Below are 113,119 nucleotides of genomic sequence, written 5' to 3'. Positions count from 1 at the left end.
TCATATATATATTCTTTTTAAAGAAGGGAAAAGAATGTGTCATTTTAAATGACTAAAATGACATATCTTACATCCTTTCACTCTTCCAAAGAGGTAGGATCCACATCTTTTAAAAAAATTCATCCACACTCTCTTCACTTATTTATCTCTTTCTCTCACTTAAAATAATACAATTTTGTGTTCTTTAAAACGATACACACTTTTTTCCTTTAATGAAAGTGTTTCTTCATTTAATTTGAATGTTTTTTTTTTGGCGTATGTCTTCTTGATTTTGGCAAGACACTTCCAATAGATTTTTTTTTTGGTACAGACTTCCAATAGATTTTAAACTCTGGTGCAAGAAGTGTTCACCCTGTTTTTTAACATACATTGTAATCAATCTATTTTAAAATTATTATTATGCGAGGTTTTGTATAAATATTAAAAAAATTATTTAATACTCTTAATTTCAAAAATATATACCTATACATGATTAAATTATTCTTTTACTTCATAAGAAATGTTAACAATATGCATTTTAATACACTAGCTTTTGTTTACCCAAAAAAACACACACTAGCTTTTTATTATTGAATTTCAAATAAGTTTTAATAAATCATATGGATACACTTTCTGTTTGGCTGGACTTACATGAAATTTAACTACTAATAGTTGTATGTTGAAAAGAATATTTCAAAGAGTATGCTATTAGTATTCAGTCTGTCAATTTTCTCCAACAATTTGAAGCCTTATCATATTCACTTTAGGCTCCTTTGATTTTTAATAATAAGAAAAATATTTCTGTAGTTATTGTAGATAAGTTATCTGTATTTATTTTCAAAACGACCTCGTTTGGAGATTGAAAGATTAAAAAATTATAATTATAAATACTATAATAACCCTGAAATATATTAAAATTACAAAAATACCATGATTTCTGCCTGAAAACAACGTTATATTGGACTTACTACAGATAACTTATCTGCAATTAGTGCATAGAAAGCGAACCCTTTAATAATTTATCCAAATGCTTCAACTAACTAATAAGCATGAGTTTATTCTGTTATAAAACAACAAACAATTGTATCATCACCAAAATATTTTGGAGCATATATAAGGTCCAACAAAATGGATAGAATAATCAATATATAAACAAATAATTAATGGGCTAGTCTACTACCATGTTATAAGATAGAGCATATTTTATGCTAAGACACAAAATGATGGGATTCACGACTTAAAAAAAGAAAAAATAGTACAATTATTAAAGTATCTATGACATAAGATAATAGTCTCTTACAATACGAGATTATTATTTTTGATAATTAATATACTAAAAAGCCATATTTGAAAAATAAAAATAGAATAATCAATATATATACTTTTTGTTGTTGTTGAATATATACAAGACTATCTCAACTGTAATATTTAGAGTATATAACCAAAGGAAAATTTATTTCATTCAATTTTATAACCCTTTTGATGTCTAAATTGTAGGTTGATGCAGTATTATTTGTCTTTACAAAAATACACAACTTTTGCATATTTTAATTACAAGTTTTCATAACCAATGTGATGATGATAAAGGTTGCGTCTAGACCAGCGTTCATAACCAATTTAAATGAAAATTATTGCACAAATGAAAAATTGGGTGTCATTTTAAATAACACATCTTATATTATTTCATTCTTATAAAAAGGTGTGAGTCCCACATTTTAATTTGTCTTTATTTTTTTTAGTGGGTTCTTTTTTTGTGAGAGTGAAATAATATGAACAGTGACCATACAATCACATTTTTGGCATTTTTTAACTAATCTGTCATGCGAATAATATTTTTTATCAAACTGTCATGCGTTGAAATTTACTATGACTGATAGCGAGTTTGGTAGCCAATAATTTCCTGACACGTGGCACACTTTCGCAAGAAAAATTGACTGAACTAAGTTTGCTACCAAGGGTAGGAAATTTGGTGCGCTATGTGGCACAAAGGGGTGCTAAACGAGCCAGGGGCCTTTGGCTCGACTCGTGAAGGCCTGAGCTTACATGTCTAAAATTGATTGTTGGACCCAGGCTTGGACTTGTATAAAAGTTCGTTTAATAAAAAGGCGTCAGGCTCCAATTCAAAAGCTCGACCTTAGAGCCTCTCAGGCTTGCCTAATATATTATTTTTTTTATTTATTTTTTTATTTTTTATACTACTTGTGATAGCCCTCTCTCTCTTCTCAATTCATTTCATCCCATTTTATTAATTAAACAGACTTTTTAAATGATTTTATTTTATATTATGCTATTTGGATATACATTAAATTTATGAATATTTATGGAATTACTAGTGTTGTTCATTGTATATTTTGTTTGGATAAATTTTTGTTGTCTTATTTTTTTTAAACAGACTAACAGGCTAAACAAGGCTTTTATTTTTTTTGTAAATGAGTCAGGCCACAGGCTGATATTATATTCGTAACAAGTAACAGGCTAAGGCCAGTCTGACACATTTGAACACAGGCTCGGCCCGTTAAGACCAAAGCTCGGCTCGGCTCGTTAACACCTCTAGGCACAATCACATTGTCCGATCAGAATTAATGTACGAATCATAATAAAAAAGAAAACCAAGAAAAAGAATTATTTAATTAATGTATCAATCAATAATTATAATTAATATACCAATCACAATTAATTTTGATTCGTATATTAATTGCGATCGGTGATTGACATATTAATTATAATTGGTGATTGATACATTAATTGAATTGTCATTTTCCTTCATTTTCTTTTTTTGATTGTGATTGGTATATTAATTCTGATCGGGCAACGAAATTGTGTCACAAAGTTCGCTATCCCTGATAACGAGCTTAACACAGTCAGCTTTTCCTGTGAAAGTGTGCTACATATCACGAAATCATTAGCTGCCAAGTTCGATACCTGTCGTAGCGAACTTGGACACGTGTCATCTTTTCCTGTGAAATTGTGCCACGTGTCAAAAATCATTAACTACCAAATTTGCTACTAGTAATAGCGAATTTCATTGTGTGACACTCTAGTAAATTTTAATGTTTGCGTAAGAGTTTAACATATAAATGCAAAAAACATAACACATTGATCACTGTTACAAAATGATATAAGGAGTGTCATTTAAGATGACATATTTTTTTCCTATACATAAATTACATATAAAGATAAAGGAAAAAGATATTGTAACAACCAAGTTGTGTTACTACAATGTTACTACCAATCAAACTCACCGTTAGATTGCTTATGTTGATCCAACGGTTATATTTCTTTTTATCTTTATGTGGTTATGATTCACCGTATTTAAAGTGAAAGCATTAAATATGAGAAATCATAACCATACAAAGGTGAAAATAAATATAAAATATTAAATTTAGAAAATCATTATCATACAAAGATGGAAATAAATATAACTGTTTGATCAACATAAATGATCTAACGGTGAGATTGATTGGTAGTAACATAATAGTAACATAACTTGGTTGTTACAATATCTTTTCCCAAAATAAAAATAGTTAACATTTTTTTTAAGAGATAAATGAGTATCATGCAACAGGAAATTAATTCATTATCTTATATGACCTGTTGACCCAACCATCTATTTAAAATAAAAATAAAAGTAAATACAATCTTTTTATGCATCAGCGAAAAACTATGTTTGTCTCTGGGGTTTAGTATTTGTCATTTAAAAGAATGGTCTTTTTAGATGAATGTAGTGTATTTTTTTAATTTTTAAATTATAAATTTTTTTCTCCACTCTCTTTTTCACATAATTTATTCCTTTATCTCTTTTAAAATAATATAAGTGTGTGTCCTTTAAAAAGATACACATTTTTTCTTGTGTGTCTCTCGTGACTATAGAAAACATAATTTTTTTTAAAGGGCAAATTTTTTGTATTTACTGCAAAAAAAAATCAAATCTCTTGCTTTATACTGAAATTTTTATTTCTGTCTCATTTTATTTTTTCTTTCTCATAAAAGTATGATTTATTTCTCTCAAATTTGATGTCTGATGCATAGAGATGATTTGACAATAAATGCAGGAATTATTTTCCCGTTATTAAAACAAAAGTAAACTGAACACGTGATGTGTAATTGTGTACAGTGGTTTGAGAAGACATAATCAATGATGTCACTGGGCATGTTCAACCAAAAAGTGATATTATATTCACTGTACGTTTCCTAAAAGGAAGAGAAAACCAACTGAACTAGCTGAGTTGGCATTGTTGATTGGTAATGGCCACCTTTTTCGACGCATTCCTGTGTTAACAAGTATCATCAACATGACATGTGCAGCTACGTTTCTTGCAAACTTCAGATCCCCGCCCATTCTATCACAGTAAAAAAAAAAAAAAAAAAAAAAAAAAAAAATTTGTGTCTTACCAAATTTTATAATATCCGCTTTAATCTTAGCAAATAAAAAAGTTAGTTGTGTTTCTAAAAATTTCAAAATGAACCAATTTAGTTAAAATTGTGGTTCCTCATAAATTCAAAAAAAACTCACATTAATCTCTAAAAAGATTAAAATAAATCTATTTTAAATTTCTTAGAGATCACGAATAATTTTTTTATTTAACAACTGAATAAAAATTTACTGAGTATTTAAAAAAAAAAAAACAATATACCCTACGTACCTTCTTACTCCTCTCTCTCTATATATATGCTAACATCTTTTATTCTTTCACATTCAACCAAAGTTGACAAGTGATATTCAATACATTTTTTTTTTAATTTTTCTCTAGAGATTTGTTGTTGTTTATGGGGGAATAGTTACTGGGTTCAATCGAGTTTTAGGTGGGGTTGCATAAAGATTAAAACTTTATTTTTAGTAGCATGGAGGGTGGGGGTAGTTTTAGGATTGATAGTTCATCATTTTGGAGGAATAGTGATGCTGAGGAGATCTTCTCTAACTCTTTCCACCGAGAGGATGATGAAGAAGCTCTCAAATGGGCTGCCATTCAGAAACTTCCTACTGTTGCGCGCATGAGGAAAGGTTTGTTTACTTCACCTGAAGGGGAAACCACAGAGATCAATATACAGGAACTTGGGTTGCAAGAAAGGAGAGCTTTGCTTGAAAGACTTGTGAGAATTGCTGAAGAGGACAATGAGAAGTTTTTGCTGAAGCTGAGGGATCGAATTAATAGGTGAGAATCACACTCTCATTTCTTCTTCTTCTTGGCTTTAATTGAGTTTCCTTTGGAATGCACTGATGGCTTCTCCTCTTCTTATTCCTTGGGTGATATCAGAGTTGGAATTGATCTTCCTACAATAGAGGTTCGATTTGAGCACTTGAACATCGAAGCAGAAGCTCATGTTGGAAGCAGAGCTTTGCCTACCTTCACCAACTTCATGGTTAATATAGTGGATGTAAGTGGTACCAACTATCATAAATAGTAGAACTTGCTATATGATCTTATTGAAGGAGATTCTATCTTACCAATTTTGTTTCGTTTTTTATTTTTTTAATGCTAAAGGGCCTGTTGCACTCCCTTCATATACTTCAAAGTAGAAAACAACATATAAATATTCTCGAGGATGTTAGTGGAATAATAAAGCCTGCCAGGTACTAATTCAATTACTGTTCTATTTATTGATAATTAGTTAGGACCTTAAGAACCACTATAACATGTTTCCATTCGCTCCTCTCCAGAATGACATTGCTTTTGGGTCCTCCAAGTTCTGGAAAAACCACACTCCTATTGGCCTTGGCTGGAAAACTTGATTCAAAATTGAAGGTTAGGACATTAAAGAGAGAAGATATTTCTTTATTTTTTATCCATGCTTTTATGTTTTAGCTCTACTTTTGAATCTTGAATATCTAGCTAATATAGACTGGCATCTTGATCAGTTCTCTGGAAAGGTGACTTATAACGGTCATGAGATGAATGAGTTTGTACCCCAAAGAACTGCTGCTTATGTCAATCAAAATGATCTTCATATTGGAGAAATGACGGTCAGAGAAACCTTGGCCTTTTCAGCAAGAGTCCAAGGAGTTGGGCCTCGTTATGGTTAGTCAACAGGAATGCATTTTGCTTATGTTTATTAAATTCAATTTTGAAAAACAGGCTGAAATTTTAGATGAAAATCAAGTTTTGACTATGTGTAATATACTTTTGGCATTCTGCAGACTTGCTAGCAGAATTGTCAAGAAGAGAAAAAGAGGCAAATATCAAGCCTGATCCAGATGTTGATGTCTACATGAAGGTAACATAGAAGCCATTATTTTTCGGCGACATGTTTCTACCTGCATCCCTTAGCCTTCCTTTTATATTGTTGAATAGCTGGTAGCTTTTCAAACCAATGAGAGAAGAATGTGACAGCTTAATAATTGTATTATCATAATTGTAAAAGCAAATAAGAACTGACTTTTAATCTCGGTTACATCAATTAGTTATCTAGAAATTGAGAACATCATCTATTTCTTTTACATACAAACAGAAATGACTGATAATTAATTTGCTGTCCTTTTAACTCATAATGCTCAGGCGGTAGCAACTGAAGGCCAGAAGGCAAATTTGATAACAGATTATGTCCTAAGGGTAAAATTTATACTTTCAAAACCATCTTTGATCATCATGAAATAACTATAATATTTTGCTCTAAAGTCTCTTGTTTTTGTGCTATATATTTGCAGGTTTTGGGACTAGAGGTCTGCGCTGATACTGTTGTAGGAAATGCAATGTTAAGAGGTATCTCTGGTGGACAAAGGAAACGCGTTACAACAGGTAAAACAAACCTAATTTCAATGTATAAGTGTATCATGTTTAATCACCTTAGTAAATTGATTGTATGAGAATCTTTAATAATTATAAATTTATAAATACAGGTGAAATGCTAGTTGGACCAGCTAAAGCTCTTTTCATGGATGAGATATCTACTGGTTTGGATAGCTCAACAACTTTTCAAATTGTGAATTCACTAAAGCAATATGTCCACATTCTCAAAGGAACCGCAGTTATCTCACTCCTGCAGCCACCACCAGAGACTTACAATCTTTTTGATGACATTATTCTACTCTCTGATAGTCACGTTGTGTACCAAGGTCCCCGTGAGCATGTGCTTGAATTTTTTGCTTCAATGGGTTTTAAATGTCCTAATAGGAAAGGTGTGGCAGACTTTTTGCAAGAAGTAAGTGTCATTATGTCTTCTCTCAATGATATAATCAAGTCACATTGTTTTAAAAGAGGGTTTAATATGCAATACACCAACTTCATTTTGACTGTGAAAATTATTATGTTATAGGTGACATCAAGGAAAGATCAAGAGCAGTACTGGATACACAAAGATCAACCTTATAGATTTGTCACAGCCAGAGAGTTTTCTGAAGCCCTTCAGACATTCCATGTTGGAAGAAACCTTGAGGAGGAACTTGCCACTGAATTTGACAAGTCTAAAAGCCACCCAGCTGCTTTGACCACCAAAAAGTATGGAGTGGGAAAATGGGAATTGTTAAAAGCTTGCTTATCAAGAGAATATTTACTTATGAAGCGCAATTCATTTGTCTACATCTTCAAGTTTTGCCAAGTATGTCTGCGAAATGGAATTTATTTATTTGATTGTCTTATCATCTATTGTTGTGCGTTCATTATTCAAGTCCATTACTGACCGCTTCCCCCTCCCTCTAGCTTGCGGTATTGGCAATTATTGCCATGACTATTTTCCTCCGAACTGAGATGCACAGAGATTCTGTGACTCACGGAGGTATATATGCGGGTGCATTGTTCTATGCCGTTGTTGTGATTATGTTCAATGGGATGGCTGAGCTCTCCATGGTGGTTTCAAGGCTTCCTGTGTTCTACAAGCAAAGGGAAAATCTCTTCTTTCCTCCATGGGCATTTGGTCTTCCTGCATGGATCCTAAAAATCCCCATGACCATTGTGGAAGTGGGGGTTTGGGTATTCCTTACCTACTATGTCATTGGTTTTGATCCATATGTTGGAAGGTAAAAGAGCTATATTTTTACACATACTCAGCTTACTTGTGAATTAATCTATTCTCCCTTGTCTCATTTTCTTTTTGAACATTACTAATTAAATACTGACATGTATTTACGTGTCTACCTAATGCAGATTTTTTCGGCAATACCTTCTTCTAGTACTAGTAAACCAGATGGCTTCTTCATTATTCCGATTCATTGCAGCAGTTGGGAGGGAAATGACAGTGGCTTTAACATTTGGGTCTTTTGCATTGGCCATCCTTTTTGCTATGAGTGGTTTTGTCCTATCAAAAGGTATCATGGATACAAAAAAAACAATCGTAGTCTTTCTGCCACTGTGTTCCTTGACTAACAGTGTTCTTTTGTTTTCTTTTCTTCTCTTTATGCCCACAGACAATATAAAAAAATGGTGGCTATGGGGCTTCTGGATATCACCTATGATGTATGCACAGAATGCCATGGTAAATAATGAGTTCCTTGGGAAGAAATGGACACAAGTAAGTTTTTAATTAGTCTATATGATCCTTATTATGGCCTCCTAATCATATAAATAATCTGATTTCTGGATATATTTTCTTATGAAAGGTTCTTCCTAACTCAACGGAACCACTAGGAGTTGAAGTTTTGAAATCCCGTGGGTTCTTCACTCAGTCATACTGGTACTGGATAGGTGTTGGAGCTATGATTGGATATACATTACTTTTCAACTTTGGCTACATCCTTGCTCTCACTCACTTGAATCGTGAGTGTCTTTACCTTAAATGTTTAATAAACCAGCTAAGGTAAGCCTATGTACTAATATCACAAAATCGATTATGCAGCACTCGGGAAGCATCAAGCTGTTATATCAGAGGAACCTCAAAACAATGAGCAGAATGGTAGTAGTAAAAAAGGAACTAACATTTTGAAGCACAAAAATAGAGGTACTTCATCTCATAACAACTGAAAATGTAGTAATGTCTAGATGAGTAATAGTTGATTTTCATTTCACATAACACATTATGAGTAACATTGGCTCCACTTCACAGTGACAAATGGCGAAAGTATAAGTGGAAGCACCTCTTCTCGCACTTCATCCACCAGGCAAGAACCAGTTGCTGCAGAGGAAAATCATAACAGAAAAAGAGGAATGGTTCTTCCTTTTGAACCACAATCCATCAGCTTCGATGAAGTAACATATTCCGTCGACATGCCACAGGTAATGTAGAAACAACAAATTGAAAAGGCTTGTATTCAACTTTGAGAGCATTAGTGAAATAGAAATAATTGAATACTTGCACCAAACTTGCAGGAAATGAGGAACCGAGGTGTTCTTGAGGATAAATTGGTTCTTTTGAAGGGTGTCAGTGGATCTTTTAGGCCAGGTGTTCTTACTGCTCTAATGGGTGTCACTGGTGCTGGCAAAACAACTCTGATGGATGTGCTTGCTGGTAGAAAAACTGGGGGGTATATTGGGGGGAACATCACAATCTCTGGGTATCCAAAGAAGCAAGAAACATTTGCAAGGATTTCTGGGTACTGTGAGCAAAACGATATCCACTCTCCTCATGTTACTGTGTATGAATCCTTGCTCTATTCAGCATGGCTCCGATTATCCCCAGACATCAAGGCAGAAACCAGGAAGGTTGGTATCTGAATCACATGCCTTTTCTTGGTTTTCATGTTTACTGTTTTAAGTTTAACATAGGCTTGGGCCAACTGTAAGGTTGCTCTTTGTGATGAGAAGGTCACGGAATATTGAAAACAATATCTTTGCTAAAAAATAAGAGTAAGGCTCTGTATAATTTCCTTACACTTACCCTTGTAAGTCAGGAACTTTGTGCCTTGAGGTTTACCCTTTGCACTTTAGTTTAACATAGGTTGTTAACATGTTTGAACACTTGAGATTGCCGTGATATAGCCACTTTAGTTATACTGCATCCTTGTACTGTTAGAAAATTTCTTACTTGTACAAGTGTGGCTAATTGGAATATTCTAGCGCTTCCCTTCCCCGGGTGGAGCTGCTGCAACAAATCCATACAAATAAGTTTGCATGTAAATTAAATCATTAGCTGATCAGAGAATAAGTGCCAAACCAGTGTTATTTACCATTCATGGATGGAATTATTATGTCATAAAATAACACAGGAAACTAAACGATGAGTGTGACAAAAAAAAAAAATACCTTGCATGTTTTATCAATGTTACTAACTTTGGATCTGACTAATGGTTGCAGATGTTCATTGAGGAAGTCATGGAACTAGTGGAACTGAAACCACTAAGGCGTGCATTAGTTGGATTGCCTGGTGTTAATGGTCTGTCAACAGAGCAACGCAAAAGGTTGACTATTGCAGTTGAACTTGTGGCAAATCCTTCTATAATATTCATGGATGAGCCAACTTCAGGGCTAGATGCAAGAGCTGCTGCTATTGTTATGAGAACAATTAGGAACACAGTAGACACTGGAAGAACAGTTGTCTGCACCATCCATCAACCTAGCATTGACATATTTGAATCTTTTGATGAGGTGAAATGAGCAGAATCAAGAAATCTAGCAATTTTAGTTAGTTCTCTTCCATTACTGAGTTTCTAATCTTTTTTTTTCACAATGAAATGCAGTTATTGCTATTGAAGCAAGGAGGGCAAGAGATATATGTGGGGCCACTTGGATATCATTCTTCCCATTTAATTAGTTACTTTGAGGTAGGAAATAAAAATGCTATTAAAAATAGGGAATATCGAATTCATGTTTAGCATCAAATCGTTATCTAAGTGTAACAATTTCACTCATGGGCACACTTCTACCTTGAAGGGAATCGAAGGTGTCAGTAAGATTAAAGATGGCTATAATCCGGCAACATGGATGTTGGAAGTCACAACTTCAGCAAAAGAAATGGAATTGGGGCTTGATTTTGCGGAGGTGTACAAAAATTCAGAGTTATACAGGTAAATTTCAATAATATGAAGTCTAATCAAACTATAGAAATGGAAAATAATCTGCTAGAAAGCACTTACTGGCGAAAAGTACAAGAATTTTGTTGTATGTTATTCGTCGCGGTATAGAATGTTTGCTGATATAAACTGGTCTTTGGCATTTTGTTTCAGGAGGAACAAAGCACTTATTACTGAAGCGAGTACTCCAGCTCCTGGTTCAAAAGACCTTTATTTTCCTTCACAGTACTCAAGATCATTTTTGACCCAATGCATAGCTTGCTTATGGAAACAACATTGGTCTTACTGGCGCAATCCTCTATACACTGCCGTAAGATTTCTTTACTCAACCGCTGTAGCAGTTTTGCTTGGGAGCATGTTTTGGAACCTTGGCTCCAAATTGTAAGATCAAACTGGAAACTTGGAAATTTTGTGACTTCAAACTCTTGTGTTCTGTAACTTCTGTTTGATCTAACAGTGATTTTTCACATCAATTATTGCAGTGAAAAGCAACAAGATCTTTTTAATGCCATGGGCTCAATGTATGCTGCTGTTCTCCTTATTGGTATTAAGAATGCTAATGCAGTGCAGCCAACGGTTGCTGTTGAACGAACAGTCTTTTATAGGGAAAAAGCAGCAGGAATGTATTCAGCCTTGCCATATGCTTTTGCTCAGGTAACTAAGCAATTCCTTATTTGTAAAACTTATCTTTTATCTGAGTGATGTTATATCCTCCTCATCTTCTTTAACACTTAATAAAGAAAATATTTAATGAAAAAGTAGATGCATATAATGTCTTGGGAGCATAAAAAATATGTAATAGTAATACTCTCTTCATTTAGTAATTAGAAAGATTGATTATTTAATTTCCTTTGCATTCTTTCTTTCTTATCTTAATATATTGTCTTGCAGGTTCTAATTGAGATACCATATGTTCTTGTACAAGCTGTGGTATATGGCATTATAGTTTATGCAATGATTGGTTTTGAGTGGACTGTGGCTAAAGTTTTCTGGTACCTATTCTTCATGTATTTCACATTCCTATACTTCACCTACTATGGCATGATGGCAGTGGCAGTGACCCCAAACCAACACATTTCCACTATAGTTTCCTCTGCATTCTTTGCAGTATGGAATCTCTTCTCAGGATTCATAGTTCCACGACCGGTAAGTTTTGGCTTCCTTTCATGTTTAATGCACCGTAGATTCGTACTTTATAAGCATAGAAGTAGATATCTAATTATGTTTATTTATTTTCCCATTTTGGAATTGGCTAACAGAGAATCCCAGTATGGTGGAGGTGGTACAGTTGGGCAAATCCAGTGGCTTGGAGTTTATATGGATTGGTTGCTTCACAGTATGGAGACATAAAGCAAAGCATTGATACCAATGACGGAAGGGCAACAGTGCAAGACTTTGTGAGACGTTACTTAGGTTTTAAGCATGATTTTCTGGGAGTGGTTGCAGCAGTGATTGTTGCATTCCCAGTAGTTTTTGCAGTGGTCTTTGCCATATCAGTGAAGATGCTTAATTTCCAACGACGTTAAAGAACATCAACATCCACGACTCATTTGTCTCAAACTAGTTGAAGTGAGACTTTTCAATGAAGTTAAGAACAGCATTCAAATTTTTTGTATAGGATGTTTCCTTGAAGATTTTAAAAGAAAAGATCCATATAGCTTTCTGTAATCTTAATTGTTTGAAAGTCCCTGTTCATATGTTTTCTTAAGGAAATTTCAGGCTCTATACATTACTTTCTTCTTCCTACTTCATTTCCAGTCTAAGATTCCTATAATCCAACTAAGAAAACAAAACTCACAGAAGCATTAACGACTAAAACTAAATTAGTGGTTAATGAGCTTTTTCATCCCTTTTGTAGACAAATTATCAAGCAAGTTATGTGCCCAAGTCTTAGTTCCCTGTTTTGCTTGTGGTATTTAGAGATATATAATTAATTATTTTTTTCATGAAAATTTGGTGTCTACAATTTGATTTTTAAAGGACTAAAACCTTAGTAATATGAAAATATAGGGACTCATACCACAAAAATATTTAAGGAAGGAAAGCCCAAATGGAGGATAATTATAGGAACCAAAATCTATGTTAAACCTTAATTTAAATTTCATTGTAATCTTAAGCAATTTCAATAGATAAGGGAGGAAAGCCCAAACGGAGGATAATTAAGGCCCACTTTCGTCGATGATTCCATTGACAATTAAAACGCAGCGTTTAGATTTTGGCTGAAATCCATTTCAATAGTTCCCATTCTTATCAGTCAGTCACCGTGTTCGTTTTTTTTATTTTGAAGATAATTTTATTTTTTACTTTCATTAAAAATTCATTTTCCTCCCTCCGCCGTCTCACGCACGCCACTGCACATAGAAATAAGAGTAAATATCTTTTTTAGTTCTTAGCAAATTTCACGATACCCGTTTTAGTCCCTAACAAATAAAAAGTCAAAAAAGGATCCATTTTAGTACTTTTAGGGACTAATATGGATCTTTTTTGAATTTGTGATGGACAACGATTTCAACTAAATGGGTCCATTTTGAATTTTTTAGGGACCACGATGGACCTTTTTATTTTCTAGGGACTAAAACGGGCATCGTGAAATTTAATGAGGAGCAAAAAAGATATTTACTCTAAAAATAAAATAAAATAAAAATCTATTTTTCTTTTAATAAAGAAAAGTCAACTAAATTGGTGATGTTAATTAGTGCTTTCAGAAAACATAATCAACGAGAATAGATTACAAAAAGATGTCTAAATTTTTAGAAGACAGGAAAAAAGCCAATTTTATTTTTTACTAAAATATAAAGTCAACCAATCTGGTGAAGTGTGTGCTTTCAGAAGATGTAATTATTGATATAACCCATCTCATTTGTTTATCCCAAAACTGATATTATATTCACCACACTCTTTTCTCATTGGAAGAGATAAAAGTCAACTCAATTCTGTTGAGTGGCAACTGGTTTTGGACGTTGTAAGGATCACCAACATGACATGTGCAGCTACGTTGAAAATGACAGCCCCCAATGTATATTCCCCTATGTTGTCATATATATATACATATATGACAACATCTTTTGTTGTTTCCCATTCAGTCAAAGGTTTACGAACTGTGGGTCCTTCCAACCACAGAAAAAAAGAGCGAAAGAAATAAAGTAAGATCAAGTTGACAAGTGATTTACATTACTTTTTTCTCTCTCGAGATTTGTTGTTGTTTCTGGATTATAGTTACTAAAGATTAGAACTTTTTTATGGTGGCATGGAGGGTGGGGGTAGTTTCAGGATTGATAGTTCATCAATTTGGAGGAATAGTGACGCTGAGATCTTCTCTAACTCTTTCCATCAAGAGGATGATGAAGAAGCTCTCAAATGGGCTGCCACTCAGAAACTTCCTACGGTTAAACGTTTGAGGAAAGGTTTGCTGACTTCACCTGAAGGGAAAACCACAGAGATCGATATACAGAAACTTGGGTTGCAAGAAAGGAGAGATTTGCTTGAAAGACTTGTGAGAACTGCCGAAGAGGACAATGAGAAGTTTTTGCTTAAGCTCAGGGATCGAATTGATAGGTGAGAATCCCACTCTCGTTTTTTCCTCTTCATTTTAGTTGAACTGCCTTTGGATTGCATTGATGGCTTCTCCTTTTCTTCTTCTTATTCCTTGGATGATATCAGAGTTGGAATTGACATTCCTACAATAGAGGTTAGATTTGAGCACTTGAACATCGAAGCAGAAGCTCATGTTGGAAGCAGAGCTTTGCCTACCTTTGCTAACTTTATGGTTAATATAGTGGATGTAAGTGGGTACCAACTTTGATAAATTGTAGAACTTGCTATATGATCTAATTGAAGGAGATTCTAACTTACCAATTTGGTTTCTTTTCTTTTTCTTTTTAATTTTTTCAATGTTAAAGGGGCTGTTGAACTCTTTTCATGTACTTCCAAGTAGAAGAGAACGTATAAATATTCTCCAGGATGCTAGTGGAATGATAAAGCCTGCCAGGTACCAATGCAAAGACTGTTCTATTTTTTTGTTGTGTTCGGAAGACAAGACCTTAATTAGCTAGGACCTTGAAACCAATTTACCATGTTTCCATTTGTCTCTCTAGAATGACATTGCTTTTGGGCCCTCCAAGTTCTGGAAAAACCACACTTCTGTTGGCTTTGGCCGGTAAACTTGATTCAAAAGTAAAGGTTAGGACATTAAAGAGAAGGTTTTTTTTTTCATTTCATGTCTTAGCTCTATTATCAATCTTGAATCTATATCTAATATAGAATGGCTTCTTGATCAGTTCTCTGGAAAGGTGACTTATAATGGTTGTGGAATGAATGAGTTTGTACCCCAAAGAACTGCTGCTTATGTCAATCAAAATGATCTTCATATTGGAGAAATGACAGTCCGAGAAACCTTGGCATTTTCAGCAAGAGTCCAAGGAGTTGGCCCTCGTTATGGTTAGTCTATAGGAATGCTTTTTGCTTATATTCATTAAATTCAATATTGAAACACAGGCTGAAATTTTAGATGAAAATTAAGTTTTAATTATGTGTAATACTTTTGGCATTATGCAGACTTGCTAGCAGAATTGTCCAGAAGAGAAATAGAAGCAAATATCAAGCCTGATCCTGATATTGATGTCTACATGAAGGTAATATGGACTCAATGAATAGGTTAAGTAGGAAACTCAATTCACAATAAATAATTTTGACATCACATTTTACTCCAAAACTTTATGAGTCTATGTATCTTTTTCACTTACATGGTCCTTACTTTGTCTTTTTCTAACTAATGTGGGACTTTACCATTCATCACTATAATTTCCAACAATCTTCCCTTCAAGTGTGAGACCCAATATTAGTATCTTCCCCCTTAAATGAAAGAATCTTCTTATAATCGTAGGGTTACCAACCAAGAGTAGTTAAGTCTTGACTCGATAGTATAGGTGTCACAAGAACAAATACGAGCACCAACCATCATCTCCAAATACACCGCTCAACCTAACCAATTGGCTTCAATATCACTTATTAGGTCACAAAGGGGAATCCAAAATTCGAAAGACCTATAAACCGTTCACCTCTGACAAAAGTTGATGCATTTGTTAGGCCATAAGGGGAACCTAAAACAAGGAAGACCTCTGACTCGAATGCTCCTCTTCAAGCGAAAGGGGTCAAACCACTGGCTTTGATACCGTTTGATAGGTCATAAAATGGAGCCCAAAACAACAACCTCCCCCTCAATATGAGACCCATTATTAGTATGCTTTCTATGAGTTAATTCTTGTAGTATGATTTATGGTAATTGTATGACAATAGGAATGTTGTTGCATGAACCTTGTTTGATAAATTTATCCTAATCCTTGTGATTCTAGGAATAGACATAGGGCAATTATGCAATCTTTTAATTCTTGTGTTTAATGCTTGTTTTCTTGAGGAATAACTGGGGAACTAGGGTTAATTCAAGATTATAAAGAATTAGGGAGTCAAGGGATTGAATCCTAATTAATTTAGTGGAATTGATTGACAACCTCTTCAAGTACTTAGGAGAATATTTATCAAGAGCGATCAAGCTCTAATAACACTTGTTAAGTGATTCAAGAGAGCCCAAAATAGGGGAGACCTCCACCGTGACCTTTTAGTCACAAAGGAGCAGTTTTACCACTACTCTAAACTTGTCCAACTAGTATAGCCTTTCAACATAATAAAGCTTAACAATTGGCCTGTTATATTTCGGAGATTCTGTTCTTCTACTTATTGTTACTAATTTCAAATTTTCTCACCCAGAAGAATTTTGTTATCAAGAAAATGTGGGTGATAGATTAGTTGTAATAGCAAGCATGCAGTGACTTTAAACCACGATTAATATCAGTAATTAAGTTATCTTGAAATTGAGTGCATCATCAATTTATTTTCCACACAAGCAGAAATGACTGATAATTAAGTGGTTGTCTATTTTACTCATGATGCTCAGGCTGTAGCAACTGAAGGCAAAAAGGCAAATTTGATAACAGATTATGTCCTAAGGGTAAAATTTATAATTTCAAAACCATTTGTGATCATCATGAACTCATTAAAATATTTTGTTCTAAATGATCTTGTTTCTTTGGTACACATTTACAGATTTTGGGACTAGAAGTTTGTGCTGATACCATTATAGGAAATGCAATGATAAGAGGTATCTCTGGTGGACAAAGGAAACGCGTTACAACTGGTAAAAAAAAACTGATTTCAATCTTGCAGTGTATCATGTTTAATAACCTCAATAAATTAACTGTATGAGAATCTTTGTTAATTATATAAGCCTACAAATACAGGGGAGATGCTGGTTGGACCGGCTAAAGTTCTATTTATGGATGAAATATCCACTGGTTTGGATAGCTCAACAACTTTTCAAATTGTAAATTCACTCAAGCAATATGTCCACATTATGAAAGGAACCGCAGTTATCTCACTCCTGCAGCCGGCACCAGAGACATACAATCTTTTTGATGATATTATTCTACTCTCTGATAGTCACATTGTGTACCAGGGTCCCCGTGAACATGTGCTTGAATTTTTTGAATCAATGGGTTTTAAATGTCCCGAGAGGAAAGGTGTGGCAGACTTTTTGCAAGAAGTAAGTGTCTTGGCATCTTCTCTCAATGATTTAAAAGAGGGTTTAATGTGTAGTAACAACTTAGTTTTGACTGTCAAAATTATCATATTATAGGTGACATCAAGGAAAGATCAAGAGCAGTACTGGATACACAGAGAAGAGCCTTATAGATTTGTCACAGCCAAAGAGTTTTCTGAGGCACTTCTGACATTCCATGTTGGAAGAAACCTTGAGGAGGAACTTTCCACTGAATTTGACAAGTCTAAGAGCCACCCAGCTGCTTTGACAACCCAAAAGTATGGAGTGGGAAAATGGGAACTGTTAAAAGCTTGCTTATCAAGAGAATATTTACTTATGAAGCGCAATTCATTTGTCTACATCTTCAAGCTTTGCCAAGTAGGTTTGGGAATTAAAAAGCTTCTTTTTATTTTCTTATCATCTAATGCTATGTGTACATTAGTCCATTACTGATGGCTTCTCCTTTTAGCTTGCGGTAATGGCAATTATTGCCTTGACCATTTTCCTCCGGACCGAGATGCATAGAGATTCGGTGATACATGGAGGTATATATGTGGGTGCAATTTTCTTTGGTGTTAGTATGATTCTGTTCAATGGGATGGCTGAGCTTTCCATGGTGGTTTCAAGGCTTCCTGTTTTTTACAAGCAAAGGGAATTCCTCTTCTTTCCTCCATGGACATTTGCTCTTCCTGCATGGATCCTAAAAATCCCCTTGACTTTTGTGGAAGTGGGTGTTTGGGTATTCCTCACCTACTATGTCATTGGTTTTGATCCAGATGTTGAAAGGTAAAAGAACTATGTTTTTACCCATGCTCAACAAACTTGTAAATTGATCTTTTCTCCCTTGTCTCGTTTTCTATTTGATTCTATTAGATTAAATAATGATATGCATTTTTGTGTTTAGCTAATGCAGATTGTTTAGGCAATACCTTATTCTTGTACTACTAAGCCAGACGGCTTCTTCATTATTCAGACTTATTGCAGCAGTTGGGAGGGAATTAAAAGTGGCTTTAACACTAGGGTCGTTTGTATTGGCCATCCTTTTTGCTATGAGTGGTTTTGTGCTATCAAAAGGTGTCATGTTTACAAAAGAAAACAATCGCAGTCTTTATCCCATTTTGTTCTAGACTAATGATGCTCTTTTGTTTTCTTTATGCCCATAGACAATATGAAAAAATGGTGGCTCTGGGGCTTCTACATATCACCTATGATGCATTGCCTGAATGCCATCGTAAATAATGAGTTCCTGGGGAAGACATGGAGACATGTAAGTTTTTAACTAACTTATATATTTTTCATGTGTTGGGAATTTAAATGTGAGTAAAAAAGTCTCACGTTGGTTAGGAATGAATTAAGTGAGGACCCTATATAAGTGGAAGATCCAATTGTCACGAATTCAAGCATGAGTGATAAAATTTCACATTGGTTATTAATGGACTAAGTTAGTTCCATATAAGTAGAATAATCTATAAACTTAATGTCTTAATTTTTTCTTTTAGTTTTTTGTTGAAAAATGGTGTCACGCTCATTTTATAAGATGGATTTTTGCATAGTACATTGATTGAGGTCTTCCTGCTATAGACCCTTTAACCACTTATTAGTGGTATCAAAGCTTGGTTTGGCTGGACCAGCCATGTGTATTTTGATTGTGAGTGGCAAAGTCCATATTGGTCAGGAATCAACTGAGTACCATATGAGTAAAAGGAATCATTAACTCAATTCGGTTTTGAGTTGAGATGTGGTAATGGTAATCTAAGATCAAGCCTTCCCCACCATATAAATTATCTGATTTATGGGTATGTTTTCTTATGAAAGGTTCTACCTAACTCAACCGAACCGCTAGGAGTTGAAGTTTTGAAATCGCGCGGGTTCTTCATTGAGTCATACTGGTACTGGATAGGTGTTGGAGCTTTGATTGGATACACATTACTTTTCAACTTTGGCTACATCCTTGCTCTCACTCACTTGAAACGTGAGTATCTTCACCTTAAATGTTTAATAAACAAAGGTAAGCTTGTATACTAATATCACAAAATTGATTATGCAGCACTCGAGAGGCATCAGGCTGTTATATTAGAGGAACCTCAAAACAATGAGCAGAATGATAGTAGTAAAAAAGGAACTACCGTCTTGAAGCACATGAAATCTAGCTTTTCTCAGCTCTCAAGTAGAGGTACTTTATCTCATAACAACTGAAAATGTAGTAATTTCTAGATAAGTAGGAGTTTATTTTCAATTAACATAACACATTATGGGTGACATTGGAGCTACTTCACAGTAAGAAATGACAAAAGTACAAGTGGAAGCACCTCTTCTTGCACTTCATCCATTAGGCAAGAAGCAATTGCTGCAGAGGAAAATCATAATAGGAAAAGAGGAATGGTTCTTCCTTTTGAACCACATTCCATCACCTTTGATGAAGTAACATATTCCGTTGACATGCCACAGGTAATGTAGAAACAACAAATTGAAAAGGCTTGTATTTAACTTTCGGAGCATTGGTGAAATAAAAATTATTGAATACTTGCACTAAACTTGCAGGAAATGAGGAACCGAGGTATTCTTGAGGATAAGTTGGTTCTTTTGAAGAGTGTCAGTGGAGCTTTCAGGCCAGGTGTTCTTACTGCTCTAATGGGTATCACTGGTGCTGGCAAAACAACTCTGATGGATGTACTTGCTGGTAGAAAAACTGGTGGATATATTGGTGGGAACATCACAATCTCTGGGTATCCAAAGAAGCAAGAAACATTTGCAAGGATTTCTGGGTATTGTGAACAAAATGATATCCACTCTCCTAATGTTACTATGTATGAATCCTTGCTCTATTCAGCATGGCTCCGATTGTCTTCGGACATCAATGCTGAAACCAGGAAGGTTGGTATCTGAATCCAAGCCTTTTATTGGCTTTCATGTTTACTTTTTTTAGTTTAACATAGGCTGTTAGTTTAACATTTATGACTTGTTCGAATGTCCTAGCCCTTCCCTTTTTCTGGTTGAGCTGCTGCAACTAATCCATACATATATGTTTGCAAGTATATTTTCTCATTACCTGAGTGCATAAGTGCCAAACTAGTGTTATTTACCATAAATGGTTGGAATTATTATGTCATAAAATAACACTGGAAACAAAAAGATGAGTGTGACAGAAAAAACTAAAAAACAAAAAAACAAAAAAACCCTTGCATGTTTTATCAGTGTTACAAAGTTTAGAACTGACTAATGGTTACAGATGTTCATTGAGGAAGTCATGGAACTTGTGGAATTGAAACCACTAAGGAATGCTTTAGTTGGATTGCCTGGTGTTAATGGTCTCTCAACGGAGCAACGCAAAAGGTTGACCATAGCTGTTGAACTTGTGGCAAACCCTTCTATAATATTCATGGATGAGCCAACTTCTGGGCTAGATGCAAGAGCTGCTGCTATTGTTATGAGAACAGTTAGGAACACAGTAGACACTGGTAGAACAGTTGTCTGCACCATCCATCAACCTAGCATTGATATATTTGAATCTTTTGATGAGGTGAAAACTGGCAGAATCAAGAAATGTAGCAATTTTAGTTTGTTCTCTTCCATTACCAAATTTCTAATCTTTCTTGTCACAATGAAATGCAGCTATTGCTATTGAAGCAAGGAGGGCAAGAGATATATGTTGGGCCACTTGGACATCATTCTTCCAATTTAATTAGTTACTTTGAGGTAGAAAATAGAAATGCTATGAAAAATAGAGAATATTGAATTCATGTTTTGCTTCAAATCATTATCTTCGTGTAAAAATTTCACTCATGTGCATACTTCTATCCGGAAGGGAATCGAAGGTGTCAGTAAGATTAGAGATGGCTATAATCCGGCAACATGGATGTTGGAAGTCACAACTTCAGCTAAAGAAATGGAATTGGGGATTGATTTTGCTGAGGTGTACAAAAGTTCAGAGTTATACAGGTAAATTTCAATAATATGAAGTCTAATCAAATTATAGAACTTGAAAACAATATGCTAGAAAGCACTTAATGGCAAAAAGTACATCATTTATGTTGCAAGTTGTTAATCACAATATAGAATGTTTGCTGATATAAACTGGTCTTTGGCATTTTGTTTCAGGAGAAACAAAACACTTATTAAAGAGATGAGTACTCCAGCTCCCGGTTCAGAAGACATTCATTTTCTTTCACAGTACTCAAGATCCTTTTTGACCCAATGCATGGCTTGCTTGTGGAAACAACACTGGTCTTACTGGCGCAATCCTCTATACACTGCCATAAAACTTCTTTTCTCAACCGCTGTAGCATTTTTACTTGGGAGCATGTTTTGGAACCTTGGCTCCAAAATGTGAGATCAAACTTGAAGCTTGGAAATGTTATGGCTTCAAACTCTTGTGTTCTGTAACTTCTGTTTGATCTAACAGTGATTTTTCATATCAATTATTGCAGTGAAAAGCAACAAGATCTTTTTAATGCAATGGGCTCAATGTATGCTGCTGTTCTCTTTATTGGGATTAAGAATGCTGGTGCAGTGCAGCCAATAGTTGCTATTGAACGAACAGTCTTTTATAGGGAAAGAGCAGCTGGAATGTATTCAGCTCTGCCATATGCTTTTGCTCAGGCAAGCAATGCCTTATTTTTACCTAATTGTTGCTATATCATCCTAAATCATCCTCTTAATAAAGTGATTCCTTTTATGTACTTCATTATTATGTGTCAATGATTCTATTGTCTTGTAATCTTCATATATTGTCCTGCAGGTTCTAATTGAGATACCATATGTTCTTGTACAAGCTGTGGTATATGGCATTATAGTTTATGCAATGATTGGTTTTGAGTGGACTGTTGCTAAAGTATTCTGGTACCTATTCTTCATGTATTTCACATTCCTATACTTCACCTACTATGGGATGATGGCAGTGGCAGTGACCCCAAACCAACACATTTCCACTATAGTTTCATCTGCATTCTATGCAGTATGGAATCTCTTCTCAGGATTCCTAATCCCAAGACCAGTAAGTTTTAGCTTCCATATTTTTTTTTTTTTTATTTTATCAGTGTAGAGTTTCATATTTCATTGCAAAATAAAAATTATATTATCATTTACTGATGTTTTTGTATTTCAAAAAAAATAATAATTTACACAAAGCCTGATATACAAAAGATGCCTAATATACAAAAGATGTTATTTGCACAATAATCATAAAACAAATTTTAAGATTTTTAAAAAACTGAAAACCGATCCAATCCAAACCGAAAAATTTGGATTGGATAGGTTCGGATTTGGAAAAAAATTCAACCGAATGAATGATTACATGATCAAACCGAAGGGATTGGATCGAATAATTTTTGCTTCCAAAACCGATCCAATTCAGACCACGACAGGAACGCTCCTACTTTGTAAATATAGAAGTAGTTAGCTAAATAGATATAATTATTTTTTAATTTATTTTATTTTTGGCTCTTTGGAATGGACTAACAGAGGATGCCAATATGGTGGAGGTGGTATAGTTGGGGAGATCCTGTGGCTTGGAGTTTGTATGGATTGGTGGCTTCACAGTATGGAGACAAAAAACATGGCATTGAAACCAATGACGGAAGTGCAACAGTGCAAGACTTTTTGAGACGTTACTTTGGATTTAAGCATGATTTTCTGGGAGTGGTTGCAGCTGTGATTGTTGCATTCCCAGTAGTTTTTGCATTGGTCTTTGCCGTATCAATAAAGATGTTTAATTTCCAACGGCGTTAAGAACTGCACTCGACTTTTTTGTACGGAATATTCAGCTTAATAATTTTATAAGAAAAGATCCACTTAGCTTTCTGTACTCCTTTATTATATAACCGTTGTTGGTGGAAAATTTGTTGGATGCGAACCGGCAGGTTTTTGTAAAAATTGGTAACCCCAATTTTATTTGAATTCGACGGAGTCATGGATATTAAAAATAAATAAATATTGGATCTGAACACGATGATTGTGAGAGAGAGATAATCGAAGGTAAAGATTGAAGAGCAACATCACTCGCAACCCCAAACCACGGGACCCGTTCGTTGGTTTTAGCTCGCACCCGAACGGCAGCAATCGGAAAACTATGGTACCTACCCACACTTTGAGAACCGATGTTTGTAATTGACGGGATGAAGTGGTAACCGCAGCTTGAAAAGAAAGCACGTTTTAATAAGAGGTGGCAAAGTCGGCGGCTCATCCCGCCCCACCCCACTTCACTATCAATCAGCGAAAAAATGAATCAGCTCGTCCTATTTTATACTGACTCGTCTATGTTAGCCATTAACCCGCCAAAAAATAAGCCCGGCCCGACTCACTTTTGAGTTGAGTTGAAAAACTCAGTCCGCTCTGCCTAGCGAATTGGCCCGCCGAGCTAAGTCCATTTTGCCAGCTTTAGTTCTAATAAGGGAGAAAAATAAGGAAAGTAAACTTTTGCTTTAGACTTTTGTGGACCAAAGGAATGAGAGAATTCGGTACTAGAATAAATTTTTTGGTTCTCATGTTGATTAGAATTGAATTTTCATATTGTGAGTTGTGATCCTTCGATTTGTGTGCAAAATTTTTTTTCTTTTTTTTTTTAATAAATGTGAGGTCCACCACTAATTGAGTCACAACATGAGAATTCAATTTTCATGCAACATGAAAAAATCAAACCTTATATATATATATATATATATGGGTCAGGATCATTTTACACCAGTGTAAGTTACACTCTCAATCTTATCCATTGATCCCACTTATATCTAAGGGTTCTAATTTTTTAGTAATGTGAGCCATTGGATACAAGTAGATCAATGGTCAAGATTGAGTGTAAGACTTCTAACTCTTACACCGGTGTAAGAATATCCTGCCCCTATATATATATATATATATATATATATATATATATATATATATATATATATGGGAAAATATTTTCTCCTTTAAAAGGAGAAAATTTTTCTCATGTTAGTGACTCAAAGCATAAATGGCTCACACCTTAAATTTTTTTTTCTTTCCACTATTTTGTGGGACTCACTTATACAATGTGTCACTAACATGAGAAAAGTTTTCTCCATTAAAAGGAGAAAATGTTTTTCCTATATATATATATATATATATATATGCCAAACATCTTTTATTGTTTCCCATTCAGCCATAGGTAAATGAAAATTGGATCCTTTCGACCACAGAAAGTTAATTGGCTAATGGGAAATAGTTACTGGGTTCTTTTCAGTTTAAGAATGGTAAGGCATTAAAATAAGGGTTGAATTCATTGTTTACATCGTATCAGAGCCTTCGTATACCGGATTTGATCTTCAACACCTTCCACTTTTTCTCTAGTGAAATTTCTTTCTTTGTACAGGTTGGTGGGCTTCTGCATTATCCACCCTTCAAGCCCAGTGGGCTCTCGTGTGAGGGGACGTGTTGAGATATATAAAATCATTAATGTAGCCTCACCCAACAGTTTAAGTTTTTGGGTTAAATTAGTTCTTTACATGATATCACAGTTACAGTGACCACAAGGTCACGAATTCGATCCTCACCGCCCTCCACTTGCGGAATTAAATAAGCATAAGGTAAACTAAAAATTGGGCTATGCAATAATCCACGCTTCAAGTCCAAAGAGCTCTTGCGTGAGAGGACGTGTTAGAGAATAATATAAATCATTAAAAAAAGGCCCTCACACTTTAAGATTTTGGGTTGAAATGATTCTTTACATGGTATCAGAGCTTCGTGTTCCGGCTTCGATCCTTACCGCTCCCCATTTTCTCTTGTAGAATTTTCTTAGCACAAGTAGGTGACATGTGCATTATCCACCCTTCAAGTCCATTGAGCTCTTGTGTGAGGAGACGTGTTAGATTATAATATAAACCATTAACTAGGCCCTTACCTAACAACTTAAGTTTGGGTTGAATTGGTTCTTTACAACAAGACTTAACGAAATACGATATATATTGACGAATGATGTGTCTTAGAACGGAGCGAAAAAAAACTATAAATATGATGGAGTGTAGTTCTTTTCCTCTTTATCTCGATCCTTCTCTTTCTTTTTTTCCATTTCTTTTTTCTTTCATTTTTTCTTTCTCTTTTTTTTAACCTATTTATTTATGTATTTTCTTTTTCTTTTTTTCCCTATTTTATTTATTATTATGATTATTACTATTATTATTATAATTTTTTTTCTTTGTCCTTCTATCTATCTTTATTCTAATTTATTTTCCCTTTTAATTATGTACTTTTTTTTTAGGATAATATATATATATATATATATATATCATTTATTTTTCTAATCTTTTGGTGTCTTTCGTTTTGATTCATTTAGCACCGAGGTTAATGTTGATATTGATCTTCTTTGGAATGCACTTATGGCTTCTCCTCTTCTTCTTCTTCTTATTCTTCTTCTTCTTACTTGGATGATATCATAGTTGGAATTGGTCTTCCTACAATAGAGGTTAAATGTGAGCACTTGAACATCGAAGCAACAGAAGCTCATGTTGGAAGCAGAGCTTTGCCTACCTTTGTTAACTTCATGGTTAATATAGTGGATGTAAGTGGTATCAACTTTCCTAAATAGTAGAACTTGCTATGTGATCTTATTGAAGGAGATTCTAACTTACCAATTTGGTTTCATTATTTGTTTAAGTGTTTTAGCCCTGTTTTCAATCTTGATTCTCTAGCTAAGATAGCGTGGCTCTGTGATTAGTCCTCTGGAAAGGTGACTTACAATGGTCATGAGAAGAATGAGTTTGTACCCCAAAGAACTGCTGCTTATGTCAATCAAAATGATCTTCATATTGGAGAGAACTGACTGTCCGTGAAACCTTGGCCTTTTCAGCGAGAGTCCAAGGAGTTGGGCCTCTTTATCGTTGGTCCACAGGAATGCTTTTTGCTTATATTCATTAAATTTAATATTGAAAACTCAGTCTGAAATTTTAGTTGCAAAATAAGTTTTCACTGGGTCTACTACTCTTCGCATTATGCAAACTTGCCAGCAGAATTGTCCAGAAGAGAAAAAGAGGCAAATATCAAATCTAATCTGGACATTGATATCTACATGAAGGTAACAGACTCGACCATTGTGTTAGGTAGAAAACTCTAACAATAAATTGTCTTAATTCAAAACCTTAAATCAATAAAGCTATGGATCTTTTTAGCCTACATATTCCTTACTTAGTCCTATCCTAACCAATATGAGACTTTATCACTCATTATTTTGATTTCTAACCATATTCCCTTCAAGTGTGAGATCTAACATTAGTATGCTCCACCTTAAAATGGAACCATCTTTGAATAATCTTGGGGTTCTTAACCAAGAGTGGCCAAGTCTTGTCTTGACAATATGGGTTCGGCAAGAACAAACCTGAACACCAACCATTATCTCCAAATACACAACTCAACCTAACCACTTGTTAGGTTACAAAGGGGAGCCCAAAATTGTGAAGACCTCTAAACCGTTCACTTCAACAATCTCCCCATGTGAGACTCGACATTAGTATGTGTTGAGATATATAAATTGGTTCTTTACAGTATGCTCCCTTTCAAGCAAAAGGAGACAAACCACTAGCTCTTCCTTATTTTAGAAGTCTTTTTTACAAAAGTTAAAGCTATTTATATTTTTATTAAAATATTTAGATTTTGAAAAAAATATTTGACTTTTGACTTCTGTTTTTTTTAGAAGTTAAAATTTTTAGCTTCAGAAAAAAGTAGGTTTTTGACTTTTTTTGTGACTTCTGCTTTTTTTAAAAGCAGACATCCAAACGAACTAAAAATGAAAAGTGTTTTTTTTTTTTAAAAAAAAAACTTCTAGAGAAAAAAAGCTCATCCAAACGGGCTCTTAATACCACTTGTTAGATTAGAAGGGAACCCAAAACAGGGGAGACCTCTAACTCGAATTCTCCTCCTCAAATGGATGGGGTCAAACCATTAGCTTTGATACCTCCAGATAGATTATAAGGCGGAGCCCAAAACAACTACCTCCCCCTCAAGTATGAGACCCTGCATTAGTATACTTAGCCTCTTTGAGTACTCATGCGATTATCTATCAAGAGTGGTCAAGCACTAATAAAACTAGTCAGGTGATTCGAGATAGCCCAAAAATAAAGGAGGCCTCCATCAAAAGACTAAATAGGAAACCCAAACCACAATAAGTAGACTTGAAATCAAATCTAATGAGACTATGGTTGTTTTCCACATATATGGTCTTTATTTAGTCTATTACTAACAAATATGAGATTTCATCACTCATCACTTACATTTGAATTTCAAACACTTCCTTTTATATATTGTTGAATAACTAGTAGCCTTTCAAGCCAAAGATAACAATTGTAATACCAGGCTTGTTTGATTTTGGAGATTCTGTTCTTCTTGTAACAGGAAGCAAGCCGTGAATTTTAACTGCAGGTATATCAGCAGTTAGTTATCTTGAAATTGAGTGCATGATCCATTGTGTTTCCATACAAACAGAAATGATTGATAATAAAGTGGTTGTCTATTCTACTCATGATGCTCAGGCTGTAGCAACTAAAGGCCAAAAGGCAAATTTGATATCAGATTATGTCCTAATGGTAAAATCTATACTTTCAAAACCATCTGTTATCATCATGAACTCATTATAATATTTTGTTCTAAAGTTTATATCTTGTTTCTTTGCTACACTTTTTCAAATTTTGGTACTAAAGGTCTCAGCTGATACTATCATAGGAAATGTAATGTTAAGAGGTATCTCTGGTGGACAAAGGAAACACGTTACAATAGGTAAAACAAACATGATTTCAATCTTAAGTTGTATAATGTTTAATCATCTAAGTAAATTGATCGTACGAGAATCTTTAAAAATTACAAATCTATATATATGGGGGAGATGTTGGTTGGACCGGCTAAAATTCTATTTATAGATGAAATATCTACTGGTTTGGATAGCTCAACAACTTTTCAAGTTGTGAATTCACTCAAGCAATATGTCCACATTCTCGAAGGAACCATATTTATCTCACTCCTGCAGGCAGCACCAAGAGACTTGCAATTTTTTTTATGACATTATTTGATAGTCACATTGTGTACCAAGGTCCCTGAGAACATGTGCTTGAATTTTTTGAATCAATGGGTTTTAAATGTCTTGAGAGGAAAGGTGTTGCAGCCTTTTGCAAGAAGTAAATGATTTTGCATCTTCTCTCAATGATTTAATCGAGTCACATTGTTTTAAAAAAGGGTTTTATATGTAATAAAAACATAACTTTGACTATGAAAATTATTATGTTATAGGTGACATCAAGGAAAGATCAAAAGCAGTACTAGATACACAGATGTGCCTTATAGATTTGTCACAGCCAAAAAGTTTTCTGAGACACTTTAGTTATTTCATGTTGGGAGAAGCCTTCATGACAAACTTGCTATTGAATTTGACAAGTCTAAGAGCCACCCAGCTGCACAGAGATTCAGTGACACCTGGAGGTATATATGTGGGTGCATTGTTCTTTAGCGTTGCTGTGATTATTGTTGACGAACTCGACAAGTGCACCGGTCGTACAAGTAATAAAGTGATAAGAAAGTTGTCGATCCCACGAGGACTGATGACCAAGCAATAATTTATTTATTAAACTAAAGTTGGATCGATCATTAAAGGTTTTCTTGAGAATATTGTGATTGAATTAAAAACAGAACTTGTAAACTATTTTTGATTTTTTTAATATTTTAGAAATTAAATTCAGAATTTATAAATCTTAGAAATTGAGTTTAGATCCTTAATAAAAAGACGTAATTAGGATTCAACTTCCCCAATGGTTTCTTAACGAGTTTGCCTATTCTTATGATTACATTCAAGATTAAATTATTAACAACTCTTTCTATAATTGACTAAATCCCAATCCCTTGGTAATCTAATCCTTTATTCGAATCCAAAGCCTAATCCCTTAGTACTTTTTCATAAAATAAGCATTAACGCAAGAATTCACAGTTATAAAATTCACAAGTCTATCCTTAGATCATGCAAATTCCAGCAATCAACCAATCAGAATCATACGCCAACATCCCTATTGTCATATATGACTCACATGTTTATCTACAAGTGATCAAGTCATAAATAAAACTAAGCATAAATATCAAATTGATTGCATAATTTAGAAACAAGAATGTAATTCATAAGAATAAACCTAAGAACCCATTGGTTCTGTATCTTCCTAACTACTAAAATAATTTAGCTACTTATAATTATAAAGGCAGAATTAAAATAAACAGTAAAAGAAACTGAGTTCATGATAAAACTTGTTTAAAAGTGATGATCAATGATGCAGAAGTGCTTCCTTCCTTCTTCTCTGCAATGATCCAGTGTTCTCTTCCGCTCCTTCTTTCGCTTCGTCTCGGTCTCTGACTTCTCCTTCGCGTTCCAGAATCCTCTTCACGGCTTCTTTCGCTTCGTATTTAAAGAGAAAATGTGGGCTTGGACCCGCTCGCTAAAGCGAGCTGCTTAGCGAGCAACTTTTGCCTGTCACCCGATTACTCGCTATAGCGAGGAACATTTCTTGTTGGTCACCCAATCACTCGCTTTAGCGAGTAGCATTGCGAGCTTTAGTGGTTTGCTCACCCACTTGCTCGCTGCAGCGAGCAATGGGGTGAGCGTTACATTTATTTAATTTTTTTATTTATTATTTAATTTCTGATTTTTCCATTGCTCTGCGGATTTCACCGTTGCCTCGTCCTTATCATATTGACACTTTGTTATTCTAGTCTCAACAACCTGAAACAACAACAAATATTTAGAATTTTGTCTATTTCTTGGCAATTCATTCTGTTTTATTGTTTTAACACTATATTTTTAACTATTTTAATAATTATTTAAACTCTTTTTAGTCATAAAAACATAGTGTCTTTGACACTTATCAATTATGTTCAATGGGGTGGCTGAGCTTTCCATGGTCGTTTCAAGGATTCCTGTTTTTTACAAGCAAAGGGAATATCTTTTTTTTTCCCTCAATGGGCATATGCTCTTCCTACATGGATCCTAAAAATCCCCATGACCTTTGTGGAAGTGGGTGTTTGGGTATTCCTCACCTACTATGTCATTGGTTTTGATCTAGTTGTTGGAAGGTAATAGAACTTTGTTTTTCCACATGCTCAGCAAACTTGTAAAGTTTTCAGGTACCCATTCTTCATGTATTTCACCTTCCTTTACTTCAAACCATCACATTACCTCTGTAGTTTCAACTGCATTCTATTCTGTATGGAATCTCTTCTCAGGATTCCTAGTCCCAAGACCGATACATTTTGGCTTCCTTCCATATTTAGGGCACTATATATTCGTCCTTCTAAGCATAGTAGTGAGCTAATAGATTTTATTAATTTTAATTTATTTTGTAAATAATCATTCCAATCCAAAAACTTTAAGGTATTAGGTAAAGGCTGTGTATATTTTTGTAACACCTCCTTACACATTTTTTAAGGGCAACAGTGGAAGATTTTTTGAAACATTACTTTGGTTTCAAGCAGGGGCGGACCGAGGGGGTGCTAGGGTGGGCGGTCGCCCTCCTCAAAATTTGAAGAAATTTTTTTAACATAAGTATAATGCAAGAAATTTTTATTTTTCTCTCCATTAATGTGAAGTAGTTTTCTCCCACCACAGAGTTTATAGAGCTTCTTTGTATTCTCAGGTTTTATATCTGTTGAAACCCCTCTAACTTTGACTGCATTTTTTCTCTCTCCAGTAAAGTTAACGAAATAAACAAAACAAAAAAAAAGAATGAGAAAGAGTGCACTACCATGATTAGATCTTGTCGAAGTGAAAAGTAAGCTTAGGATTTAGTTTGGGGGTTTTAGAGAGAGTTCAGAGATAGAGAAAAGAAAGTCATGATTATTAAATCCAGGATTTAATGCTTTCTTGTCCTTTTTTGCTTTAACAAAAATAGGTTTATTTAAGATCATATCATATGTTGGGAGTATCAGTGACCACCAATAGAACTGCATGGTTTCTCTTAGTTCAAATTCTTTTAGCTACGTGGCGCTTGTTTGTTGGCGCAAACCTAGAAGTAACAATTAGCATATGGAATTAGTATTAAATTATGGAGAAAGATATGTTTACAAATTGTTTTTACAAATTACACTAAGAGCCTGTTTAGATCCTCTTATTTTTAAACTAGAAATTACTTATAAGCTAAAGCTAAAATAAAGTTAAAAGCTGCTTGGTTATTATATAAAATTTTTAGCTTATAAAAGCACATATTTCAATAAAATTATCTCTCTATCTATCTTTATAACTCTTCATTTTAAAAAAAGCACACAATTCAAGAAAAAAGCTTAAAAAAAAGCTTTTCATTATAAGAATTTTTCTCAAAACCTGTTTAGCCTAACTTATGCTTATAAGTAGCTTCTAGCTTAAAAAAGAAAGGATCCAAACCGGTACAAATGTTTAATTTTTCGTATTTTGGCCTCCCATATATTATGTTTGAAGAGAAAAATAAATGTTTAATTTTTAGCCCCGAGATAAAAAAATTCCTGGTCCACCACTGGTTTCAAGCATGATTTTCTGGGAATGGTTGCAGCTGTGATTGTTGCATTGGTCTTTGCCATATCAGTGAAGAAGTTTACTTTCCAACGGCGTTAAGAACAGCATTCAAATTTTTGTTACAGAATATTCCGCTTAATATTTTTTAAGAAAGGATCCACATAGCTTTCTGTTCTCTTTTATCTACCAATTAAGTGTATCATAGTACACTTCTGAAACATATATCCGACGTATTTATTGTTTGGAATTCACTAACTTTTTAAAATAAGTATTCTGTTGTTTACCAAAAAATAAAATAAAAAAATAAGTATTTTGTTTGTTAAATTAGTTCCTGACTCAATATTTAATTATCAGGGACTAATTGCATCTTAAAATATATTTCAGGAATTTATATGACCATTAAGAATTAATATTAATATAATTTTGACACACACATATATATATATATATTTAATTTAACTTGACCATTTATTCGTAAAGTTTTTGAAGTTGTGTTCACATTATTCATAATTAATTTTGCCATTTTTTTTTATAAACTGAGTGGGGAGAAAAACAACCCCACAACAAACCAAGACTAAATAATCTGGTGATGTTTACCTACAAGAGCTAAGTCAGCAAAAAAAAACAACAACAACATAGTAACACCAGAAATCATCTTGATTTGGATTATCCAAAAAATTCCTTTCATATATACATGTGAATGTTCTTTCGGACGTTACTATGCTCCCTTTCGAGGAAAGCCTTTTCGACTAGTTATAGACAAAATACTTAACTCGCCACTAGCTAAATATTTAACTAACTCATCAAGGTCAACTTGTTTTTCATACTATCTCTCGACCTAAGAGCTTAGTATTGGATTCATGCGTTTAGCTACTTATATATATAGTTTTCATTTAGCCAATTAACAACTAACGTGGAATTTCATCATATTTCAATATTTCAACATTTGAAATCCCCACAACTCAGCCATTATGGCACTATAATATCCAACATGATAGGAAAAACCAATCAACTATTACTGAGTATAATTTTTAAGGGTTTAATGTCTCTTATATCATAGAAAATAAAATTATTTCCTACACATATATAAAATGGTTCACTTTTTCTGCAGTCAATGCAGATAAGTTATTTGCAGTAAGCCCAATACGACATTGTTTTGTGGCGGAAATCATAATATTTTTGTAATTTTAATTTATTTTAGGGTTATTATAGTCTTTATAATTAATTTTTTAATTTTTCAATCCCAAAATAACATCGTTTTGAGAGTAAATGCAGATAACTTGCACCACTAGGGATAGCCTAGTGGTGTTGGGTGTGTTTAGGGTGTATTAGGTGTGTGGTTCGATTCCCTGTAATGTCCAAAAAAAAATGCAGATAACTTATCTGCAGTAACTAGGGGTGAAACTGGGCCGAGCTGGCCTACAGGGGCCTACGGCTCGGCCTACATCAGGTCAGACCTAACCTAGTATATTTCGTAAAATAAGCCGAGTTTGGACCTTGAAAAAGCTTGTTTAATAAATAGGTCGTAGGCCCACTTTCATACGGCCTTGCCTATAAGCCTACAGGTCGACCTATATTGTATTTTTATTTTAAATAAAATAAAATAGAATAAGTATGTCTTGACGAAAAAATAAAAGATATAAATTTAATCAATTGCAATTATTTATAACTCAATTATATTCAATTATATTTTAATAGAAATCTGACTTTATTTCTTATGTAAGAGGAATCAACATCTCAACATGTTAGATTGTGTATATAAATATATTAAAAGGTTTATGGGAGAGGTTATACTTACTAGAAGCATCATGATATGTTTGTTGGATTCATGTAGTTATCTGAATTTACATAGTATGAATTTATTTGTTGGATCTGATGAAATATATGTTATTTAGTTTGAACATTTTGTTTTTGAAAGTAACTTAAATGCAGATTGTGATGAGTTTTGTTGTGATTCATAATTCTGTTTGGACGCTGAAATTGTGATTTTTGGTTTAGCAATAGAATTTGAGTATTTTGTGAAGTTGACTTGGAAGTTAAATTAACAGGCTAACGGGTTAGGGCAGGCCATTTGTTTTTTATAAACGGGTCAAGTTAGTCTAACAATTAGACTCGTATTAGGCTTGGGCCAGACTAAATTAATTTTTTTTGACATAAGCTTGAACTTTTGGAGGCAAAACTTAACCCAACTCAGCCCACATTCTCCCGTAGAAATATTTTTTGTATATAAAAATATATAAAACTCATTCTTTCTTCTTTATTCCCTGAGACATCAAATCTAATTTGTAATAACTCTTGCATAGGAGGCCAACCTTGAATATTCCCTGGGTGCTTCATCTGTATTGACTTTTTTTTTAAGGACCAATCATAAGCATCCACATATATCCCCTAGTGGCTATTGTCTGCTGCATAAATTTCCTCCCCTTGAATAAACAGAATAAGGTTGAATAAGGTTATGTTCAAAAGAAAAAGGACACAATTTCATGCCGTTATAATCTTGTCTTTTTTAAAAATATATAAAAATCGTTTTTCTCTCCAACCGAATTGTATCTTATTATTTAAAAATTTGAGAAGATATATACCACTTTAAATGTAACATAAATATATGGCACAAGAATTTATCTAATGATTTAATTAAAATAATAATATATTAATTGTTAATTGATTTTTTTAATTTATACATACTTGTTAATTGATTTAAAATTATCACTTAATAATTTCTTTGAGGGTGAGTGTGAAGAAGATATTTACGGATATAAATAATCATTAAACGAATGATATTTTTTTTCAGTTTTTAATTATTTTTTTAGGCTCATTTAGTAAAAATATATTGCTAAACAATAATAAAAATACAAGTTTCATTAAATAAGTGCAAAACATTAAACAAGAAAAAGTATTTGCGCGGGACGAATTATAATTTTGTCCCGTTTGTTAAATACTTATCTAGCAAATAATTCTCTTGGATATACACAAAGTCATCATTTTTATCATTTATGTTGTATTCCTTTTATGGAAAAAGCAATTTTAAAAATGATATTGTTATTAAACTAAACGAGTAAGGTTTATCTAATTTTAATTTAATCTATGAGCTTAAAGTAGATTTTAGTCCTTATAATTTTCACTAAATTGAGTTTTGGTCCCCATAATTTTTTGTGGTGTTTTAGTCCCCATATTTCTACATATTTTGTTTTTGTCCCGCCATTGAGCATCAATCTTTATATTTTTTAGTTATTTAAGTTCTAGTTTTTATAGTTTCTACAACGTTTCAAGGTCCAAAACCCTAATAACACGAAATTACAGGGACTTATACCAAAAATAAAATAAAATAACTCTACTAAAACCGCAAATGGAGAAACACTATAAGACCAAAATTTATCTTAAATTTTAATTGTAATTATATTATAATTGATTTGAACTCATCCCGCACAGAATTACATACTCAAATAGTGAAAGACTCATATTGCTTCCAAAAAAGAAAATCACATATCTTAACAATCACGCAACCTCATAACACACAAGTCAATTGTTCAATTAATTGTAGCCACATGATATTAACTGCTCCAAGCATCACTACCTCTCATATGATCAATACTATAGTCATAAGACAAACACATATTTATAACTACATCTACTAGGTCTAGCCTAATCTTAGACATCAGGCACGCGAGCAAACTTTCAGTATATTGGGTGTATCAAATTTGATACACCTGTTTATTAAAATGAATAATTTTTTTTATTTCAACCTTTGCTTTTTTTTTTTTATATTTCTCTATATGTTCCTTTAAATTTTATCTATTTAATAAACGAGTATACATAATTTGATATATCTATAGTATTAAAAAAATATCCCATGCACGAAAGCTCACCTGACATGATCATTACTGCCCACCAAGAATGAATGCCACCTAAGCAAGGTGTATAGGTCATTAAATTTTTTTTTTTTTTGTTGGACTGTATAGGTCATTAATTTATTACTTTGACAGCGTGATTCTCATGAAAAGTAGCATGCATATGAAAGACTTCAAAAAGTATTAGTTTATGATTATGTATTAAAAGTTTGCAAGATTGATATATGGGTTTTATTAGTGTTATGTAACATAATGTAAGTGTTGTTTCTAATTCTCACATTAAAAGGGAGAGAGAAAATGGAATGATGAAAGAGAAAGAAAAATATGTGGACCCCACCTCTTTAATGTGTGTGTAGAAAAGTGAAGTTATATTATATCAAATGATAAACATAAAACCCTTGATATATATATGACTGGACTTAGTCTTACTTGTGAGTTGTGACCGGACCAGTGCAATTCAATATTGTTTTTTTTTTTTTTGGAAACAGCTATTACCATAGTTAGTTATGTGCAATTGTGCAGTACAGATCACAGTTTTCAATTCAAGTAATGACAGAAGAAGAATAAAATCTTTTCTAAGATTTTTCTGGAAAATAATTTATTCAATATTTATTTGCCCTTACAGTTGCCAAGGTTCGCCGTCAAAATAAAATGTTTTCCCAACACGCGCCCAAGTCAAAGTTCACATTGTGAATGACACTGCATATCGACGGCAGGAATGTTGTGGAAAAGGATGGATAGTTTGAATAAGCAATAAAAGTATAAAACTGTAATTAATAGGTATGCTCGCATGATAATTTAGCAATTTATGACTCAATCCAAATAAAAAGGTTATAATTTAAATAAAAGTAATATTTTAATCCTTGAGATATATAATATTTCTTGTGCCTTTACTATATTTTTTTCCAACTCAAATTTTACAAGTTTTAATTTTAATATCTATATAGGTGTATGTACATCTTTTACACGTTTCAATTTTGGACGGTACAAAGAAATTAAATCTATGCAAACTGTAAAACATTAGAAGTTTTAGTTGAAAATTGCAAATGTAAATGGGCCAGAAAATATTTTTCAAAATCAAATTATATATATAATAATTTTTTTTTTGTTTTTTAATTACACTTAAGTTCTTACAAATAATTCCTTAAAAAAACGGAATTAATATTTCTTATATTATAAAAAATAAATTTATCTCCTATAAACACATAAAAGTATGTGGGGCCTAAGTATAAATAGGGTTGGGTTTGGTTATGTTTTGACTTGAATATGTCAAGTCTGTGTAAAATAATTTAGGCTTGACCTGGTTTGTTAGCCTTGTATAGACCCACATTATAAGTCTAGTGTGGCTTATATTTAAAAAATAAAAGTCTTGGCCTATGTTTGTTTAAATCTATTAGACATTCAGTAATTAAAAAATAATTAAAATAATATTACTTTATTATTTAAAATTATTAAGACAATAATTTTATTTTTTATTTAAAATAAATAATATGATATACACCAGCCTGTAGCTTATAGGCCCGATATCTAAAAGAAAGTCTATGACCAGTTTTTTAAATAGGCTTTTTTAAAAGTATGGATATGTAAATATCCAAAAAAAAAATAAGCATGGATATGTTTTATTTGATTATATGCGATAGGCCAAGTCTGACTTAAGGTAGGCTAGGCTGTAGGCTGCCTGACCCATTTACACCCCTAGTAGGGGCCATGTTTTATTTTTTTTCTCTTCTTTTCATATATATATTTTTTTATGTGTGTCGGAGATAAAATTATTTTCTGTAACTTAAGAAATATTAATCCCTAAAAAAAATTGTCTATTATAAAAAGTTTACGTACGGAATGTGATTTTAGTTTATAAAAATAAAAATGATATCAAATAATAATTCTTAAATCTTATGTTAAGACATGCAGTGAACTAGTAATAGTAAAACTTTCATTCGGTAGATACACTATTGGGGTTATCAAATATCAATCTAAATTATGGGATTGAAATTAAAAAAAAAAAAAACTTTGGGCAAATGGTCATTGGACTTTCCAAAAATCAAATCTAATATCGTTAACTATATCAAATCAAATGTAATCAAATCAATAGTCGGAACATTAATGTGTATTTGATTTTTTATTTTTAAAATTATTTCGTAGAATAGTTAATGAAATATTTTTTTTGAATATTTTTTTATTTCAAAAATTAAAATTCATAACACAAAACAAAAATAATTCAGATATATTCTCTAAATTTGATTCTAAAAACAAAAAACAGTTACAATCTTAATTTTTTTTAACAAAACAAACCTTATCAAACGATTTTTTTTATTTTCGAAATTTAAAAACTATTTTTGAAACACATATCAAATAACTCTTATTTTCTTCCAGTTTCTTTTGATATCATCCTATGAGTTTCTAATTATACATTATATAATAAAAAATTTCCACATGAAAAGTTGCAAACTAAGATCCATCTCCTTTTTCTCCATATATACCCCTAGTTGAATTATAAAAAAGGAAGACAATTTGGTTTGAAATGTGATTCACTGTTGGATGGTTTAGATCCACCAATTTCTATTAGATATCCATTTAATATATAGTGAACTATTAGGTAATTTTACTATTAGGTAACTAGCACGCTCATTGACTATATATACAAAGGAACTAATCCAAGTATGATTATATTCCTATTAATATTTAATCTGCTTGAATACTTACTGACTTAAGAATTAGAGTGCCTTATAGGACTTTTCTCCGGTGTTAAGCAAGAATGATTAAAAATATCACAAAAAGGGAGATGAATTGTGGTTAACTTTTTTTTCGAAAAACCTTATTTTTCAAGCCCGTTTTCTCTCTCTAGAAAACGTGGTAGACAAGAAATCAAACCCTTACTAACTTAAAAACATATTCAAATTAGAGTAGATAACATCACAAATATGAAATCAATAGCAAAATTAAAATGATAAGGGTAAGGAAGATCAAGCACCAAGATTCATCATGGTTTACTCTCAAGTCATCACAGGGCTACATTCAGACTGAGGTCATTGATCCACTAAGTTCAAAACTTCCAACCAGTGTATGAGAAATCCATGTACAATTGAAATTTTGCAAGATGTTTGATCAACCTTGATCAAATTCAACTTATACACATATAGGATCACTCCAATTGATCAAAACGAATTTACAACAGGTAAACAACTCAAAACACATGTAGAGCAACTTCTCTGCGTTCACAATTACAAAAGAAATCAAAGAAAAAGATGAATAGAAGAAGAATATTGAGCTTTTCTCTTAAGATATGCAAAATAAACTTAAATGAGAGTTAATTCTTGAATTTTCAGTGCTTTTGCATTTTTCTCTCTTAATTCCTGTTTAGAAACCCGAATCATATAGAAGTCTTATATATATGAAGATTATAATCGTTGGACTCTTAATTTCAAATTTTTATTTCATAACAGACTCATATCTGGATATACAACAAGACACATCCCAATAATTGTATTCGGATATGTGAGAATTCGTCTCCAGATATATCAACTACAACAACCCTGAATCATGCAATTTCCAATCCAATTCAGTATTAAATGAATTATAATCATTTCTAACATATGAATGAATGTTTTTAATATCAATCTAACAAATTTCTATGTGTGTATGACTTTGTATGCATGAATCAAGTATGTATGCTCCTAATATGTGAGTATATGACTTATGATGCATTCATTTGTAAATATAGCTCAATATACTCAATTTCTAAGTTTCTATAACCTCAAAACAATACATTTAACAGTGTAAGTCTCCGTCTTTAGTATTTTTCATTGATCTTCAAGTCTTGAACCTTGTAGTGCCTTGTTTGACATGAAAACTTTGACTTTAAGATTAACTTTGGCTTTTTGATTAATCCCTTCACTTTTGCATGTTGTCTTAGTTTTCTAGCACTATTTTATTGCACTGTCTTCCATATTGTGCAATCATATTGATATAGTAATTAAGTGCTTTATTATCATCAAAACTCAAAGTGCTTAGCCTTATTAATCTTAGGGTTCAACACCCAATCTCCTCAAACTGTCCCAAAACATCTCGCGAAGATTCTCACTGGAACCATATGTGATCCAACCACGGATCAATAGCCAACTTTAACATAGGTCGTGTAGTGCTTAAACTACATTAAATCGATTTTGAAGAATAACTGTCTTAGGTACAAAAGTTCACGTTGACTTCACAAGAGTTCATTCAACACTCTTCCCAAAACCTATCCCCAAGTGAATACATGCACTAACGAGGTGCTGCCGCATGTCGTTCTATTATTTTTTATTTATTTCACTACTACATCATTCTTGTCCCAAACAATTCAATGAAAAGTCATCTTACCGAACTATGGCACGCGGCAATATTAAAACTGCATCAGCACATACAAATGTCTATCCATTTTTACCAAAAAAAAAAGAAAAAAAATAAGGTCAACTAAACCGTTGGTGTTATTGTTTTCAGAAGACATACTCAATTATATCACCCTGCCCTTATATTTGTCGAAAAAGCTATATTAAATACTCACTAATACTATTACTCTAAGTAAGAGAAAAACTATACTATGTTTGAGTGGCATGTTCATGGCCATCTTTTGCACATATACCACATTTGTGAGGAACATCAGCAGCATGCGCAGTACGTGACGTACTTCAAATCCTCGCCAATTCTGAAACCATTAAATTAAAATGAAAGTCCCTCGTGCATGTATCTTCCTAACTCTCTCTCTCTCTATATATATATGACAACATCTTTTATTGTTTCTCATTCAGCCAAAGCTAATGAATTGTATCCTTCCGACCACAGAAATCATGAACAAAAGAAATAAACTAAGAGAAAGTTAATTGGCAATTGATTTTCCGTACTTTTTTTTTTCTTTCTCTCGAGAGATTTGTTGTTGTTTGTGGGAAATAGTTACTGGGTTCAATTCAGTTTTAGCTGGGGCTGCATAAAAATTAAAACTTTATTTTTGGGTAGCATGGAGAGTAGGGTTACTTTCAGCATTGAAAGTCCATCAATTTGGAGGAATAGTGACGCGGAAGAGTTCTTCTCAAACTCTTTCCAACAAGAGGATGATGAAGAAGCTCTCCAATGGGCTTCCATTCAGAGACTTCCTTCGATTACACGTTTGAGAAAAGGATTGTTTACTTCATCTAGATCAGGGGAAACCACTGAGATCGATATTCAGAAACTTGGGTTGGAAGAAAGGAGAGATTTGCTTGAAAGATTGGTCAGAATTGCCCAAGAGGACAATGAGAGGTTTTTGCTCAAACTCAAGGATCGAATTGACAGGTGAGAATCACACTCTCATTTCTTCTTATTCATTTTAGTTGAGCTTCTTTTGGAATGCACTGATGGCTTCTCCTCATCTTTTTCTTCTTACTTGGATGATATCAGAGTTGGAATTGATCTTCCAACAATAGAGGTTAGATTTGAGCACTTGAAGATCGAAGCAGAAGCTCAAGTTGGAAGCAGAGCTTTGCCTACCTTTGCTAACTTCATGGTTAATATAGTGGATGTAAGTGGTACCAACTTTTCATAAATATATAGTAGAACTTGCTATATGATCTTATTGAACGAGATTCTAACTTACCAATTTTATTTCATTTTTTAAATGTTAAAGGGCCTGTTGCACTCTCTTCATATACTTCCAAGTAGAAGACAACATATGAATATTCTCCAGGATGTTAGTGGAATAATAAAACCTGCCAGGTAGCAATTCAATTACTCTTCTATTTATTGATATTTTCTTGGAAGACAAGACTATAATTAGTTAGGACCTTAGGAACCAATATAACATGTTTCCATTAGCTCCTCTCCAGAATGACATTGCTTTTGGGTCCTCCAAGTTCTGGAAAAACCACACTCCTATTGGCCTTGGCTGGAAAACTTGATCCAAAATTGAAGGTTAGGACATTAAAGAGAGAAGATATTTATTTATTTTTTAACCATATTTTTATGTTTTGGCTCTATTTTTCAGTCTTGAATATCTAGCTAATATATATAATATGGCATCTTGATCAGTTCTCTGGAAAGGTGACTTATAATGGTCATGGGATGAATGAGTTTGTACCCCAAAGAACTGCTGCTTATATCAATCAAAATGATTTTCATGTTGGAGAAATGACTGTGAGAGAAACCTTGGCCTTTTCAGCAAGAGTCCAAGGTGTTGGGGATCGTTATGGTTAGTCTATAAAAAAGATTTTTGTTTATATAATTCATTCAATTCAATATTGAAAACACAGGCGGATTAAAATTAATTAAGTTTTGCCTATGTGTAATACTTTTGTCGTTGTGCAGACTTGGTAGAAGAATTGAGCAGAAGAGAAAAAGAAGCAAATATCAAGCCTGATTCAGATATTGATGTTTACATGAAGGTAACATAGAGGCGATTGTTTGTAGAGACATGTGTTCCCAAAACATGGGTGTTAGGTGGTAAGTAGGGTTGGCAAAATGGGTCAACCCACCCCAACCCGTTTGCAATCTGGAAAAAAAAATTGGGTTAGGATTGACTCGAAAAAAAAAACATATCACAGAACGACTCGAGTTAGAGTTGACTAGAAAAAATGAGAAAAAAAATTCTCTTTGCTCAAGGAGCTCACACTTCCACAACTTTGCCATTTTTGTGCAAATCCCCCATCCTTGTAGCAAAATCCGTATATTTCCCAAGCCCACACCATCAACATCAAAGGCTCTACATGTGCCTCACCAATACTCCCGGTCATTTTATTTCTTTTGCTCAACTTGTAACCTCAATTTAGGTGGCTATAAAATATTGGAGCCAATGAGATTTCAGATGGAAAGGTACTGCATATTAGTGGAAAAAAATCCAAGAAGCAAAGTGCTGGAACACGCAATGGTAGTCTCGCAGATCATTTTATGGCTGCTTAGTTGGTATTCATTTTCGAGCTGTTGAAGTTTTAAGCGGGTGCTTAGTTGGTATTCACCTTCGAGCTGCTATCATCGTTTAGCATGGATAACCCGTGAGCTAACTCATTTGACCCGTGGGTTAGATCATTTTTTTTTTCGAGCTAACTCGGGTCAGGCTGACTCGGGTTGTCAGCTCATTTTGCCAATACAACCCGGTTCATTTTTTGCGAGTTACGAGCCAACTTGACGGGTTGGCTCATTTTTGTCATCCCTGGTGACATATGGGAGGAGAGAACACTGTTAATATATTAAGCTACATCAATCACAATAAAATGGTCCATGCTACGTTTTGATCCAAAACTTAAAAATATTTGGTTTATGAATTCTCTTATGAGTAAATACCTTTTTTGGTCCTTAGCAAATTTCACGATGCCCGTTTTAGTCCCTAGCAAATAAAAAGGCTCATCGTGGTCCCTAAGAAATTCAAAATGGACCCATTTAGTTGAAATCGTGGTGCCTCACAAATTCAAAAAAGACTCATATTAGTCTCTAAAATGACTAAAATGAGTCTATTTTGAATTTCTTAGGGACTACGATGAACCTTTTTAATTACTAGGGACTAAAGAAGGCATCATAAAATTTGCTGAGGACAAAAAAATAATATTTACTCTTCTGTTATTGATATATGCTCCCCACTTAATTCATTACCAACTAGAGAGACTTCCCTCACATTTGAATTGCCAACAATATTCTTTTCCTTAAGCAAAAGCATCTGTGAAACGTTAGAGTTATTAGGAGATGTTTATGAATCCTAAAAGCATTTAGTTTATAGATCCCTCTAATTATATGATCCTCACTTAGAACATTGTCAAATAATGTGAGACTTCCCTCACACTTGATTCTTGAATCCTTAACAATGAGAGACCTTCATAAATGGGCTAAATAAGAAACACAAACTTAATATCACTTCTTCAGCCAAAAACCTAAAACAATAACTTTGTGGGTCTTTTCCTCGTTTATGCTTCCTACTAATCCATTCATAATGAATACAGGATTTCACCACTTACCTATTACACTTGAATTTCCAATTTTCCAATTGTTCAATACTTGACACCAATGTTTTGAAGCCCGAACTGATTATTGACCCGATCGGGATAATGAGTCACTAATTCAACCGGCTAAATTGAATTTAAATAATACTATATAATGAGACAAGATCAACTTACACCTGTGTAAGAATAATAAGTCTTACACTAAATCTTAATAGTTGATTTCAGTGCATCTAACGGTTGAGATTCATTGGATCCACTCATTAATTAATTTTTGATTATTAATAAATTATAACCGTTGGATGCACCGGTGTAAGATGTTCATGCCCCTATATATATATATATATATATATATATATAATTAAGAGTAATATGACAAACAAGTAGGATTAGTCTGATGGTAACTCTTGTTTGTGTTTGACACCGGTTCAACCCGATTCTAGGCCGGTTTACTGGGTTTTTGCCAAGCTGTATGCAATTCTGATCCAATGTCAAGTTAGAACCGGTGATGGCACCGGGTTACCGAAATCCTTGTCGACCTGACTGGTCTGATCTAGATTTTAAAACACTGTATAAATGGGTCAAGCGGCTTAATAAGGGCTCACGACCCAGCCTACATCAGGGCAGGCTCGGCCTAATACACATAGTCAAATAGAATAGGTTTTGGCTTTTAAAAAAGTCTATTTGGACCACATGCTTTCTTTTACATGCCGGATCTATAAGTCTACCGAACGACTTATAGCATATTATTTATTTTAAATAAAATCATTATTTTAATGATTTTAAATAATAAATTAATATTATTTTAATTATTGAATATCTAATAGACTTAAAGAAGCTAAGTGGTTTAGATCAATGCTTTTATTTTAGACTAAATTAGACTTAAAGTATTTTATAATTTATTTGACTCAAAATTCAGAGTGAGCTCATTTACACCCCTCTACTTACTTGCTAGCTTTATAATCGTGGCTTTCAAACTTTTTTGTGGCTGGCCATGGGAAACAACTTGCTAACCAACGATCGTAGGTCAAAGAGACATCTCACGGATAACAGTATGTGTCCCCGATGCAATGAAAGGATTGAGGATACCACCCATGCTCTTCGTGATTGTAGATGGAGTAGGGAAATCTGGAACTCCTCACATTGTGTCCAGGGATTGCGGAACCGGGAGAAGAGCTTGAGCTTCATCTGTTGCAAGTATCCTGAGGAAGGTTGGGGGGGCAATGGGACACCAGGTGGCGGATAAACTTGCGGCGATTGGTAGTTCTTACCCTCATTGGGATTTTCATGTTCTGTATAGTCCTCCGAATTTTTGTGCATCCCTGTTGACTAGGGATTTGATGGGGGTTACTCACCCTAGATTCTGTTTTGCTTGTTAGTTATTTCCATTAGTTTTCAAAAACAAAAACAAAAACAAAAACCAGAAGTGACTTTTAATATCTATTACATCAGCAGTTAAGTTATCTTGAAATTACATATATTTCTTTTCCATACAAACAGAAATGACTGATGATTTTGTGGCTGTTCGTTTTACTCATAATGCTCAGGCTATAGCAACTGAAGGCCAGAAGGCAAATATTATAACGGATTATGCCCTAAGGGTAAAATTTATAGTTTCAAAATCATCTTTATTCATCATGAACTCATTATTATAGTTTTTTCTAAAGTATCCAGTTTCTTTGCTACACATTTGCAGATTCTGGGACTAGAGGTCTGCGCTGATACTATTGTAGGAAATGCAATGTTAAGAGGTATATCAGGTGGACAAAAGAAACGTGTTACAACAGGTAAAACAATAATGAATTCAATCTTAAACTGTATCATGTTTAATCATCTCAATAAATTGATTGTACAAATAATTATAAGCCTACAAATACAGGGGAGATGCTGGTTGGACCAGCTAAAGTTTTTTTTATGGATGAAATATCTACTGGTTTGGATAGCTCAACAACATTTCAAATTGTGAATTCACTGAAGCAATATGTCCACATTCTCAAAGGAACAACAGTCATCTCACTCCTGCAGCCAGCACCAGAGACTTACAATCTTTTTGATGACATTGTTCTACTCTCTGATGGTCACATTGTGTATCAAGGTCCCCGCGAAGACGTGCTTGACTTTTTTGAATCAATGGGTTTTAGATGTCCTGAGAGGAAAGGTGTGGCAGACTTTTTGCAAGAAGTAAGTGTCTTTGCATATTCTTTCAATGATTTGTTTAATCGAGTCACATTGTTTTAAAAGAGGTTTTATATGTAATTAATAACAACATAACTTTGACTTGAGAATAATTATGTTATAGGTGACATCGAGGAAAGATCAAGAGCAGTACTGGGTACACAGAGATGAGCCTTATAGATTTGTCACAGCCAAAGAGTTTTCTGAGGCACTTCAGACATTCCATGTTGGAAGAAACCTTGAGGAGGAACTTGCCACTGAATTTGACAAGTCAATGAGCCACCCAGCTGCTTTGACAACCCAAAAGTATGGATTGGGAAAATGGGAATTGTTTAAAGCTTGCTTGTCAAGAGAATATTTACTTGTGAAGCGCAATTCATTTGTCTACATCTTCAAAATTTGTCAAGTAGGTTTGCAAAATGGAAATTTTCATTTCATTTTATTGTCTTATCATCTAATGCTATGTGTACATTATTCAAGTCCATTATTGACTGCTTTCACCTCCTTTTAGCTTGCTGTAATGGCAATTATTGCCATGACCATTTTCGTCGGGACTCAGAAGCACAGAGATTCAGTAACTCACGGAGAGATATATGCTGGTGCATTGTTCTATGGCATTCTCGTGATTATGTTCAATGGGTTGGCTGAGATTTCCATGGTTGTTTCAAGGCTTCCTGTTTTCTACAAGCAAAGGGAAAATCTCTTCTTCCCTCCATGGGCATATGCTCTTCCTGCGTGGATCGTAAAAATCCCCATAGCTTTTGTGGAAGTGGGTGTTTGGGTATTGCTCACCTACTATTTCATTGGTTTTGATCCAGATGTTGGAAGGTAAAAGAGTTATGTTTCACACATACTCAGCAAACTTGTGAATTGATCCTTTTCCCCTCCCCCCATATCATTTTCCATTTGAATCCAATTGATTAAATAATGTTTATGTTCATTTGTCTACCTATTGCAGATTTTTTAGGCAATTCTTACTTCTTTTATTAGTAAACCAGATGTCTTTTTCATTATTCCGACTTACTGCAGCAGTTGGGAGGGAATTGAGAATAGCTCTAACATTAGGAGCGTTTGTATTGGCCATCCTTTTTGCTATGAGTGGTTATGTCCTATCAAAAGGTATCATGGATACAAAACAAAACAATCATAGTCATTCTCCCATTAAGTTCTAGACTAACAGTGCTCCTTTATTTTGTTTTCTTTGTGGTCATAGACAACATAAATAAATTGTGGCTATGGGGCTACTGGTTATCACCTATGATGCATGGAGAGAATGCCATTGTAAATAATGAGTTCCTTGGTAAGAGCTGGAGACATGTAAGTTTTTTAACTAATCTATATTCTCATTTTCATACATTCCTTAGCATATAAATAATCTGATGTATGTATATATTTTCTTATGAAAGGTCCTATCTAACTCAACGGAACCGCTAGGAGTTGAAATTTTGAAATCCCGGGGATTCTCCACTCAGTCATATTGGTACTGGATAGGTGTTGGGGTTTTGATTGGATACACATTACTTTTCAATTTTGGCTTTGTCCTTGCTCTCACTTACTTGAATCGTGAGTTCTTCACCTTAAATGTTTAATAAAACAGTGATATAAGATTATGTACTAATATCACAAAATTGATTATGCAGCAATCGTGAAGCATCGAGCTGTTTTATCAAAGGAACCTCAAAGCAATGAGCAGAATGGTAGTACTAAACAAGGAGCTAGTGAGTTGGAGCATGTAATTTATGACTCAAATAGAGGTATTTTATCTGATAGCAACTTAAAATATGAATTAATGTCTAAATGAGTAATAGTTGATTCACTTCACAGAGATAAATGGAGAAAGTGGAAGCACCACTCCTCTCTATTTTCCCACTTTGAAGGAAGCACTTGCTGCAGAGACAAAGTATCTGAAGAAAAGAGGAATGGTTCTCCCTTTTGAACCACATTCCATCACCTTTGATGAAGTAACATATTCTGTCCAAATGCCACAGGTAATGTAGAAACAATAAATTGAAAAAAGGTTGTATTCAAAATTTCAAAGCATTAGCTTAGTTAAATTAATTAAATACTTGCACTGAACTTGCAGCAAATGAAGGACCGAAGTGTTCTTGGGGATAAGTTGGTTCTTTTGAAGGGCGTCAGTGGAGCTTTCAGGCCAGGTGTTCTCACAGCTCTAATGGGTGTCACTGGTGCTGGCAAAACAACTCTGATGGATGTACTTGCTGGTAGAAAAACTGGAGGATATATTGGTGGGAACATCACAATCTCTGGATATCCAAAGAAGCAAGAAACATTTGCAAGGATTTGTGGGTACTGTGAACAAAATGATATTCACTCTCCAAATGTTACTGTGTATGAATCTTTGCTCTATTCAGCATGGCTCCGATTGTCTCCGGACATCAATGCTGAAACTAGGAAGGTTGGTATCTGAATCCCAAGCCTTTGCTTGGCTTTCATGTTTACCGTTTTTAGTTTAACATTGGCTGTTAACCAAATTGAACAATTGAGATTCCCATGAAGTAGCCATTTTAGTTATGTTGCATCCATGTCCGAATGCGGCTTATTTGAATATTCTAGCACTTCCCTTCCCTGGGTGTAGTTGCTGCGACAAATCCATACATATAAGTTTGCAAGTAAATTTTCTCAGTAGCTGAGTACATTAGTGCCAAACTAGTTTTATTTACCATTCATGGTTGGAATTATTGTCATAAAATAAAACAGGAAACAAAATGATGAATGTGACCAGAAAACACTTGCACGTTTTATGAGTGTTACTAAGTCTGAAACTGACTAATGGCTGCAGATGTTCATTGAGGAAGTCATGGAACTTGTGGAACTGAATCCAGTAAGGCATGCATTAGTTGGATTGCCTGGTGTTAATGGTCTCTCAACAGAGCAATGCAAAAGGTTAACCATAGCCATTGAACTTGTGGCAAATCCTTCTATAATATTCATGGATGAGCCAACTTCAGGGCTAGATGCAAGAGCTGCTGCTATTGTTATGAGAACAGTTAGGAACACAGTAGACACTGGAAGAACAGTTGTCTGCACCATCCATCAGCCTAGCATTGATATATTTGAATCTTTTGATGAGGTGAATGAGCAGAATCAAGAAATCTAGTAATTTTAGTTTGTTCTCTTCCATTACCGAATTTCTAATTTTTTGTCACAATGAAATGCAGTTATTGCTATTGAAGCAAGGAGGGGAAGAGATATATGTGGGGCCACTTGGACATCATTCTTCCGATTTAATTAGTTACTTTGAGGTAGAAAATAGAACTGCTATTTAAAAAATAGGGAATACTGAATTCATGTTTTGCTTCAAATCATTATCTTCTGTAAAAATTTCACTCTTGTGCACACTTCTATATATCTTGAAGGGAATCGAAGGTGTCAGTAAGATGAAAGATGGCTATAACCCAGCAACATGGATGTTGGAAGTCACAAATTCAGCAAAAGAAATGGAAATGGGGATTGATTTTGCGGAGGTGTACAAAAATTCAAAATTATACAGGTATTTCCAATTGTTTGAAGTCAAATAAAACTAAGGAACTTGAGAATAATATGCTAGAAAGCTCTTAATGGTAAAGAGTACAACATTGTTGTTGTAATTTGTTAGTCACAGTATAGAATGTTTGCCAATATAAACTGCTCTTTGACATTTTGTTTCAGGAGAAACAAAACACTCATTAAAGAAGCGAGTACTCCAGCTCCTGGTTCAAAAGAACTTTATTTTCCATCACAGTACTCAAGATCCTTTCTAACCCAATGCATGGTTTGCTTATGGAAACAGCATTGGTCTTACTGGCGCAATCCTCTATACACTGCCGTAAGATTTATTTATTCAACCACCGTAGCTTTTATGCTTGGGAGCATGTTTTGGAACCTTGGATCCAAAATGTAAGATCAAACTAGAAACCTAGAAATGTCATTATGGCTTCAAAATCTGGTGTTGTGTAACTAGTGTTTGAATCTAATTAACAATAATTTTTCACATGAATAATTGCAGTGAAAAGCAACAAGATCTTTTTAATGCTATGGGGTCAATGTATGCTGCTGTTTTCGTTATTGGCATGAAGAATGCTATTTCAGTGCAGCCAGTTGTTGCTGTTGAGAGAACAGTCTATTATAGGGAAAGAGCAGCTGGAATGTATTCAGCTTTGCCATATGCTTTTGCTCAGGCAAGCTATTCCTTATTTTTCAAAACTTGTCTTTTTATCTAATTGTTGTTATATCATCCTAAATCATCTTCTTAATAAAATGATTCCTTTTATTTACTTAATTATTATGTGTGAATAATTTACCTCTGCATTCTTTCTTTCTAATAATGTTCATATTCTCTTGCAGGTTCTAATTGAGCTACCATATGCTCTTGTACAAACTGTGGTATATGGCATTATAATTTATGGAATGATTGGTTTTGAGTGGACTGTGGCTAAATTTTTTTGGTACATATTCTTCGTGTATTTCACGTTCTTGTACTTCACCTTGTATGGCATGATGTCAGTGGCCTTGACCCCAAATCAACACATTTCCTTTGTAATCTCATCTGCATTCTATTCAGTATGGAATCTCTTCTCAGGATTTGTGGTACCAAGACCGGTAAATTTGAACTTCCTTTCATATTTAGTTCACCTATCTTTCGATCCCAATCTAAGAATAAGAAATTTTATTTTCAATCTTAATTTTTAATTAATCTTAACAATTGATAGTTAATTGATTTTATTGTTTCTAATTTATTTTTCCATTTTGTGATGGGGTAACAGAGGATCCCAATATGGTGGAGGTGGTATAGTTGGGCAAATCCTGTGGCTTGGAGTTTGTATGGATTGGTGGCTTCACAATATGGAGACATAAAGCATAGCATTGAAACCACTGACGGAAGTGCAACAGTGCAAGACTTTGTTAGAATTTACTTTGGTTTCAAGCATGATTTTCTGGGAGTGGTTGCAGTTGGGATTGTTGCATTCTCAGTGGTTTTTGCATTGGTCTTTGCCATATCAGTGAAAAAGCTTAATTTCCAAAAACGTTAAGAACAGCATTCAAATGCTTTGTATAGGATGTTCCGCATAATATTTTATAATATAATAGGAGGAGGGTTATATTTATAAATTTTTTGTCTACTCAATTATTATTTTGGAGAATACACAATCAAATATTTGTATTTGCCGGAATACATAGTTGAATTTGTAATCAAAAAAGTTCGTAAATGTAATATTTTTCATATAATAGAGAGGATATATGAGTTTGATATAATTAATGAAACTTTTCTTCTAATATCAAGCTTTATTTAATTTATTTATTATTATTTTTTGTAGGAACTTATTTATTGTTTACGTAGTTAAAAAAATTCGCTTGGAAATAAACTTACTAACAAATAAAGTTTGAAAGTGATTTTAATATCACTTTTGGTTAAAAGTGTAAATAGATTAAGTCAGTCTACAGGGATTTACGGGCTAGTCTATATCAGGTCAGGCTCAGCTCAGCCTATTAAATATAGTCAAATAGAACAGGCTTAGACTTTTAAAAATATCTATTTAGAAAACAGGTCACAGGTTTTCTTTTACATGTCAGTCCTATAAGCTTAAAGTCAGCTTATATCATATTATTTATTTTAAATAAAATAAATAAAATTATTATTATAATAATTTTAAATAATGGGGCAGGTTATATTTATAAACTTTTTTGTTTACAAACTCTTACAAACTACACTATGTTCTCTCAGGAGAACACTAATTACACTATGTTCTCCCGGGAGAACATAATGTAATTTGTAAAAAATTTCAAAAAAAGTTTGTAAACGGATCTTTCCCCTTAAATAATAAAGTAATCTTATTTTAATTTTTTAAATTATTGAATGTTGAATAATAAGGGTGTTCGCGGTCTGGATTGAATCGCTTTTAGAAGCAAAATTCATCTGATCCAATCCTTTCGGTTTGATCATGTAATCATCCATTCGGTTTGGATTATTTTTTCAAATCCGATCCGATCAAATCCAATTTTTTTCGGTTTGGATTGGATCGATTTTCGGTTTTTTGAAAATCCTAAAATTTGTTTCATAATTATTGTGCAAATAAAATATTTTGTATATATTGGATTTGTAATTTTTTTTTAAATACAAAAGCATTAGTAAACGATAATATAATTTTTTTTTTTGATGAGATGTGACTAAGTTTTTTCTTGGGTTTAATTGATGAGTTAATGAATCTTGAGTTTAGAAATGTTTGGGTTATGGTTGGGGAAAGACCCAAGTAGATAGGGAGGAATTAATATATTGGATCGGTTTTCATCAACCCATCCGAAAATCGATCCAATCCAATTAAAATTTGCGATTTTTTTTCGGTTTTCGATTTTTTGATTTTCGGTTTATTCAGTTATCGATTTCTCGGTTCGGTCACCGCGGTTTGAATCGGTTGATGAACACCCCTATTGAATAAGTTTAAACATGCTAATAAGCTTAAACCAAGGTTTTTGTTTTTAAATATAGGTCAGACCAAACTTATAATTTGTGCCTATATAAGGCTAATAGGTCAGGCTAAGCCTAAAATATTTTACATTGACCTAGGCTATTTATGTCAAAGCCTAGCTTAACCTAGCTTATTTATACCTCTACTCTTGGTCATGTATTTTGAAATGTATTGTTTGACACTTTTTATATATTTTAATATTTTCATCATAGACTCAAATTATAAAAATAGGGTAAAATTCAAATACTCTGTGGCTAGGGGTGTAAATGGGTTAGGCCGCCTATATGGGCCTACGGCCTTACCTATATTAGGTCAGACTTGGCCTATTACAAATAGTAAAATAGAATAGGCCTAGACTTTTAAAAAAAAACCTATTTAGAAAACAGGCCATAAGTTTTTTTTGTACATATCGGATCTATAAGCCTACAGGCCGGCCTATATCGTATTATTTATTTTAAATAAAATAAATAAATTTATTATTTTAATAATTTTGAATAATAAAGTAATATTATTTTAGTTTTCTTTTAATTGTTGAATGTTTAATAGGCTTAAACAGGCCTAGGTCAACACTTTTATTTTTTAAATATAGGTCAGGTCAGACTTGTAATTTGGTGCCTAAACAGGCTAATAGATCAGACCAGACCCAGTATTTTTTACAGAGGCCTGACTTATTTAAGTCAAAGTCTAGCCTATCCTATTTACACCCCTACATGTGGCATACTCAAATTTTTTGTCCCGTAACTTTTTTTATCACTTACTTTATGTTTTTTTTTTTTGGGTCTAAATTATAATATATTGATGAAAATATGTTAAAGATGTCATTTGTCATATAATCTAACTTTTTTACTCCACTTTCAATTATTTAAGCTCAATCATGGTGTACCAAGTTTAAGGCCAATCATTATTAACTATTGTGTTTTCAAGAATTCATTACAAAATTTAAAAATATAAATCATAATATATACATGATAGAAGACAAAATTAATAATAAATATATTATAGTATGCTTATAATATATTATTCATGTTTTCTTTAAAATAATTACAACAATCTTACAATGTAATTCAAATATATAATAATAACAAAAAACATAAACGATTTTCGAGATTCATAATATCTTTCATATAATTTCTCAATATTAATAAAACAAGTGAATTAATATTAAAGCAATTTAAATTAAATAAAAATATATAAAAATGTTAACTATTATAATTTTTAAAATCATTTAAATAATAATGTAATATATTTAAAATAATCTAAGTAAATAATTAAAATTAAATTAGAGTCTTGAGTCATGTAAAACCTATTGTTCCTAATTTCCTATGACTGGTATTATTATTATGATTAATGCTTCTTCAAGTATAATATAACTATTTGAAATTCTCTTAAATTTCTTTTTTTGGGGGGTACTAAGTTAATCTTTTTTATTCAATACGGTATAATCTAGTTTACAGATTAATATCAAAAGGGAATCTTCCAAATTGCAATACTATATTTATTTATATATTTATTTTATATTTATCAAACTCCATTAACCACCTGAACCGTTGTTTATAGATAGTGTTTTTAGGTGTAATGTTTGAACCCAGTACATCTTTCATTAGATGGGTTTTGTTCCCTCCAATTCTTCGCTACCTTGTTTAAATGTTGACGCAGGACGGGCAGCGCATAGTTAAAATTTCATTGTGAAATCTACCAAAATAAAAATAAAAATTCATTGTGAAATTTTTGTATTTATTTTTTTCTTCAGATACATTAAATAAATGAGTTCTAATTATTATTAATAAAAAAATAAACACAAAATTTTTATATGATCAGATTATATAAAATTTTAAACTTAAAGGATCTATTCTCATGTTACCTACTAAAAATGGATCCTTTCATATGTTAATTAATAAGATCATGATTAGGGTGAAAGTGGATTGAGCTGGGCCAAACTTTGTTCCGAAAAACCTAAGCCTATGTCAAAAAAATTCAATTTGGCTTGGCCCAAGCCTAATACGAGTCTAACTGTTAGTCTGACTTGACCCGTTTATAAGAAAACAAATGACCTGATCTAACCCGTTAGCTTGTTAATGTTTAACTTCCAAGCAGAACCATGAATCAACTTCATAAAATATTCAAATTATGTTCCTAAATCAAAAATCACAATTCAATATCCAAACAGAATCATAAATTACAACAAAACTCATCACAATATGCATTTAAGTCACTTTCAAAAGCAAAATGCTCAAATTAAATAACATATATTTCATCGGTTCCAACAAACAAATCTATACTATATAATTAAAATAACTACATGAATCCAACAAACACATCATGATGCTTGTAGTAAGTATAACCTATCCCAAAAACTTTTTAATATATTCATATACATAATCTAACATGTTAAAATGTTGGTTCCTCATACATAAGAAATAAAATCAGATTTCTATTAAAATATAATCGAATATAATTAAGTTATAAATAATTGTAATTGATTAAATTTATATCTTTTATTTTTTCTTCAAGACATACTTATTCTATTTTATTTAAAATAAATAGTACAATATAAGTCGGCTTGTAGACTTATAGGCCATATCTTGTTTTTTCTTCAAGACATACTTATTCTATTTTATTTTATTTAAAATAAATAGTACAATATAGACCGACTTGTAGACTTATAGGCCAGACCTTGTGGAAGTGGGCCTACAGCTTATTTATTAAACAAGTTTTTTCAAAGACCAAGCCCGGTCTATTTTATGAAATATACTAGATCAGGTCTGGTCTGATGTAGGCCGAGTCGTAGGCCCCTGTAGGCCGACTCGGCCCAATTTCACCCCTAATCATGATTCATGTCATACGTGAAAATTATAACTATATAAAGTGAATCAATGATGATAAAGAAAAAAAGAAATTAAGAAATTAAGATAGATAATTACAAAGGGGAAGGATATTGTAACAACCAAGTTGTGTTACTACCATGTTACTACTAATCAATCTCACCCACTGTTAGATCGATTATGTTGATCCAACAGTTATATTTCTTTCCATCTTTGTATGATCATGATTTTTCAAATTTAATACTTTATATTTATTTCCACCTTTATATAGTTATGATTTCTCATATTTAATGCTTTCATTTTAAATAAGGAGAATCATAACCGTACAAAGATGGAAATAAATATAACCGTTGGATCAACATAATCGATCTAACGGTGAGATTAATTAGTAATAACATGATAGTAACACAACTTAGTTGTTACAATATCCTTCCCCAATTACAAATATTACCATTAACTTATTCTTATATGAATAAAATTCCCCACATAACATAACAGGTCTAACTAATAAATGAGAGGATACACTCGCAGCACAGTTATTTCGGATACCCCAACATTCCCACCTCTATGTAAACGGCTTTGAACAAAACAAAACAAAATTCAGAGACAAAACAAAACAAAGCACATTGTCAGAATCGTGTCATGGTTGATTTCCGGCATCTAAAGTATACCATGTTGTTTCGGCATATTTTGTCTTGTTTTCATTATATTATTTGGTAAGGGACCTTCCATAACGACGCCGTTCAACCAGATTTTTTTATTTTTTATTTTTTATTTTGATTGGTTCATTGCTTGTGACTAGTATGATTTGAGTCCAGAATTAATGTTTTAAACTCATTTCAAAGACAGTAATCTGGAGCTCTGATTCCCAATTGCTCAGTTCACTAGTACTAATTTAGTTACCATAATTTGGTGTTCAAACCGATATTTCATATATTTTTTATTTTTTTATCTTTAGACCATGCTCCATGTGTTCGATCTTTTGACAAAGACAAAAAAATAAAAAAGATATTTCCCACGAGATCAATTCTACCCCAATTCATACCACGAGGGGTGTCACATTATGTTTATCCAAAAGCTGATATTATATTCAACTGAACTATTTTCAGTTGGCATAGTATGTTTGTAGTTACAACCTTTTTTCAACGTATCCCCTTGTTTTTTGGAATATGAATATCACATACGCAGTTATGTTCCACATTTGAAATCCCCGCCAATTCTGTCACAGTTGAAAATGAAAGTCCCCTACTTACCTTGCTACCTCTCTATATATATATGGCAACATCTTTTATTATTTCACGTTCAACCAAATGGAAAAGAACTGGGTCCTTTCCACCACAGAAAAAAGAGAGCAAAAGAACTAAACTAGGAGAAAGTTTTTTGGCAACTGATTTTCAATACTTCTTTAGTTACTGGGTTCCATTCAGTTTTAGCTGGGGTTGCATCAAGATTAAAACTTTTTTTTGGTGGCATGGAGGGTGGGGGTAGTTTCAGGATTGATAGTTCATCAATTTGGAGGAAGAATGATGCTGAGATCTTCTCTAACTCTTTCCATCAAGAGGATGATGAAGAAGCTCTCAAATGGGCTGCCACTCAGAAACTTCCTACGGTTAAACGTTTGAGGAAAGGTTTGCTGACTTCATCTGAAGGGAAAACCACAGAAATCGATATACAGAAACTTGGGTTGCAAGAAAGAAGAGCTCTGCTTGAAAGACTCGTGAAAACTGCCGAAGAGGACAACGAGAAGTTTCTGCTGAAGCTCAGGGATCGAACTGATAGGTGAGAATTCCACTCCCATTTCTTCTTCTTCATTTTAATTGAGTTGCCTTTGGAATGCACTGATAGCTTCTCCTCTTCTTCTTACTTGGATGATATCAGAGTTGGAATTGATCTTCCTACAATAGAGGTTAGATTTGAGCATTTGAACATCGAAGCAGAAGCTCATGTAGGAAGCAGATCTTTGCCTACCTTCACTAACTTCATGGTTAATATAGTGGATGTAAGTGGTACCAACTTTCGTAAATGGAAGAATTTGCTATATGATCTTATTGAAGGAGATTCTAACTTACCAATTTGGTTTCATTATTTTGTTTTTCCTTTTTTTACAATTTTAAAGGGCCTGTTGAACTCTTTGCATATACTTCCAAGTAGAAGACAACGTATAAATATTCTCCAGGATGTTAGTGGAATAATAAAGCCTGGCAGGTACCAATGCAAATATTGTTAAATTTATTGATATTTCTTTGGAAGACAAGACCATAATTAGCTAGGACCTTCGTAACCAATGTAACATGTTTCTATTCGCTCCTCTACAGAATGACACTGCTTTTGGGCCCTCCAAGTTCTGGAAAAACCACACTCTTGTTAGCTTTGGCCGGAAAACTTGATTCAAAATTAAAGGTTAAGAGGACATTAAAGAGAAGATATTTATTTATTATAACGATGTTTTCATGTTTTAGCTCTATTTTTGAATCTTGAATCTCTAGCTAATATAGTCTGGCTTCTTGATCAGCTCTCAGGAAAGGTAACTTATAATGGTCATGGGATGAATGAGTTTGTACCCCAAAGAACTGCTGCTTATGTCAATCAAAATGATCTTCATATTGGAGAAATGACGGTCAGAGAAACCTTGGCCTTTTCAGCAAGAGTCCAAGGAGTTGGGACTTGTTATGGTTAGTCTACAGGAATGCTTTTTGCTTATATCCTGGCTGAAATTTTAGATGAAAATTAAGTTTTGACGATGTGTAATACTTATGTCATTGTGCAGACTTGGTAGAAGAATTGTCCAGAAGAGAAAAAGAGGAAAATATCAAGCCTGATCCAGATATTGATGTCTACATGAAGGTAAAATACAGGCCATTGTTTGTCAGAAACATGGTTTTCCCCTATTTTATATGCACCCCTTACCCTTCATTTTATATTTTTGAATAGCTAGTAGCAGAGAAAAATATGACAGCTTAATAATTGTGATATCATACCTATTTAATTTTTGAGATTCTGTTATTCTACTTCTTGCTACTAATTTCAAATTAAATTTCTCACCCAGAAGAAATTTGATATGAAGAAATAGTAGGTGATAAATTAGTTGTAACAGTATACAAAGCAGTGACTTTTAATGTATGTTACATCAGAAGTTAGTTATCTTGAAACTAGTTTATCGTCTATTTCTTTTGCATACAAATAGAAATGATTCATAATTAAGTGGCTGTCCTTTTTGCACATAATGCTCAGGCTATAGCAATTGAAGGCCAAGAGGAAAATTTGATAACAGATTATGTCATAAGGGTAAAATTTATACTTTCAGAACCATCTCTGATCAACATGAACTCGTTATAATATTTTGTTGTAAAGTCTCTTGTTTCTTTTCTATACATATGCAGATTTTGGGACTGGAGGTGTGTGCTGATACTGTTATAGGAAATGCATTGTTAAGAGGTATCTCTGGTGGACAAAGGAAACGCGTTACAACTGGTAAAACAAACCTGATTTCAATCTTGAATTATACCATGTTTAATCTCCTCAATGAATTGATATGAGAATCTTTGATAATTATAAATCTTTACATACAGGGGAGATGTTGGTTGGACCAGCTAAAGCTTTTTTCATGGATGAAATCTCTACTGGTTTGGATAGCTCAACAACTTTTCAAATTGTGAATTCACTCAAGCAATATGTCCACATTCTAAAAGGAACCGTCGTCATCTCACTCCTACAGCCAGCACCAGAGACTTACAATCTTTTTGATGATATAATTCTACTCTCTGATAGTCACATTGTGTACCAGGGTCCCCGCGGACATGTGCTTGAATTCTTCGAATTAATGGGTTTTAAATGTCCTGAGAGGAAAGGAGTGGCAGACTTTTTGCAAGAAGTAAGTGTCATTTTGTCTTCTCTCAAAGATATAATTTGTCTACACTGGTAAAAGAGGGTTTTGTATGTAATAATAACTTAATTTTGACCGAGAAAACTATTATGCTATAGGTAACATCAAGGAAAGATCAGGAGCAGTACTGGATACATAGAGATCAACCTTATAAATTTGTCACAGCCAAAGAGTTTGCCGAGGCACTTCAGTCATTTCATGTTGGGAGAAGCCTTCGTGAGAAACTTGCTACTGAATTTGACAAGTCTAAGAGCCACCCAGCTGCTTTGACAACCAAAAAATATGGAGTGGGAAAATGGGAACTGTTAAAAGCCTGCTTATCAAGAGAATATTTACTTATGAAGCGCAATTCATTTGTCTACATCGTCAAGCTTTGCCAAGTAGGTTTGGAAACTGTAAACTTTCATTTCATTTTCTTATCTTCTAATGTTATGTTTACATTATTTCATTACTGACAGCTTCCCCTTCCTCTTAGCTTGTTGTACTGGCAATTATTGCCATGGGCATTTTCCTCCGTACTGATATGCACAGAGATTCAGTGACTGACGGTGGTATATATGTGGGTGCATTGTTCTATGCTGTTGTTGTGATTATGTTCAATGGGTTGCCTGAGTTTTCCATGGTCGTTTCAAGGCTTCCTGTTTTTTACAAGCAAAGGGAACATCTCTTCTTCCCTCCATGGGCATATGCTCTTCCCGCATGGATCCTAAAAATCCCCATTACTTTAGTGGAAGTGGGTGTTTGGGTATTCCTCACCTACTATGTCATTGGTTTTGATCCAGATGTTGGAAGGTAAAAGAGCTATGTTTCCACACATACTCAACAAACTTGTAAATTTATCTTTTCTCATTTTTTATTTGAATCCTACTAAATATAAATAATGATATGTATTTATGTGTCCACCTAATGCAGATTTTTTAAGCAATACCTTATTCTTGTACTAGTATACCAGATGGCTTCTTCATTATTCCGATTTATTGCAGCAGTTGGGAGGGAACTGACAGTGGCTCTAACATTTGGGTGGCTTGCATTGGCTATCCTTGTTTCAATGAGTGGTTTTGTCCTATCAAAAGGTATTACGGATACATAAAACAAAATAGTCGCAGTCTTTCTCCCATTGCTTTCTAGGCTAACGGTGCTCCTTTGTTTTTTTTCTTTTCTTTATGCACACAGACAATATTAAAAAATGGTGGTTATGGAGCTTCTGGATATCACCTATGATGCATGGACAGAATGCCTTGGTAAATAATGAGTTCCTTGGTAAGAGATGGAGACATGTAAGTTTTTAACTAATCTATATGTTCATTTTTATCCCTTCCTTGTCATATAAATAATCTGATGTCTAGATATATTTTCTTATGAAAGGTTCTACCTAACTCATTGGAACCGCTAGGAATTGAAGTTTTGAAATCGCGCGGGTTCTTTACTGAGTCATACTGGTACTGGATAGGTGTTGGGGTTTTGATTGGATATACATTACTTTTCAACTTTGGCTACATTCTTGCTCTCACTTACTTGAATCGTGAGTTTCTTCACCTTAAATGTTTAATAAAGCAGTGAAGATAAGCTTATGTACTAATATCACAAAATTGATTATGCAGCACTCGGGAAGCATCGGGTTGTTATATCAGAGGAACCTCGAAGCAATGAGCAAAATGGTGGTAATATAAAAGGAACTAATGTGTTTGTTTAAATTATTAGAATCTAGGTAGGGAAGAATTGAGAGTGAATAATATTTTCTTTTGTATAATGACGTGATATAAACATTAAAGCACTAATTCCAATTTATGCTAATAGCAAACCCTTAAAATAAGAAAACAAATCATGAAATATAAGGAAATATGAAAACTAATCCTAATATATAATCAAGATATTATATGATATTTTTTAGATGTAAAGAACCAATTCAACCCAAAATCTTAAGTTGTTGGGTGAGGCTACATTAATGGTTTTATATATCTCAACATGCCTCCTCACATGAGAGCCTACTGGGCTTGAAGGGTGGATGATGCACAGGCCCACCTACCCGTGCGAAGAAAGAAATTCCACTAGAAAGAAAGTGGGTGGCAGTGAGGATCGAACCCGGTACACCGAGGCTCTGATACCATGTAAAGAACCAATTCAACCCAAAAGCTTAAGCTGTTGGGTGAGGCTACATTAATGGTTTTATATATCTCAACATTAGATATTCTAACGCTTCCTACAATTGACAAAGCTTTAAGCTTGTCAAAAAATTACTTCTCTATAACAGAAAAATAACCTAACAATATAATCTAGACTCCACAAAACATGGTTGGAAAGACAAATCATGGATGTTGGAAATGTCATAGAGATGAGCATTACTGGAAAGACAACTCAGCAAGATGGTTGAAATGTTGTTAGGCCAAGGAAGAAGATACTTCGCTGAATGAGCGTCAGTGGAAAAGTCCTAGCAAGAAATTACACAAGGCAAAAACTAAATCTTCTCCTCCAAGTTCATCAAGAACAACATTTGGAAAATTCAAACCACAAGAAAACTTAGATCCAAAAAATTGAAATTGAAATTGAGGCCGGTGTGCTTGAGGGAGATAATAACATTGCTAAAATAAAATTTCAGATCTTAGAAAACTCCACAGTGGAATAGTGATGGGACAGGTCACGGTGAATGATACTGCTGTGATGCCACGTAGTGAACAAACTCCCCTAAAAACTTTAGTTATTTGGTAAAGACACATGAATAATTTTATATTATATCTCTAACACGGTCCCTTTGGACTTGAAGCGTCGACAATGCACAAGCATACCTGCCTTGTTCTAAAATTCAACTTTTTATTAGAAAAATATAGACAACAAAGATCGAACTTTTGAGCACTTGATCATAAAAGCTCTTATATTATGTCATAAACTCCCAAAAGTTTAAATTGTTTGCTAAAAACATATGAATGATTTTATATTATATCTCATACAATTTTGAAGTAAATAAAATATAGCCTTTCTAGCACTCAAATAGAGGTACTTCATCTCATAACTAAAAATGTAGTAATGCATAGCTGAGTAACAGTTGATTTTAAATTCACGTAACACCTTATGGTTAACACTGGAACCACTTCACAGTGAGAAATGGAAAAAGCATAAGTGGAAACACCTGTCCTTGCACTTTATCCACCAGGCAAGAAGCAGTTGCGATAGAGAAAAATCACAAGCAGAAAAGAGGAATGCTTCTTCCTTTTGAACCACATTCCATCACCTTTGATGAAGTAACATATTCTGTCGACATGCCACAGGTAATGTAGAAACAACAAATTGAAAAAGGTTGTATTCAACTTTCAAAGCATTAGAGAAATAAAGATTATGAAATACTTGCACTAAACTTGCAGGAAATGAAGAACCGAGGTGTTCTTGAGAATAAGTTGGTTCTTTTGAAGGGTGTCAGTGGAGCTTTCAGGCCAGGTGTTCTTACTGCTCTGATGGGTGTCACTGGTGCTGGCAAAACAACTCTAATGGATGTACTTGCTGGTAGAAAAACTGAGGGATATATTGGGGGGAACATCACAATCTCGGGGAATCCAAAGAAGCAAGAAACATTTGCAAGGATATCTGGGTACTGTGAGAAAAACGATATCCACTCTCCTCATGTTACTGTGTATGAATCTTTGCTCTATTCTGCGTGGCTTAGATTGTCCCCAGACATCAATGTTGAAACCGGAAAGGTTGGTATCTGAATCCCAAGCCTTTTCTTGGCTTTCACGTCTACTGTTATTGTTTAAAATAGGTTGTTAACCAGTTTGAATGCTTGAGATTGCCATGAAGTAGCCATTTTAGTTATACTTCATCCATGTCCAAGTGTGGCTTATTCGAATATTCTAGCACTTCCCTTATCTAGATTGAGCTGCTGCCACAAATCCATATATATAAGTTTGCAAGTAAATTTACTCAGTAGATGAGTCCGTTCATGAGTGCCAAAATAGTGTTATTTACCATTCATGTTTGGAATTATTATGTCACAAAATAACACAGGAAACAAAAAGATGAGTGTGAGAGAGAAAAAGAAAAAACCACTTTCATGTTTTATCAATGTTACTAAGTTTGAGACTGACTATTGGTTGCAGATGTTCATTGAGGAAGTCATGGAACTTGTGGAACTGAATCCACTGAGGCATGCATTAGTTGGATTGCCTAGTATTAATGGTCTCTCAACAGAGCAACGCAAAAGGTTGACCATCGCAGTTGAACTTGTGGCAAATCCTTCTATAATATTCATGGATGAGCCAACTTCTGGGCTAGATGCAAGAGCTGCTGCTATTGTTATGAGAACAGTTAGGAACACAGTAGACACTGGAAGAACAGTTGTCTGTACTATCCATCAGCCTAGTATTGATATTTTTGAATCTTTTGATGAGGTGAATTGGACAGAATCGAGAAATGTAGCAATATTAGTTTGTTCTCGTCAATTACTGAGTTTCTAATCTTTTTTTCACAATGAAATGCAGCTATTGCTTATGAAGCAAGGGGGACAAGAGATATATGTGGGACCACTTGGACATCATGCTTCCCATTTAATTAGTTATTTTGAGGTAGAAAATAGAAATGCTACTATGAAAAAAGGGAATACTGAATTCATGTTTTGCTTCAGATCATTACCTTCGTGTAACAATTTCCCTCATGCTCACTTTTATCTTGAAGGGAATCGAAGGTGTTAGTAAGATTAAAGATGGCTATAACCCGGCAACATGGATGCTGGAAGTCACAAGTTCAGCAAAAGAAATGGAATTGGGGATTGATTTTGCTGAAGTGTACAAAAATTCAGAGTTATACAGGTATTTTCAACTGTCTAAAGTCTAATCAAATTACTGTACTTGAAAATAATCTGGTAGAAAGCACTTAATGGTGAAAAGTACAAGAATTTTGTTGTAAGTTGTTCTTCGCGGTATAGACTGTTTGCTGATATAAACTGGTCTTTGGCATTTTGTTTCAGGAGAAACAAAACACTTATTAAAGAAGTGAGTACTCCAGCTCCTGGTTCGAGAGACCTTTATTTTCCTTCACAGTACTCAAAATCCTTTTTGACCCAATGCATGGCTTGCTTGTGGAAACAACATTGGTCTTACTGGCGCAATCCTTTATACACTGCCATAAGATTTCTTTACTCAGCCGCTGTAGCTGTTTTGCTTGGTAGCATGTTTTGGAACCTTGGCTCCAAAATGTAAGATAAAACTGGAAACTTGGAAATGTTATGGCTTCAAAATCATGTTTTCTGTAACTTCTCTTTGATCTAACATGAGTTTTTCACATCAATTATTGCAGTGAAAAGCAACAAGATCTTTTTAATGCTATGGGCTCGATGTATGCTGCTGTTCTCCTTATTGGCATAATGAATGCTAATTCAGTGCAGCCAGTAGTTGCTGTTGAGAGAATAGTCTTTTATAGGGAAAGAGCGGCTGGAATGTATTCAGCTTTGCCATATGCTTTTGCTCAGGCAAGCTATTCCCTATTTTAAAAACTTGTCTTTTATATGAGTGTTGCAATATCCTCCCAAGTCATCTTCTTAATACTTATTGCTTGTGTAGCCCTGCTTTTTTTTTTTTTGCTTAAAAACTAATTAAAGCTAAAGCTAAAAATAAAGGTAAAGCTCTTTTGACGATTATATGAAAAATCTTTGGTAATATAAATTAGATGTGTCCAAATATATAAATGCAGATAGATTACCGGGAAAAAATTCAACAACCTGGCTGCATATTATATAACTAGATGCAGAAACTGGACTTATCAAATTTGCTCCCAGCTACCCAAAAATTTGGCATACATAAACTAAGCATTTTGCATCCTGACTTCAAAGCATTATGAAGCTCTGGTTACTGAAAAATATCTTCTATGATAGAGCTCTCTTGAGTGATTCATCATGATTTGTTCATTCCCTAGAGGCATAGTCTGCACGGTATCAAACTCATTAAAAAGTGTCAAATTGTTGCATGGGGAAACCTTCGTGATAAAAAGAGACACCTAAACCCTCGTACCTGAAGAAATTATTAAATGAAAAAGTAAACACATTTAATGTTTTCTTGATTTAGTAATAAGAAGATTGATTAGAAGTATTTAGAATTATTCCTTTTATTTACTTCATTATGTGTAAATAATTTACCTCTGCCTTATTTCTTTCTACACTGCATCTTCTCTTGCAGGTTGTAATTGAGCTCCCATATGTTCTTCTACAAGCTGTGGTCTATGGCTTTATAATTTATGCAATGATTGGTTTTGAGTATACTGTACCTAAAGTTTTGTGGTACCTATTCTTCGTGTATTTCACCTTCCTGTACTTCACCTACTATGGCATGATGTCAGTGGCCATGGCCCCAAACCAACACATTTCCTATATAATTTCCTCTGCAATCTATGCTGTATGGAATATCTTCTCAGGATTCATTATCCCACGACCAGTAAGTTTTGGATTCCTTTTATATTTTGTGGACTATGTTATGAATAGGTACTTTATAATAGATAGGATATTGTTACTATCAATTAGTGTTACTACTCATGTCACTACTAATTTGTTTTACCGGATCCAATGGTTATATTTATTTTCATTTTTGTATAGTTAAGATTCTCCATATTTAATGTGAAAGCATTAAATATGAGAAATCATAACCATACAAAGCTGGAAATAAATATAAAGTATTAAATATAGGGAAAAAAAAAAGATTTTTAGAAAGTTAAATCAGAACAGTCAACATAATCAATCTAACGGTGAAATAAACTGGTAGTGACATTAGTAATAACACTAATTGATAGTAACAATATCCTATCTCACTTTATAAACATAGAAGTGATAGCTAATTGATTTTATTTTATTTTTTAATTTAATTTATTTTTCCATTTTGGGATTGGGTAACAGAGGATCCCAGTACGGTGGAGATGGTACAGTTGGGGAAATCCAGTGGCTTGGAGTTTGTATGGATTGGTGGCTTCACAGTATGGAGACATAAAGCATAGCATTGAAACCGATGAAGGAAGTGAAACAGTGGAAGACTTTGTGAGAAACTACTTTGGTTTCAAGCATGATTTTCTGGGTGTGGTTGCAGCAGTGATTGTTGCATTCTCACTAGTCTTTACATTGGTCTTTGCCATATCAGTAAAGATGTTTAATTTCCAACGGCGTTAGATTCTAATTTTTTGTATTGGATGTTGGATTAGGTCTATGTACAGAATAATATAAGTTCTGTTAGTATAAGATATGTTAATATGAAATTTGATTATATAAGGTGTAGTTAAATTTTAATATTATTCAGCATTTGCCAATTAATGTATTGAAATTGGCATCCTTTATATCAATATGTGTAATTATATCATTACATGCATTACATATAGAGACATTAAAATCATTTTTGTATATAGGCATTTGATAAAATGATTTGGATATGGAAAAACACTATAATAATATTATATATTCAATGAATATTCGTAATGATTCAAAACAGATATAATTCATATTATAAGTTGAGTATTCAAGACATCTAAAGTCTAATTAATTTAATGCCTTAAAAACACAGTAATAATTGAAAAACAAAATAAGAATTTCAATACTCAAAATGGTTTCAAAGACTCGCTAATCAAAAAGCATTTAATTATTTAATTATTACAGGAAAAATCATCATTTAAAAACTATTAAATTTGTGTTACATTCCTAAAAGTGCTTTGCAGCTTTTAAAAGATTGTAAAAAATAATATTCAACTTTTAAAAATCTTTCAGCCTAAAGTCATAGATAGTTTTGCATTTGAAATGCATTTTAGAAAAATAAGAAAATAGGTCAATTCAAAAATAAATAATAAATCTAAAAATTATAACTTTCCATCAGAATAATCATTAATAATGCAAATTCATAACTGACACAATTATATTCAATTTTCAATTATAAAAATCACAAACCTACAATGGTAATAATCTTATTGCATAATCATGTAAACTCAAAAATAATGTATTAAATTATTGAATGACATTTAACCATGCATGAAACAATTGTAACAGTTCAATTTCAAATAAAAGGCAATCTAATAGTCATCAAGAATCAAAACCTAATAAAATTAATAGTTATGACATTAATTTTGATTCACAAAATTGAGAATAATTCATTTAATTACATATCATCGTTACTCTTTATTTGCATTCAGTTAAAAGAATATTACTGAATAGATGAAAATAAAATATATTATATACAAAACAACAAACATCAAATAATAAAAAAATATTTTTACATTACGTGCAATGTACACCTGTTCAAATATTTGAAAGACTTCTAGCAAATCAATATTTACAAAACACCCAAATGCTTTGCTTGCATGTTTTGGAATGTGTGGACATGCATAGTTATATATATATTTATGGGTTACACATAATGACTTTGTAAATGTTATTCCACATGTTATTAACAAGCATTGGTTACCATTTTTAAACGAGAACAACTTTTCAAAACAACTTCATATGATATTATTCATGAATTGTCAGCATTCAACAATAATACTAGCCTAGCTTTAGTATTACCAAATACTCAAGGAACATAATGAAATGAATTAAAATAATTGACGCATCATCTCAACATTTTTTTTTTTTTGAATTCTTTCATTTTATTATCTACATTCAGCAAGACTATTTAGTTGATGATAACCGTAAAAGGCATTAAAAGATTATTCATTTTTTTTTTTGTAAATAAAGATTATTCATTTAATTCCCTTTTAACTTTGCAATATATGAAATGGGGCAGGATATACTTATCACCAAAAATGTTTACCACATTTACAACTAACTTAATCATCGTTGATTTTCGTCAATCTAACGGTTATAAATTATTGGGTTTATTGAGAATTAATTATTAATTAATAAGTGCGACCCAATAATTCCCAAAAAATTATAATTGTTGGATTGTCGGAAATCAACGGTGATTAGGTTAGTGACAAGGGTGATAAACTTTTGTGGTGGTAAATATATCCTTCTCACGAAACAAAAAAGAAAAACAAAATCCTTCTCCATATAAAATATGGTGATTAGGTTGATTGTAAATATGATAAACCTAAGCTGCAATACAATCGAATGAACAGATTCATGTTTTTCTACGAGAGGGAAATAGTGTTTGTGTGTCTACCTTATTACTCAATTATGTATCATACAAAAGTAATCACCTTTTAGAGAGTAATGCATGGAAACAAAATCTAGTAAAAATAATAAGAGTGTGATATTTGATAAACATAAAAGTACTAATAAATATGAACATGTATGGTCTATCAGATTATTGCAACAATGGCTACAAATGTTGCACTCCATTTGTGTGGGTTAGAAATTGAGTGAGTCATGGATTGAGAGAGAAAACATTACCAAGAGTTGGTTATTAAGTAAGAGAGAGAAATAGACAGAGATACCTCCAAATATGAAAATAACTCAGCACTTCATCACCAAGTGATGGAAAAAAAACCTCGATATGAATTTGCGTGAGTAATTAGCGGGAAGGAAACGAAAACCCGGGCATGACTTAGGTGAAACAAAAGGGAATAAGGCAAACCCACACAAAAATTCAAAAATAAAACTTATCTGCGGCGTTCTCACTGGACCAAAATGGGGAGGGCGTTGACGGAGGTTTTGGTGATTTCGATGGCCCGATCTTGCCGCCTTGGGCAGATATGGTGTGGGAGGAGGGGTTGGCTCTGAGGGGGTGGCGAAGAGACAGAATGCTATTCGATTGGAGGAAAGCTAAACAAAGGGGTTTTAGAAATCCGAGAGAAATATTACTAAGAATGTGGCCTTGTATTCACGTAAATACTATGGTGCAGAATATGGATGTCAAGGGAGAGTGATTTGGAAAAAAAAAAAAAAAACTTTAACTAGCAACAATAGCCGAAAAGCATTGATATTGGGACATTTATTCGGGTATCACCCTCCCTACTCGAATAAATAATTCAAGTAAATTTCCAGATTTAAGAACTATGCCCGGGTATCACCCTCCCTAACTGGGTATGGTTGAATTTTAAAAAAAAAAAATACCCGAGTAGGAAGGATGATACTCGGATAGGCTTGATGGTCAACGGTCAAACATGGATAGATTGATGTTATATTTTTTTGTAGGGTTAATTTTTTGAAATAGTTTCTGATCAAGGTCAATTTGATAATTAATTATTAATAAAGGACTACAATGATAAAAAAGCCGAAAATAAAAACATAGAAAGAATAGAGAGAAAATTAGGACAAGGAGAAAGAGAGATAACTTTCTATTGTGTATCTTTGTATATTATACATGTCTTTATAAGCTTTCAATACGTTTTAAATCACAATGGAAAAATGTTGAGATATATAAAATTATTAATGTAGTCTCACCCAATAGCTTAAGCTCTTGGGTTGAATTGGTTCTTTACATGGTATCAAAAAAAAGATGTATCGGATTCGATCCTCACCGCCTCCCACTTTCTTCTTTCTTCGCACAGTGGGTCTATGCATCGTCCACCCTTCAAGCCCAATGAACTCTCGTGAGAGGGGGCGTATTAAGATATATAAAACGTAGCCTCACCCAATAACTTAAGCTTTTAGGTTGAATTGGTTCTTTACAAAAATAAAAAATTAATAACTCTAAAAAGTTAAATAATGTCTTTTGGGTTATGGATATGGACAACGTAATTATATTATTTATAACACCTTCCTCTTATTTATTTATTTTATATTTATCGAACTCCATTAACCATCTGAACCGGTGTTTATAGATAGTGTTTTTAGGTGCAATGTTTGAACCCAGTACATCTTTCATAAGATGGGTTTTGTTCCCTACCAATTCTTCTCTACCTTGTTTAAATGTTGACGCAACACAGTTATTTCGGATACCCTAAACGGCTTGGAACAAAACAAAATTCAGAGACAAAACATAGTACATTGTCGTAATCGCGTCATATACCATGTTTTTTCGGCATATTTTGTCTTTGTTTTCATTATGTTATTTGAAATAGCACATTGTCATAGTATTCTGTTTCGCCGTTCAACCAGCTCTTTTGACCATGCCTCCATGTGTTTGATCTTTTGACAGAGACAAAATATATATATATCACGAGATCAATTCTACCCTAATTCATACCACTAGGGGTGTCACATTATGTTTATCCAAAAGCTGATATTATATTCAACTGAACTATGTTCAGTTTGCATGCTATATTGGTAGTTACAAACTTTTTCAACGTATCCCCTTGTTTTTGGAATATCAAATTGGTAGTTACCCCAATTCGTACGCATTTATGTTCCACACTTAAAATCCCCGCCAATTCTGTCACAGTTGAAAATGAAAGTCCAAGTCCTCTACGTACCTTGCTACCTGCCTACCTCTATATATATATATGCCAACATCTTCTATTATTTCACGTTCAAGCAAAGGGAAAAGAACTGGGTCCTTTCCACCACAGAAAACAAAGAGTAAGTTAATTGGCAACTGATTTTCAATACTTTATTTTTTCTTCTTCAACATTTTAGTTACTGGGTTCAATTGAGTTTTAGCTGGGGTTTCATAAAGATTAAAACTTATTTTTTAGGTGGCATGGAGGGTGCGGGTAGTTTCAGGACTGATAGGTCATCAGTTTGGAGGAACAGTGATGCTGAGATCTTCTCTAACTCTTTCGACAAAGAGGATGATGAAGAAGCTCTCAAATGGGCTGCCATTCAGAAACTTCCTACTGTTAAAGGTTTGAGGAAAGGTTTGCTGACTTCATCTGAAGGGAAAACCACAGAGATCGATATACAGAAACTTGGGTTGCAAGAAAGAAGAGCTCTGCTTGAAAGACTCGTGAGAACTGCCGAAGAGGACAACAAGAAGTTTCTGCTGAAGCTCAGGGATCGAACTGATAGGTGAGAATTCCACTCGCATTTCTTCTTCTTCATTTTAATTAAGTTGCCTTGGAATGTACTGATAGCTTCTCCTCTTCTTCTTCCTTGGATGATATCAGAGTTGGAATTGATCTTCCTACAATAGAAGTTCGATTTGAGCATTTGAACATCGAAGCAGAAGCTCATGTAGGAAGCAGATCTTTGCCTACCCTCACTAACTTCATGGTTAATATAGTGGATGTAAGTGGTACCAACTTTCGTAAATGGAAGAACTTGCTATATGATCTTATTGAAGGAGATTCAGACTTACCAATTTGGTTTCATTATTTTCTTTTTTCTTTTTTACAATTTTAAAGGGCCTGTTGAACTCTTTGCATATACTTCCAAGTAGAAGACAACGTATAAATATTCTCCAGGATTTTAGTGGAATAATAAAGCCTGGCAGGTACCAATGCAAATATTGTTAAATTTTTTGATATTTCTTTGGAAGACAAGACCATAATTAGCTAGGACCTTCGGAACCAATGTAACATGTTTCTATTCGCTCCTCTACAGAATGACACTGCTTTTGGGCCCTCCAAGTTCTGGAAAAACCACACTCTTGTTAGCTTTGGCCGGAAAACTTGATTCAAAATTAAAGGTTAAGAGGACATTCAAGAGAAGATATTTATTTATTATAACGATGTTTCCATGTTTTAGCTCTATTTTTGAATCTTGAATCTCTAGCTAATATAGTGTGGCTTCTTGATCAGCTCTCAGGAAAGGTAACTTATAATGGTCATGGGATGAATGAGTTTGTACCCCAAAGAACTGCTGCTTATGTCAATCAAAATGATCTTCATATTGGAGAAATGACGGTCAGAGAAACCTTGGCCTTTTCAGCAAGAGTCCAAGGAGTTGGGACTTGTTATGGTTAGTCTACGGGAATGTTTTTTGCTTATATCCTGGCTGAAATTTTAGATGAAAATTACGTTTTGACGATGTGTAATACTTATGTCATTGTGCAGACTTGGTAGAAGAATTGTCCAGAAGAGAAAAAGTGGAAAATATCAAGCCTGATCCAGATATTGATGTCTACATGAAGGTAACATACAGGTCATTGTGTAACACCTCGTGTGCACCCGGTCTATTAACGTAATTATGGTATTAAGCACAGCTAGAATTAAAGTAATCTCTTTTAAACTTTAAAATTGTGGAATAATCGATAATTACCAGTGTTGATAAACCCAAACTGGACCTGCCCGGACGAGTCGACCCGGGAACTGGTAAATCAGTTATAACCGGTCCGGGTGAAGCAGTGGATCGGCCAAGCATTGGAACCGGAGCTAACCAATGCAACCCGGCCGGTTTTGGTGAAAACCGGTGACGCGGTCGGTTTAAACGGTGACTGACCCGGTTCATAAAAAAAAAATTCCAAAAAAAAAATTAAAATCATAAAGGATATCATTTTTTTAAAATTCACAAATAGTTTGTTTTCTTTTGAAATATTTGAGTGATTTATCTTATTGACTTACATGGGTTATGTACCTACAACACTAATATTATCTTAGTTATGCACTATGCAAGGATTTTTGATTTAATTTATAGGTAGAGATGTCACCTACTGAACATGACGCACCAGTATCACAAGCATTATATGTTTGTTTAATCCTTTGGTGGATAATAATATGTGATTTATTATTTTTCATATTAAAATATTTAAAATTGGTATTATTTTTTTACAGGTATTTGAGTATGTCTATAATTCTTTTAATATAAATTATAAATTTGCAAATATTTACTGGGTCATGTGGTTGAACCAAAGACCCAGTACCTCGACTGGGCCAATGACCGGGCTGTGTTTAATGACATTGGTAATTACAGCAAAACTGTTAATAAACTTTTTTTTTTTCGAATAAATTCATTTCATATTCATTAACATCTAATTCCTTCATTACTAAGGTTACTTTGGTTAAAAGTATCTTACATGAGTCTACAACCCCATAACAAGTGGCCTGCATAAACCTAGATGGGTAAAAGATAAATTTAAGAGACTGGCTCAGCGTGCTATAGCGCCCAGGAGCGCACTTTATCGCGCTGAAGCACAAGTTCTTCCCCAACAGGTATTTTACACTTAATTAGTGCGTTGTATCGCGCAGAATAGATATTTTCTTCGCATTTAGCTCGCTATAGCGTCGTCAAATGGGTGCTTATTGCCTCAAAGTGCATTTTAGTGCCCTTAAGCGCGCTGTAGCGTGTTCGAGTAAGTCTTTTTTTGATTTATGAGTAATTGTCCTTACCGCTTTTAAGCACTCTCTAGTGTGCTGTAGCGCACTAAGTTCAAACTTGAAGGGTACCACTTGATGTCTTAGATCTCTTTCAAGGACATAAACGCCCTTCATTCACCTAATAGACCATACCATCAATTTCTCCACATAATCAAACATCAATACATTCATTCCATCCATGAGTCAACTATCTCTGGTATCAAGCCATCAAATTCATTACAATATTATCCTTAACATAAACATAATCAAAAAGTCAAGACTTTACTATACTTGGCTTAACCTTCTCATATATGCACTTGAGACCACATATACAACTCATCACATATGACATACAGTTATCAATTTCCATAGAATGGTCTTAGCATGCTACTAACATCAAAACAAGCTAAGCCAAAAAGAGAAACCCTTATGCATTACACGGGTTTCTTTCCTTGAGAAGTCTCGTCTCCATAATCCCCAAACGGGGTGAGATAACAATCTAAGTAAACTCGCGGTTCTTGGAAGATTACTCCACCCTTGAGTTCACTTCCGTGCAAGAAAGATCAGAGCATATGGCATAGTCTAATCATATAAACCAACAACAATAGTGAATTAATTACACTCGTGCACCTAGTGCACTAGGACCACTCTAATGAGCCGTACCTCAAAGCTAGTGTCCGTATGAAACTTTCAAGAGCCATACCTCTTAGGATAAATCCCCAAAGGAAGTTCATATCTATTCTATTGATCAATGAACCTATTCCAATTAATTCACGATATAATGGCTATCACATTAAAGCACATCATATCAACAACCAATTTTATACCAAGTCTACATAGATGCAACTATATCATAGCTCTAACAACCAACTACTCAATCAAGTAATTAACCAACACTCCCAAGAAATGTGGTGGAATACCAAGAGGGGTTAATACCAAGAATTTACCCCCAATCTCCAAGGTTCAAGAACCAAGCCCTGACTCAATGAGGGCTCCAATAGTGATTCCAACACAAAATAGCTACTAGGTTCAACACTCCTACATAAAACATACACACAACACCCATCAATTTCATCATAAACACCCTCAATCGAAAACCCCTCAATGTTACAAATCCTAAACCATGAAAATTGCTCACGGAGAATCCACGGAGAAAGTTGCACACTCTCAAGCAGCATGATACGGTAGCTGAATATAGGCGTAGCTTTGAGAGAGTGGTTGGTGTTTCGGGAAATGTGGCAAAGGAAACTCTTAGGGGTGTTTGGCTGAATAGGCTTAAAGAAAGTATTAGGGAAGGGCTCTTAATGAGCTCAATCCTTAGTTTACCAGAAATGATCAAATTGGCTCAAAAATTTAAGAGACTTAATGATGCTTGGGCTGCTGAAAGGTTTGGGAATATCAGTGGAAAAAGTTACGGGCCCAATTGTTCAAGTTCTCACTATCGGCCAATAACTCCTAAGTTAGTAAATTGTGGGGCAATTCTACTATCCACCAAGCCAACACCAAAACCCTAACACAAAAGGGGCTGTGACTGGGGCCCAATCAGTGACGGCAAGTAACTCCGTCACCTGCTGCAGTGGAGCAGCTCAGCGCTTTACGCAAGAGGAAATGCATGAGAGGATGTGTCACAGCGCTTGTTTCAAGTGTGATGCGAGTTGGAACCCAGGACAACGTTGCATTGAACGACAATTCCATCTTCTATTGGTCGAAGAGGAACCACCTAGAGAGGCAATGGCGCACGAAGGCATGCAGGTGCTGTTGTGGTACAGGATGAGGGTCCAACCCTCTAGCTTTCAGTCCATAGACTCCTTGGTTTATCATCGAGCCAGACCCTCAAGTTATGGGGAAATATACATGAGGAAAAGGTTGTCGTTCTAATCGATTTTGGCACCTCCCACAGTTTTATCAGTTATCAGGTTGCCCGATGCTTATTGATGGATGTGGAATATACTGCTCCGTTCCAAGTTAAGGTAGTTGACCGACATCGATTGAGCTATAAGGGGGTCTGCAAAGGTGTAGCTATTGAATTGCAAGGATATCTCTTTCATCAAGATTTATTCCTTTTTGAGTGTGGTGGAGCAGAAGTGGTTTTAAGGCTTGATTGGTTGAGCAGAGTTGGAGAAATTCAAGCGAATTTTCTCGAGCTAACTATAAAATTCCGGTTCGAAGGCAGAGATATGTTAATTCGGGGAGAACCAAATATGTCCAGAACCTTGGCTACCTTTAAATTAGTGGGAGAGGCTTGGTCAAGGTGGCGCGCGATCCACCACCATTGGAGCAGTGGATTTGGTTTTCAAGAGTTTTCAATTATGAACTTAACAGGTTTACGAATGAAGCAATGGTACTGATTCACAAGATACGGATTAATTTTGCAATTTTTGTTTTTGCCTTAGCTGTTTGCTCATAATTGCAATCACTTGATTTTGGGGATGTTAGCTCTAAAAAATCTCCTTCATACAAGGAGGCAACAATGGCCCTCCTACGATGATCCCCTAGGAGCAATGGGATTCTGGTGGAAGTTATCATGCTTCAAGTATATGTGGTTCTTCACAATTCAAGCAATGGGATCCCGGAAGAAGGCTCTTAGGGCTAAACCTCACCTTGAGGCAAGGTGAGCGTTTTGAGGGGGAGTATTGATAGGAATATATATACATATATACTCATGTAGGTGTATGTAAGGTGGGAAGTAGGGGATTATGTCTATGGTGGCATAATCAACATTAGAATATTCTATAAGGTTAGGCTAAGTATAAAAGGGGGAATGTCTAGTGTGAAAAGGCATATTGGGAATTAACTTGGAATTGGGAGGGTTACAAAGTCCTCGAATTGCTCTAAAGACTGTTTGGGTTATTTCTTTACTTTCTCAGATTTTATCTTCAATCTATAACTTTACTTGTTTTAGAATTGGTATTTGTAATTTGGTAGCAAAGTTATATTGAATCTGCTAAATCTATATCAGAGTCTGTTTCTTGTTTCTTCATTACATTTATGGTATTAGTTGGTTCATATCAAAAGAGGAGAAGAGTTTTCTTCTTCCTTGGAAGATAGAGAAGCCGTGGAAATGAAATGGTGAGGGAGAGGGACGATGGGTTTTGTGGGAAAGAGGAAAGAGAGTGAGTGATTTTTGACTTTGTAAAGAATCTTGGGATACAATACCCTAAAAGCTAGCTCAAAGGGTGGGAGTGCCCAAGGCCTTATAAACTCCACATTAGTTGCACATACAACCAATGTGGGACTATATATCTCAACACGTCCCCTCACACAAGAGCCCATTGGGCTTGAAGAGTGGACAATGCAACAGGCCCAACCTACCTGTGCTAAGAAACGCCACAAGAGAAAGTGGGGGGCGGCGAGGCTCTGATACCATGTAAAGAACCTTGGGATACACCACCCCAAAAGCTAGCTCAAAGGGTGGGAGTGCCCAAGACCTTATAAACTTCACATTCGTTGAATATACAACCAATGTGGGACTATATATCTCAACACGCCCCCTCACACGAGAGCCCACTGGGCTTGAAGGGTGGACAACATACAAGCCCACCTACATGTAGAAATTCCACTACAAAGAAAGTGGGAGGCGGTGAGATTTTGAACGCACTGATACCATGTAAAGAACCTTGGGATACAACACTCCAAAAGCTAGCTCAAAAGGTGGGAGTGCCCAAGGCCTTATAAACTCCACATTAGTTGCACATACAACCAATGTGGGACTATATATCTCAACAGGCTTTTTACTAGGATAAAAAAATCTCATGGGTAAAAGACCTTTTTTACCCTTCTTACCTCTACACCTTTTACACCCATTCACTTGGATCACTTACGACTTTTGGCTAATTAAGTTTAGACAAGCTGTGTCACACTTAATTTATTTTGAATCTCACTCATTTTGCATAATGCACTTTTACCTCAACACTTTTATTATTTGCACTTTTACCCCAAGTAATGACGTAGTTCTAAATTAGACTTTTCATCTAATTAACTCTTGAATTCCACATTAATCCCTAATTAATGTAATTTAATTATTCGGGTTATTATACATTGTTTGTCAGAAGCATGTTATTTCCCTTTTTATTTGCACCATTTACCCTTTATTTTATATTCTTGAATAGCCGGTAGCCATTCAGATCGTGAGAGAAAAATATGACAGCTTAATAATTGTGATATCATACCTGTTTAATTTCCGAGATTCTATTCTTCTACTTCTTGCTACTGATTTCAAAATAACTCACCCAGAAGAAATTTGATATGAAGAAATAGTAGGTGATAAATTAGTTGTAACAGCAAACAAAGCAATGACTTTTAATATATGTTACACCAGAAGTTAGTTATCTTGAAATTGAGTGTATTGTCTATTTCTTTTCCATACATATAGAAATGACTCATAATTAAGTGATATGTTCAGGCTATAGCTATTGAAGGCCAGGAGGAAAATTTGATAACAGATTATGTCATAAGGGTAAAATTTATACTTTCAGAACCATCTCTGATCATCATGAACACATTATAATATTTCGTTGTAAAGTCTCTCGTTTCTTTTCTATACATATGCAGATTTTGGGACTGGAGGTGTGTGCTGATACTGTTATAGGAAATGCATTGTTAAGAGGTATCTCTGGCGGACAAAGGAAACGTGTTACAACAGGTAAAACAAACCTGATTTTAATCCTGAAGTGTACCATGTTTAATCACCTCATAAATTGATATGAGAATCTTTAATAATTAGAAATCTATACATACAGGGGAGATGATGGTTGGTCCAGCTAAAGCTCTTTTCATGGATGAAATATCTACTGGTTTAGATAGCTCAACAACTTTTCAAATTGTGAATTCACTCAAGCAATATGTCCACATTCTAAAAGGAACCATCGTCATCTCGCTCCTACAGCCAGCACCAGAGACTTACAATCTTTTTGATGACATTATTCTTCTCTCTGATAGTCACATTGTGTACCAAGGTCCTCGCGAACATGTGCTTGAATTCTTTGAATTAATGGGTTTTAAATGTTCTGAGAGGAAAGGAGTGGCAGACTTTTTGCAAGAAGTAAGTCTCATTGTTTCTTTTCTCAATGATATAATTTGTCTACAATGGTAAAAGACGGTTTTATATGTAATAATAACTTAATTTTGACCAAGAAAACTATTATACTATAGGTAACATCAAGGAAAGATCAAGAGCAGTACTGGATACACATAGATCAACCTTATAAATTTGTCACTGCCAAAGAGTTTGCTGAGGCATTTCAGTCATTTCATGTTGGGAGAAGCCTTTGTGACCAACTTGCTACTGAATTTGACAAGTCTAAGAGCCATCCAGCTGCTTTGACAACCAAAAAATATGGAGTGGGAAAATGGGAACTGTTAAAAGCCTGCTTATCGAGAGAATATTTACTTATAAAGCGCAATTCATTTGTCTACATCTTCAGGCTTTGCCAAGTAGGTTTGGAAATTGTAAACTTTCATTTCATTTTCTTATCTTCTAATGTTATGTTTACATTATTTCATTATGATCGGCTTCCCCTTCCTTTTAGCTTGCTGTACTTGCAATTATTGTCATGGGCATTTTCCTCCGTACTGATATGCACAGAGATTCAATGACTGACGGTGGCATATATGTGGGTGCATTGTTCTATGCTGTTGTTGCGATTTTGTTCAATGGGTTGCCTGAGTTTTCCATGGTTGCTTCAAGGCTTCCTGTTTTTTACAAGCAAAGGGAACATCTCTTCTTCCCTCCATGGGCATATGCTCTTCCCGCATGGATCTTAAAAATCCCTATGACTTTAGTGGAGGTGGGTGTTTGGGTATTTCTCACCTACTATGTCATTGGTTTTGATCCAGATGTTGGAAGGTAAAAGAGCTATGTTTCTACACATACTCAGCAAACTTGTAAATTTATCTTTACTCATTTTTTAATTGAATCCTACTAAATATAAATAATGATATGTATTTATATGTCCACCTAATGCAGATTTTTTAAGCAATACCTTATTCTTGCACTAGTACACCAGATGGCTTCTTCATTATTTCGATTTATTGCAGCAGTTGGGAGGGAACTGACAGTGGCTCTAACATTTGGGTGGCTTGCATTGACTATCCTTGTTGCTATGAGTGGTTTTGTCCTATCAAAAGGTATCATGGATACATAAAACAAAACAGTCATAGTCTTTCTCCCATTGTGTTCTAGACTAATAGTGCTCCTTTGTTTTCTTTTCTTTATGCACTCAGACAATATAAAAAAATGGTGGCTATGGAGTTTTTGGATATCACCTTTAATGCATGGACAGAATGCCTTGGTAAATAATGAGTTCCTTGGTAAGAGTTGGAGACATGTAAGTTTTTAACTAATCTATATGTTCATTTTTATCCCTTCCTTGTCATATAAATAATCTGATGTCTAGACATATTTTCTTATGAAAGGTTCTACCTAACTCCTTGGAATCGCTTGGAATTGAAGTTTTGAAATCCCGCGGATTTTCAACTCAATCATACTGGTATTGGATAGGTGTTGGGGCTTTGATTGGATATACATTACTTTTCAACTTTGGCTACATTCTTGCTCTCACTTACTTGAATCGTGAGTGTCTTCACCTTAAATGTTTAATAAAACAGTGAACATAAGCTTATGTACTAATATCACAAAATTGATTATGCAGCACTCGGGAAGCATCGGGTTGTTATATCAGAGGAACCTCAAAGCAATGAGCAAAATGGTGGTAGTATAAAAGGAACTAATGTGTTTGTATTAAGGAATAGGTTATTCTATCTATCTTTTTTTTTGCTTACCTTTGCCTACCACTCTTCAATATCATTAAATCAGAATCTCAGTAGGAGAGAAAAATGATAAAGGTAGTTGAGATTCTAATCTAATGGTGTTGCAAAGTGGTAGGCAAAGGTAGTCAGAAAAAGAGTTAGGTAGAATAACTTATCCCTTGTTTAAATTATTAGAGTGTAGGTAGGGAAGAATAAAGAGTGAATAATATTCTCTCTTGTATAATGACGTGATACAAACATTAAAGCACTAATCCCTATTTATACTAATAGTAGACCCTTAAAATAAGGAAACAAATCATGAAATATAAGGAAATATGAAAACCAATCCTAATATGTCTGTTGAATATCAGGATCCTAGAGGATTGTGAGTAATATTGTGTCTAGACTACCGAACAGAGGTTCTATTATATAAACTAAAATGAAAGGAAATACAATGAGATATACTTGATGTGGGACTTCTAAACCATTATTCTTAACACTCCCCCTCAAGTTGGAGTATATAAATCATATACAACAAGTTTGAACAAGAAAGACTAAAAAACATAGAATCAAAACAAATCTCCTTCTGAATGAGGAACCAAAATCAACAGTGTGCTAAAATAGCATCGGGATGGACTTCAACAAAATGAAACGGTGTCAGGATGGACTTCGGCTAAAACATCTGTGCTGGAATGATCATCAGCAACCTGGATGGTCCAAAATGAACATCGGCAGAAGCAACTTTACGGGGATGATCGTCAGCAACATGGACGGTGCCAGAATGAACATTGGCAGAAGCAATTGTGCTGGAGTAAACATCAGCAACATGGACGATGCTGGAATGAACATCGACAAAGACAACTGAGCTGGAATGACTATCACCATCATGAACAGTGCTCCCCCTGAATGGGGAACTTCTTAACACTCCCTTTCAAAATGGAAGGTGAATAGCATGAACACTCCATCTTGGGAAGAAAGAAGATTAAAACAAAGCTCCACGGAACATAAGCCGAAGAAATCGGTAGCACAACAAGTTACCTAGAATGACCATCAGTCTGAAAGCTAGTAGCAATAAATGACCGCGACGGACGTTGGCAAAGACAACTGAAAAGATCCTTCTCAGACATTTCATCAAACAGTTGGCGAGCAACATTGGTTTCCCCCTTAATGAGAGACCAAAATAATGCTAAACATAAATAAAAACACTGAAAACACCATAGACATATGGAAACAAAATCAAAGTGGCCAAATACAAGCCTAATCAGAACAATATGCAAAACAATGACAAAGTGAAAAACAGAGATCAAATCAAGACAGATCAGACTTGAATAAAATCCACAAAAGTGAAAAATAAGATAGGAGGCAGCGGTATAAGAAGCCAAAGATGCAGCAGTAGAGCCAAAGCAAACTGAAGACATGGCGGTGCAGAAACCACATCCACGCGAATAGGGACTGACTGGTGGTCCGACGTCGATGCTAAACAGTGCAAACAAGTGAAAGACACAACTGGCAGCGCTGCGAACAGTGGCAGGGGTGGTGGCACCAGGAGCTCAAATCATCGACTTTGCTGCTTGTCGGAGAAGATCACTGACGCGATGATTGTCGCGAATGTGTTGCTAGTCGAACGTGCTTGACCAAGGACGATACAAGGATCCAAGGACAACAAAGATAGAGACAGGTCTGATGGTGGTGGCTTGCTCATGAACCAAAAGCAGAGATGATAGAAGCAACGGTGGCAATCTGCAACAGGGACGACAAGGAAGACGTGTGCAAGGACAGTAGGGAAGATCTGCAAATGGATGGAAAAATAAAAAGGAAATTATGGCAGCGGAAATCCCTCGTTAAGGGTGATATCCTTCTAATACCATATTAGAATTATGGAAAAGAGAAATAATGAAGGCGGACTAGGATTTCTCTAGTACGGCTCCCTTGTTAAATATCAGGATCCAAGAGGATTGTGAGTAATTTGTGTGTCTAAACTACACAATGGAGGTTCTATTATATAACTAAAATGAAAGGAAAAATAATGAAATATACTTGATGTGGGACTTCTAAATCACAAATTCGATCCTCACCACTATCCATTTAATTAATAATTAATTAAGTATTGTGGAGCTTGTTAAGCATAGGTAGGTGGGCCTGTGCATTATCCACCCTTCAAACCCAGTAGGCTCTCGTGTGAGGGAGCGTCTTAGAGATATATAAAACCATTAATGTAACCTCAGTCAACAACTTAAGCTTTTGAGTCGAATTGCTTCTTTACATGGTATCAGAGCCTCAGTGTCACGGGTTCGATTCTCACCACCCCCCAGTCAATTAATCATTAATTAAGTGTTGTGGAATTCCTTAGCAGGTAGATGGCATGTGCATTATCCATCTTTGAAGCCCAGTGAGTTCTCGTGTGAGAGGACGTGCTAGAGAAGTATAAAAACCATTAAGGTAACCTCACCCAACAACTTAAGTTTTTGTGTTGAATTGGTTCTTTACAATATCATCTAAGATTCTCTTAAGATATTATATGATATTTTTTATATATTCTAACACTTTCCCTCAAGCTACAACTGACTAAGCTTTAAGCTTGTCAAAAATTGACTTCTCTAAAAAGGAAAAATAACCAAACAATATAATATAGAAACAAGAAATTCAGGCCAAGGAAGAAGATACTTCACTGAATGATCGTCGGCAGAAAAGTCCTAGCAAGAAATTACACCAGGAAAAAACTACATCTTCTCCTCCAAGTTCATTAAGAACAACATTTGGAAAATTCAAACCACAAGAAAACTTAGATCCAAAAAATTGAAATTGAAATTTAGGCCGGTGTGCTTTAGGGAGATAATAACATTGCTAAAATAGAGTTTCAGATCTTAGAAAACTCCACAGTGGAATAGTGATGGGAGGTCACGGTGAATGATATTGCTGTGATGCCATGTAGTGAACAAACTCTCCTAAAAACTTAAGTTATTTGGTAATGACACATGAATAATTTTATATTATATCTCTAACACGATCCCTTTGAACTTGAAGCGTCGACAATGCACAAGCACACCTGCCTTGTGCTAAAATTCATCTTTTTATTAGAAAAATGTGGACAACAAAGATTGAACTTTTGAGCACTTGATCATAAAAACTCTTATATTTTGTCATAAACTCCCAACAGTTTAAACTGTTTGCTGAAAACATATGAATGATTTTATATTATATGACATATAACTTTGAAGTAAATAAAATATAGCCTTTCTAGAACTCAAATAGAGGTACTTCATCTCATAACTAAAAATGTAGTAATGCATAGCTGAATAATAGTTAACTTTAAATTCACGTAACACCATATGGGTAACACTGGAACCACTTCACAGTGAGAAATGGAAAAAACATAAGTGGAAGCACCTGTCCTCGCACTTTATCCACTATGCAAGAAGCAGTTGCGGCGGAGAAAAATCACAAGCAGAAAAGAGGAATACTTCTTCCTTTTGAACCATATTCCATCACCTTTGATGAAGTAACATATTCTGTCGACATGCCACAGGTAATGTAGAAACAACAAATTGAAAAAGGTTGTATTCAACTTTCAAAGCTTTAGAGAAATAAAGATAATGACATACTTGCACTAAACTTGCAGGAAATGAGGAACCGAGGTTTTCTTGAGAATAAGTTGGTTCTTTTGAAGGGTGTTAGTGGAGCTTTCAGGACAGGTGTTCTTACTGCTCTGATGGGTGTCACTGGTGCTGGCAAAACAACTCTGCTGGATGTACTTGCTGGTAGAAAAACTGGGGGATATATTGGGGGGAACATCACAATCTCTGGGCATCCAAAGAAGCAAGAAACATTTGCAAGGATTTCTGGGTACTGTGAGCAAAATGATATCCACTCTCCTCATGTTACTGTGTATGAATCCTTGCTCTATTCTGCGTGGCTCCGATTGTCCCCAGACATCAATACTGAAACCGGGAAGGTTGGTATCTGAATCCCGAGCCTTTTCTTGGCTTTCACGTCTACTGTTTTTAGTTTAACATAGGTTGTTAACTAGTTTGAACGCTTGAGATTGCCATGAAGTAGCCATTTTAGTTATACTTCATCCATGTCCAAGTGTGGCTTATCCGAATATTCTAGCACTTCCCTCCTCCGGATTGAGCTGCTGCCACAAATCCATATATATAAGTTTGCAAGTAAATTTTCTCAGTAGCTGAGTCCGTTCATGAGGGCCAAAATAGTGTTATTTACCATTCATGTTTGGAATTATTATGTCACAAAATAACACAGGAAACAAAAAGATGAGTGAGAGAGAAAAAAAAACGACTTTCATGTTTTATCAATGTTACTAAGTTTGAGACTAACTATTGGTTGCAGATGTTCATTGAGGAAGTCATGGAACTTGTGGAACTAAATCCACTGAGGCATGCATTAGTTGGATTGCCTAGTGTTAATGGTCTGTCAACAGAGCAACGCAAAAGGTTGACCATCGCAGTTGAACTTGTGGCAAATCCTTCTATAATATTCATGGATGAGCCAACTTCTGGGCTAGATGCAAGAGCCGCTGCTATTGTTATGAGAACAGTTAGGAACACGGTAGACACTGGAAGAACAGTTGTTTGTACTATCCATCAGCCTAGTATTGATATTTTTGAATCTTTTGATGAGGTGAATTGGACAGAATCAAGAAATGTAGCAATTTTAGTTTGTTCTCATCCATTACTGAGTTTCTAATCTTTCTTCACAATGAAATGCAGCTATTGCTTATGAAGCAAGGGGGACAAGAGATATATGTGGGGCCACTTGGACATCATGCTTCCCATTTAATTAGTTATTTTGAGGTAGAAAATAGAAATGCTACTATGAAAAAAAGGGAATACTGAATTCATGTTTTACCTTCGTGTAACAATTTCCCTGATGCGCACACTTTTATCGTGAAGGGAATCCAAGGTGTTAGTAAGATTAAAGATGGCTATAACCCGGCAACATGGATGCTGGAAATCACAAGTTCAGCTAAAGAAATGGAACTGGGGATTGATTTTGCTGAAGTTTACAAAAATTCAGAGTTATACAGGTATTTTCAACTGTCTGAAGTCTAATCAAACTACAGTACTTGAAAATAATCTGGCTGAAAGCACTTACTGGTGAAAAGTACAAGAATGTTGTTGTATGTTGTTCTTCGCGGTATAGAATGTTTGTTGATATAAACTGGTCTTTGGCATTTTGTTTCAGGAGGAACAAAGCACTTATTAATGTAGCGAGTACTCCAGCTCCTGGTTCGAAAGACCTTTATTTTCCTTCACAGTATTCAAGATCCTTTTTGACCCAATGCATGGCTTGCTTGTGGAAACAACATTGGTCTTACTGGCGCAATCCTCTATACACTGCCATAAGATTTCTTTACTCAACTGCTGTAGCTGTTTTGCTCGGTAGCATGTTTTGGAACCTTGGCACCAAAATGTAAGATCAAACTGGAAACTTGAAAATGTTATGTCTTCAAACTCATGTTTTTTGTAACTTTTGTTTGATCTAACATGAGTTTTTTACATCAATTACTGCAGTGAAACGCAACAAGATCTTTTTAATGCTATGGGCTCGATGTATTGTGCTGTTCTCCTTGTTGGCGTAATGAATGCTAATATAGTGCAGCCAGTAGTTGCTGTTGAGAGAATAGTCTTTTATAGGGAAAGAGCGGCTGGAATGTATTCAGCTTTGCCATATGCTTTTGCTCAGGCAAGCAATTCCCTATTTTAAAAACTTGTCTTTTATATGAGTGTTGCAATATCCTCCCAACTCATCTTCTTAATACTTAATGCTTGTGTAGCCCTGCTTCTTCTTTTTTTTATTTGCTTAAAAACTAATTTAAAGCTAGAGCTAAAAATAAAGGTAAAGCTCTTTTGATGATTACATGAAAACTCTTTGGTAAAATAAATCATGTGTCCAAATATAAATGGAGATAGATTACCTGGGAAACATTCAACAATCTGGCAGCATATATAACTTAGGCGTAGATAGATTAGCGCAGAAGATGCAGAAACTGGACTCATCAAATTTGCGCCCAGCTACTGAAAAAATTGGCATACATAAACTAAGCATTTTGCATCCTGACTTCAAAGCATTAAGAAGCTCTGGTTACTGAAAAATATCTTCTATGATAGAGCTCTCTGAGTGATTCATTATGATTTGTTCAGTCCCTAGAGGCATAGTCTGTGTAAAGAACCTTGGGATACACCATCTCAAAAGCTAGCTCAAAGGGTGGGAGTGCCCAAGACTTTATAAACTCCACATTAGTTGCACATACAACCAATGTGAGACTATATATCTCAACACGCCTCCTTACACGAGAGCCCTTTGGGCTTGAAGCTTGGACAATGCAACAGGCCCAGCCTACCTGTGCTAAGAAACTCCACAAGAGAAAGTGGGGGACGGCGAGACTCTGATACCATGTAAAGAACCTTGGGATACACCACCCCAAAAGCTAGCTCAAAGGGTGGGAGTGCCCAAGACCTTATAAACTCCACATTAGTTGCACATACAACCAATGTGGGACTATATATCTCAACAGTCTGCACGGTATCAAACCCATTAAAAAGTGTCAAATTGTTGCATGGGGAAACCTTCATGATAAAAAGAGACACCTAAACCCTCGTACCTGAATAAATTATTAAATGAAAAAGCAAACACATTTAATGACTTGGGAGTGTAAAAACATTTAATGTTTTCTTGATTTAGTAATAAGAAGGTTGATTAGAAGGATTTAGAATTTATCCCTTTAATTCACTTCATCATGCGTAAATAATTTACCTCCGCCTTATTTCTTTCTAAACTTCATATTCTCTTGCAGGTTCTAATTGAGCTCCCATATGTTCTTGTACAAGCTGTGGTCTATGGTTTTATAATTTATGCAATGATTGGTTTTGAGTATACTGTCCCTAAATTTTTGTGGTACCTATTCTTCGTGTATTTCACCTTCCTGTACTTCACCTACTATGGCATGATGTCAGTGGCAATGGCCCCAAACCAGCACATTTCCTATATAATTTCCTCTGCAATCTATGCAGTATGGAATATCTTCTCAGGATTCATAATCCCACGACCAGTAAGTTTTGGATTCCTTTTATATTTTGTGCACTATGTTATGTATACGTACTGTATAAACATAGAAGTGATAGCTAATTGATTTTATTTTTATTTTTTAATTTAATTTATTTTTCCATTTTGGGATTGGGTAACAGAGGATCCCAGTACGGTGGAGGTGGTACAGTTGGGGAAATCCAGTGGCTTGGAGTTTGTATGGATTGGTGGCTTCACAGTATGGAGACATAAAGCATAGCATTGAAACCGATGAAGGAAGTGAAACAGTGGAAGACTTTGTGAGAAACTACTTTGGTTTCAAGCATGATTTTCTGGGAGTGGTTGCAGCAGTGATTGTTGCATTCTCAGTAGTCTTTATATTGGTCTTTGCCATATCAGTAAAGAAGTTTAATTTCCAACGGCGTTAGATTCTAATATTTTGTATTGGAAGTTAAAGAACTGTGTTTCAATTTTACAACAGGATTTTATGGGAGTTGCACTCCCTCGTAGAAGTAGATAGTTTTGTTTCTTCTCTAGTTGTCTCCAAAAAAAAAAAAAGTATTGGATGTTTGCTTAATATTTTGTAAGAAAAGATCCGCATAGCTTTCTTCATTGTTTCATGGTAAATCATTTTCTCATGTTGTGAGATATCAAAATTCGTGTTATCTTTTTATTAATTTTTATTTTTTAAACAAATAGTGAGACCTATCACTTATTATGTTTATAACATGAGAGATATTATCCCATGTGACATGAGAAAAGAAAAATCCTTGTTTCTTTTAACAATGAAATGTATCATATAGACTCGGTAAACCAAGAGGAGGCTAGGGTGGGTGCCCTCCCTCCTCTTTGGGGGCAAATGAATTACGGTGTACTTTGATTTAAATAAATTAGACAAGTAGAATATTTTGATGTCGGTGTAACTTGTTAGCTTAATATTGAAAGGTTTGGCTTGATCTATAAAGTTTACTAGGCCTATTATAATTTAAATGATAAAAAATTAATGATGGATTATTTAAAAAATTAAAAAAAATAAGAATATATAGGCAAAAACTCTTATGATTATTAATTAATTTCTTTAAAATATTTCTGAAGTTAGGAAAAATAAATTATATATACAAAATTTAAGTATTCAACCTAAAATATCATGGATTATTTCAAAGACACGCCATTATATAATATTAAAAATCCAACATAAATACTAATGATAAGAGCAAAACTTATAATTATAAGTAGGGGTGAGATATTATAATAATCAATTAGGATTACTATTTACTATCAATGTTACTACCAATTAATTTCACCGTTAGATCGATTATGTTAATCCAACGGTTATATTTATTTCCTTCTTTGTATGGTTATGATTTTCCATATCTAATGTGAAAGCATTAAATATGAAAAATCTTAATCACACAAAGGTGAAAATAAATATAAAGTATTAAATATAGGAATTATAACCATACAAGGATAGAAATAAATATAACCATTGGATTAACATAATTAATCTAACGGTGAAATTGATTGATAATAATATTGATAATAACCTTAATTAATTGTTACAATATCTTTTCTCATACATAATCTATCCCTTCACAAAATTTCTTGGATTTGTCACTAATTATAGTCAAATAACAAATCATCTATATGACATTTTATATCATTAATTCTTTTATTGTAATAGTAAGCATACATAAAATAGTAAAATACCTAACAAACAATAAATATGGGGAAAAAATGATGTCATATTAAATCACATCATTTGTATTCTTTTAATAACTTTATATTATATCTTATCAGTAAGCCGTAAACAAAAAATTATTTTTTTTATCTTTCCTGATCATATAAGCTGGTGTAAAAGAATATATATATATTATAACAAGGGACAGGATCTGGGCTTTTTGACCCTTTTGCCCCTAATTAAATAATTAATAACCAATTTGCCCCTCCCCCATAACTATCCACCATCCTGCCCCCATTTAGTCGATTAAGTTGCACTTTTAATCGACTAAATGGGCTAAACTCAGAAATCATGAAACGCGAATTTTAGTCGACTAAAAACTCACCTTAATCGACTACATTGTTTGCACTTTTAGTCGACTAAGCACATTATTTAGTCGACTAAATGTCGCAGATCAGGTTTTTTAAAAAACCCCCATTTCGCAAAGGGGGTTATTTTCAAACCCTAATCGACTAAATCGCTCCATTTCGTCCCCTCTCTCCAGCCAAGTCCGAATCTCAACCCTTGAAGGTGCGATTGAAGCTTCCTTGGTTCACACTTGCGAAATCGACATTTAGGTAACGTATTCTGACTTGCATTTGGTTTTAAGTTTAGTTTTTTTTTTTCTCCATGCATTTGATTTCTGTTTGCGGTTTTGTGGATTTAGGTTAGGGGTAGGGTGCTAAGTTTGTTGTGAGGGTGAGGGTTAGGGTTGATGTGGTGCCTTAGGCTTAGGGTTAGGGTTATGTTAGGGTTAGGGTTAGGGTTTATGTTGCTATTTTGTTTGGGTTGTAGTGTTAGGGCAAGGAATGGGTTTTTGTGATGTGCTAGGGTTAGGGTTAGGGTTAGGGTTAGGGTTTCTGTTTTAGGGTTAGGGTTAGGGTTTCTGTTTTCTGTTTTATTTTAGGATTAGGTTTTGTTTTTTATATTGAATTTTAAATTTTTTGATATTGTTATTGTTCATTGATTTTTGTTTCCACTTGCATTGTAGGTACAGTTGTTCCCATGGCTGGCCGTAGAAGATCGTCTAGCACTGGAAATGAGAGACGACAGAAGCTACGACAAGACCGTCCGTTGGTTCGACTAAATAACTGGTTTTGACACCCCATTCTGTTTTGCACGCATTTTTTTGGCACGGAACCGATCGAATATCAATGTACACGCATATAATGACTTGGGGAACACACTTTCAGGTACAAAATAGTATTGTACAGGATTCGTATGCGATTGGGTACGTATTCCCCCCAAACCGTTTGTTTACGCTCCCCGAAACTTGGTGATTTCATTTTTTGGTAATATTAGTATTAGTTATGAGTTTCAATCTATCAATATGGACCAATGTTAGATAATGGACTTAGAAATGAAATGTCAAATTACATAATGAGTTATACAGTAACACAAAGTAACATCAAAATTCATAACAGAATTACATGAACTCTTACAAAAGACCTTAAATACATGCACAACATTGGTTCAGCTAGGATTAATCCTCATAGGACATGTACGTTTATTGTGACCAATTTGCTTTCAGGTGCTACATCTAGTTTGACTGCTTGTGGGTTGGGACTCAACCCAATCCATTTCATTCTGTATCCTTGAAGACTTCGGTCTACCTTGTGCACGAACCAAAGATGCATTTGGGATAATAGTTGGACCATCTATTTCTGGGATCAACAACTCATTACCCATTGGAAACCAATGTGCAGCATAGACCTTCTCAATTTGTGTAATTGAGAACACAGGATCGACATAGTCATAGTGGTTCAATTTTTCAACCTTGCACACCGCTAGCACATGACTGCAAGGAAATCGTCTAGCTGTGAACCGTCCACATTGACATTTACGATTTAGCAAGTCAACCCTCATAATGTCGCCGGCATTATGCGTAGATTGATTGTAGGCATCCTCAACTTCAAACAACTGCAAGTCTCTATCAAAAACACGGACACGGAGACTGACAGTTAACTGATCATTCTTTTGTAAGAAGTCCTCAACCTTTTTTGCAATTCTCCAGCCTTTGTCCTTTACTTTTTGGATCTTTTTATGCCTCTTCACAAAATACTCTACAAGTCTACTTTGCGTCATCTTGACCAATGCCGTTACTGGCAAATTACGTGCACCCCGTAGGACCTTATTGATACACTCAGATAGGTTAGTCGTCATATGACCAAACCTTCGGCCCTCCTCATCATAAGACCTGCACCATTTCTCTTTGGGAATCTGATTTATCCATGAGGCTACTTGTGGGTTACTGTCGACAAATTCTTGAAATCTTAAATCAAAGTGAATCTTCGAACACATGTAACCTGCAAAAAATGAACCCAAATTGCAATGAGTTATACATAAACAACATTACATACAACATGTACACATTCATGTAAATAGGTTACCTAGTTTCATCAGCGTTTTCTTCAGTTCCACGTCCCTAAACTTAGTGTTGAAGTTGCTTCCAATGTGACGAAGACAAAACACGTGATACGCAAATGGAGGCTGCCAACCGGCATGATCCTTCACAGCCCTGATGATGCTGGGGTGACGATCGGATATTAGACATATACCATGCCTACGTGTGACATGGAAACGCATCTGGCTAAGAAACCACAACCAATCATCCAATCTCTCACCCGGTGGAACAATGGCAAACGCAATAGGCAGAATGAATCCATCACCATCCTGTGACGTAGCAATCAAGAGGGTACCTTTGTATTTCCCGTACAGGTGCGTGCCATCAATTTGGATTATGGGTTTACAATATTTGAAAGCCTCAATGCACTGGTGAAAAGTCCAAAATACCCTGCGAAAGACAGTCTTATCGGTGTAGACACGTCGTTCGTCACAACACTGATCTGTATCAATCTTGAACACAGAACCAGGATTTATCTGTCATGTAGGTCAGCCAACCAGGTAAGATGGCATATGATTTTTCCCAGTCCCCAAACAACTTCACAATGGCCTTCATTTTAGCCTTCCAAGCCTTCCTATAAGATATGTTGTATCCATACAAACTTTGTACCCTCTCCTGAATAAGAACTGGTTTCGTGGATGGATCTTCTTTTAACATACCTATACAAAATTCGAAGTCAACACAATCAATAAATATACCGAAAAATTAAACCATAAACAAAAATTTTGTAATACATACTTATAATGGCTGCACAGATTACATCAGAATCCAGCTGTCTATGGTCCCGAGTAAGGCCTTGGTTTAGGCAAGTGTGTTTTTTACCCCACTTACTAACAACCCAACTATTTCCATTCTTGGGCAACATAGCCCGCACGTACCAGGGACAACCATCATTATGGTGTCGACACTTCATCACAAATCTATGGTCATCACTTTTTGCCACCACAGCAGTACGATGAGACTTCATACAATATAATTTGACTGCATGTTGCATTTCAGATTTAGTTCGAAACTCCTGGTACAAATATAATGGATCCCCTAAATGCCAGCCACCGTGGATGTGATCGTCGCCATACAATATCTTTGTCTCATCATTAGGGTGAGCCCAATTAATGAACGAATAGTGTGGGCTGTCGTTCCAAAATGGCTCAATCTCAGAACCTACGTCCAAATTTAAACTTATCCGTCAGTACGAAACAAAACACAAATATATATATATATATGCAAAATTAAAACTTTAATTTACAATCTTACCACTGCTAACAGGGTCAACACGGAGCGGTGGCATAACCTGGGAACTCAAGTTTCCTGAACTAGTATCAGCGTCAAAATTCCCCTCTACGTCCGTATCTGAGGTGTCACCCAGTGGAATAACACTCTCGGGTTCACCATCGTCTTCACTGTCCATATCCTCGTCATGTTCATCCCCATCCTCGTCTATTTCCCTCAGTGGTATCTGACTTAAGACAGGTGCAGGTGCAGATAAACCGACCACTCTGTCTTCTTGACTTTGACTTCTTCCATGCACAGGTGCAGATGAAGATTGACCACAGTCTATTTCAACATATATCTCAATAAAGTTTTGAAATTTCGGTCCACAATTGCATCTATGACACAGTCCACATCTTCATCGTCACATATATCATTACCAATGTAGAATATAGCATCCTTACCAACTGTAGACTCTACCCTGGCGATCATCCGTTGAACGCCATGGCTGCCGTGTAGCCCCAATATTTGGTGAATCCTCCCCTTCAGCTCATTGTACGTAGTGCCCCGTTTGATTTTCAACATTTTCGTTTTTCCTTCAAATTGAACACCGTTGGGGCCTTCATAATGCTTTCCATCATAGTAAATCATGGTAACATACATGTTTGGACTTGAGCTCATCTTTCACACGAATTTTGGGGGTAGGAATCGGATTTTAGGGTTTTGGGTTCGGATTTGGGGGAAACAATTGAGAAATAAAGGAAAATGACAATGATTTCACAATTACTATGCCTTAGAGGTGGTGAGATGAAATGGAAGGGTGATTGGAAGGTTCACAGCTGACAAACAAGAGAAAGAGACCAAGAGAAGAGTTTTGATTTCGAATATAATGAAAATGAGACCAAGAGAGGTCTGGATATAGGGTTTTTCGCGATATTTAGTCGACTAAATAATGTGCTTAGTCGACTAAAAGTGCAAACAATGTAGTCGATTAAGGTGAGTTTTTAATCGACTAAAATTCGCGTTTCATGATTTCTGAGTTTAGCCCATTTAGTCGATTAAAAGTGCTACTTAATCGACTAAATGGGGGCAGGATGATGGATAGTTATGGGGGAGGGGCAAATTGGTTATTAATTATTTAATGAGGGGCAAAAGGGTCAAAAAGCCACATGATCTCTTTACAAATTTTTTTTAAATTTTTTTACAAACTACACTATCTTCTCCCGGGAGAACATAGTGTAATTTGTAAAAGTTTGTATTCTCTCAGAAGAATATAATGTAGTTTGTAAGAATTTGTAAGCAAAAAATTTGTAAATATAACCTGCCATTTTTAACAATGTCTTATAATATAACATAAATCTACTAAAAATTACACAAATTATGTCCTCTTGCCCTGTTGACATTCCGGGACAACATTCGTTGCGATGATCGAATGCTGTGTGGTCTATCTTCTCCACAAATAAGAATTCGAAATAATCTTTAGTTGCTCCTTTTCTCTCTCTCTCCCTCTCTCTCTCTCTCTCTCTCTCTCTCTTAACTTAAAGTTCCATAAATTTTTGAGAGTAACAAATGTGAGTATCAAACTCATACAGTGATACTAGTAGTGTTATGATATATATTATGCTATCTCTCTCATTGAATCTGGTGTTTGAAATTGTGCAGGGAAGAAAGTGGGTTGAGACCCATGGACTCTGAGCAACTGAGAGAGCATGCTCATAAGATGGTTGACTTCATTGCTGATTACTACAAAACCATCGAAGATTTCCCAGTTCTCAGCCAAGTTCAGGTTCTTCATTCTCTTTACTTCCCTTTTGTTTTCTCTAATATCACCTAAATGAATATATAATAGGGTTTTCATTTTATCCTTTTAACATAGCACAACAAACTTTCCTACTCTCACAACATTTTGTGGGACCCACACTTTTTAAAACAAAAAAATAAATAAAAAATTAAGGCACGCAAAACGAATCTCTATAACATTACACGATCACTTTTCCTACAACATAACTCTTATAAAAGTTTGTAAATGAATATATAATAACAGTGGTTGAGAAAGACAGTGAACTTCAAAGGTTGTAAATGAATATATATAACAGTGATTTTCGCTTTCTTAAAGATTTTCCCTCGGTTGCAGCCAGGTTATCTTGGGAAGCTTTTACCAGATTCTGCTCCTAATTATCCTGATTCATTGCAACATGTTTTGAATGGTGAAATTTCTTACTAATGTTTCTGAATTAACCTTTTTTTTTTATGCATTGTATTATTATTGTTATTGTTTTTCATATTTTGTATTTCATTGAATTATATGAACGATGCTAGCATGGTATTTTTCATTTATCTCTTTCACACCCAGATTTTTTATGGAGATGGCTGAAACATATGTCATATTGTAGATATACAGGAAAAGATACTACCAGGGGTGACACATTGGCAAAGTCCAAATTATTTTGCATATTTTCCTTCCAACAGTAGCATTGCTGGATTTTTAGGAGAGATGCTTAGTGCTGGTCTTAATATTGTGGGTTTCAGCTGGATAACTTCTCCTGCTGCAACTGAGCTTGAAACGATTGTTCTGGACTGGCTCGCAAAGGCGCTTGACCTGCCTGGTGATTTCTATTCTACTGGTAAGGTCTTTGGCTGCTTTATTTCTTTGATTTAATCCAATGTGGAGATATGGTACACACTATTATGTCTTTGTTCCTTTTAAGCACAAGGGAAAGGGCATGTATATTCTGTCTTGTCTTGTATCTGAAATAGAAGAGGCTGTGTTTTCAAGTGGTGTTTTAGTTGATGATTAAGAAAATAAGAGGTTAAGCTCTTACTTCTTAGTAGCTTGTGATTTCTTTTTGTTTTAAATTTTAGGATGAATCATTCTTTGTTTTGTCTTTTCATACTTCTTTAATAGGACATGGACTTCTATGTATCTCACGTGTACTTTTTCTGTCTCCTTTATGCTTTCCTTAATTGATATCTTTCCTTTTTATTAACCAACAGAATAAAAAGAGAAATAGATAAAAAGTAGAAAAATGCCACTGCTCCATAATTTAGGAATCAGAACTCTTTCGGGTAGATTTGCATTATGAATTTTCTCCCATGAGTTTGGATGAGGTTGTAAATTAATGCTTGATTTCATTAACTGCACCTTGGATGAATTTCACGTATAATAAAAACCTAAAAGGAGTATGAATAGTTTATTTGGTAGAAACTCAAATACTATGATATGTAAACCTGTGAAACATGGGATGTGATTTTATTTCAGGGCAAGGTGGTGGAGTTATACAGGGAACAGCAAGTGAAGCTGTACTGGTTGTCTTGTTGGCTGCCCGTGACAAGATCTTAAGGAGGGTTGGAAGGAGTGCCCTTCCCAAGCTTGTGATATATGCATCTGATCAAGCGCATTCTGCTTTACAAAAAGCCTGCCAGGTAGGTACCTTCAATGACAAAAAAAAGAAAAGGAAAAGGGGCTTCTTGAAATATATACTCAATAGTATATGGGTTTTCCTATTGCTCCATCTCCTTGTCAAGTTTGCTGTCATTTATTTGGCCTTGCAAAATGAAGTCAACCATCTTATGAGCATGCTCTCTCGTTGACAATTATTCATTGCTTTCTGATTTATTTTAAATACTGATCTTTTATTTTACTTTTCTTTCCTTATATTTTTGTTTATTATTATTTTATGTCATGCTCAATGAGGCTTTTTTACTTTTTGAAGCTTATACTTATCTTGATCCATATCTGTTTTTGTTATTTTATTCAGGAAAGGAACTGATTGTATTGTAACGGTTAATTTTTTTCTTAATTGTATGATTATCAAGTTCTTTAGCACTATACCTTTGAAAATGCTGGTGTTACTGTGACACTTGTTAGCATTTGATGGAAACTAAGATCACAAAGTTAAAACTTATTTAGTCTATTCTGTTGCATATAAGTAGTTAACGAATGAGTGGAGGCTTGGAGCAAACCTATTCCTCTGTATTGAAATTTAAGGGGTATTTATCACCTTGTGGCTGTATTACTATTGCATGTTTAATCAGATGATATTGATATCAAGATTCTAGTTTTTGATATTCTACTGTAGTTTAATAAAATAACTTTTCTGTCTATCCCTTGAGATGACACAAGTGGTAAACAACCTGTCTTGTATTCATGAGATGAGTCTTAGCTTTGAACCTTGCATTTTTTAAAAAGATGTCTTTATTTGTGTTGCTTAGTTGCATTCTTGAAGATTGCATTATCGTCAAAGAGATTCAATTTATGATTAATTATAAGTTTTTTACTTTTCTCCGGCAGATAGGAGGATTTGATCCAGAGCTTTGCAGGTTGCTTAAAACTGATTCTTCCACAAATTATGCGCTCTCTCCTGATGTACTTTCTGAAGCAATTTCAAGTGATATTGCCAGCGGTCTCATACCCTTTTTCTTATGTGCTACTGTAAGAATTAAAGGCTTCTGATATTAGCTTGTAACAAAAGTACTATACAATGCATTAACTTAATTGTCCAGCTTTGTCTATGTGTGTGTGTCTTTCTTTCAATATTGCTCTTTTTTTTTTTTTTTTTTATCTTACCAGTTTATTGGATTTGCATATTCTAAATTACTCAACTCATCATATCATTGGATCAAGGGATATTCATGTTTTTATAGGAGCTCTGTTTCTTCTTTTTATGTTGCTGGGGAACAGATGTGGATCTATATACTAATGACCTTATTGTGATGCAATTTTTCTTTTTGGATCTTAAATTGTACATTCAAAGAGATTTCATATTGAATATTAAGCATTTTGACTTTCACAAAGATATTAAATCTCTAGATGGTACTAAATGGATAATTAATACGGTAAACTTTTATTATGAGATGATATGATTGGAACTAATGTTGGTTTTGATTTCTTTTAATGAGTAAAGATGTATCTGAATCTTTACATCAGTGTGAGATTTTTCTAGGTTCTATTATTGGTGGATATTAAGTTTCTGGCTTTGACCCTGTACACTCTGTATTTGTGCATGCAGGTTGGTACCACTTCATCAACAGCTGTTGATCCTCTGCCTGCACTGGCAAAAATTGCTAAGGTAATACATTTCATTCAATTGGTGATAAAACTTGCTAATATAACCATTCATACATTGTAAGGAGGGTATTAACACCTAACAGTTCAAAAAAAATAAAAAATAAAAAACCAAGAGACTTATAAGCAAGGAAGCACGGACACTTCAAAGTAGTGGTCGGACCTGTGTCAAACACTTCACAGACAATTTGAATGCTCCTAGCTGCATTTCACAATTCTTTTAATTTAATTTTTTGAACTTTTATACCAAAATAGCATTTTATTGTTACTTTTAAAACATCAGTTCTCTCTCTTGATTTAAGATTAGTGTTTTTATGTTAGTTTATGTTGTACTATAGTTGTCTTGTCCTATAATTTTCAATTTTTGTCATGTCTCCATGCCCTGTCGTATCGTATTGTATCTGTGTCTCTTGTTGTCTCCATGCTTTGTAGCTCATAAGGAACTAGGAAGGCAGCTAGATAGATGAAAACCAGAAATGGTTATGCAGTAAGTTAGAAATTCAAGGATATAACAATAATTATGGAATTGCAGGAAAGAAAAATTAGAGAATGAATTTCCAATGTTTGACTAAGCCATTTTTTTACCATAATCCAACAGGTTAGGCTTTTATGATGAGTGGTTCTTGAATCTCCATCTAACAGCATAAGTGTAACACCTCGTTCTAGAACCGGTTTATTAACATTACGTACGGCATTAAGCGCAGTTACAATCACAACAATTGAATTAAAGTACGGATAAACTTTTTCCTTATTATTTATAAACGTTTTTGTTTAAAATCAATTCCGTAATTAAAACAATTCCCATAATGTGATTATAACTTAAACTATATGTAGAACCCCTATCGTAAGTTTTATTCAGATCATATGTTGCTACCATAGTGTGCCAAGTAGTCTCCTTAGACCACCAAGGCTTAAAAACTCACTTTTATTGTTATTCAACACTAAACACCTTTACTTTTTAGTTACCTAAGAAATTTTATATTACTTATATGGTCCTCATGTTCCAATATGTTATAAATCTCTTCGTTATCTACGCGTAGGTTCAAACCGCGCTCAAATCGAAACACTGTAGCCCAAGTTATGAATTTTCTACGAAACGAGTACTGAACCCACTGGGCTCGGCGCGATTAGCGCTACGAAACAGAAGCTTTCCAGACATATGGCGCGAAAGGCGCCAATCATGGCGCGAATGGTGTCGGGAATGCGTTTTTCCACTGTATCTTGGCGCGATGAGCGCCACCACGGCGCTAGTAGCGCCAAAGTTCAGGAGATTACACCTAGCCTTAGTATTTTACCCCTAACTGGAGATATACTTATCCGAATGACGCAATCTTGGTCTCGTTGGAAAGCTAAGAAAAAGATCTACAACTTCCATTAAGGCACAAGGGTCCAAATCTATCATATAGGATATGAAAAATAGGCAACAAGACATTATGTCTTTGTTTTTACATGGATTTTCATCCTAAAGGTCTTCTTTCACCTAATTAACATCATATAACCACTTCAATACATGACTATTAGTTCTTTCAAGGTACCCATTATCAAAAGAAGCATCCATGCCCTTCCATCATATATATACAATAAGCACAATATTACACAATCTCGAAATGTCTTCAATACATAACCATAAGACTTAGCTACAAAACACTATGATCAATTCCTTGGCTCCCATCAACAAAAGAGACACCAAAGGAGGTGAGCATAGGCTAAGTCCAGCAGAATAAAACATGACATACATATAATAAATGGTTTTCAAATATAAATCATATACATAGGAACTACTAAATGAAATGCATAACCAAAATGATGTAATATCCTCATGCATCAATCTAATCCAAGTATGGCCACTTGCTACCAGAGGCTCCTGCAGCATCTGTACCTGAAAGGGGGTCCCCACAACACGGGGTGAGATATATATTTACATCTCAGTAAACCAGGGGTCCTTGGAGCATCTCTCCACCCTATAGTTCACTCAGTATAATAGCAATAATCAGTAAATAATGCAGTAAATACATATCCATGCAGTGTGTAAGAACATCTCCAGGAGACATCCCTCGAGCTCTCATGCTGTCTAAGGATACTCAGATGCAAAATAGTCCTACTGGCCAGCTAAACTACTAAGTATGAATTACGCATCGTCATGCAACATACAAAACATAAGGAAACACCATCCTATGCCACACAAAATGCATTCACATACGTATAACAAAGCATTAAACTACCTTATTGCGTATATAACACTATTAATAACCACTACCCATTCAAGGCTTGGTGGAACAATTAAGGGATCAATTCCCAAGGTCCGAAGGCTTACCTCAATTGCTTCCAATCTCAACCTTTGTTCTTCACCAACTCAAGCAACCAAGCTTTACAACAATACCAACAATCAATACCAATTCAAGTGAGCTAATCAAGTTCCATGCCTTCCTCCAATGGTTGGTCCTTCAATGTTGGTCCACAAGGCTCAATCCTAGCCATTACATGGACACAATTAACATCCAACCAAACCATTGTTTACCAATGCAAGAAAATCCACAAACCAAGTATATAATCTTGCAATTTTCAAAGCATAATCAAACGACTATCTAAGTTCATTTCTACCGTTTATTTATCATTTCTAACAACTTTTACAAAGGGCTTAAGCTTAAATCAAACCCAAACTCATACCACCCACCATGACACTATTCATCATCTTCCTCAACCATGCAATGTCCATGAAAACAAGGTTCAAGGAGTGGAAACTCATCACAAATGGTTGCACAACTAAGGGTTGTTGATCTCCTAAGCTCCCATGGAAAGAACTACCATCAAACTCCTCAAATCTTCAAAGGGTCGAAATCTTTGGAGGAAGATATCTCACTCCACAATGCTTCCCACTCAAAACTAAGCTAGGATTTGCAATGAGGGAATGATTCTCTACAATTTTGGCTTTGGAATGGATGGATTTGGTGGAGAAATGGAGAAGCTAGGGTTTGAGCTTCAAATGTCACTCCCCCTCTTTTCTCTCTGTGAACCGTCGAAGGAGAAGAAGAAAATGAGAAGACTTCTTCATGTACTTTACCCAAAAGTCTGGAATATTTTTCTAGGAATATTTTCACTTCTATTTTTATATTTTAGGTACTTTTGCCTACACCCATTTTTACCCCATAATTTTCACTGACAGCACTTTTTGCCTCAAAAGTGACCGTAATTTATATAATTAGGTCTTATACTTAATTTTACTCACTAATACATGCTTAATTACTTAATTACATGTAATTTACTAATTAATTAAGCTAGGGTTATTATAATAAGCTCTCTCAAGATTGCCTATGAAATGAGATGCATAAAATTTTGTACGACAAGTTTTTTGAATGCATTTTGGAGAGTTATACAATCTGATAATAACTGATCTGCATGTCTTCTTGGCAGACCAACAAAATTTGGTTTCATGTGGATGCTGCTTATGCTGGAAGTGCTTGTATATGTCCGGAGTACCGTCACCACATTGATGGTGTTGAAGAAGTGGACTCATTTAACATGAATGCACATAAATGGTTCCTGACAAACTTTGACTGTTCACTACTTTGGGTTAAGGTATCCATAATTCACTCTTTTTCCCCCGCATTCTCACTTCTGCATCTTTATTTGCAACATTTCAATTTATTTATTTTTGGTAATCATAACAAGGTAACATTTCAATTTACTTCATAAACAAGAATGTACAAAAGTGAAATTGATGATTTGTTGATGACAGGACAGGAGTGCTCTAATTCAGTCACTGTCTACAAATCCTGAATATCTGAAAAACAAGGTAAGTTTCAATTTGCATGCTTGTGGTTTGTATTGAAGTTTTGCAGTGAGATGTTTCCAAACTTTTCAATCACAATGTTTTTTTTTTTTTTTTATTGTGTGTGTGTGTGATGTGTTTGTGTGTGTGGAGCTTTCATAGTTTTGTTGTTAAACTACATTCCTTTCAGTCAAGGATATTATGGCATTCGAGTATTACATTAAATTTATAAGTAGGTTCTTTAGACTTAAAGAAATTTGAAGAATATGAATGGTTATTCACTGTACAGGAGAAAGGAATATTCTGCTTTGAGGGAACCCAAAATGATAAATAAATATGTATCAAGGTACAAATTTTTTTATCATATGGTACTACAGAACTACCTTATATTGTAATATTGTATACCATCAAAAAAGAAACAAAGAAGAGAGGAAGATAAAAGAGAGTAACAAAATTGCAGCACCTGCAATGTCCTTCCTCTTTTTCCTCTTCCTACGGAGAAATGCTTCAAATGCAATGAGTAATAAGTATTGAATACTTACTGGATGACCAAGAAATGAACCTGGAGGAATTTGTTTTCCAATTCCTTTTCTTTTATATCTCTCTTAAGTTAGTTTCCTCCACCTTTGTTGGATGAAGGTCTTATCTTGAGGGGACAGAGTCATTTGGGACATATTTCTTAAACAAGAAGCACGTGATTTGAAATGTTGCAGCTACTGTTATTAAGTCTTTATATAATTGTCTGCTTATGCTATTGAATTGAATTTGCAGGCCTCTCAAGGAAACATGGTCATAGATTACAAAGATTGGCAAATTCCTCTCGGACGTCGCTTTCGGTGTGTCTTTGGAAGCTTTCCTTTAGAAACACTTGTCATTGCTTTCCATTAACATTTATAGTTTGTGTGTGGTATTGAAATCTCTCCCCCTCTCAACTTGAATTATTTCGTAGATAGAGAATTTACATGCATATCCACTTCTGCTCATACAAAAATCAGCATTATTCATGCATTGGGGCTCCTAACCCATTTATGTGATCATGATTTGTAATGTTTATTGGATTTTATGGATTTGTATGTCTACCCTTTTCTTTCTTTCTTTCTTCCCTTCCCCATTTAAGAGGTAATGAGAACCTCAGATTTCATAACTTTTATTAGATCCTTAGCATTATCTAAAAATTTATATAAACAAAGATTTATAATTACCAGCAGATGTGTAACATTGCTTATTACCTACCCTGGTTTCCAGATCATTAAAACTGTGGATGGTGTTGCGACTCTATGGATTGGAAGGTCTGCGAAGTCATGTAAGAAACCATATTGAGATGGCTGCTTATTTTGAGGAGCTTGTTGGTCAAGACACAAGATTCAAGGTATTATTCCTTCTAGGAAAAACTTCATTTCTTAATTTAATTGTATAATGCCAACATATGGACAATTAACCTGAGTTTTGCTCTATATAATTTGTCTTGAAGTCAAAACATGCCAATTATGAAAGTCTTATCTCAATTACTTTATTTAATTATCTGCTTATGCCATGAAAAATATTGCAACAAAATATGTACACAGGTCAGTGCACCTCGCACATTCTCTTTAGTTTGTTTTCGGCTTTTGCCTCCTCCCAACTCCGAAGATCATGGCAATAAGCTAAATCATGATCTGCTTGCCTCAGTAAATTCAACAGGAAGTGTTTTCATAACACACACGGTATGCATAAGTTATCTTCTTCTTTCTTTCTTTCTTTTCAGCTATGATTCTTTTCCTTGATGATAACCAATATGTGCAGGTTCTATCAGGTGAGTATATTCTCCGTTTTGCAGTTGGAGCACCATTGACAGAAATGAGGCATGTCAATGTGGCGTGGCAGATTTTGCAAGATAAAGCTACTGCTCTACTTGAGAGTTCATAGTGTGAATATGCTCTCAGCATCAACCACTCTTTTTTGTGCTTTATTTGGATATGCTATGATAGATGGAGTGGAGTGGAGTAAAATACATCAAGTTTTCATATTATTATTTAGATATTTAATAGTGGAATAGAAAGAGAAAAAAATCATTCCATTATTTAAAAAATTGATGGAACAATAAAATTTATGAATTTATTGTTTTTATATTGCCATTATCTCAAATACCTAAAATTTATTATTCTATAAAAATATTATAGAAATTACAAAAGGTAAAGTTATTTATATAAGATTGCAATTTACACACCATGAAATATTCGAATCTATTGAATATTAACAAAGAAAAAAAGAGAGTATGAAATGTAAGCCGTGGCAGAATAAGAAGTTGACGGCAACTTCAGCGCATGGCCGCAAGAAGAAGGCAAATTTATTGTGTTTCTTAGAAATATGTAATTTCATTATTCTCCTAATCTGGAAAGAAACAAAATTGGTATATGAAATGAAATGTTAATAAATTGAAATGGATGACCCCCAATTCCAGCATTTTTAACATATCCAAAGAATGATATCCTGTACTATTTCATTGCCATAACTTACAAATGGCTTACATGTGAAAGACAACATGGAGACGTCAAATGACCAATTTTTAACTGGATTTTGACCAAATCCAGTTCTAGTCTGGTATGGTGGTGGAACGAAATCAAATACCAAGCTAGTTCAAAAAAATGAAGCAAGGAACAAGCATAGTATTTATGATTGACAATAGTATTAGGGATAAATTATTCTATCTACCTTTTTTTTTATGCATATCTTATCAATCACTTCCAACACCGTTAGATCAGAATATCAACTAATTTTTTATTATTTCTCTTTCCTTTTGAGATTCTGATCCAACAATATTAGAGGGTAGTAAGTAAAGTAGGCATAAAAAAAAAGTAGATCGAATAATCTATCTCGTAATATTAATAGATGATTCTAATTTGAAGATAGTGAATGAAAGTCAGAAGAAATTATTTACAGTAAAACAATGCTACTCATACAACTCTATATCCCCACCTTTGATCAAATGAAACAATTATTTGAATCCGGGAATCTAGCAACATAATGGACACCCCAATAATAATAATAATGGACGAGTTGATATTTATCTAATTGATCTCCTTCTTTTTCCTCCCAGCTGTATACTCCGATACTCCATCTTAAGACATGTTGCATACTTATAATGATATTTGGCTTTGGTTCTGGATCCATTTGTGCTGATTCGGGAAAGTAACATTTTGCCTAGTAAGTTCGATAAGATCTCATACTCATCCATTTCATTATCTCGAATAGGCCAAAACCGAATACTGTCCGTTGTAGATTCTACAACTTGTCGTCTTTCCTTGTTCTTGTTCACAATCGGTATCGTTTTGGCAATCAAACAGAATGATTAAGATCTTCTAAGACCTCACTAAACATATATTCATATTCAGTGCTTTAGCCCAAATGCTATAAGTTGGATTGGATTCTTATTCATATTGTCTAAAAATATCTTGTTTCTTATTTAGCTGCATCTAAAAAATGGTTTTGATTCAAAATATATTCGTTTGTTCCGATGAGATAATTCCAATACGATTTTTTTTTTTTAATACGAGTTTTCCAACAATACACTTTAAGTCGTTAATAGATTATGCATGTGATAAGTTGAAAATCACATTAATAGGTCAAATACCTTGTTTGAATTAAAAATTGTAAGGTATTAAATTTATGAATCTTTCTATTTATAAACCTTTCCAACAATTGTTTTTTAATATGAGCATGACATATATTTTCAGAGTGTTACGGGAGTAGGTATGTCTTTAGGTGACATTAATCATAAAGAGGTAAGTGAAATAAATATAATATTTTTTTTTTTTCAATTTTAGCGATAGATCTGAGTCATCAACATTCTTAGAGTACAAAAAGTATTTTATTGAGCATGAATTAATGTCACACATTATTTAAGTCAGAGGACACTTTGGCAGTACTGCTCAAGCGCAAACGGGACATATCCTCCCCAAAAAATTTTACTTTTATTTTTATTTTTTTTAGATAACTGGGGATACAAAAATTAATTCAATCTCAAACACTATTTGAACTTTTAAATAATCATGGCGATTATCATGTCCATATAATTACTATGTTTAATCCAAGTACAACATGTTTATATTGACGGCTCAAAAATTGAAACCCAAACATCTCTCCACGGGAAGCGATTCATACAGATTGACTCACAAAAATTGACAATTTTGTTTTTTTAAATAAATATTAAAAATATAAAAAAAAAATTAAATAAAATATATGGATGATGTGTTGTGTCAAAATCATAAAAAATTTGCAGGTTGACAAGCAAATTAATCCGTGACACGACATGATAATAATTTGTATTATTTATCCAAATCCATACATGATCCATTTTATCACACAAAACGACATAACTCATAATTTAATGTGTCATGTTATAGGTTGATCCGTGTGCTATGACACATTTTGCCATCCTTTGCTTCCAAATTTGAAAATAGTAGCAACTTTTAATATCATTATTACAAAAGAATTCTTTTTATATTATAATGAGAGTCTAGTAATGGATTTATTGAAAATTATCATTGTTAAGCATAAAATAATTAATGTTTTTTAGTGAAGAAAATAAAATAAAGTTAGAATGAATAATAAGACTCTTTCCCTCTCAAAATTGTAATTAATATCGTAAGCGCACATCTTCTCTGTCTCTGTCTCGCTGTGTTTCTCAGTTAATTGAGTAGACTATGATACACCGATACTTCAAAAAACTTATGTATCATATCCAACACTTTTCGATACTACGACACTCCCCAATACTCCAACACATATTACAGAAACTCAAAAGAGATTCAAAAGTTGCATTGCATTATTTTTTTGTTTCAACTATTAAATTCGTTAGATTACAATTACTATTTTATTAAGTTTAATATAAATATTTGTGATATTTTATGTTTCTTTATAAAATTGATGAGTATTATAAGTAAATGTTAAATTATTAAATATTATATATATATATATATATATATTATATAAATTAAAAATATTATTTAATACTAGAACGTATTCTAATATATCAAATTCTAATATTTTTTTAAATTAACATATTAAAATCTCATGTAGTGTCTCATTTTGCGTGTTGATGTGGCAGGAACATAGCAAGCCAAGGACAGTCGCTCTGCGTTTTGTAGCTTAGCATTTACTCTTCAGGGCAATTTCATGATGACTGACTGTGTTTGATTTTCTTCACTGAAGTGTGTCTGTCAGTGTTTTGCGGTTTATGTTTTGAACTGTGTCTGTCTGCACCTTTTTTTGTTTGTTTGCAATTATAAATAACTCAATAATTGAGTCAAGCATTTCAGCGTCATTTGCCATTTCGAGTGTTTCACAAAAATACCAGTAACGACAACGTTTTTGAAACCCCGCATTAAGATACCTAGCTTAGCTGGCTTTCCGTGCAATTGATTTTTTTATGTTAAAATATCATACAAAAAGGTTATGTAAATTTACCCTCCCCGCACTCCGGATTAGTCTCATAGCCGGCTCAAAGAGTCGAAGCTCATGAGGATACCGGAGGGAGCCAACTCATCTCAAAGAGATAATTAGAGTTAGGTAACTCCAAAAAAAAAAAAAAAAGTTATGTAAATTTTTTGTGTCTATTTCTTTGTTTATTAACGTTGATTGAATTTCACCAAAAAAATAAAAACAAAAATGTTATATGAAAGGATCTATTCCCAACTTTGCGCGTCTCATCTCTTTCTTTTAGGGTGGCTTTCACCGCACCATCAAATTTTGTTTGGATTAGACCATATTTTCCTATTCTACAACAAAATTAATTTAATTATTAAGGGAGGGGGCTACTAGGAATGCAGAGATAACCTTTTTTTTAGTATAGCTGGCATGCACTACCTCATCATTGTAAATTGTTTTATTATAATATTTTTAGAGATTAGTATTTTTTTTTAAATCCCCATTTAGTTATTTTGTCCAAATCAAAATCTCTCTCAATTTCAGAGCTTTTATCATAAAATTTGCAGAGATTTCGTAGGACACTAAACTTATATATAATTCACAGAATAAATTGATGCATAGTATCATTGTTAATAATAAAAAAAAAAGTCGAGACTAACACGATTCCTGATTACTTTTTTTAATCATAAAAATAACACTAGATGTAGATTTTTTTTTTTTTTTTTCTTTCAGGAAAGGGTTTAGTTAACGTTTGTCTTAAGAAAAAGTCCATATATCTACAAAGCAGTGGATTTAGTAATTTTTATCGTTCTAAATTTAATTTAATAACAATTTTTTTTTTGGTAACATTAATTTAATAACAATTTATTTAAGTATGATATATATATATAAGAGAAATGATTTTTGACTTCAGTGTAAGATTAAAAGTTTTACTTTTTATCTCAATTGTTAATTTTTGTTTATCTGAAAACTGTAATTTATTAACATTTATAATTAATTAATGGGTATAACTTAATTAATGAACATAATAATAATTGAATTGTGCTTTTAAGAAAGGATAAAATTTTGAATATTATAAATATCACTTGTGAATATAGCTTAAACGTCTTCTGTATAGATTAGTTGGTAAATATAGGTTGAACGTATTTTTCTATATCTTTTGAGAAGGTTTTGATGAGAAAGAGGTGTGGGTCCCTTGAAAAAATAAAGATAAAAAAAAATTAAAAGTGTGAGTCTCACTTGTGTCTATCTCTCTTAAAAAGACCAAAATTTGTATTCTTTAGGAGAAGAACACACACTTTTCCAATATATATTTTATGTCTATCTTTTTTTTATGTATACTCTACTTACTTATCTTCAAAATCATTATATCATAATTTCTACTAATCTTCACCCTTTCTGTTTCCTTTTAAGATTCTGATTTAACACCGATAAAAAAAATTTAGGTAGAGTAGACAAGTAAAAAGTAGGCATAATGTCATATTCCTATGTATATATGATTTAATATTTCCATATTGTAGGAGACAAAAATTATTTTTTACACACACATAATAATATGTGATATTCATATTTTTTTCTCTTTTCTTCTCTCTATACTTTTACATATATGCATAAGAAATATTATACCCATATTTTATCTTTTACAACATAAGAAACATTATACCCATATATATATATGGGTTTTATTAGTGTTATGTAACATAATATAATTGTTGTTTCCAACTCTCACATCAAAAGGGAGAGAGAAAGTAGAATGATGAAAGAGAAAGAAAAATATGTGGACCCCACCTCTTTAATGTGTGTGTAGGAAAGTAAAATTATATTATGTTAAATAATAAACATAAAACCCAATATATATATATATATATATATATATATATATATATAAATAAATGCTATTAAACGAGTCGTATTATTTTATTTTATATTTTATGTTTAGAAGGTGATACTCAATACTTCAAATACTGATAGAATATTACAAAACGGACGTTATAAAACTTTTGCAAGTCATGTAAAATAGCACGTGTTGCGGGTTATACACTGATATAGAATATGAGATATGACACGATATGATATTCTGACATGTTAATTTTTAAAAATGTTAGATTTTGATACGTTATGACACATTTTGATATTAAATAATATTTTTAATTTATGTAGTGTATATTATATTTAATATTCAATAATTTAACAAAAAAATAAACTAAATTTATAATACTCATTAGTTTTGCAAAGAAACATTAGATGTCTTAAATATTAATATTAAATTCAATAAAATGGTAATTATAATCTAACGAATCCAATAGTTGGAACTAAAAATGTAATGTAACATTTGAACTCTTTTTTGAGTCTCTGTAACGCGTGTTGAAGTGTTGAATCAGAAAATGTCGAAAAGTGTACAAGTCAGAACTTTTGAAATGTCAATGCATTATAAGCTACTTGATATGCCAAATTTCATTTTCATGATAATTAAGTTCCATTTATAGAAGCGAGAAAAGAAAATTGTGATTCACTGTTTCTGTATTTCCTGTGGATGATGTTTTTCTTGTTGATTCTAATTGAAAATGTGTTTTTAGCAATATAATGTACGCAAAATAATGATGTAATTTTAAATAAAGTCACATGAATTCTGCACAAAAGTTTTGTAAGGAAAAAATAAATAAAGTATTTCACTGATATTTTCTTTTGTATTTACTCATTTTTTTCTTGTCTATTTTTTAATACTTCACAAAGTAGTATGATTTTTGTGCTCGAATAATTTATGGGCAATAGTTGTAGGAGCCAGGAGAAAAGTTTGCCACCTGCGAGAAAAAAATCATATTTAAAAAAAAATGCTAAACAATTTTTGATGTATTTATAACATGATAATACTCTTCTCCAACAACATAATAAAAATATTTCACATAATTTATCTATGTATTTGAAAATACAATTTTTAAATGATTACTTATTTAATAATTGTTTGAAAAATAATATAAACAAATAAAAATTAAAAACATCTTATCATTGTGTACTTTTATATATTTGCTAATTCAAGTTACCAAAAGAAATAAAAGTTAACTTAGGTAATTTTGATTTTGGGGCGTTTGATAGAAGGTAATTTTTTACACCCAGTGATATGATTTTAAAGAATATGGTGGGAATGTAAATTTTTCAAAAATGTTATCAAAAAATTATTTAGTAGATCAAAATATTATCGAAAATATTGACTCAAAATTACTGAGTCTATGTTTTCTTAATTGTCAAATATTACTAGAAATGTGAGATAATTTTACAAAATTACCCTTTATAATTCAAAAAATTTGCAATTTAAAATAAAAATAAAAATTTTGCACAATCATCCAACACTGACGGGATGCTATCAAAAGTGTTCATCTTGAATTTCTCTCCTTCCAACGTTTCATCTTGAACTTCATCGTGAAAGAGAAACAGTGAAAATACATGGGAGATAGTTGTCGGGATGCTTCCGGTATTGAAAAGTACAAATTAATCTTCTCTGCATTGATATTTCATAGTAAAATTTTGTTTCGTGAGATTGCTCTGGATGTATACAGGATATGGCAGCATTCAGAAAACGTGATATTGATTAGGTGGAATCAGAGGGGTGTGTCTAGAGTTCCATAGGAAGCTAAAGGGGAATTTCAGGGTACTTCGTAGTATAAATTGGACAAAAATGGAAATATTTATGAATACAAAGTCGATAATTTAGCGTTCAATTTTTTAAAGAGCATAATATCATTTTTTCATAACTTGATCTCAAAAGTTTTTCCTCATGAAAAAGATTTTTGTAAAGAATCTTGGGATACACCACCCTAAAAGCTAGTTCAAGGGGTGGGACGTGGGAGTGCCAAACCTTATAAATTCCACATTAGTTGCACATACAACCAATGTGAGACTATATATCTCAACACGCTCCCTCACACAAGAGCCCATTAGGCTTGAAGAGTGGACAATGCAACAGACCCAGCCTACCTGTGCTAAGAAACGCCACAAGAGAAAGTGGGGGGCGGCGAAGCTCTGATACCATGTAAAGAACCTTGAGACACACCACCCCAAAAAGCCCAAGGGATGGGGGGCGGCGAAGCTCAAGGGATGGGAGTGCCCAAAGCCTTATAAACTCCACATTAGTTGCACATACAACCAATGTGGGACTATATATCTCAACAATTTTGGCCTAAGAAAGTGAAGAAAACGAAAGGAAAATGTAGAAAGATACGAAGAGATAAAGAGAGCAACAAAGAAGAGAGCACAGACATTATTGTCCGAAAAAGTAGTTAATATTTTCCCACCATATAGAATACCACCTGTGGGTGGTATTTTTCGCTGGAAATTTTATTCACATTTTAAAATTCCGAAAAAGCAAGAAATTCAGAAAATTTTTCCCACTCCCTTATACCAAACTTGAGTATCTCATTCTCAACCTAAATTTTTTGGGACTTTAAATTTTATCCCTCGATCAAGCACTCTTAGAAAATTTCACTTTTACAGCAAGTGTCACAAATTTTTGCAGCGTGTCACTTAACCTGGCCTTTTCCTTTTAAAGCAACTTTCCTTGTTATTATTATTATTATTCATTTTTCTGGTTGAACTTCAAAATCAAATGCAATGCGGGTCCACAAAATCCTCATAAAAGTAAATAAAGACCTTACAACCACACGTACCAGGATAAAATCCACCTAGAACAAGTTCATTCATCGAACTTCCTAACCCAATTCTTTTCCAAGAAAACCAGTTTTTCTAGTAGAAACAGCCAATGCAGGAGATAAGGTAGTATATCTCATTTCATCTTATTTTAATTTTCAATCCATGTTCCATAAAAAACCAAATTGCCTCGGTAACGAAGCTCTCGCTAGTTCTTTATCTTAATTCTGGCATCTCATTGCTAAGTTTTGTTTGCTTTTAATTATTAAAAATCTTATTTATTATATATCAATTTGATGAAGAAAGTGGTCCTGACTCCTGAGTGCTCCTCTTTAACAAACATGTTTTGGAGAGCCCCAAATCCTCAAAAACCATATCATTATCGTTATGGCATCACACTCCGACTCCTCACTGTCATATCATTCATTCAAATCCCACTCATACACACATGTAAAATGTAAACAAACAAAAACCCCTCTCCTCTCATTTTCATAGATATTTTTGAAGAAATATTATTCTCCTTTCACATAAGATAACTTCTCTCATGCTCTCTCACTTCAATTTTTTACTCCACACTTTTTTTTTGTAATGGTGGAACCCACCTATTTTCTCTCTACAACATAAGATAATTATCTTATGTGAAATAAAAATAATAGAGCCCTATTTTAGTTCCAAAATCTCTATACAAATATATTAGATGCTCTCATTTGTTAAAGCATTGAATAATGGAGAGTCCACTCACTAATCCAATATTTCATTGTGGACTTAGTGAGTGACACTCCCTAATGATCTCATCACACATGAGTCATCAACCCACATTCCCACATATCCAACAAATATGCCTTGTATTAAGTTAAAAGATAATATTCCCCTTGCATCAAGATATGGAAAAAAAATTCTCCACATTCTCTCCTACTTTCCATACTTGTTTGTCACGTACGCCACATGGGAGAACTTACATTATAAATAGCATGGTAAATGAACCAAACTCTCTTCATTCTATTAAAGCATAAAAGGGAAATTCATCAATCACCCCTTTTTAGTAGCTGCTAAACACACAGCAACCAAGTTAAAAAAGAGAAAGAAAAAAATAATAACAGAACATTGAAGAGAGAATAAGAGAGAGAGAGAGATTGAACACACTCTCTCTTTCTGTCTCTTTGTTCTACATTGTTATAGTTATAGCTGCCAAAAGGGTTGCTCATCATCTTTGTCGGTCTACGTATCGGTGAATATCCAAAGGTTGTAGCTTGTGTAGCAGCTACACATAATCTTGATCACAAGCGATTTCAGAAAACAACCCAGGTTAGTTTTTTTTATCTTCTTACAGATTTTTGATTTCTAGCTTAACTCTTTGTCCCTTTCTGTTCTTGGATTACATGACACAACTCATAGGAACTGCAAGGTCTTTATCTATATATATATATATATCTCTCTCTCTCTCTCTCTCTCTGCTTCTTCTTCGTGTTCCGTGTTGGTGAAAATAACTTTGTTTTTATGTGCAATGTGTCTGCAGAATCTAACTCCAGATGGTGAAATGCCCTTGCTTGCACGCTTTGATGATCTCACTCGCTTAGCTTCTCTTCTTCTTATTTCTAACCGACTCACTTGTTCTGAATCAGCGTTTTCATCTGCACAACTTTCTCAGCAATGGACTTCAATGAAATCTCAGCTCCAATGTTGTTTTCTTCAGGATCGTTGAATACCCTTTTGAGTTCGATCCTTGGATTGCCCGTGTTGGAACTGGTGGCAATCTGTGCCAACTTGACTCTGCTTCTTCTGTTTCTCTTTATTTTCTCGGCCAGGAAGATACTTGTGTGTCTGTGGGGAAGAGTTCGATTCGGTAAGGACAATACTGAAGACAATGCCACCTCAATTCGTGCTAATGTTGATGGTGGAATACATGACGTTCGAATAGGTACATGGTTTAAGTTGTCAGTGTTGTCTTGTTTCTATGTTCTGTTGGTGCAAGTTTTGGTGTTGGGGTTTGATGGGGTTGCTTTGATTACCGGAGGGACTAAAGGG

The 113,119-nt window shown here is 34.1% G+C and overlaps 7 protein-coding genes across 29 annotated transcripts in view; all 7 read left to right on the top strand.

Annotated features, from left to right (window-relative positions):
• The first annotated feature begins 4,821 nt into the window (after positions 1–4,821).
• LOC133289479 (pleiotropic drug resistance protein 1-like) lies at positions 4,822–12,381 on the top strand. 9 transcript variants are annotated; one of them, XM_061487418.1, is made up of 24 exons: positions 4,822–5,132; positions 5,235–5,355; positions 5,463–5,551; positions 5,639–5,723; positions 5,837–5,996; positions 6,116–6,192; positions 6,474–6,527; positions 6,623–6,713; positions 6,815–7,116; positions 7,231–7,512; positions 7,614–7,930; positions 8,058–8,218; positions 8,318–8,421; positions 8,510–8,666; positions 8,746–8,794; positions 8,981–9,122; positions 9,216–9,548; positions 10,140–10,430; positions 10,523–10,606; positions 10,716–10,849; positions 11,009–11,236; positions 11,338–11,509; positions 11,747–12,001; positions 12,115–12,381. In XM_061487418.1, exons 1-24 carry the CDS (start codon positions 4,822–4,824, stop codon positions 12,379–12,381), a joined length of 4,266 nt encoding a protein of 1,421 aa, XP_061343402.1. The 9 variants fall into 9 exon arrangements, with proteins under 9 accessions (XP_061343402.1, XP_061343401.1, XP_061343400.1 ...); XM_061487417.1 differs by having other exon boundaries at positions 8,975–9,122; XM_061487416.1 differs by having other exon boundaries at positions 8,746–8,802; positions 8,953–9,122.
• A 1,721-nt stretch (positions 12,382–14,102) lies between these two features.
• On the top strand, positions 14,103–23,174 carry LOC133289482 (pleiotropic drug resistance protein 1-like). 4 transcript variants are annotated; one of them, XM_061487427.1, is made up of 24 exons: positions 14,103–14,410; positions 14,516–14,636; positions 14,755–14,843; positions 14,950–15,034; positions 15,133–15,292; positions 15,410–15,486; positions 16,806–16,859; positions 16,955–17,045; positions 17,149–17,450; positions 17,544–17,825; positions 17,917–18,233; positions 18,361–18,521; positions 18,611–18,714; positions 19,263–19,419; positions 19,495–19,543; positions 19,754–19,895; positions 19,989–20,321; positions 20,677–20,967; positions 21,060–21,143; positions 21,253–21,386; positions 21,546–21,773; positions 21,875–22,046; positions 22,186–22,440; positions 22,908–23,174. In XM_061487427.1, exons 1-24 carry the CDS (start codon positions 14,103–14,105, stop codon positions 23,172–23,174), a joined length of 4,263 nt encoding a protein of 1,420 aa, XP_061343411.1. The 4 variants fall into 4 exon arrangements, with proteins under 4 accessions (XP_061343411.1, XP_061343410.1, XP_061343409.1 ...); XM_061487426.1 differs by having other exon boundaries at positions 19,742–19,895; XM_061487425.1 differs by having other exon boundaries at positions 19,495–19,557; positions 19,726–19,895.
• A 17,569-nt stretch (positions 23,175–40,743) lies between these two features.
• Positions 40,744–50,889, top strand: LOC133289491 (pleiotropic drug resistance protein 1-like). Of its 5 annotated transcripts, none has more exons than XM_061487450.1 (24): positions 40,744–41,057; positions 41,163–41,283; positions 41,389–41,477; positions 41,588–41,672; positions 41,790–41,949; positions 42,066–42,142; positions 45,232–45,285; positions 45,381–45,471; positions 45,564–45,865; positions 45,984–46,265; positions 46,371–46,687; positions 46,818–46,978; positions 47,073–47,176; positions 47,266–47,422; positions 47,500–47,556; positions 47,741–47,847; positions 47,943–48,275; positions 48,660–48,950; positions 49,039–49,122; positions 49,237–49,370; positions 49,529–49,756; positions 49,866–50,037; positions 50,204–50,458; positions 50,623–50,889. In XM_061487450.1, exons 1-24 carry the CDS (start codon positions 40,744–40,746, stop codon positions 50,887–50,889), a joined length of 4,242 nt encoding a protein of 1,413 aa, XP_061343434.1. The 5 variants fall into 5 exon arrangements, with proteins under 5 accessions (XP_061343434.1, XP_061343433.1, XP_061343432.1 ...); XM_061487449.1 differs by having other exon boundaries at positions 47,500–47,559; positions 47,696–47,847; XM_061487448.1 differs by having other exon boundaries at positions 47,500–47,577; positions 47,696–47,847.
• A 5,727-nt stretch (positions 50,890–56,616) lies between these two features.
• On the top strand, positions 56,617–66,163 carry LOC133289499 (pleiotropic drug resistance protein 1-like). 4 transcript variants are annotated; one of them, XM_061487464.1, is made up of 25 exons: positions 56,617–56,924; positions 57,024–57,144; positions 57,262–57,350; positions 57,461–57,545; positions 57,658–57,817; positions 57,913–57,989; positions 58,377–58,430; positions 58,526–58,616; positions 58,715–59,016; positions 59,127–59,408; positions 59,504–59,820; positions 59,941–60,101; positions 60,202–60,305; positions 60,394–60,550; positions 60,630–60,686; positions 61,421–61,445; positions 62,138–62,291; positions 62,385–62,717; positions 63,117–63,407; positions 63,498–63,581; positions 63,691–63,824; positions 63,983–64,210; positions 64,312–64,483; positions 65,187–65,441; positions 65,897–66,163. In XM_061487464.1, exons 1-25 carry the CDS (start codon positions 56,617–56,619, stop codon positions 66,161–66,163), a joined length of 4,308 nt encoding a protein of 1,435 aa, XP_061343448.1. The 4 variants fall into 4 exon arrangements, with proteins under 4 accessions (XP_061343448.1, XP_061343449.1, XP_061343451.1 ...); XM_061487465.1 differs by lacking the exon at positions 61,421–61,445 and adding an exon at positions 60,984–61,029 and having other exon boundaries at positions 60,630–60,700; positions 62,188–62,291; XM_061487467.1 differs by lacking the exon at positions 61,421–61,445 and having other exon boundaries at positions 60,630–60,709; positions 62,211–62,291.
• Positions 66,164–70,559: 4,396 nt separating this feature from the next.
• On the top strand, positions 70,560–87,311 carry LOC133289493 (pleiotropic drug resistance protein 1-like). 3 transcript variants are annotated; one of them, XM_061487454.1, is made up of 25 exons: positions 70,560–70,867; positions 70,966–71,086; positions 71,203–71,291; positions 71,402–71,486; positions 71,599–71,758; positions 71,854–71,930; positions 77,495–77,548; positions 77,644–77,734; positions 77,832–78,133; positions 78,244–78,525; positions 78,621–78,937; positions 79,058–79,218; positions 79,315–79,418; positions 79,507–79,663; positions 79,743–79,828; positions 82,225–82,240; positions 83,259–83,365; positions 83,459–83,791; positions 84,187–84,477; positions 84,567–84,650; positions 84,750–84,883; positions 85,042–85,269; positions 85,371–85,542; positions 86,654–86,908; positions 87,045–87,311. In XM_061487454.1, exons 1-25 carry the CDS (start codon positions 70,560–70,562, stop codon positions 87,309–87,311), a joined length of 4,281 nt encoding a protein of 1,426 aa, XP_061343438.1. The 3 variants fall into 3 exon arrangements, with proteins under 3 accessions (XP_061343438.1, XP_061343437.1, XP_061343439.1); XM_061487453.1 differs by lacking the exon at positions 82,225–82,240 and having other exon boundaries at positions 79,743–79,791; positions 83,200–83,365; XM_061487455.1 differs by lacking the exon at positions 82,225–82,240 and having other exon boundaries at positions 79,743–79,822; positions 83,285–83,365.
• A 6,570-nt stretch (positions 87,312–93,881) lies between these two features.
• Positions 93,882–103,116, top strand: LOC133289492 (tyrosine decarboxylase 2). Of its 2 annotated transcripts, none has more exons than XM_061487451.1 (12): positions 93,882–93,999; positions 94,348–94,420; positions 94,607–94,837; positions 95,473–95,636; positions 96,505–96,645; positions 97,223–97,282; positions 100,690–100,854; positions 101,015–101,071; positions 101,819–101,883; positions 102,293–102,416; positions 102,613–102,750; positions 102,830–103,116. In XM_061487451.1, the coding sequence occupies exons 1-12, from the start codon at positions 93,898–93,900 to the stop codon at positions 102,950–102,952; spliced, it is 1,443 nt and encodes a 480-aa protein (XP_061343435.1). In that variant the 5' UTR covers positions 93,882–93,897; the 3' UTR covers positions 102,953–103,116. The 2 variants fall into 2 exon arrangements, with proteins under 2 accessions (XP_061343435.1, XP_061343436.1); XM_061487452.1 differs by having other exon boundaries at positions 94,607–94,849.
• A 9,018-nt stretch (positions 103,117–112,134) lies between these two features.
• The window catches only part of LOC133289475 (ABC transporter C family member 5-like), a 10,066-nt gene continuing 9,081 nt past the window's right edge, over positions 112,135–113,119 (top strand). For both annotated transcript variants that reach the window (XM_061487404.1, XM_061487405.1), the window contains exons 1-2: positions 112,135–112,399; positions 112,611–113,119. The exon at positions 112,611–113,119 is cut by the window's right edge and continues 1,725 nt beyond it. In XM_061487404.1, coding sequence (XP_061343388.1) covers positions 112,745–113,119 — 375 coding nt within the window. In that variant the 5' untranslated portion in view covers positions 112,135–112,399; positions 112,611–112,744. The remainder of the gene's footprint in view (positions 112,400–112,610) is intronic.

Source organism: Gastrolobium bilobum, unplaced genomic scaffold (assembly GCF_033153095.1).
Source record: "Gastrolobium bilobum isolate Gb01-03AN ecotype WA unplaced genomic scaffold, APGP_CSIRO_Gbil_v1 utg8959, whole genome shotgun sequence".
In the NCBI taxonomy this organism is placed as follows: domain Eukaryota; kingdom Viridiplantae; phylum Streptophyta; class Magnoliopsida; order Fabales; family Fabaceae; genus Gastrolobium; species Gastrolobium bilobum.
This window is presented reverse-complemented; position numbering and strand designations above follow the sequence as displayed.

Bases quoted from the DNA above. Each gene is read 5' to 3' on its own strand.
- LOC133289491 (XM_061487446.1), top strand. From the start codon at position 40,744: ATGGAGAGTAGGGTTACTTTCAGCATTGAAAGTCCATCAATTTGGAGG. The intron at 47,177-47,265 runs GTAAGTTTTTTA...TTCTTATGAAAG, and splicing joins TTGGTAAGAGCTGGAGACAT to GTCCTATCTAACTCAACGGA. The intron at 49,371-49,528 runs GTATTTCCAATT...ATTTTGTTTCAG, and splicing joins AAAAATTCAAAATTATACAG to GAGAAACAAAACACTCATTA.
- LOC133289479 (XM_061487412.1), top strand. From the start codon at position 4,822: ATGGAGGGTGGGGGTAGTTTTAGGATTGATAGTTCATCATTTTGGAGG. The intron at 5,356-5,462 runs GTAAGTGGTACC...TTAATGCTAAAG, and splicing joins TCATGGTTAATATAGTGGAT to GGCCTGTTGCACTCCCTTCA. The intron at 12,002-12,114 runs GTAAGTTTTGGC...ATTGGCTAACAG, and splicing joins GATTCATAGTTCCACGACCG to AGAATCCCAGTATGGTGGAG.
- LOC133289482 (XM_061487424.1), top strand. From the start codon at position 14,103: ATGGAGGGTGGGGGTAGTTTCAGGATTGATAGTTCATCAATTTGGAGG. The intron at 19,896-19,988 runs GTAATGTAGAAA...CTAAACTTGCAG, and splicing joins ATTCCGTTGACATGCCACAG to GAAATGAGGAACCGAGGTAT. The intron at 21,144-21,252 runs GTAGAAAATAGA...TCTATCCGGAAG, and splicing joins ATTTAATTAGTTACTTTGAG to GGAATCGAAGGTGTCAGTAA.
- LOC133289499 (XM_061487464.1), top strand. From the start codon at position 56,617: ATGGAGGGTGGGGGTAGTTTCAGGATTGATAGTTCATCAATTTGGAGG. The intron at 57,546-57,657 runs GTTAAGAGGACA...CTTCTTGATCAG, and splicing joins AACTTGATTCAAAATTAAAG to CTCTCAGGAAAGGTAACTTA. The intron at 60,687-61,420 runs GTGGTAATATAA...AGGCCAAGGAAG, and splicing joins TCGAAGCAATGAGCAAAATG to AAGATACTTCGCTGAATGAG.
- LOC133289493 (XM_061487453.1), top strand. From the start codon at position 70,560: ATGGAGGGTGCGGGTAGTTTCAGGACTGATAGGTCATCAGTTTGGAGG. The intron at 84,651-84,749 runs GTAGAAAATAGA...TTTATCGTGAAG, and splicing joins ATTTAATTAGTTATTTTGAG to GGAATCCAAGGTGTTAGTAA. The intron at 86,909-87,044 runs GTAAGTTTTGGA...ATTGGGTAACAG, and splicing joins GATTCATAATCCCACGACCA to AGGATCCCAGTACGGTGGAG.
- LOC133289492 (XM_061487452.1), top strand. From the start codon at position 93,898: ATGGACTCTGAGCAACTGAGAGAGCATGCTCATAAGATGGTTGACTTC. The intron at 94,421-94,606 runs GTGAAATTTCTT...GTCATATTGTAG, and splicing joins ATTGCAACATGTTTTGAATG to ATATACAGGAAAAGATACTA. The intron at 100,855-101,014 runs GTATCCATAATT...TGTTGATGACAG, and splicing joins GTTCACTACTTTGGGTTAAG to GACAGGAGTGCTCTAATTCA.